Raw genomic sequence first — 128057 nt, forward strand, 5'->3', positions numbered from 1 at the left:
TCTTCATAGATTTGACAGTTTTAGCAAATAGTATCGAAAATTGGCTCTTTTACAGATTTTCACAGTTTAAGAATCCAAAACCCTCTTAGTTAATCATCCAAGTCCAACTTAATGACCTTGGAGATGTCACAAACTGTTTTTGATTTTTGATTTTTGATTTTTGATTTTAAAACTCCAAGTTTCAAATTAATGAACTTGATTTATTTTCAGAAACACGATCAGCATACTAGATTTTGAAACTCAGTATCCCAGACATCGGTTGTCGAAAATAAAGCAGAAATCAAAATCTTTTTGTATTTTTCTGAAACATAAAGCAGTAAAGAAATATTTACAAACATATTTACAGACAATATTTTTGTTTGAGTTCGCGTTAGAGGATCATATTAGTTTATGACAAATCACTAGTACCGTTGAGCTTTAAACCCTTTAAGTTCTAAACGATTCACTTAGATTGTCAATATACTGATCCACTTAAATTTTCACACAAACTTCAATTGATTCGAGATACGAAATTAGTGTTTTAAAAACTTAAACTTATTCGCGTGTCCCACCTCAGAATATACTCTCGTATCAAAATTCCCTAGATTCAGTCTTAAAGGTGAGTATACCAATTTGATATCTGTATCTGGGTTAGTGCGAGACCTTGAGAGCTCAGGTATGAACTTCCGTTCAGTCAAAGAGATGAAGGCTCGACTTTAGGTGTGTTCCCTTTAGGGAATCTTTTCTTCAACTGCAATTGATTCACATCTTTCGATATTTTTCAATTTTTTATGCAGAGGGTAAGCTTTTAAAGCACATAAAGTATTATACGAGGTCTAGGCCATTGCTTCCGCAAAATCAGAAGACCATGTATAATACCCCAGATATCAAACAGTATAAAGACCTAGTATCTCAGAATCAGGCAATCTCTCAAATAAGATTTCGGGGGTTACCCATATATCCGAGAGATGTTCCCCACGAGATAAGTAAAGTATTTATATTTAGGTTTATATCTCGAAAACAATCTACTAAGCGTGTAAAAACCTACTGGCATATCATCAGTGAGACCGTTTATCACATTTTAACATTCCAATTCTTTAGCGTACTGTGATTGTCTACTGATGTACTATGATTTCCTCTTTTTACACAAAAACTCTTTTTCATTTTCTCATGTTTTTGTCGTTTTTCAATATTTTTCAATTCAAAATGAGTTTTGTGCTTTTTCAAATTTTCAAATGTATTTGTATTTTCAAAATTTTTACTCCCCCTAAAATCCAAAACATTTAACGAAAATTTGATAACCGATGTAGACAACTTTGTTTCGCCATCCATTTTCTACTTCACATGCTCTGTTTTGCAGAAAATATAACGTACCCCCATGATTTACAACACATTGATTTTTACAGTTTGAAAACCGTTTTTCAATCTTGTGAAATTAATCATGTTTGTTCCGACGTGAGGGTTTCGGCATATTCACTCAACATATTTTTGAAATTTTTGATTTTTTGACAAATTTAAAAACAAACATATTTTTATTTTTCAAATTTTTGACAAAATAAAATCATATTTTTGGTTTTTAAATTTTTCAACTTTTAGGGTTTTTGAAATATTGTTTATTTATGTACAGAAATCAAACAAACTCCCTGTTCAACAGTAGCAGGGACCAGCAGCCTCCTCTTCTCGTGCCAGGCTGCTCCGATTTCCATTTTCACAATCTTCAGTTTTCTTGAGCACCTGCACATTCAACTATTCAATCACTTGAACAATTTAGCCCAGGTCTGTTTGACCTTAGGTATTTCAACACAATATACATCATTTAACTTTGGAAAATCTTTGTCATTTTGTACAAAGACTTTTTCAATTTTAATTTCAACTTTTTTCATCATTTACCGAAGCGATTTGTTTCTTAGCAGACCATGTTTGACCTTTTGGAATACCTCTTTTGTAAAAATGTGAATCTTTTTGAACATTTTGATTCTGAACAACATTTGATTTCCAAAACTGTTGTGGTTTTGTTGCATCGACATTTGTTCTCCAACTCTGTGTTGTTCTAAGTCTGGGTGTGTGAGAATTCCAAGTCTGTTTAGAATCGAACCTATTCGGGTTTGATTTCCAAGTTTGATTTGAAACAAACTTGTTTGTGTTATACCTCCAAGTTTGTTTTGAATCAAATCTGGTTGACCTTTGTTTCACATCCTCAGATTTATGTTTCACAATATCATCAGACTTCTTTTTCTCAACATCAACAGGTTTCGGATTTGAACACTTGCGTGCAAGATGTCCAGTTTGATCACATTTGAAACATGTTCTCTTGGACACATTTTTGACATGTTGTTGTTGTTTTTCTGAGTATAGAACTCTTCATTAGACTGTCATCTAAATTTGAATTCTTTCTCCTCTTCTGAACTTGTCCCATGAACAAAGTTCATCTTCTTCTGATAATTTTATTTTTCATTTTTATTCCAGTTTTGTTTCTTTATATAACCCAAACCAGCTTTTATGTTTTTCTTATTAAGACCAGGTTTATTATAAAAAGTTTTGTGACCTTTTCCTGCAAATTTTGGAATTTCAGATTTTTCAATCTCAACCATTTTGAAAACTTTGTCAATCTTTTCTGAAATCACATTCTGAATCGGGAATACAACATCTAAGAATAATTTGTCCGATCCAATCATGGTATAAACCAATCCTTTTGAATCATCATTCAAATTTTTCTCGGATTTTGAGTTTTTCAGATATTCATCATGAAAACTACCTTCATTTTCATCCTGTGATTCAGATTTACCTGTTTCAACCAACTCTTCTTTCAACACACTTTCAACGACCTTACCTACCACCTCTGAATCACTAGAATTATCAGATTTGGAATAGGTTACGTCAATGTTATCTGGCAATTGATCTACCATGTTGAAAGCTTTTTCGACCTTTTCATCATCATAAGATGCAAACTTTTCCGGTGGAGGAACTTGATGATACTCAGAACCAATGCCCTTTTTGTTTTTCTCAGAATCATCATCACCAGGTTTTATGTTGAAAATTCTTTCAAGCACATATGATGACGTATTATAACTTTTTAACTTGTTGTTATCCTGTTTTAAATCAGCAATCTGACACTTTAGCTTAGCAACATCCTCAATGTAAGAGTTTACAACTTGTTGCTTTATTTCATACTGTCGCTTAAGCGTATCAGTTGTTTCAGAACAGTATTTCAATCTCGATTGAACAAGTTTCATTTGACCTTTCACATCTTCATATGACTTTTTAGTAATGTGATAAGCCAATTTTATTGAATCATATTCCTTTTTCATCTCTTGAAAAGCATTCTCTTTTTTATCACATTCTTCTGTCTTTTTCAAAACATTTTCTTTCAAAACTTCATTTTCTTTTGCTAAATTTTTACATTTTTCTGAAAGTTTTTCATCATTATCTTTTAAAATCTTTTCGTTTTCTAACATTTCTTTGCATTTATTTTTGAAAACTTCTTCGATTTTATTGAATTCAAGATCTCTTGTTCTGAATTTTTCATCTTTTTCAGTACAAGCACTGCATGGTTCCATGCATTTCTTGCACTGTTCAACAGTTTCATTTAAAACTTCAGATTCAGTTTTTACCTTAGTGATTGGCACTTCGGTTTTTGCTTCCGTCTGTGTCTGATCAGCTTCATTCTTCTTCTGTTCTTCACAAACACAAGCATCACCAGCAACTTCCAAACTCTCATTTTTTACTACTTCTTCTTCTTTCTTCTTCATTTCTTCTTCAACAACCTGCTATTTTTCAGTAACAGCTTCTTTCTCAACTTCTTTTATCACCTTCTCTTCCTCTTCTATCTTCACATCCTCAACTTTCACAGCTTCGACTTTAACTTCTTCAGCAACTTTCTTCAAATCGTTCACCATATCATCAACATTCTTTTTCATTCTCTCTTCATCCCTCTTCCTCAGACTTGATGTCATGGCATCTCTAATGATTTTATCCAGCCTTTTCACATATGTTTTATCTTTTTCAACATTTGAATAGTATTCGTCGGATCGAGGAATTACTAGAAGAACATCATCATGAACTATGTCCCTCCTGTGGACGACAGGTTCACCATCTCTGTTGACATAACACTCTCGCTTCTTGTCCCATCTTTTATTGCTTACAACATTTTCATACCCTTCCTTCATTTTCTCCATTCTGTATCCAACTATACTTCTTTCTCTGGGTGTTTTCTCATTCAGAATCTCTTCTCTGGTTTTCACCTTGATTTCAGCCATGATTTTTATCTCCTTGAATTACCTGAATTACAAGCACCTTTTAATCACTAGTGACAATAATCAGGTGACAACGCTGTCCGATTGAGTGGTACTGTCCGTTCGAGCTGTTGTCCGTTCAATATGTTGTCCGTACGAACTGTTGTCCGAACGATTAGCTTGTTGACTCTTTGACCTCTACAATGAACTTGCCACTTTCAACACAATATCACATGCAAAATGACACTTATTACATGCACTTATTAATGGCCGACATCCTTTATCAATTTACATACAATACTGAATCAAATCACGTGCAAAATTAAATTTGATTGATTTCTATTTGACCGAACTAACTGATGACACGCAATTATTTAATGATTCTTTAACAGTGGCCGCCAAACCTTTTAATATCTACTGATTTTAATTGGACCGTTGAAATGTATTGGGCTTCAACAACACATGCAAACTCAATACAAATGGCCGACAACTCTCTAAATGATATCACAAACACAACTGAATATGGCTGACAAAATTTCACATGCAATCTCTTAATTCAATTTGATTATTCAATTGACTGACAATATTAATTGATCTGCATGTAACATAATAGGGCCAATATGTTGTAGTGGACTGTAACAATCAGAGAAGTAATAATATCCTTTTAATGATCACGAGGGCCGATAATCACATGGTCATTGATTTTCAAACGACCTGGTTGTTGATCAGTTATGTTTAGACATAATGGAAAACATAAAAACATACCTTTGATTGCATCAGCACAGGCCAACAGAGAATCCAGATGGAGACGCAGCAACAGTGTTTGACATAATTGTCAGCTTGGTCTAGTTCCTCCTTAGGGTGCAATCTAATGATGGTGATGAAGAAACCGAATAAGGGAGTTCGGTTATGGAGAGAGGTCGATATTGATGTTATGATTATTAGGTTATGTCTCTAACCTTAGAACCTCTAAATAAGTCTCCTTATATATGCACCCAAGAGGAAACCCTAATTAGTTAATAAGGGTAATTTGGCCCATCAACAATTACCAACTAATTATTTAATAGGATTGTTATATATTTTGATCCATATAATGTAAATGATTATAATGGCTACTAGATTAATATAACATAAAATATATTTAATCTTACATTCTCCCACTTAGCCAAGTAATCATTTACTATGAGTATTAGATAAGCCTGATCAGGAGTGAACACTCATTTTAGCCTTAAACAAGTACTATAGCAGAGAAATACAGTCGTTGAATCATTATGCGACTCAGGACCCCCATTAGTCATACTATAGCCTTAATTTAAAACCTAATCGTCATGATCAAAATATGCATAAGCCCTTTGTTTGATTTGTAACTTTATTTGTCTATATGCCATTATGTCGACTTGACATATTCTTAGAGACATACAAAATCAAACTGATGAGGAAAATTAACTAATACTTAGTCATTCATAGTACGATATGCAATTGCGCACGACCATTAATTAATACCCGTCTATGAGCTCTCTTAATAAGACTTATGGGTAATAGCCCTTCAGTCATAGGATCCTTAAGCATATCATGAATGAATTCGATACAAGACTTAGTTTCCTCAATTCGTTCACAAACGAATAATTAATTGCGTATCGAAAATTTAATGCAGCACCTCTTGAACTGTTACTGTTCAAGGTGTCATGATAGCTGACTTTATCACACTAAGTCTTCAAAACATTAATTATATGGAGCTAATAAACTTATGAGTCCACTGATATATTTCCAACAACATTTAGTGACTATATTATGTCGTTATAACTTCTGTTGTTGTTATCAGTTTATTATAACTCCCCATGAGATAGGTTTTGTCTGCTGACATAATGATATACCCGAAATTACATTTTGTCATCTTTGAATATCACAAAGTTAGAGTAATAAACCGGTTTTAGTTCTCACTTCTTCTTTAAATCACAGCCTCTTATTTCTTTTAAAGATATTGTAATACTCCATTAGATGCTTCACGTGAATCTAGACATATCTAGTGTGTTGCAATGTGAGTAATATCTAAACGAGTATAGACTTGAACTTACATAAGGCTTCTAATTAATGAAGCATAAGGAAATAATCTCATTTATCCTATTATCCTCTAAAGGAGAGCAGTATTGTTTGTTACATATGTAAGGACTCATTTAATGTTAAACTTATGGAACAGAACTAATGTCCCATTGGGTCTATCTCGGTATTTTATGATATCTATCACGTAAGAGATATCTCTGAGATCTATTGTATCAAAGTTTGTGTTAACAATGCTTTGCCTTATGTAACATATACTTGTCAAAAGAATATCATCTATATAGACAAGTTTATCTTAGTTGCTCCCACTCATCTTGAGGTAGGTACATTAATCCACTTGGTTGTTGATGAAAATAATTACGTTAAGATTTCATCACATTATGATGTTTGCATTAACCCATACATGGATTTTATTGGCTTACAAACAAAGTGTTCTTTAACCATCAGTTTGGAACTTTCAGGTTGTTTTATGAACATGTAAATATGTCAGCCATTTGTTAGGGAAAATTGTTTTAATGTTCATCTAATGAAGCTTTAAACTATTATAAGCTACTAGAACAGTGATGATTCTCAAAGAAATCTTTGATAATTTATCTCTTCCTAAGTATAACCTTTGACAATCAATCATGCTTTTGAGTGTCTTAGCGCTTATATCTTAGGATTTGGTTTAGTTATGAACACTCTTAGGTAATTCAATCAAATCCCAAACGTTATACAAACACATAAAATCAGTTTTACTAGAAAACAGTTTTATTCCATTCAGAGGATTGATTGAAACTAATGGCTTAATTTGAAGAGATAGGACCAGTAAACTTTTCCAAAATCCATTTCAACTTCAGTTAGGGAGGTTATGTAATCATCAAAGTTAGTAGGCTTTTAGACCTAGATGACCTCCTGAGTTGATTATTGGGTTTATTAGAAGTTTCAGTTTTATGGATTAGCTCTTGGTTAGGTTGCTATCATTTTCATTCTAAGTTTGTAAGAGTTGGTGCAGTATGGTGTACAAGAGGTGTAATCGGAGTTAAATTCAGAGTGAAATTTAATGACACTCCCCCCCCCCGCCTCTTGTATTCCTTGCAAGTCATGATAAGGACTTTGACTGCTCCCATTGACCTTAGAAAACTTTAGGAACTTAGCATGCTTAGGGTCAACATTTAACGACCAACAAATTCTAATAGAGAAAACAAATTAATGACATCAGTTTTTGTAGTTTCTCTTGTTGAGGAGTATGTTAGTTTAGGTAAGAAATCTAAGTGTGCCCACAATTAAGCAACAATGAAACTTTTGTAAGAGTAGCATTAGATTTTAAGGAGACAAGTTATGATAGAACAGTGTCAAGATGGAGCAGTTTCTTGTATAAGAGGTGTAAATTTAGGTAATGTAATGTAAAATTTTCACTCCCCACCTCTTGCAACTATTGCAAGTTATTATTAAGACACTTAATGCTCCCACTGATCTTTAATATCTCTAGAATGCTACAAGAGAAGTTTCAATGAGCTACGTGACGTGGGAACCTATCACATATACGTTAGACTTTATGTGATTTCTTTAATGTCCAAATATCATAAGAAACTTCAGGGACATATCTAATAGAAATCTTATTAAGTACACATATGAATAGATTTCTTCTAAAACCGTGGGCCATATACGACAAAATTTAGATACAAGTTGATAGTCTTTTAAATGATAAATGAATTATGTCTGAATATTCCGTCTGGAATAAGTTCCACGAATGTCAATGAATGACTTATGATGGACCCATACTTATTCCTTAAGCCAAGTAATATTTAGGGTTGTAACGTCATTATTTAAATCACTTAGAATGAGATTAGATGAAAAAATCATCCTCATTAACTATGTCATGATTTCTCATGAATTTTGGTTATAATGGATGAAATTTATAAGTCTCATTTTCCTTTTGTCAAATTCTCATTTGCATGATAACAAAAGTTATGAAAATGTAAGGTATCATCTAGTTTTATCTTAGTAATGTTTCAATCCAGATATTTAGAACAAATAATATGAGAGTTTAAGATAAGTGTGACTTTATGTTGACTATGCAAACCTCACAACATTCATAACATTGCTTAATTATGATACTATATTCTGATTAATCTTCAGAATATATAAGGTATCGAAAAGCGTTGTTAGAAGATTGCTTATTATGGTTCTTATAGTCTTTAACATTTAATTTTGTCACTAGCTCTCATGTTAGTTATTTGTTGACTTCTGGTAAGGAAACGTTTAGAACTAGAGTCAACTAATCATGTGTTAATTGGAATATTAAAAAAGTATCAGACTTAAATATCATTAGTAAGTGACTACCTAATTATCTTATCCAACCGTTCTTCTGAATAATGAATAGTCTTGTTGCTTATGCCTAGTCTAATGGCATAATTATGCAGTGAGATTTTCCCTTGAAGAACCTTAGATGTGGAATTAACACTTGTAATTTGTCTATGGACCTTAGAAGAATCCTCTTTTAAAGTTTAAGTGGTTGTAAGGTGAGTAACAACTTATTTTCCAGCTTCAAATATTTATTTCTTTGTACATATGTTGCTTATCAACACACTCATTTTCCTTTGGTACTTTTGAGTGTTATAGTTGATTTATAAGGCATCAAATTATACAAGTGAAAATCTTAGTATGGAATGTACTGGAAAATGTACTTATTTCCATGCGTAAGCCTTAACTTTATGGGTCATGGTATTGTACATTATAATATATTCACATACACCACTTAACTTTATAGTTTAGAATTTTAAATGAAGGCATGCATCTTAGGAGTTCTAGTGATTATTCCACAATTATAGATTAGTCTTAGGAAAGACTTAATCTGGAATAACCTTTTAGTGACAGCACTTATTCTTGATTATCATAAGAGACATCATGTTCGATTTATCCTAATCATCATGCTCTACTTTTCTTCTCTAGTGCTTTATCAGAAGAGAGCAATAGGATTATCGTGTCTTAAGAGATAATCAAGGATTTAATTTAAGAGCTAATTCTTATAGAAACTTTAGCAAAACATATTAGATTTAGGAATTAGAGTGGATGAGATATAGATTTGTAGAAGAAATTATAGTGAGAAAAGTTATGGGTACTTAAAATAAGGCAGACGAAATGATCATAAGATTAATGAAGGATCATTAATATAAGGATCATTATGTGAAGAGTTTGTGATATGTCTATTACTAACATCAAAATAATAGACTTAGATAAAATTCTACTTAAATGAAGACAAATCAGCTTTGGCCAGAAGTGTAATGATTTAAGCATGTGTGCAAAGTGATTGTGACAAATCAGCTTTGGCCAGAAATGAGATAATCACTTTAGTTATGCACTTGTTAAGGATGCTAGACATAAATGAATTAAATCAGCTTTGGCCAGAAATAAGACACTCACGTTTGTAATGCACACTTAACATAGCTTTCGTAATACTTGAACGATAAGTAGATGTATCAAATCAGCTTTGGCCATAAATGATACATCAGAAGCTCATTCGAGTAAAGCCATTTTGGTTTTGTAAAACATTATTTGATCCTTATTAATTAACTAATTATTTACAAAACCAATTATTTAATAGTTCACGTTAAACAACCTAATAAAGTAATGAGGTTGAGATTTCGAGTTAGTCTTAGGTCTCGAGTGAGATCTCGACTCAGTTATGAGATATCGACTTAGTTATAAGGTCTTGAGTGAGATCTCGAGTCAAGTCTCGACTCATCTTGTGGTCTCGACTCGGAACCATGGTCTCGAGTACTGAATTTTATGAGATCTCGACTCCATAATGAGGTCTCGAGTCGCAACCATGGTCTCGAGTTGTGAAGATTTAAAACCCTTAGTCGAAACCTCAGTGGTCTCGAGTCGAAACCTTATGGTCTTGAGTAGAAACCGTTGTCTTGAGTCGAAACCGTTGTCTCGAGTTATAAAGATTTGAGAACCCTTATGATTTCGAGTCAAGACCTTGTGGTCTCGAGTCGAGATCTTGGTCTCGAGTCGTTAAAAGTAATCTCGAAACTCTTGTTAACAGCTGTTAATGTAAAAGCATAACTGAAAATTCGAATTCTAAGGGATTTTGAGATATGGTTTCCTGTTTTAGTGATGATCTAATTTCATCAAATATTTCGAAAATTTTATCTGTTGATCTAATAACAGTTTTTCGAAAAATTTTAATAGTTAAAACAGATCAAAACATGGAAAAACACTCAATAATCCAAATCATATTCAAAAACATAAAGGACTTTCGAATTTTCCTAAGAACACATGATGAACCCTAAAAAATAAAATAATAATTCTGGAACCCGAAACCTGAATTTTTTTAAGGCTTTTAAACAGATTTCTGTCATAAATCATAACCCATTTGATTTCGAGTGAACATAATATTAATCTTTTTCCGGATTTTCGAGAATCAGTGATTTCGGAATTTTATTAGGTCTCGAAACAGGGTTTTGAATTTTTATTAGGTTTTCAAAATTCTGTTTTCCAGATTTCAATCCCAGAATAATGGATACGAAAACAGAACTGATTAATCAACATATGCTCTGATACCACATGTTGATCAGTTCTGTTTAGACATAATGGAAAACATGAAAACATACCTTTGATTGCATTAGCACAGGCCATCAGAGAATCCAGATGGAGACGCAGCAACAGTGTTTGACATAATTGTCAGCTTGGTCTGGTTCCTCCTTAGGGTGCAATCTAATGATGGTGATGAAGAAACCGAATAAGGGAGTTCGGTTATGGAGAGAGGCCGATATTGATGTTATGATTATTAGGTTATGTCTCTAACCTTAGAACCTCTACATAAGTCTCTTTATATATGCACCCAACAGGAAACCCTAATTAGTTAATAAGGGTAATTTGGCCCATCAACAATTACCAACTAATTATTTAATAAGATTGTTATATATTTTGATCCATATAATGTAAATGATTATAATGGCTACTAGATTAATATAACATAAAATATATTTAATCTTACACTGGTGACACATTAACCAATCCATACGATCTGGATCTTAATTTTCAAGCGAAATGATAATCTTATGCGAACTAGATGATCACTTTTAAACGAACTGATGATTTTTTAACCAATCCGTGCGAACTGAGAAGTTCAGCTCGTGTGAAATGAATGCCCTTAGTGCGAAGTGATGTTCAATCTGCGCGAAGTGATCTTATTTGGTGCGAAGTGGTGTCATTTGGTGCGAAGTGGGGTTGACTTCGTGCGAACTGATACAATATTCACACGATCTGACTTATTTCACACGAACTGGGGGTTTTTCACGCGAATTCGGACCAAAAATCTTAAATTTCTCCCAAATGGCTTTGAATTAAGATTTGAAACTTTGTAGGGTTATAGATCAGGTATTTTCGCACATCATATCCAAAAATCAGCTAATTTGGACCATAAAAACCCGTTCAATTTTGCAAAATTCAGTATAAAACGTGAAGAATTTGAAAAAGATGAAGAGATAGATCAAATATGATGCAATTTGGATCTGAATTTGATCAAAACTTGATCGATTCTGTGCGTTTGATCTGTACAATCGAGCTCCCGCTCTAATACCACTTGTTAGGACCAATTTTGACTCCGAAACGATTGCGAACCGAACGTGTGACGTGCGAAATCCGTACACGAACGTGACCGAACACACGAGACGTAATATAATTGTGATTCTATTAAAAATATATAAAATCGTACAGCACCTGAATCACGTGAACAATATTTTCTCTCTCTAGCTCTAGCTCTCCAAGTCTTCAAATGAGCAAAAGTCTCTAATCTAAGGCATAAGCCTCCTATTTATAGGCCAAGGCTTTAATGAGATTTCTCATTAAATACAATATTGCCACGTTGCCTTTTCATTCTAATATTACAATATAAAGCAAGTTTTCTTCAGTTTCTGCTACGACTCGTATTGACGGAGACGATAGACATTACTGCACCAACATATCTTTTCTCCCACCTTCAGAAGAATAAAATATAGACATTTCGCCTGTCATTAGAATTTTCTGAAAGGTAACTATCTCAGTTTCATATCATATAGAAATTGATATTATATAGAATTTTTGAAAAAGACTTTCGAAAGGAAAGACTTACTATCTTTGGGATCTGATCCTACACCGCTGCTAAATACATTAGTGGATCGACTCTATTACATAAGTAGATTTCTAACGTTTGTCTCACATCATGACATAAGTAAGCAGTTCTTATTGTATCGGCCAAAACCTCGCTAATTGATTTTTACGGTGCTTACTCTATCAATTAGATCCTTTACCCATAGACTAAAATAGCTAGGCATGTCTATTATGGTAAATTAGGAATCAAATGTTCCCGTTTGATATATACTTAATAATTGTATTATTGTTTTTTTTCACTAGAATTAAATTATTATTCTAGGTCGGTCATATGCTTCTATCAAATTGTAAGTGTTTTTAAACGGATCACTATAATGGTAGGCATATGCATCTAAATTTTAAACTTTAAACCCATCATTTTTAGATATAAATAACATCACTATAATTGTAAACTTTGAACTCATCATTTGTCGCACATTGCATCAACATGTATAAAGAACACCATTTTTAAATATAACAATTCTATACTTTATTCAAAGAGAATTTATTTCTCGATTTTACGATATAATTCATAAAATGATGAAATATAAAAAACGCGGGGATTGATCTCCACCTTTTTTTGTACCGTAAACTCTCTTGAGTACAAATTTAAGACGGATGTTTTATGAATGAAATAAACAGATAAGCATGAAGGTGCATAAAAACTAACTAAAATAATTGTATCTCATAATTTGAATGTATCATAAAAACGAGATTCAACCCCATGTAAATATGTAATACATGTGTTTTTAACATAATAATAAATAAACAACGAAGTAAAATGTTATAATAAGTAAATTGTACATCAAAGTTCATTTTAAAAGATAAATCTTGACGACTGTATGTGTTAACATATGACATTATATTTTATACAACATGTGCAATACACGAGTTTTTTTAAAGATATATCTTTTTTATTATTTATTATATAAAATTAAATTTATGCAAAATAATAAAACAAAGTAAAATGTTATAATAATTAAATAGTACATCAATTTTCATTTTTTAAATGATAAATCTTGATGACTATTTATGTTAACATATGACATTATATTTTTTTCAGCACGTGTAATATACGAGTTTTTTTAAAGATATATCTTTTTATTATTTATTATATAAAATTATGCAACCCGTGTAATACACGGGGTTCTAACCTAGTTTATATAATAAACATAGATTTTATAAATTTATTCGAGTATTTATAAATAAAAGGATAAATTACACTTTTCGTCCTTTATGTTTGTATCAGATTGCAATGGATAGCCTTTAACTTCAATAATTACAGTCACGGTCCTTTATTTGTAAAACTCATTACACCCTAGGTCCTTTAGCCCTAACCAGGTTAAAATTTACAGTTAAGTTTAGCATGTGCCTTGCACATGAGGGTAAGTTAGTAACTTCACCTATTATATTTAAAATATGTACCATTATTTTTCCTTTCATCTTCAGTTCTTCATAGTCACAACCAAAACCCTTATCCCCTTTCTTTCTCTTCTCTCTCATGTCCCCCTCTCTCTCTAGGAAATGGCCGGCTGCCACCCTTGGTGGCGGAGCCACGGCGGCAAGGCCGACTACCATCGTCACCCTAACCCCCGACACCCACCTGCGAACCCACTTCCTTTGGTCCACCCTCCGGCGCCCACCTGCAAGTCAGCACCGACAAATCCGACGGTTTTTCTTGTGATCGCTTTAATAACGACCTGTTCACAGGTGTGGGCCATTTCTGCATATGAAGTGATAGAATAGCTTCCCGATCGTTAACTGACGGGAGTGAAAAGTAAATTTCCCGATCGAATCTCCCGGGCCGCCTTAAAGCTGGATCGATAGCATCGGGTCGATTTGTTGCACCAATCACTATAACGGAGCCACGCGACTTTAGACAATCGAGTAGAGCAAATAAAGTTGAGACAACTGAATTATGTGTCTGATCTTGTTGTCTAGTGCGTGAAGGAGCCAAACCATAGATCTCATCAAACAATATGATCGACGGTTGAGATTTCTCAGCAACTTGAAATTGAAGTCTGAGCTGGCGTCGTGGCTCTGCCACCAAGGTGGCAGCCGGCCATTTCCTGATAGAGAGAGGGACATGAGAGAGAAGAGAAAAGAAAAGAAAGGGGATAAGGGTTTTGGTTGTTTGGCTGTGAAGATGAAAGGAAAAGGGGGCTACTAAACGTACCCCCACTTATTACTTTTTATATCCCCTTTACATAAAATCACATTTAAACTTGTCATATTTACCCCTTAAACAAGTCATATTTTTTAAAGTATTCTTTTTTGTTACAAAACAAATTCAAACATGTAAAAATAAATTATAGACGTTTTTAAAAAATGTTTATTTTTATTTTTATTTAAAAAACCATATTTTTTTTAAAAGGTTTTCGGATATTCTTTAAACTTTCTCAAATAGTATTTTGATTATGTTTTCTCTTATTGAACATCTTTACAAATTACTAATAACGTTTTTCATATAAAAACAATAATAAAAAAGTTTTGAATTTAATTTTTGAAAAAAGTCTATATTATATTTATTTTTCCTCGTCTAGTTTGTATTTTAAATGTCTTATATTTATTATTTTTAATATTTTAAAATGTTTTTTTTTATTTTGGAAAGACTTGAAGTGGGTATCTAATGCGTGGTCAAAAACCGGTGATTATTCGTAATTAAGTTTATGCTTTTACGTGACTTTTGGTTTCGAATGACCTACTTTTGATTACAAGAAAATCCACATATATTTTTTAAATCAACTAGTTTGATATATTTTTTGAATGAAGAAGAGAAAAATATTTGTGAATCAACCCTATCCATTTGTTTTTCTTTAGAAAAGTGTTCACTTCGATCCAAGTCTTAAACTGGTTTTAACTTGTTTATAACATATTCTTTACACTAATTAAATTTGAATTTATATAGATTGTTAACTTGCATAGATGGGCTGTAAACGCTATTTAAAAGAATTTTTTTTTTTACTTTTTTGATAAATAAAAATTGTTAATTATTTTATAAACACGTCTAAAGTATTAAAAAATATAAAAGTAAGACATTTAAAATACAAAGTAGGCGAGGAAAAAACATAATATAGACTTTTTTTCAAAAATAAAGTTCTAAACCTTTTTTATTATTTTTTATAAGAAAAAATGTTATTATTTATTTGCAAAGATGTTCAATAAAAAACATAATCAAAATATTATTTGAGAAAGTTTCTTTAGAAACAATATATGAAAACTTTTAAAAAATATGATTTAAATAAAAATTAAAAAATAAATATTTAAAAAATGTCGTAATCCTTTTTTACACTATTGAATTTGTTTTGTAACAAAAAGAATATTTTTTTTAATATGATGATTTGTATAGGGGGTAAATATTAAAAGTTTTAATGTGATTTTATAGAAAGGGGGTATAAAAAGTAATAAGAGGGGGTATATTTAGCCTACCCCAAGGAAAAAATAACACACATTTTAAATATAATTGGTGAAATTACTAACCTACCCTCATGTGCAAGGTACATGCCAAATTTAACTGAAAACTTTAACTTGGTTATGGCTAAAGGACCTACGGTGTAATGGATTTTACAAATAAAGGACCGTGACTGTAATTATTGAAGTTAAAGGCTATCTATTGCAATCTGATACAAACATAAAGGACGAAAAGTGTAATTTTTCCTAAATAAAACATAAGTACAAAATTAACATAATATCAAAAAACAGATTTACCTATACATACAAAACTAATGTGGGGAATAGTGTCAGTTGTCGTAGCTGGTGGCTAGGGGTGCAAACGAGCCGAGCTACTCGAGCTCGGCTCGAAAAAAAGTTTGAACGAGCCGAGCTTAAACAAGCTCGAGCCCGAGCCTAAAAACAAGCTCTTTAGTAAACGAGCCCGAGCCCGAGCCTCGCTTATCGAGCTCGAGCCGGCTCGCGAGTCTAAACGAGCTTTTTGTTTATATATTTTTTATTAATATATTAAACACATATTTATATAATAATAATTACCATTTATATAATAAATATAAAAAATAACTAAATTATATGTATAATAATAATTATAATTAATATAAATTAATTAATAAATACTAAACGAGTCGAGCTCGAGCTTGAAAAATTACCTTCGAGTCGAGCTCGAGCTTTAGAAATAAAGCTCGAATCGAGCCAAGCTCGAGCTCGAGCTTTCATATGTTAAACAAGCTCGAGCTCGAGCCTGGTCGAGCTCGGGGTCGGCTCGTTTGCACCCCTACTGGTGGCCATTGGTTTTATTTTTGCCCAGCCTCGGTTTCTGACTTGGTTTCTGACTTGATGTTATATACAAGAAACTTCAAATAAAACAAAACTCAACTCGGTAAATTGGCTTTCCTGGGCGCCACTAGGATTGGATATCCGAGTTCGAATCTTACTATGTGCTTTGTTTTAGCTTATTTATTTGCATCTACATATTTATAATAAAAAAACCTTAAGGGTTCGTAACTATTATAAAGTTTTCCTGCAAAATCAAATGCATCCAAACAGATATATTCATAAATATGTGGTATAATAAAGTTGTAAAACGATCAAGTTACAAAAAAAAAAAAAAAAAAAAAAAAAAAATCTACTAATGTTCTAACAAAGATGTTGACCATAGGCAATCAACATATCAAGAATGTCTACAAATAGGAAATTTTAAGCATCCGACTAAAGGTTACTATTGCACTTATTTTTATACATTTTTGTGAAGATGATTCTCAGCTTTGGATACGAGAGTAATATTATAATAGGTTGGTCATGTTTATGTATTATAGGAATTGGTTGATGTGGCCTGCAGGTATTCAGAAACAAAGAAACGACCTTGAATGTGAATTAAAAGGTTAATTGGGTTATCCTAAAATTATATAACCTTCTATCAACATGAATCAAGAACCACTCATCCTATTTCTTCACAAAATCACTACTTTTTAATATGAACGAACAAAAGAGGATGTCTGTCACTCTTAAACAATTTGGATATCATTGTTCTTGTATATTTTCTGTTATACGTGCTTGGTTAACTTATTATTTATGATGAGCTACTCAAAGAGGTTACAATTTGTACGTTTCAATCTTTGCAGGTCACGCCTTTGTCTTCTTCAATTTGTATGTAGCTTAACAACATCTACTTAAAAGCAAAATAGAAATGTCTGTGCAGCTGTGTCTACGTCAAAGCAACAATCAAGCCCGTCCTTGGCGAAAAACCTATGAATGGAATTGGTACTTTCTGCTATCTTACTGATGGACATTTAGAAGTCAAGAAACTCCAGGACTTCGAATTCAAATACATGTTTTTTTTTAATTATTGTATACATTATGACAATGCATTGGTTATCTTTCGCATCATTGTATGCTTTTCAATAACATATTATAACAACTTTGAGTCACTTTTGGTTACATTTACCATTGTATAGTATGTGGATTGTATTAGCAAATGCGTTAGCAATACTAAGAACATTTCTCATTAAGGACAGAAAATCCGCCCGCCGCAAAGCGCGGAAGCATCTATCAGTTGCATTACATTACCAAGCTTGAGTTTATTATTTGTCGTTGGTAAGTGTGTTTACTCCTCGTTGAGGTTTCGATTAACCCAACCTATATAACTAGCTAAGGCTAGAGGGTATGGTGATGGTCCTCCAAGGGAGGATGATCCGCCACTTAGGCGCCGCGCCACGTCATAGTTCTCTCAAGGATGGTCCATCCCACAAAACTAGAGGGTATGGAGGATGGTCCTAGATGATCCTACCCCACCACTTTTATGTTGTTTATTTTTTTAATCTTCTACTTTTTTTTTAACATTTAACAAATAAACTAACAAAATATTTTCATTAATATTAAAAACACATTACATAAACTTAAAAAAAAACATAAACTTAAAAAATAAAAAAAGATAGACTTAAAAAAAAAACATATTGACGAACCCGTTCATTATGAGTTATTTACATCAAAGCTTCCGAAATAAAGTGTAGATATGTTGTAACTAGTTCTGAATGCAACCAGGAAGAAAAAGTAGTTGATAAACGCAACGGGTCAAACCGATTGGAAGTTGGTAAATTTTGAGATGCTATGCGCCCTTTGCACCTGGAGTGCGCATTGCGCCTTTGATAGCTATGATATTTATGCTGCATGAGAAGCCTTTGCACCTGCAGATGTCGTGCTATTTGATGTTACATTTCCACAAAACTGAAGGGGTATGGTCCCAGATCTCGCGTCAGCATTGACCGCGAGTGACCATTACCCTTATCAAAACCCCCACTAGCTAACAACCTACTTGTGCCCATGCGGGAACGCGTCGGCACAAGGGTTGAATCCAATCTATCTAGTAACGAAGGAAGACTTACATGGAACATGAGAACGGTAGAGTGATGCGACATAGCATCACATCTGGTGTATGAAAACGGAAGTATTCACAGCGATGCATCCAGTGAACACTTCTATCAATACAAGAAAGCCTTACCTTAGGCATAGAAGAAGATGAACGCAACGGTGCGGCTGACACCGCACCATACGGGCATTTTCGTCACGACAAGGGATGCAGGAAAATAGTCTCCGCAGATGACGATGCGGCTAGCACCGCATCTCGCGTATTCCTTGGTCACAAGTAGGAGACGCGGTAACTTCAGATGTTACCGCACGTAGCGATGCGGCTTGCACCGCATCCTATGCACTCAAACAAGTGGGACTGACACCACAGTGCAAGTGGCACCAATGGCAGTTACCTGTCAGAGCTACGTAAGCAATGGACTGACGTGGCGTAACCTCCACAACCGACAAGCCTGACACACCTGAAAAGGTGCAGCACGTCGTCAGTCCATCCATCATCATCCTCCTTCACTCCTCGGCTATAAATACCTACCCCAAACCAGGTTTGAGGTATCTCTTCACAACTCTCTCACTACTACTACTATCTTACTTTGCTTCCCAAGCAAACTACTGATTCTCACGCCGGAGAGTGGTAACAAGGAGCACCCCCCACCCCATCCTCCTTGTTACGAGTCACGGCTTGTTTCCTTGTGCAGGAGATCAACCACCGGTGATCCAGCCAGCGATCCTCGAGAGGAAGGGATTAACCCTTCTTGACGAGACCAGTGTGTTAACCCTGCCCGGTTAACCATTGTTTCATCAAAAACCACTATTAATCTCTTACTCTATGTAGTTAAAGGCGCGCGCCTAGGCGAGACGCAGCAAAACCGCCTTGAGTGCACTGAACCAGAAAAAACCCAGCCAAAAGTGGTTTCAAAAAGGTCTGAACCAGCTGAAAACAAGTCTAAAACAGCCAAAAATGGTCTGGACCGTGTGCCTTGCTTGTCTTAGGCGTGTGCTTTTTAAGCTCCTTACGCCAAACGTCACCCTTTGTGCCTTTAACTACCTAGCTCTTACTATAGACAATACCTGTATCTATGCATATGTTTTGTTAAGACATCATCTACCTTTATTCGAAATATCTTCATACATAGCTGTAACCAACATCATCATCATGTAATCAGCTAACTTAATTCTCGTTCTGAAACATCAATTCCAGTAGAACACGCAACCTAAATTAAGCTTCATTTCAACTCGCATAAACAATCAAACAACGAAACACATCATAATCACGTCCGATTCACGTTCACAAACACAAAACTTCAATAGAACACATGAGAAACAGATCATAATCATGCTCAATTCACGTTCAGAACATCAATTCCAGTAGAGTAGAACACGTAACCTAAATTTCTGTTTTCTGATCAAAAACAAGCAATTAAACTTCATTTCAACTCGTGTAAATAAGCAAACAAAGAAACACATCACAATCACGTCCAATTCACGTTCACAGACACAAATCTCAGTACCATACTCAACTTAAATCTCTGTTTTCGGATCAGAAACAAACAATTAAGCTTCGTTAAGCTCGATTCACCTTCAAAAACAGAAACTACAGCACAACATGTAACCCTAGCTTGTGTTTTCTAACCAGAAACAAACAATTGAGCTTCAATTACTGCTTTCATACTCGATTATTACAAAAAATAAAAATAAACAAACTACTCACATAAACAATCAAAACAAAGAATCATCACAAAATTTACGTACAATTCACCTTCAAAAACAGAAATCCCAGTACAACACGTAAGCCTAACTTGTGTTTTCTAACCAAGAGCAAACAATTGAGCATCAACTAGTGCTTATCACACTCGATTATTACAAAAAAAAGTAAACAAATCGAAGATTAACGGAGAAAAAACTGTTGACGAGAGGAGATAACGAGTGAAGCACCTTCTAAACCTAACCGGTGAGCGATACTGAAACATATACCTTGAGTTGAAGCTGTAACGACCGCAACTTTGCCTTCGAATCGTCTTCCGATCTTCGATTTGTCCATTGTTGATGATGATCAAGTGTTGTTGCACAGTTGAAATTAGGGTTTGGAAGTTGTGATGAAACTGGTTTGTTGATTAACGGTCAAAAAGTGAAGGGGGCCCACCAACTTAGGATCGTCGCCAACGTCCAGCACAAGCCGGTGAGGATGGGACGGAGCTCGACGGAGGTGGGGACGGGATGGGTTGCCGGCGTCGCCAGAGCTCGACGGGGATGGGGACGAACCCCATACCCTCTAGCCTAATAGGGCAAATTGCAAAACGGTAAGCCAAAGTAAAAAATAATGGTTAAAGACTGGCCAGCTATATCTCATCCCTAATGTAGTGGTGTTAATTGAATCGAATAACGAATTTTCGAATTAATCGAATCGTATTTTTTAAATTTTTATTTTTTACCTGAATTCGTGTTCAATTCTATTTGAAACTCGAATTCGAATAAATTCGGTTTAATTCAAATCACCCTAAAGAATAAATTATTTTACTTTCATTTTTTTTACTACTACAAACTAATTATATTTAACATAAAATATAATAATATGCAAAATTGAATAACTATCAATTTGTCAAAATTTAGGTAAAAAATTAGAACTAAGGTTGGTTACTGGTAGCGATTAAAGTTAGGTAAAAATTTAGAAATAAGTAATATGAGATGTTTGTCATTAGGTATGGTAATATTATTAACAATAAACTTATCACTAATGGATGTAATTCATACTTTGACCCAATTATATATAAACTGAATTCGAGTTTCGAATCGAGTCAAAAAGCATAAATTCATATTCGACTCTAATTCGATTACTGGACTCGAATACAAATCAAATCGAATTCGAACCTTAATAATCGAATTCGAATCAAGTCGAATTTCGAATTTTTTCGAATCCGAATCAAATTCTGAACACTCCTACCCTACCCCAATGGTCATAAAATCGGGTTTTCTAAAGCGGCCTAAAATAACCAAGTTCTGACCAGCCTCTGGAGCTAAATAAGCAAAGTGACGCCACTTTGACAGTTTGAATCGGTTACTGATCAGTTTCTAAAAATGCAGGTTCGTATTTCAGGTTCGGTTTGGGTTTGGAACTGGTTATCGGCTCACAAACTGGTTTGGATGTTCACCTTTAAACAAGTCTATTAGAGAATATAATAACACTACATCTAACATCAGCAAGCATCACCGGATGAAATGGAACATAACCAAGTGAAGGTAAGGCACTTCAAACTCACGCAAACATATCTATAGTTTTATTCATTCTTTAATAAACCCCTAAAAATGATTTATTTTATCTACTGTGTAACTGATTTACATTTACAGCTTAATATCAGTGAAATTAATTCCATGTTAAAGTGTCTTTACGTAATGAAACTAACCAAACCAGTTGGTTGGAAGATAAAGATCACACAATAACGAAATTTTTTTTCATACATATTATTACCATAGTCGTTAACAGCGAACAACGACAAATAGCGATAAGGTACCTTATGTTACATAGCGAATAGCGACCAATAGCGGGCACTGTTTTATAAATAGCGACTCTAGAATTTTTCTTTTTTTAAAATTTATATGTATATGATATCAAAATACCCTGGCATATACACTATTTTACATGTATATTTAACAAAAACCTAAAATCCAGCTATTTTATAGGTATATTTAATCGCTATTTGTATTTGGAAAAAAAATAACTGAAATCCCGCTATTTTTGGCTACATACCCTGTAGCGACCTTCGATCTATACGCTACGCTATAGCGACCGCTATTGACAACTATGATTATTACCTGCATATGATAACTGATATTCCATATTTTAGATATATTTACGGCTTTAAATAGCACATACAAAATATTATGTAACTGATTTCATTTATAAAATACAGATGTATCCAAAGGTAACGTTGAATGTTCGGATGCTTCAATATGATTCTTGGTACAGCATTTTAGTAACCAACCAACTATAATCCATCTCGGGATCACATTTGAGAGAAGTATATCATTCGAGGGGTGATGTGCACAGCAGGTAAACCGAACAATGTCAATCACAACGGTTTCTTTCTCAGGACCATTAAGAAACTTCCTTCCAAACCAAATCTGGTATCGAGTTTGACTTCCGAGTTTAACTTGCGTAAGCAAGAACCGCAAATGAGTCTCCATCTCCGGCGTGATGCGAAGTAAAAAGTACCGGCTGCAAGTCCTGGACCGATACAGCTGACAAGCATCCGAAGAACGCGATAACAGATCTTTCCATAAATCATGAAATTCAGGCACATGAACTAAATCTTGTAAAACCCTAATCAAATCCCTACCAATTTTCAAGCACAAATGAAACTGATCCTTAAAAACCCGAATACAAAATTCGATCTCTTTCTGCTTCAAAACGTTCAACTTGGAATTCAAACACACTCTGCAATGATCAAAAAAAAACCCTAAGAAACACATACAACGCACTCAATATGATCATCGGCTGTTCTTCGACCAAACATTCCCATTTTTCCCATAACAGATTAACCATTTCCGAACACAACCATATATTCGACTCACCCAACGAATTTGCCTCAACAAAGCCACTAACAAACTATCAATCCCTACAGCTGACACATCAACCAATTCTAAAGAAACATAAACTAACTGAACTTTCACATTCTCAACAAGCTTTGAATACAGTTCATCAACTACTTTACACACTAAATTTGTAAAGAAACAATACCCATCAGTTACAATGGCATGTAAGTGCTTGAAATGAACTTTTGCCAAATGAGTTTCGGATAATAAACCGTATAATATAGCGCGGTTGAGATTGAAGTATTCGGGTTCTGTACGGATTGTTAGTGGAAAAGGGGGCCTTAATTCGGGTTCCAGAAGCCGGAAAGCTTCAATTAGCGACAATTCAAGTGGGTTATCGGCTTCATAGGTGGATTTGTGAGTCAGTGAGGATGCCATCTACAACAATTGAGATATTAAATTAAAAGTCATAATCCAGACTCATATAAACGACAGTGTGTGGCGGCGGCGAAACCTTGGTACGAGGAACAAGTGCGTGTTTGTTTGTTTGTTTGTTCGCCACTTACTTTTGGGCTTTGGCAAATCTTTTGTATACTTGCCCAATTGGCAATGGGTCATGCTAATTACACACGCCAAAAATAATTTTCATACCCCTAAGCGCCGCGCTATGGCCAAACCGGGCGCTTAGGACGACAAAAGTTGATACGAGGTTTGACTGACTGACTGATAAGTCAGAGACATAAAGGTGATACGAGGTTTCAGTTGCCCCGTGAACCCTAAGCGCCGCGCTATGGCCAAAGCGCGGTGCTTCGACCACAAATGCTGCCTTTAAATCCCTGCACAGACTCGACATTCATCATTCGATTTGTTTTTTGTCGATCTTCTTTGCTCTATTAGTTACATGTTTTGAAAAAAACGATGTCGTGGTTAAGTAACTATCTTTTCGGTCAATATTCTGACGAGTCCGTTGTTCCTGATTCTTACGAGGGGACCGCTATTTCTGACTTGTTTGAGAAACCGGTGTCGTCCAACTTGAGGGAGACAGAGGTTGTATCTGGCATTCGTTATCGTGATAACACGGTGAAGCTGGATTTGAATACCCCTGTGGAGGACCCTTACGCACAACAAGGTTATTCGAATTTCGGTTACGGTGGCGACTATAGCTTTGTACAACAGGAGTGTTATCCAAACGACAGTTACGGTTGTCAACATAGCTTACAAGGTTATTCGAATTTCGGTTACGGTGGCGAGCAAAGCTTTGTACAGCAGGAGTGTTATCCAAACCAGAGTTACGGTTGTGAACAGAGCTTTGAACATCAAGTCTATTCGAACCTCGGTGACGATGGTGGGCCGAAGGATGTGTCTGTTGACGAGGAAGGTTGTTACCCGGTTACATTTTCGTTTGATACAACGCAGACCTTTTCGTCACGTAAAGAGTTGGTGCGTTGGGTACAAGACACGACAAAAGACAATGGTTACCTCATTGTGACTAAGAGGTCGAATAAAAGAGGAGAGAATTACAAGATTTGGTTTCAATGTACTTTTGGTGGGGAGCATAAGAGTATAGCTACACAGAGGAAAACGGGTAGCAAGAAAATAGGCTGCCCGTTCGAGATGATCGGGTTTTCGGAATCATCCGGAAGTGTTTGGAGGATCGAGGTGACGAAGGCGAAGCATAACCACACTCCTATTGAAAACTTCGAGGGCCACGCGTATGCGAGAAGGCTTTCTTCGGAGGACAAAAAACTGGTTAAGGAGTTGGCAGAGCAAGATATTCCCAACCAAAGTATCTGGCGAACGCTGACAAAAAACAATCCGGCTAGAAAGCTTATTCCGAAAGATATACACAACGCTGTTCAGAAGATCAACACCGAAAAAAATGTCGGTAAGTCTCCGATGCAAAAACTTGAAAACATTCTTATCGAAAAAAATTACACTTATTACATGCGCACAAATGAGATATCGAACGAAGTTGAAGACGTCTTCTTTGTTCACGAAAAATCATTCACTATGTGGTGTGCCTTCCCGCATGTGCTAATGATTGACGCCACCTACAAAACGAACATGTACAACCTGCCATTTGTTCAGGTCGTAGGCATGACGTCGACAAACAAATCGTTTACGGCTGCTTGTGGGGTAATTTCCGCTGAGAAGTCAGAGAACTACCTATGGATGTTGCAGAGGATCAAGTCTATGCTGGTAGGATGTATGGAACCGCGCGTGATTTTAACAGACAGGGATTTTGCTCTAATGAACGCGTGTGAACAAGTTTTTCCAAAAGCGCATAAGTATCTTTGTCGGTTCCATATTCAACAAAATATTAATAAGAACAGCAAGAAGAAATTCTCTGACAAGGAGTGGAAAGAATTCGTACGTACATTTTGGACATTGTGCGAGTCTACGACCGAGGAAATATACAGGTATAACTTGGAAAACCTTGAAGCACAGCTGAAAGAAGCTGACCGTGAACGTGAGTATTTCTTACATAATTATGTTCAAATTTTATATAATAACAAAAACTGACTATTTACGTTTTTTAATTTTAGAGGTTTTTGATTATTTGAAGAAATCCTGGTTGGATCCGTACCGTGAAAAGTTTGTATCTTGCTGGATTAACAAAACTATCAACTTTCACCAAACTACGACCAACAGGGTTGAGGGCATGCATGCAACATTAAAAAGTCACTTTCCAAGTCATCGCAACACACTGGATAAACTTGTACTGTATGTTGATCATGTTGTTGATAGACAATACGCCGAGATTAGAAGTAGCTTTGAAACAAGCCTCCGAAAAGTGATGACGCACCACAAGAATCAGCCCATTCTTGCATATATTCTCAGAAAGGTTTCAATATATGCGATTGAGCGTTTGAGTATGGAACTAAAACGTAAGGAAGACGGGTTGAGAGCCTACGGTGCAAGCTGTGGTTGCCAACTTTTTACTAGCTGTGGTTTGCCATGTGCCTGTCGTTTGGAAAAGATGGAAAATAACGGTAATTAATATTTTTGACCTTTCTCGGTATGATTTTGCCACCTAATTTGTTTTCATCCACAGGTCAGCAAATCCGGATCACACACATAGACGTGTTCTGGAAGAAGCTTGACTTCAAGCCTGCAAGGAATAACATAGAGGATATCGATGTAGACGCAGAATTTGAAAAATTGAAACAACAGATCGATCCAACATCCCCTCAAGTGAAAAGGAGCTTCTTTGAAAAGTTTCAGCAAATCCTCAATCCAGGGAACAATAACAAAAAACCTCCTGCTGTTCTGAAGAAAACTCGTGGTCGCCCAACATTGAAAACGCAGGAAGAAAGAAAGGTTGAAACCGCTAGAAAAAGCTCTTACATTCCGTCAGAAGAAACTTGGGTCGAGGCCTCAGACGATCTTCCCCGTCACAGCTCGTACATATCACCCGAAGATTCTAGAAGAGAAAAGAATACCAAACCGCTCAACCTACACCATGATTTCCCGAATATCAAGCTTGGTCCTAAGACGGATATAGCGATCCGCAACTACGCATCTCAGATTCCCAAAGTGATCCATCCATACATCGTTAGAATAAAGGACGTGAAGCCAGATGGTCATTGTGGGTTTCGATCGGTGGCTGTTGGGTTAGGAGTGAAACAAAATTCATATTTGATGATCCGGGAACAACTTCTAAAGGAGTTACGTATGAACGAATCGCTTTGGAGGCAGGTTTTCGATCCGGAAAACATAGGACATTATGATGCGTTGGTTACACGAATCGATTTCAAGGGGGTGGGACGAGCAGGTATCGAAAATTGCATGACGATGCCTGAGACGGGGTTTCTTATTGCCCAACGATACGGTGTGATTGTTCACACCATCGACATTCGTGGGAGCGATACAATTTTCCCTCTCCTGGGCGGGCCAAACGAAGCTGAGCAACCTCCCCTGGTGGTTGCGGTTGTGTTCGTCGACAATGGGCATTTCATACATGTAGAGCTTGGAGGTTGTTATCCAATGCCTCCCCCAAACCTACTCTGGAGAGCGAACAGAACAGAGCGCGCAGCAGCCTGGCATACATTATACATGGATCAGATCAACGCGTACGAAATGCTTACGTATCGTCCCCCTGACCTTAATGTAACCGCATATGTTCACGATGTATCTTAAATATGTTTAATAATAATCACGTTTGTGTTTGTTCAATATACGCGTTACATCACGTTAAAAACCGAATGTCACCGACACGACCCAATCAGATTCAATACGCACTTGTACGACCCAAAATGACAATATACATCATAATACTACAATTAATGAAAAAATACGTCATGTTCATGTACGGTAGGCGGCTGATACACATAACACTTCTCACAGGAGTACTTGTGCTTTCAAACCAAAATGATACGAAATAACGGAATAAGACATCACACGTAACCGATTTGATCCGGAACTTGCAGTATAGTCCATATATATTAAAAAATGATGTATAATGGAAAAAACGTAAAATTTAGACTATTTATCGACACGTTTGTGAATTAAAAACAATTTTAAAAAATTTAAAAAAGGCCCAAAACGCCCCGCTATGGCCATAACGCTGCGTTTTGGACACCAAAGCGCCGCGCTATGGCCATAGCGGGGCGCTTCGGTCCTTCTTTATACACTGAAGCGGGGCATCTTCTCCCCCACTTCACCCAAAAAAAACACACACATAAGGTGCGATCTCACACACTAGAGCCGGATTTCGAGTTTTTCGAGCTTTCAACCGCTAAAAGGTAAGATCGAACACCCTTAATCGTTTCGGTATAACATACATGTTGATTGTTGTGTTGATTGGGGCCTTAATCGATCGTTGCTGGTTCTGTTCTTCAGAATGAAGAACCAAAATAAATTGGCAAACACCTTGTATGGCTACTTTCTTGGTGATCGGGTTGCTTTTCCTGTCGTGGATTATTTTGTGCGTAATAATTGGAAGAAGTTTGGGGTTCAAAAGGCTATGATGAATGATAATGGATTTTTTTTCTTCAAGTTCGCCGATGAAACAGGTATGATGAATGTCTTAAACAACGGCCCTTGGAATATTAGATCACAACCTCTTTTTCTAAATATCTGGAGTCCGACTACTAAATTGGAGAAAAAGGGTGTTAAGAATGTGCAAGTATGGGTGAAAATTCATGATGTCCCGATTGCGGCTTATACGGAAGACGGCCTTAGTATGATTGCTACTACTATTGGTGTGCCGAAGGCTTTGGATTCGTATACCTCATCGATGTGCATGGATATGTGGGGCCGCAGCAGTTATGCTAGAGCCTTAATAGAGATCTCGGCTGAAAAGAAATTAAGAGAGGAGGTCACGTTAGCTGTTCCTGAACTTGATGGGGAGGGTTTCATTAAGGAGACTATGTCTGTCGAATTCGAGTGGGTTCCTTTGCGGTGTAGTCATTGTTGTGTTTTTGGCCATTCGGACGATTCTTGCCCGCAACACCCGAAGGTTCAACCTGCTACTCGTAATAACTCGAAGGCTGGTAAGAAGCCAGTGGTCGATGAAGATGGTTATATAGGTGTCTATGGTAAGAAAGTTGCTAGAAAATCTGCTTTTCCTATTAACAAGCCCAAGCCTAAGTTCGAGTATAGGCCAATGACTTCTAAGAAGTCTCAAGACGGAGCTAGTGGGTCGGCTGCGTCTACGTCCAGGTTTCAATCCACAAACCCGTTTGATGCTCTTAATGATCCACATGTTTCTGAGGTGGATGGGAACAAGTCTGGTGAGGGACGCGGTGGAGATGGGGAAGGAGAGGTGGAGGAGGTGTTCAATGAAGCTGATGGTTATGAGATGGATGCATTTCTTAATCAGGGTATTGTGAAAAAAGATGCTAAAAAAGGGGCAAGCACTCCTTCCTCGATAGTTATTAATGGTTAATCTGGCTTCTTGGAATATTAGGGGTTTGAACCGCCCCATTAAGCAAGCGGAGGTTCGTCAGGCTATTAAAGATTTTAAGTTAAGTTTTTGTGCTATTCTTGAGTCTCATGTTGAGCTGAATAATCTTCCTCATATTTGTAAGTCGGTTTTTCGGTCTTGGCAATGGGCTTCTAATGGTGATAGTTGTGATAAAGGAACTCGGATTATTGTGGGTTGGAACCCTGTTATCTTTGATGTTATGGTCCTTTCTCTTTCGGATCAGGTTATGCATTTCCAACTGAATTTTAAACAGGAGAAGATAATGGTATTTTGCTCGATTATTTATGCCGCGAATTATTATGTTACGCGTAGGGAGTTATGGAAGCATCTCTCTTTTCATAAGGCGTTTGTTCGTGATGCTCCTTGGATCATGCTTGGAGATTTTAACTCGGCTCTTAACTTGGAAGATAAATCTATGGGGTGTTCCTCGATCTCGGCTAGCATGCGGGAATTTCAAGCTTGTGTTGATGATGTTGAGATGATTGATTTAAATCGCTCGGGTATTCATTTTACTTGGAGTCAGAAGCCGAAAAAGGGTATTGGTTTGTTGAAAAAAATTGATAGGGTTATGGGGAATTCGCAGTTTATAGCTCAATTTCCTAATACGGTGGCAATGTTTTACCCGGCTCGTTTGTCGGACCATTGTCCGTGTGTTCTGAAGGTTCCAGAAGAGGGGAAAGTTAAAAATAGATCTTTCAAGTTTGCCAATTTTCTTGTTCATAAGCCAGATTTTCTTGTCATTGTGAAGCGAACTTGGGATACGAGTATTAGAGGGGTGCCGCAATTTTCGGTGGTTAAGAAGCTTCGGTTGCTCAAATCTCCGCTTAGGGTTCTTCTTTTTCAGCAAGGAAACCTGCATAAGAAAGTTCATGATCTGAGAGCTAAGCTTGATGAGATTCAGCACAACGTTGATATTGATCCTTCTTCTTTGTCGTTGCGAGAGGAAGAAGCTGGTGCCCGTCGTCTTTATCTAGAAGCCCTTCTAGACGAAGAGAGATTTTTGAAACAAAAGTCCAAAGTTGACTGGTTGGCGGCCGGGGATTCAAATTCGGCTTTCTTTCATTCGGTTCTTAAAAATAAGATTCATTATAATCATATTGATGTTATTCAGGATACTAGCGGGGTGTTGCATGAAGGTGTTTCGGTTCAGGAAGCTTTCGTTACGCACTATCAAAATTTTTTGGGCTGCTCGGGAGACACGTCTCTGTGTCCGTCCCCTGATCTATTTTCGAAAACCTTGGATAATGATGTTGCGGCTCATATGACTAGACCGGTTACAGTTGAAGAGGTCAAGCAGGCTATGTTTTCCATAGGTTCTGACAAAGCTCCAGGGCCCGATGGTTTTACTGCTGGTTTTTTTAAAGGGGCATGGCATATTGTGGGTAATGATGTGACGGAGGCTATTATCGATTTTTTTAGATCGGGGAAACTTCTTCGGGAATTAAACCATACTCTTATTGTGCTTCTTCCTAAGTCCCCTTCTCCGGTTATGGTGACGGACTATCGTCCAATTGCTTGTTGCAATGTGTTGTATAAATGCATTAGCAAGATAGTGGCCGATCGTATTAAAGCAAGTTTGAACGATATTGTTAGTATTAACCAGTCAGCGTTTGTTCCAGGAAGAAAAATATCTGATAACATTTTGTTAACGCAAGAACTGATGCATAATTATCATCGTAATATCGGGCCTCCTAAATGTGCATTTAAAGTTGATATTCAGAAGGCGTATGACACGGTTGATTGGAAGTTTCTCAACGATGTTTTGATTGGGTTCGGTTTTCACCAAAAGATGGTTCGTTGGATCATGCTTTGTGTCTCCACTACGACGTATTCGGTTTGTATTAATGGGGAAGTTCATGGTTATTTTAAGGGTAATCACGGTCTTCGTCAAGGTGATCCGGTCTCTCCTTATTTGTTCACGTTGGTGATGGAAGTGCTCACGGCGATCCTTCAACATTCGGTAAGGATTGACTCTTCATTTAAATTCCATAATAAGTGTGAGCGTCAGCATATTATCAATCTTTGTTTCGCGGACGATTTGTTTATATTCGCGAAAGGTGAAATTGCTTCAGCCAGATGTATTATGAAATCCCTTGATTCGTTTTCGAAAATGTCTGGTTTGTCTCCTAATGTGCAGAAAAGTACAATGTTCTTCTCGAACGTGCCTTCTTATGTGAAAAATGCAATTTTGAATATTATGCCGTTTAAGGAGGGTGCTTTACCTGTGAAGTATCTTGGGGTGCCTCTTATCTCTTCTAGGTTGCTCCATAAGGATTGTTGTGTGCTGATGGAGAAACTGGAAAAGCGGATTTTGCATTGGAGGAATAAACTACTCTCATTTGCAGGCAGGGTGCAACTGATTATTTCTGTGCTGTCTTCTATGCATATATACTGGTCTTCTGTTTTCATTTTACCGTCTCGGGTTATTCTTCAATTAGAGGCATTGATGCGGAATTTTTTATGGTCTCAAGACAGTGCGTTTCAAAAAGGGCGGGCTAAAGTGTCGTGGAATTCGGTTTGCGTTCCTAAGTATGAAGGAGGATTAGGTATCCGTCGGATTGGGGATGTTAACATGGCTCTCATGTCATCTCATATTTAGAGTATTCTTACGAATCGTAAATCTTTGTGGGTTGATTGGGTCCACTCTTATAGGCTTAAAGGTAAGAGTTTTTGGGAGTGTAGAGTCCCTTCTTCGTGTTGCTGGTCTTGGAGAAAGCTGCTTCACCTTCGGCCGATTATTAGGAAGTTTATATGGACCGAGATTGGCAATGGGTCGACTACTTCTGCTTGGTTTGATTCGTGGTGTAAGTTAGGGCCTTTAAATGCTTTTATTTCGCCTAGAATCATTGCTAACGCGGGGTTTGATATGGGCTCTAAAGTGTCGGATATTTATTCCTCTAATTCATGGAATTGGCCGAATGATTGGAGGGTCTCGTTTCCGGTTCTTAATCAACTTGATCAGCTGATTTTGGTGCCGAATAAACCGGACAAGCTTAGGTGGCGGCATGGTGACAAATTGTTTGAATTTTCTTCTTCGCGTGCTTGGGAGTCGATTCGTATTCAGGCTGGGGAGGTTGATTGGAGCCGTATTGTCTGGTTCCCTCAATGCATCCCCCGTCATGCATTTTTAATGTGGCTTATCATGAGGCAGAAATTGTTAACTCAGGATAGAATCTTGTCATGGGATTTTTCGCGTAGGAAGAATATGAATATGATGTGCTGTTTGCTTTGTTATGCCAACCACGACTCGCATAGCCACCTTTTCTTTGAATGCAAATACTCATCTCAGATGTGGCATAAAGTTAGGCAGAAAGTTGGTATGGTCGCGGTTCAACCTATATGGAACGACATTACTAACTGGTTGATTGAGCATTCTAAACCGAATACGGCTGTTGGGTTCGTTGCTAGATTGGTTGTGGCGGCTTCTGCTTATTTTATTTGGCAGGAGCGTAATTCGAGGTTATTCAAGAACCAATTGCGGCCTCCGGAGACTTTAAGTGAAATTGTTATTCAACAGGTTCGGTACAAGTTGATGGGAGCGAAGCTGAAGAATTGTGTTAATGTCCGAAGGCTTCTTGAGGAATGGGGTATTGAGGGCTCAGGTGTTTTGGCGATGGCAGCTGGTTAAGGATGTGCTTTTGTTTGTTCTAGCTGTTTAGGCTAGTGGTCGTTTTTGTTTGGTTTTGTTTGGTGTGTTTGTTTGGTTTGGCTGTACTTTCATAGGGCATGTCCTATGTTTGAACTAGTGTAGGCTTTCTACACTACTTGTATTTATTTGGTTGTGAATTTATAAAATCACCGGGGTAACCCTTTACCCAAAAAAAAAAAAAGCGCCGCGCCGAGGCCAAAGCGGGGCGCTTTGGTTCATGTTTATTTTTTTTAATTTGTTATTTGTTTAATTATTATTATTTGTTTAATATTATTTGTTTATTAATATTTGTTTAATATTATTATTTGTTTATTAATATTTGTTTAATATTAATATTTGTTTAATATTATTATTTGTTTAATATTATTTATTTATTTAATATTATTATTTGTTTATTTAATATTATTTGTTTAATATTGTTTGTTTATTTAATATTATTATTTGTTCAACGTGCAGGGATGGATTCCTCCGATGACGAGATTGAGCATATGGAGGCTGAGGGAGAGGTGGGGGACGAGGGAGAGCCGGCATGTCCGTACCTGCAGTTTCCGCAGGGGTCACGGGCGAGGGGGAGATGCGCTAGGTTGCGCACCATAGAGATTGGGGGGATAGACTGGGAGCTGCTGACTACCTTGGGAGAGGTCGAGCGGGCGTGTGATATAGTTGGACTAGATACTCCTTGGTCGCGCCTATTTGAGTTAGCGATGGAGGACTCGTACCCTGAGCTTACGGTCGAGTTTCTTTCTACGTTTACATACGCGCCGCATCCGGCGGATTACGTGGAGGACCCGGATTTTCCAGTCCACGAGGTTACATTCCGTCTCGCCGGTCAGGAGTTTCAGATGAGTGTGCGGGAGTTTGCTGTCGTTACAGGTTTGTACACAGAGCCTGAGCTTGATACTGATTTATATACGCAGGCGGTTACGATTGTGGACAGGCAGACGCTTATCAGTTTCTGGAGGGCCATTTCCAGGGCTCCCTTTGGGAAATCCTGGCAAAAGGCCACCACCATTAGAGACTCCTTGCACCGATACCTGCACCATGTTATCGCGTCGACTATCGTGCCGCGGGGTTCCAGCAAGGAGAAGGTCAACCTCAGTGACCTTTTCTTTCTATACTGCCTACTACGCCGCCAGCCCTGCGATCTAGCAGCCAGCCTGGCAGATTACTTTTCTACAGCATACCACCGGCAGCTCCGCGGGCAGCTGCACACTGGCTCATACATCACCGCCATTGCACGCTCGCTAGGGATCGTGCCCGAGCATGATCCGCTGCTGTGCGATCCGGTCCCGTCATCCAGGTTGGGCCGCGCATCAGTATCTAGCATGCAGATCACCCGTACCTTTGATGTCGGTCTGAGGTTCAGGGGTGCTGACGGGCTGATTTGGCAGCCGGAGGTGTTGCCGGAGGTCATCCCGGTTGTTATTGAGGTGAGGCCTGGAGTGTTAGCCCCTCCTGATGTTCAGCAGGCCGCTCGGCAGGCTCAGCTACAGGCTCTGGGCATCGATCAGCCTCAGGCTCAGCCTCAGGATCCGGCTCAGGAGGAGCATGTCGAGGAGATCCCGTTACCACCAGTTCAGCCAGCTCCTGAGCCGCCACAGTACCCGCAGCACGTTTACGCTGACCTGCCTCCGGCAGCGCGTGAGGTGGCTCGGGACTTCGACCGGCACCTCAGACGTCAGGGCGCACGCATTGACTGGATCGTCCAGACGCTCGTTGATCTACGAGAGCTCGCTGCGTTGCCTCCACTTCCCCTCCCACCGTCCCCACCGCACGAGGATTAGTACATTACTTTGTTTGTTTAGTGTTTTGTTATGTATTATGTACTCAGTTGTACCTTTTTGTTGGTATTGTATGTACAAACTGATATATATATATATATATATATATATATATATATATATATATTGCAGTTAATCTTCTATTTACATCACGTTGGTTCTGGATTGTTTACGTTTAATTCTTATGGCTTTCTGTACATTTTATTTAACGTGTTCGTTTAATTTAACAAAATAAACAACGTTAAGAACTTATATTATACACATTCTATAAAAATAATGACGTAATGACGTAATTATAAAACAACTATGAATTATATGTAATAAAACTAAAATAAAAATTTTTCCTCCAAAAATCTCTATCAAACTAATTCAAACAAAAATCCCTACCAAACTAACCCACATCAACCCAAATCCAATCTGTCTAAAAAAAAACATCCAAAGCGCCGCACTATGGCCAAAGCGGAGCGCTTTGGTCTTGGTCAACAGACAAGGACTAAGTCCTTGTCTGTTGACCAAGACCAAAGCGCCCCGCTTTGGCCATAGTGCGGCGCTTTGGATGTGCAAAAAGACAAAAGGCGTGTGCGAATAGACCAGGCCTTGGCAATTACCCGGTATAATAATAGTAAATTACGTTTCTGGCCCCTGAGGTTATATCACTTTTACTATATTAGCTCAAAATAAGAACTTTTAACATATCTACTCCCATGGTCTCTATAACTAACCATTTTGGTCCCTAAGTCTAGAGATCATTGGGGCCAAAATGGTTAGTTATAGATACCATGGGGGCCAAAATGATTAGACTTAGTGGTTAAAATGGTTAGTTAAAAAGACCATGAGGGCATATATGTTAAAATTTCTTATTTTGGGCTAATATAGTAAAAGTGATATAACCGCAGGGGTCAAAAACGTAATTTACTCTAAATAATATAAGCAACCGTCTTCTACGCTAAATGGGAAAAGAGTATTGTAGGTATCGAAATTCACCTTCAAATACCGGTATCCGCACTTGTATTTGGCAATTTTCGGTACCATACTTTTGTACCCCGAGCTCATTCCTAGGTGTAACGGATTCACCTGAGCTTAAGATTGGCTCTCTTAATTTAAAGTAGCCAGCCCTATACACGCAAACATAGCATACAGGTAGGTCATGTTTCTGATACATTTTTTTTTTCTGAATAGAGATGCATTGGAGAAAAAATCGGAAATTATCAATGTAACTATGAGTTTATACTTGGTCAACTTATATCGTTACTAACGCCTAACAAACACATTCAAGCCCTGATATGCTACCAATGTCACATAAGGCAAAAATATTTGAGTGTTAACATGTTTAACGTAAGATTGTTGCTAGTCTCTTCTTGGAATGGAAGTTACTACGAATGTGTAATTACCACAAGCACAAAGCTAGCTTATCATGTAATAATGCATAATACTTTTTAAGTCCCTATTGACATATTACATAGAATCAACAAAAAACTGTTGAGCAACGTTGTCATCAATTGTGTTACGATGAAACTTTATTTTTATTTATCTAAGTTTCTCAATTCAAACAGATAATCACATACATAATTTGGGTTAAGTTACTTATATCGTAAACCCGTTGTAACTTCATTAAATATAATAAGTACATCGTTTTCTTTCGTTATTTTGCTGAGAAAAATCAAGATGTTAGGTTTTGGTGTAATGAAACCTTTGTTTCCTACAAACGGCTCGAGTATAACCGTATTTCTTTCACCTTTGTGTGTGGTAAAAAGGTTTTCGATAGTTGTGATATCGTTGTAGGGTGTCTGCAGTAGCCGATTTTGGGACATCAGCAGAGTCTTGAAGGCCGAGAGTACCAACCATGACCAACGAGGCTCGGAGTGGTGAGTGGTGGCCTGGAAAGAGCCATACGTGACCAGCGAGGACGTTAGCCCTTAAGGAGGGTCGATTGTTATGGACTGAAACCATTGCACGGTTTGGGACTTGTCTCACGTCAATTGTTTGGGCAATTGATGTGGGGTCTATATATCAAATGAGCTCTCTCACCTACCAAACTAGTCTGTTGAGTTGAGTTCTCTTGTTTGGAATGTAAAACGTCGGTGGCTAGTGGTGTTAGATCATGTTTCCAAAGGTGGTGCGGTAGGGGCGAACCTTGATCGTTGGAACAAAAATAATTTGTGAGTATCCAAGTTAACATCAATGGATTATGGATATGATTTTGGAAGAGCAAAGTGTTGATAAACTAAGAGGAAATAGAGAGAGAAAATTGATCCATTTCATTTGATAATACATACTTCCCGATATATAATACAATGGTAAACCCTAAGGCCCTTAAACATTAAACATTGGGCCGAGCCTAAAATGGTTTGCATTCTATATTCTATATTCTATAATTCTTACAATATGAAGTTGGATCAACAGTGGCAGGCTACTGAATGGCAGTTGCCCATTGGTTTCTTTTATTTTTTCTTTTTTAGTTTTTTTTTCTTTTGTCTTTTAGTGACCTTTTTTTTTTTTTTTAGCATTTACTCTTCAACATTTAGTATTGTATTTACAACCCTTCAACTTTTTAAAAACTTTATAATCATTTTTATGTGATTAAATTTATGTACGTGTCGGTATAAACTAAAGTTGATTACGTTTATTTTTTTTTTGTCTTTTAGTAAGATTTTGTTTATTTTAGTCTTTACCTTTCAACATTTAGTATTGACAGTTTTAACCCGTCAACTTTCAAAAAAAATTATAATCATTTTTACATACTTATATTTAGGTACGTGTCTAAATTCAAGTTGATTACATTTCTTTGAAAATGGATAGGCTCAGATATAATATGTTTTTTGTACGGTTTCAGTTAATTTACGTTTTGGCATAAATTTTGTTTTACAAATTCGACTTACTTTACGTTTTGGCCCCACTGCAATGCGCGGTACAATCTTTAACTTAAAAACATAATTTTTTTTACTTATTTTTATGTACATGTCCGTATAAGTTCAGGTTGGTGTTCGATGTAAATTTCTTTTGCAAATAAGTTGGGCTATATATAATACGTTCTCGTGCTTATTTTTATATACATCTTCAGTTTATCTACGTTTTTACGTAACTTTTGTTAAGAAACATTGCAAACATTGCATCTTAAACGTTAACTGTAGGAATGCTTTAAACTTTACTTCAACTTCCTACTAGTTTTAACTAACCCCAAAAAAATCCTGAAACCATCACTGAATTCAACATGTTATGGTTGAACATAAGGCAAATAGGTAAAACTGATTTGCTTCTTTCTTTTAATTAAAATCCTCGTAATGCCAACCAATGCGCAACCCCATTCCTTCTCTGTCTTTGTATAACCCATTCCTTCTCATCCCACGTTGACCGCATATTGCTTCTCCCTACCCGCCACACATCGATACAACGCACCAGTCCCAACGAACTTTTAAAACGATCTTTGAGCCCTTATCAGTGAGACTGTAACACATTGATGTTGTTGGAGACTTGTCAACGAAGAAGCGTCTTGTGTGTGTGGTTTCTTTGTGTTGCCTCAATAATCAAATGACATCTAAGTCTATTTTTATTGTGTTTCAATACGTTCAACTTGTTAGAGAGATCATATATCCCCTCAAATAGTAAACGATTTTAGGATGAATGATCAATGCATAGCTATAGATCTTTTGACGCACCATTGTAAACTAATGCATCAGACTGCATTATCATAGTGTGTCACCATGGTGCACCTTTGTAAAGCAGTTTGTTGCACTGTCCATGAAAGTACATTTCAATGGCATAACTACATTGTAATCAGTGGCGGATCTAAGAACTTTTTTCACTAGGTTCCTTTTGGTAGATTCTCACTAATTCTCACTATTTTTTTCCAAATCATACGAGGTTCTCACTAATTTTTCCCATTTTTTTCTAAACCGAATGGGTTCCTGGGAACCCACAAAAGTAGCCTAGATCCGCCCCTAATTGTAATGGTGCACCAAATTGCATTATAACAAATTATAATGATAACCATTAGATAATTAAAACACTAAACTACTTTTTTGCGCTTATATCATGGAACAAACAAAAGGAAAAAAACAATCATGAATTTTATTGTGAAAGAGACATGGTATAAATTTCTCACACATTTAATGATTGTCATTTGAACCTCCATCGAGATTTGGTATTAAAGAATTCCATGTCTATAACCTGGCCGCGAGAAACAGACCTAATATCAATTTGTAACTATAAACATTGCCAGTGTCCTATGCGATTCTAACTTGTTTCAGCAATTCATAAGTATTGTCCAACGAGTGACAACGTACGGTTTTGCACATCTCTAGATTATAAACAATTTTCGGGTCAGAATGAGCAGCATTTTTATTACGGATCAAAACATACAATCACTTTTTTGTGTTTTTTTTTCTTTAACTTTATTTGACAATAAATGTTCTAAATATGATGAAAGATAATCTAATTATTGAAATAAAAACAATTGAGGCTTAGCAATTAATATAAGACCAGCATTTCTTTGTATGATTGATGCAAAGGGGGGGATTAGAAAAATTCATTTACATACCATGTACATGTCCATTAGTGTGTCGGCTGGCGGGCGGGCTTCTAAGTCATTCGTTTGGGATGCCGACACTAGACTTATCAAGCATTCGTACATTGTACTTTTCATAAACTCGCGTCCTGTTCTCGGCCCACCACTGTTCTGCTTGCTTCTCACTGAACCGCTTCCGGCTGCAAGTCAAGTCGTTTTTAAAATTGAAATCCGTATTTTATTAAACAGGGTAAGAGGTCAAAATGATTCTGGCAAAATAGCCACCAACTGACCAACACATCTTTTGTCCGTTTAATTTGAAACTTTTAAATAATTATAGCAATAACATAACTACAGGAATTTTATTGACAAAATAACAATCCATCATTTTATACAGAAAGCTTTTGCATGCACTTAAAACATCTTTCAGCCCGTTTAACCTACTTGACTCACTACTTATATATATAAAAAATGCAACCTGAATCACACCATCTTCCTATAAAAAATTTTGAGCAAACTAAGCAGACGTGGCAAAATGGGTGGGTCATGTTGGTTGGCTCAAAAAAGCTTTTTGTGATTTTCTTTTTTCAACTTTACATCAAATTAAGATGTCATATAACTAAAAAAAAGTAAATAGGTTCAAAAATGGCATTCCAAATACACTTTGGACGATTTTTTTAATTTTACTCATTTGATAAGGTAGAGAAGAAAGAGACATAACCAACCGATCAACTGGTTTAGTTTAGGGGTGTCCAACGGTTCGGTTTATGGTTAATTTGGTTTTTATTTTTTGTTTGTCGTAACCGAACACCACTTAGGAGTGTAACATTGTGGTCTATATAAACCATATCTAATGTAATCCTAATCACAACAATCTAATACAATTCTGATTACAAGTTTAACTTAGTATCAGAGCTTAGGTTACAACCCACTGGTGAAAAATGTCCGGCGGGGGCAGCCGCCGCTGCTCCACCCAACCCTTCTTTTCTTTACAGCCATTTGTTTTCTTTCAATAAATAAAAAAAAAAAAAACGAGATCCAGCCTAGCCATCTCCATCATCACAACCACCACCTATGTAAACCCTGGATCCACCACAAACAACCGCCATAACCTCAGCCAACATCGTTACCACCGCAAAACCCTAGATCTGTCGTCGCCGCTGCTCTTTTGTGACCATAAATCGCGTCACTGCCACCACAGGCAGCCGCCATAACCCTAGATATTTTCGCCACCGCTAGACAACAGTGGCTACCATAACCCTAGATGTTTTCGCCGCCGCGATACAGCAGCGGTTATTTTCCGGCGAAAGTAATGTGCACCTCACGAAAGTTACAAAGCTTTCGGTTTTTAGCGAGAGTTGCAACAATCTGATTGAAAGAACAGGGATTTCACTTGGGTTGAGGATGAGAAGAAAGAACAGGGGAAAAAACCGTGTTAGTTAAAAGAAGAAGTTCGTAGAGGTTGAACAAAACCCCAAAGGTCCGGCAAAAGGGGAGAAAAAAAAGAACTTTGGGGAGAAACAACCCTAGTTGAAGAGGCGTTGAGAATGAGTTCCAGGCGGTGGTTCCGGTTTCGTGTTTCTGATCTTATGTTATATTTCTGGCGATTAACTATCAGGTCTCGTGAAAAGAGAAGGGCAAACAAAAAAAAGAGTGAAGTGGTGGTTGTGACCAGAAACTAGTCGAGAACTGACTACTGTCGGGCGACATCGATTTTGAAGAAGGAACGACATAATAGTCTTGAGAAAAGAAAAAAAAAGAAAAAAGTCGCAACAAAATTTTATGATGTATGGCGGAAGCAAGGCGGAGAAGAATGAAGACCTACTATCTTTACGCTTTTATGTTTATGTTTTTACGTGTTGTGGTTTTTTACTTTTCAAACAAAATCGCTCTTGCGCTTAGTTTGCAGGGGAGTATTAGACAAAACGTAATAGTATACTAATATAGGGTTAGGAGTGTAACATTGTGGATTTGTGGTCTATATAAACCACATCTAATGTAACCCTAATCACAACAATCTAAAACAATTCTGATTACAAGTTTAACTATTGCCTAACCGAACCGAATAACCGAATATGAATTCGGTTACGGTTTCGGTTAAAAACCGAATTAACCAAATTCAGCCAAATCAGTTTAGTTATAGATGGGCAGAAATTTTCACTACTAAGATTAAGTAATAGGGAATTTAAGCAGGAAAAAGCATACCTGAAGCGGACCCGTTTAAGATCTTTGGCGCCTCCTGGTAAAGATGTGAGCGTAATATAAACACCAGGTTCATCCTGCTCAACCCATTCATCAACAGATTCACCAGTGTTGCCTCTGCTGCTATTTTGGGCTGAACTACGGTTATTAATTGTGTTTGGTTTTAATGGGCTGTTTGAACCATTGGAATCTGGTTCTTCATATGGCATCATTTGACCATGGGACCGCTCAACTCCAACATTTGATAAAATATCACCCGAAGAATTAGTAATACTGGAATGAAGGGAGGGAGATTTGATGTTCCTGGCAGCTCCCACAGGCAACCTTTCTGCCATGTCTTTTAGCTATTTATTGTTGCATACAAAACAACACAGAAAGTTTCAGGTATTTGCTGCTACTTCCAGCTTAAAATAATTGCAGTAAAACTAACATCAAGTACATCTGCCCAAAATACATCAAAATTTATATATACTCATCTCACTATATACAATTTATAATATGACCATTATACCCTTCTCTTTCTCCTTACAATCCACACTCATATCCTAAAGCAAGTCTTAAGGGAAGGGTATATATGTCATGAATTCGAAAACGGGTACATCTGAATATTTGATAAGATTTTATGTTGGGTAATAATTGATATTATACAAAGTTTTAAAGGGGATATATCCCTTTGAAAAATGGTTAAAGTATCAGACACTGATTAAAACACAGGCAAATTCAAAGGTCAATCTTTTCCTAGGACGAAAGAAATACAAGTCTTCAGAAACAGAAAACAATATAAATTAAACATCCAGACCGTGAAAGAGTGTGTGTATAAAATGTGTGTGTACTGTGTTTTTATCTGGTGTGAATGTATCTTGTGCTCATCCGGTGTGCATGTATTGTGTGTACTGTGTGTGTATTCTGTGTGCTGGTACAATGTATGTTGTGTGCATCGTGTACTTGTACAGTGCTGGTGTATTATGTGTGCAACCCCCCAACCCGGTTAGTGCTTACATGCCACTTATACGGTAATCGGATCACAAACCAAATCCGATAAATGCCTGCTAGTCATTAAAAACATAATGATAAACAAAACTGATCTTACTTGGGCAGTAAGCGATTTAATGACTTCTTTTGCAGCTATGCATTTTGAGCTCTCTTCCCCTGCAATAGCTATTGCCTCCTTTAGTTGTTTAGAAGTTCTTTCCAGCTCAATCTCTTGAAGTTGTGCTTTACGAGTTAAATTTTCTACCTGCAACAATTTTAATGGATTTTGGTAATTATGCCTTAAAAACAAGGATCAGATTCAAAGATTAAGATGTGAACAAACCACATACCTGTGCTCTTAGTTTTACAACCTCTTGGCTGATGTCATCATTTGCTTTCTTAGCATCATCGATTACAATCTTCGGTGATGATAATCCACCCAAGGTTGGAATTGGGGTAGTTGAACGAGGAGGGCTGGGGCGTCTAGATATTGGAGATGTTGCTCGAGACACAATTCTTGAACCAGGAACAGAAGCCGAGAAGAACTTTCTAGAAGATTCTAAAACCGGGTTAAGTGACTTAGATATGTTAAGACCTCCCCATTGAGAGCTTCCATTAGGAATAGGTGACACACGGCTACTATTAAATTCAAGTTTCTTGTTACGTTTTGAAGTCCGGTTTTCAGTTGGTTTAAAGGATTCGATTGATGAAAATCTAGCAAGACGAGGGCGGAAGCTAGGATCTTGTTTATCATCTTTTTCGTTTGGATCATTCACATTTCCTCTGTTACTTATTAAAGACACTGATGATGGCACGTCAGCATCTATAGCTTTCTTCAACTTATTAGCACAATTATCACAAACACGATAAGGTTTGTTTGGGTTCAATGCCATAGATGCCCTTAGTGACTTCTTGCTACTGCATGAATGACAGAAAACGAGTCCACAATTATAACAATTATGTCGTTTTCTTTTGAAATTGAATGGTAGATGACACCCAGAACACATAGACTGATCGGTTCCTGATACCCACTTATGAAGGCATATAGCTGCAGTAAAATTAGTACCACAAGCTATACTTTTAACCTGTTTGTCTTTTAGTGCGTCTACTAGCGTAGGAGAATTTCTATCACTTATATCTCCATGACCGAGCCTGCCATTAGCACCTTTACCCCAAGTATAAACTTCTGTCCTCGAAGTTAAAACCGCAACATGGAAGGCCCCACATGCTATCTCCTCGACAAAACTCTTTAGCAGTTTGCCTTCAACACGAGTCGGAGTTTTCCCATCAGCTTGAGGAGTCCCGAGTTGACCATAAACTTGACTCCCCATTGTGTAGACATGACCTGATGTCGTAAGTGCAACCGTCATACTATGTCCACAAGTAACTTGACAAAAATTTGGATCTACGAGTGCAGCAACACAAGTTGGCACGAGTTTAGTTTCTTTATCACCGTGTCCGAGCCGATATTTATCACCGTCCCCCCATGTAAACAATTTTCCAGAAGAACAATTACTAGAGCTTGAATTCCCGACCATAACTTCTACAACTGCAGCAGTATGCCATACGCCACAAGCAACTCTAACTGTTCTGAGTCCTTTTAGAGATTCAACTTCCCGAGGTTTCGAAACACTTTTTCGATCTCCGTGCCCTAAAACACCAAAAGTCCCGTCACCAAAAGTAAACAGCTGGCCAGCAGAGGTCACCACAGCAGTATGAAACGGTCCACATGAGATGAAGGAGACATGGATACCTTCTAAAGGGCCATTGACCCGTTTTGGAACCCAATGGCTTACTTCATTCCCGTGTCCGAGAATCCCAAAATGACCATCACCCCATGTGTAGAGCTCGCCAGAGAGTGTTACAGCACATGTATGATACTCACCACATGCTACAAGCTCGATGTTTGCATTACTGAGAGAATCAATAAGTTTCGGGTGTGAAACGTCTGAATCTACCCCATGCCCGAGTCTCCCACCAGATTCCTCACCCCAAGAAAAGATCTCTCCTTGTTTGGTTACTAATGCAGCATGTCTTGCACCACAAGCAATGTTCTGAACGTCAAGTAAAACTGCTGATTCTAAAGCTTTAGGGAATAAGGAGTCAATTTTAGCATTCGATCCACCATGACCATCTGTGGTGATTTCACCCCAAAGAAAAACATCACCTAAGGCATCCCCGTCATCATGACCGGAACCTTGACTTGATGAGCTAACAGCACTTGATAAGCTAACCCTAAAGGCATCTACACCCGTTACTGCCCCCCTTGAGTGATGGCTATCAGAACCTCGAGATGATAAGGAATGGACAGAACCAGTGGTGGAATCTGAAGGGAAGAAACCACCAACTTTAGGAGGAACTTTGCAATAAAAGTTCATGTCTACAACATTTTTAGGAGGACTTCCGTATGGACTTTGAAGAGGGAGCTGATCACCCATGTCCTGTATGATGAAACGTTACGCATTATCAACGTACATCTTTAAGTAGATATAACCGAACTACACGTGGCAAATTCAATCCATTTACTTATGAATTGAATAGACCAGACATCAACATAGATGGCTCTAACAGGCAGAACTATATATGAAGGGATATACACGTGTATGAAGGTTCAAATCTAATTTTTAAAATATATCAAGCTAAGAAGAGAATATGTACCTTGTATGAGCTATCACCACTACCAAATGGAGAGTGTAAAGGCGAGCTTCTGCGTGTATATGTCCTGGGGCTATTAGCTTCGGATGGGAATCCATCACTCCTTGATCCTGTTCTCCATTTTCTCTGATGGCTACGTGATATTAGTGCCTTAAGACCACTAAACCATACCTCAGCTTCATCCTTATCCTTGCAGATCTAAAAAATAAACAAAAACCAGTCAGAAAGTTTGACATTATTAATACCGTCATAAAAGTAAAATCTTCCTAATTGGCAGACATTTTTTTTTGAACGGCTAATTTCTTTAATCCCCTGTCGTCTATAGGACTTGAACCCAAGACCTTCCCCTTCCCAACCTAGGTGTTTTTTAAAGGCTTTGCCTTTGCCAATGGACCACCACCCCATTGGTGGCAGACATACAACTATACAAATAATTAACTGCATCAAGAAAGTTAATGAAATTCTTACCAAATCTAGAGACCTGTCATCATAAATTAGAGAAAATGACTGATACTCCTTCTCAGGCCGCAGATACCTTTGAAAAATTGGCTAGTAAAGAAAAAGGAACATCAAAATAATATGTTAATCCGTTATCCATCACAAGGGAAACGCTTACATTTGTGTGTTATATTTAATAATATAACAGCTTCCAAGTAAAATGACAACTTCATATCGTAAGCAAACTTGTGAGAGTTGCATAAAGGTCTCGTAACATTAAAACCATAGAGAAACCCAAACTTCCCATCTGAACATGACCACTGAATATAAGTTTGGTCACACCTGAAGCAAAATCCGTAACAATATGACTAAAGGGTTAAGATCAACGTGAAACCAAATACCAACAAATCATATTAGACAAGATATGGCAAGGCGTTTTCCATTTTAATGCATGACAAAAGGTTTACCATAATTGTTAACAATCAGAATTGCCTTCCAAGTCCAATGAGGAACAATACAATGATATAACATGGTATGGAGCATCTCTAAGAAAAGTCTATTTAGGCCCTTTAACAATGTTTATCCATACTCTCAGATATTGTAAAAACGCTTTGATTATATGCAAAAATCAAGATCACTGTAATTGTATTTAATACTTCTACAGAGATCTTGTCTCAATGCTGCTACCATCATTGAACTCGTAAAAGAATCAGATGAAGTATATCCATACATATCATACCATAGAAGCTGGTATATCTTGTACTATTTATTATTTATGCATATGTATGGATATATACTTCATCTGATTCTTTTCCTTGTTCAATTATGGTAGCAGCATTGAGAAATATCTCTGTAGAAGTATCAGATACAATTACAATGATCTTAATTCTGACATATAATCTGAGCGTTTTACAAGATCTAAGAGTATAGATAAACATTGTTACATGGCCCAAATAGACTTTTCTTGGAGGTGGTTCATATCATGTTATATCAGCGTATCGTTCTTCATTGTACTTGGGATGCCATTCTGATTGCTAACAGTATGGTAAACCCTTTGTCATGCATTAAAATGGAAAACACCTTACCATATCTTGTTACTATGATTTGTTGGTATTTGGTTTCACATTGATCTTAAATCTTTAGTCATATTGTTACGTACATGATTCTACTTCAAGTTATTTTTCGAAAACGAAATATCAAAGAAATGCAAGAGTTTTTAGCATCTTGTATCAGTTGTTACTTGTACGTCTAGAACTGGGAAGAGCTATTGAGGTTTCAAGGTATATCTCTAGAAAACAGTAGTTAGAAAGGTTACTTTCTATATATGGAACTTACAGTTCGCTGCCCTGAAACAATTCTGGATACATGGTTTAGCTTAAGGTGTTTTTCCTCTTTCCCAGAAAACCATATGAGAACTGATTCATCCTGAAAAATCAGATGAAATCCAAAATTGTTTAGTAGTTACCAACAATTACCAGTTATAATAGAATGCATTATTAAGTTGAAAAGGAGGTAATCATCCACTGCACAAACTTTAAGCAGCAAACACCTAATGTGCATTGTACTTTTCCATATGCACTTATTGTGCACACTGTGAAGCAACACAAAGGGCAAAAAGCACCTAGTGTACATATCGTAAACATACTTTTACGCATGGTACAGTTTTTTCATGCCAGATCTAATCATGTGTAAAGCTAAGAGAAAAATAGTAATTCAATAAAAGAGAATGAAGATTGAAATGACAAACACAAGAAATACTATACGGATGATCAAAAACAATTTCAAACTTACATTAGCCAGCCTGAAGGGACAAAACTTAGGTTTCCCTCTTCTCCCATATTTGAGAAGATAAGCCCCCTTCTTTAGAGCAGTAATTGCCTGCAGTAAATATCAATTAAAAATCTATTTAATGCAAGAGAACAAACCTTAACATAGGCTCATATCTATTTGGCAAGATAGTTTTGAGATTTTATATTTCATGCAGCAAGGATTCTAGGTGCATTAAATTTATCCTGCAACTTCATAGGGTTAACTTCCTACGAGCGATTAAAGAACAGTTACAGCCATGCAAAAATAGGGTTCATTTCCATGATTTTCATGTTATAAGGGAAAGCAACTGTGTCAATGCAAGCTTGTCTAGTTATTTTATAAAATAATTTATGTTAAAGTTAGGTAAGTACATATACTGTTATGTGTGATTTCTTTCTGCATTTGATTATTATTTAAGAAACGTAAAAGCATTTATACTAAACTTGCCACATCAACTTTTGATTGATATAAATATGGCAGAGTGCCTGCAATCAAGAGCATTTATTTACATTAGTAGACACGATCACATATAGATAAAGCCAAAGATGACATACAATTAATATCACCAGATAGAAGATGATATCATCTAAATAAATAGCACTGCAGTCAGTTGCAAAATTGCAATCCTCATATTTGGTTCAGAACAAACAGATCGTGTCCCAACTACAGCACTACGCTCTTGAGGTAACAGCACTAAACTGGCTTGAAACGCGCTACAATGAAGATGAAATTTTCTCACATGCTAAAAAGGTAAAAATGTCATGAAATTACATATGAACTCGTAATCAGCTTCTAAATCCGTCTCATGCAGAATATGCAAGCATTCAGAATCATAGTTGTTGAAAGCGATCTTAGCCCCTCTTGCGGTATCCACATATGATGTATATATGTGTAGGCGCTCGAGGGGCAAAAGTGAAAGTGCACTAATTTTAAAGTTATTTTACTAATTTCATAAAAATAACGTTAAAAGAGGGGGATGGTTAATCATGCATCATGTGGTTGCGTTGATAGCCGAAAGACAAAAGGGTACATGCACTAATCCGCCTTTGTCCCGATTGTCGAGTGTTATGTGCCTTGTGTCCAAGGCTTGATGCAAAACTACTATCGAGCTGGGGTCTCACTGGAAGCAGCCTCTCTATTCCTACGGGGTAGAGGTAAGGCTGTCTACATCTTACCCTCCTTAGACCCTATCTTAGCTTCGCTATTGGTGGACTTTACCGAGTATGATGATGATGATGATGATGAGTTGTTGAAAGCGATTGCCTCTTGCGCCTTGGTGCAATTCCCAGGCGAGGCAATTGAGCTATAATTCTCCAGGTGATGGTTCAAGCGCAGATTCAGGAGAGTTTCCGGCCAGATTTTCTAAATTTTGGCAAGATTCCAGCCAGATTTCTACTTTTATCTCAGGAAACTACTTTTCTACACTAATACATTGACATTTTATGGCGATGGGCCGGGTATGGGTCGGGTATAGCTAATCCCATACCCATACCCGACCCATTACCTGTCGGGTATTTGGCGGGTATTTACCCGTCCGCTATCGGGCATACCCACGCGTATCGGGTATACCCGTTACGATTTTCATGTATATATATATTTACTTTCCTTTATAATTTTATGCTTTAAAAATCTACATATGATAAATAACATACATATCATCATCACCATAATAATATTTGATATATATAAAAATGTAAATATATTATAATATTAATCTCAAAAAATAATTTTGTATTTCATAGCATATAAATATGAATAATGTCATCAAAATATATATTTCAAACGAAAAGTTTATTTTTCAAATAATAAAGCTACAAAACAATACAGAATAATAGTTAAAGGAAAATAAATATAAAACTTAAAAGGTATCGAGTATATATTTGGGGTAAACAGGTATATAGTTTCGGGTAATCGGGTCAGGTATCATCTAATCCCAAACTGTCCCATACCCACGAAATATTTTTTTTCCTTACTCATACCGGCCCAATACCCGTCCGGTATCGGGTATACCCATCCCAAACGCTTCGGGTTTCGGGTATACCCGTCGGGCTTGGGTATTTTTTCCATCCCTAATTTTAGAACTTTAGGTACTAATTAGATGATATTAAATGTTATTAATAGCTTTTGTTTATTTTTTTTTTTTATTTATTTATCGTGCGCCCTTTTTTTTCTCATGCCCTCACTTTTTTTGCACCTAGGCCCCTGATGTGGTTCCAACAATTTAATCATTGGCCAAAGAAAATAGGAGGAAACTAGAAGAACATTTAGAGAGTATTAGACCCATTTCATAAATTTCATTCATAAAAAATTAACACAAGACATTGACTAGTTAAATAGTGTTACAATGGAACTACTCTACCACTAATACTAACCGTTTAGAACTACTTTACCACTCACCCACTATTACTAAATAAAGAGACAATAAAAGAAGAGTTAGTAAACCACTAACAGCCCAATAATATTCCTTTACGATGCATCATGGGTTGATGTAGGTAATGGCACATATCAGCCCCAGGCGAGGCCTATGTGCCTTGAGTGTGCCTAGCGCCTTTGAATCTTTGTTAGCTATGTTCTGAATATAAACTTATCTGATAGGAGTTTAACTTATAAGAAAAAATATAAACTTTCAACTAGCTAACTTTAGTAGCAGTCTACTGTGAGAGTACAAGGAAATCATATTGCATGTTCAAGGAAAACATTTGTACTCGTGGATTTATATGCATCATGTAAATTGCATAGATATTGAGAAGTGAGGCCACCATCTTATACTTCTACATGTTATGTGAACATATGTTCCACATAATGATTATTAACTATGCTGACTCAAGGAGTATGATCAACCAACCATTGTTTAATAGTGGACAAACACCATGTGAGTCCTACCATAGCTCTGCAATATTTTTCTAGCCAAGATCTTGTTACCCAGGCCACCTTACTGGCATTCTAGGATCCAATCCTAAACTCATAAGGCAATACGTGGAGTAACTCATCTGCTTATAAATTGGCTTTAAGATCTGTTATGTTCCAATGTGGGACTCAGGTTTACACTTTACACCAATCCAACCACTCTCAAAAGTCAAACCCAAGCCCTGGCAGGATCCATCTTCTTTGGATAACAGCAGCCGAGACATGTTATACGATCCACCTCTCCTTCCACGATATTCCACATGACCCACCTTCTCACATAATGGGGTGAGTCAAGACTGATCCCTCGACATCTGTTTTATGCATCTCTAAGCCACCATCATGGTAGGATCCACTTGCTCGGGAAAGCGGTTAATAACTTGGCCCTGGCAGGGGTGTTACAATATGGTATTAGAGCAACTCTTGTGTTGTCCAGGATGGTGGGGAGAACTTCATTGAGGATGATGAGTTCTAAGGAGGGGGTGTTTGTAACACCTTTGGTGGATCCCACATCAGCCATAGGCACAAGAGATGTTGGGTTAAATAGTGTCCACACGGTTTGGGGCCGCTGACATCAAAACTGCGCAATTGAGTGTGCTCTAGGTAGCCGTGCACAAAAAAAACCCGGCTCCGGACCCGACCCAGAACCGGTTCCTACCCTACCCAACCTGCGGGTACAGACAGTTCCAGACCCGAGTTTAGAAAAAGGAACCAAACCAGAACCGGTTCCACCTCTACCCGGTCAAAGCCCGGACCCGAACCGACCAAAACCTGAAAAAAACCCGGCCAAACCGGTCAAAAACCCGAACGTACCCAGAACCGGTTATTGACCAACCCAGACCCGGTTCTGGTTCTAAAAAAACCCGGCTTGTGCACCTCTAGCTCTGGGTAGGAGTACCAGTGTACTACAAATATGGGTCACCTCATGAGAAGTTCTCGTGTGATAGTCAAAGACAAAAATGTGGTCAGGTAGAGCAAAGTTAACAACATCATGGTTATGGTGGGGTGTTACAATACTAACACATCTTACTAGGAAAAATAGGAATATTCTTCTTCTAACATTTTCTTTCTTCTGGTGATTTCCAAAGCATGTTACACCAGTTGTGGTACCACTTACTAATTACTATACCTCAATTCAAACAAAAATCTTGGATACTACCATAAATTTGAAAACAACACTACAATTAGTAAGTTTGTCTAAAGTTTAGCGTGACCAATGAAGAAACATAGTACAGTTAATATTGGCAGGGAACTAAAACACCGTGTCAGTAGTGCTCCAGTGAAGGAATAGCATCTGACTGTCTATCCATCTGTCACTCAGACTTCTATCAAATTCTGTTTGCAGTTTAGACCTAAATTTCTGCAGGATGTTAAGTAGGGTTAACTTACCCAAAATGTATTGTAATTGTGGGCAACAAACTTTAAAACTTCACTTCTGATGTAACAAATTTTGAAAAATGCCGGTTAATGTACCAACAGAATCTTTTAGAAACTCCAAACTAAGTGCAACAAAGTAATAGCCACAAAAGGCTACGGCTACATATAAATAGCAGTAGATTTCAAGACATGTAGCCACAACTTATATATGACATACGTACTTCAAACATTAAACAGAATTAAGGAACACAGCAAACTCTAAGCTCTCCACACCTAATGAAAACAAGGGTTCTCGTATTACAAATATCTTCAAAAAGAAAAAAAAACTTAGATCGCTAGAGCATAATGCACCCCAGACAACATCCCTCTTACCTACATAGGATACAGTAGGCCCTAGGTATTAGATCAGTAATATCTACTCTTTAATTTATCTAAGGCAGGCCATCATCATACCAACTTATGCTAAATCACACGAAAATGACAAGGGGAAAACACCAACTACACTACAAAATCCACAAACCCAAAGATTATCTGCCAAAACTCACTGCCATTAAACATGGAATCCACATTGTATAAGTTCACAATAAGAACCTAATGAATCACTCTTTCTTACATGTTTCTAGCAGCATTCCCACAGGTACAACAATCACACACCAAAAACTTCACTACATCATCTATACGAAACAGACGCAGATTGTTAAACCCGTAAACAACACTACTTAAACCTCACATAACCTCGGTAGCAAATAAATCTATTTATTGTTTCTAATTCTGTGTATCCTAATGCGGATGATGAACCAACACTCCAAACAATGACAAAACCCTACCATAACAGCAACAAAACTCGTTAATTGATTATACCTGCTCAATGTCTCTTTCAACATGACCACCAGTCCTACTAGCATCCGAATTCATCCTCGGAGTCTGCATCAACATCATCTGCTGCGCCTACACAAGCGCAAACCTAGCTACCAATTCCTACAACAATCAACCTCATAATCGAACGTTAATCAATCGCAATCCGTTCACGTAACACAAAACCGAAGATTGAAATCGATCAATCGTAGGTGTAAAGCAACAAAAGGTTTAAGTGAATAATTTGCAGTTGATTCGATCAGAGATGAGAGAGAGAGAGAGAGAAAATGTTGCGTAATTTGAATGATTTGACGGATCAGGATGACGAAGGTGGAGTAAATGTGTGCTTGATCTTGTAAGAATCAGCTGTGCAGGGAGGAGTTCAGACACCTTTAACTGTGTGAAAGAGAGAGAGGGGGGTTTGGGGTGCTAAAAAGGTTTTTCAAGTAGTGTAGTATCTGAGTAAGAATCATATTCTATCAAAATTATAAACCATAATAAATACAGATATATTATTATATTATTTTCTTTTAATATATATATATTAAAATCTAAATAAGTAGTTTTTTCCTATTTGGCTATTTTCATTAACACCTATATAAATTTTATATACACTTTCAATTTCCAAGAAATACATACGTTCAAATACCAAAATAAAATATGAAGTATTAAAAAAAAAAACCCGATCTGGCTTTTGCTAACCGAGTTAACAGTTCAACTGCCAGCAGTTAAAGCTATCTTGCCTGAAAATGAACATCGGTGGAGAGTTCGCTTCCTAGTCCGAGCGTCCAGATTGATTCGGTTATAAAAACATTAGATCCTATGAGGTTAGCTTAGTGAAACTTAGTGATGAGCAGACCTTAACCGTTAATTGAAATTAACCGGTAACCGGACTGCCACTAAATCAAATTAACTGATAATCGAGATTAACCCACGGATATAAAAAAGGTTGTTTGATTAACCAATTAATTGTTTATGGTTATGGTTAAGGTTAAGGATGTCCCATAACCTTACGTTAACCAACCCGAAAAGAGTTAAGACATGCTTAAACTGAGGTGCAGCAAACCAATGGTGTGTGCTTTTGTGTTTGTATCTGGAACAAAAAATATGTAAGTATAGGAACGTAGATAATAAGGAATAAAAGTTATAAAAGAAAAACCTAAATGTTTTTTAAGAAAAGTAAAATGCCAAAAATCGTCCCTAAGGTTTGAGCGTTTTTGTTTGTTCCATCTAAAATAAGAATTTTGTTGTAATTGTGGCGTTTCATTTTAGTTGTCATTTTCATCCAAATCACTAACTCAGTTAAAATGTATCATTAACTCTCATGAACGATTAGCAATTCCCAAACCTAATGGATGATTTTGGCAATTTGCCCATGGATTCTTTTGTTTTTTAACTTTTTTTATTTTCTTTTTTATCTTTAAATAAAAAACAAATAATATAATTCTAAATATAATATATATAATAAATACACACGTTTATAGATACACACATATTTTTTAAAATGTTCTTTTTACCTTTAAATAAAAATAATAATAATTAATTAATGATGTTTGTTACAACGAGAGAGACGGGTGGTACTGGTCGACGAAGGGAGATGAGGTACGAGTGCCGAGATAGATGGGGTAGTTGTGGCGGCGACGGTGGTTGTGGTGGTAGTGGTGGTGGAGGTGGTGGTGATGGAGGTGATGTTGGTGGAGGTAAACAAGAGAGAAGGATAGAAGAGAGAGTGTGTATGATCTTTGTATATATAAAATATATAATTATAAATGTGTGTGTCTATGTATAACACTCCGACCGAATGCGGAAACATTGATGCGTCACTTGGTAGATTGTTCAAAAGTACAAAATATATATTAATCAACTTTAAAATCATCCGTTACAATCAAAGAAACAAATAGCTCAATAGCAAATATCATTAAACCTTATCACCTGAAACATGTGCAAAATAAATGTCAACTACGAAAAGTTGGTGAATATCATAGGGTAACAATACGTATATGTATAATTGGAAAACTGTGTACAATTCAATGGCATAGCATAATATCTAAAGCAATTTGAAAATAGAGTACAACTGGCTGGGGCTAATAAAAAATGGTTTGATAAACTGGGATTGTACAACAGAAGTAAAACCAAGTTCATTAAATTGATCTCAAAACCAAGGTCATTAAATTGGACTTGAAGCCAAGGTCATTAATTTGGACTTGGTTGAACAAACGTGTGAATTGGATTGAATAATGAAAACAATGGTTCACAAGCGCATGTGTAATCTGGAACGCATGAATGAATTCTAAGCGCATGTATATTTCCAAGCGCATGAGTGTGTTTGAGCGGTTGAATGTTGTAAGGATGGCTCATACGCACATATGTGTTCATACGAGTGTATAAGCCATTCGTCCTATATAAATTCCAAACTTCATACGCTCAAAGGCTCCTTCGTACATAATCGTCTTTAGAGAAAATTTTCAAATCAAGGAAGATTTGTTGTTGGTTGTTTTAAAATTGTTAAGATATTGATTGTGATCATTTTCGTATAAAAAACAAGGTAAATATCTGTTAAATTGTATCAAATTTTGTGTTTAACTGAACCGAACCCTAAAAGATAGATTTATAACTTGAATCATGGTTAAAATTCAAATTAAATTTAGGGGTATTCATGATCGGTGTTGTCTGATGCTTTTTGGGAGTGTTGTTTGTCGAAATCATCAAAATTTGAGTTGTTGATTATCGAATAAGTTAGATTCAGCGTATGTGGCTTCATACGCACGTATGAGGCTCATTGTGTGAAAATAGGGTCATTCGTGTTAAAATCGGTTCATACGTTCACATTGGTACATACATTCTGACATGTTCATACATTTATAATGTACATACGTTCACTTAGTCTCATATGTGTCTGATGTCCTCATACGTTTGTTGTGTCTCATACATTGGAATGTGTTCATACGTCTAGGTGTTTGATGACTCTCGTGAGTGGCTTGCAAAAACCTAATTAACCTAGGTAGCTAGGGTAAGCAGGGTATCGAATCCAGAGGAGTCTAGTGGAAAGTATTATGGATTAAGCACTGATTTAACTACTTGCAATGTAAAATCGGATTGTTTGGTTGTTTGATTAAATTACGAATTACTAAAAACGAGTTGTAATAATGGGAGAGAACAATGGTTCCTCCGGATTTTGGATTCAAAGTAAACTTAACCAGTTGTGATTACCTAAAGGCTACTTACTTCGATTGTAAAACAACGGAAGGTTATCATATAAGCAATCAACTGGAATTACCAACCTTAATCCCTTCAAATATATCCCGATTACTAGAACTCTCGGGAATTAAATGAATTGGAAATAAAGTTTAAATAAAATCAGTCGTTACAAATAATCATTCAAATTCAAAGGTAACAAGCATCGAATGCTTAGATTACCGTGTTCACATATCAGTTTAACACACATAAAAGTCATTAACTTACAAGAATCCTCCACCCGGAGGAAACCACTAAGAGATTAACCGCTCATCTCGTTCGATTGATCGTCAAAAGCTTGATAAACAATTGAATTCATGATCGTGATCTTTGATTTGGTGAAGAATATGGTGAAAAGCTCCAAACTTTATGCCCTTTGATCCCAATTTTCGTCCAAGAAAGTCTCTCCCAAAAAGATCCCCTCAGTTAGGGTTTAGAAAAACCTTTTATACGCTTCACAGGCCAAACATACGAAATTTTCCACAAACACACCGTAACCTACGGTCTCCCACCGTAAGTTACGGTGGAAAGCTGCTGTTGGGTGACTTCTGCTTGACCATAACCTACGCTCTACGACCGTAGGCTACAGTATGGACTTGCTGACAATCTTTTGAACTCCCACATCAAACCGTAAGATATGGTTTAGCAACCGTAGCCTACGTCACGGCCATGGCTCCACTTGTTAGCTGGTTTTCAACTTTCATTCAATTACCCAACAGCCCCTGGACTTCATTGTTTCGTGTTTCTTATGTTTCCAAGCTATCTCTTGGCCCAAATCAAATCCCGGTTAACGTAATTCACTCGCTTGTTATCCCCGGTTGTTCCGCTTTGTCACTAAGCTCTCCAACTTTACCGGATTACGCGATTTACCTGTAAAACCATAAACTTTCATAGTTAACACATTCAAGATGTATAACCAAGCAAATGGCAATAAAACACGTAATATAGCACACTTTAACTGTGACAACTCGTATTTAGAACCGTCTCTGGTATTACGTGTTAACTTGTATGAACGTTACGTGATTAGTTGATGTGTGATTTCGTTGAATGTTATGAGTTTTTATTATGTTTCGTGTTATGAAATTTGGACCGCACATCTTTCACTTGGCCCAACCCCACTCGCAACCACTTACCCAACCCGAGACCCAAGGGCGGCCCAATGATGGGTTCGGCCCACTCACCCCTTGTACGCATACATGAACCATAGGGGGTGTAGTTTCTAATTACTTGCAAAACACTTCTCACACACAAACCCTAGGAGCTCTATCTCTCTCTCTCGTTTTTCCTTGGAACCGGACGACAGCCCCACCCGAAATCAACCATCTCGAGCAATCTAGGCTTCTCGGTTTTTTTTTTCTGGTTAGTGTTACTTCTTGATTGCTTGCTATGTTTGATGTCATGTTACGAACTAGGGTTTCATGCTAGTGATGCTTATCGATGATATTATGTGTTGGTTTAGAACTAAGTGATATGTGATGATGTTTTTATAAATCGGATCGCATGATTTAGAACCGAATGGATATGTATAATCGGCTGTGATGTGTTGTTATGATTTGTGGTATTGATTGGTTTATTGTACACATGACTTAGGGTTGCATGCTAGTCCTTGGATTCGTAAATCACATGGTCCGATTATATGTTCCATAGGATATTGGACTGTTACTTGATGATCATAGTAGTATGAATGTTCATGATTGATGAATTGAATGTTGTTTGATCCGTTTTGAAACTGCCAAAGATGTTTGCTGATATTACGGAACTGATTGAGCTGCAAATTAAGGAAATCAGGAAGTCTGTTACATCACCTAGTCTCGACACAGATTGCGAGTCGAGAACTCCCTGTCTCGACTCGAGACCACCATACCGACACAAAACAGCACAACTCTTGCGAGTCCTGTTGCGACTCAAGATCTGACTCGAGACCACCCAGTCTCGAGTGATATATGCACAAGTCGAGACCTCCTGTGTTGCGACTCGAGATCTCTGGTCTCGACTCGAGACCGGGAACACATGCACACACTGTTGGACTTGCACAGTGTTACGAGCCCAACTACTTGGGCCGCATATTTAGACTTCGTTTATTTACGTGATTGCTACTGATTGAACTCGTACTGTTGATTGAACTGCCATGATTATACTTGTGTACAATACGTGTAGAACATATGTGCATTACTTGAATGCGAATCTAACTTGTATGGTAACCATGCTAGGACGTGGTTGACCACCATATAGCTTAATTGAACTTTTCTGTGTATCTGCCGAGCAAAGCCAAGGTGAGTTCACACAGCCAAGGCATGGGGTTCCCAGGGTGGGAATGGGTTTGGATTATTTACTTGTACTTACCTAGCTTATGGAACTTAGTTATATGGTCCTCGGGTGAGGAAGGGTTATTGATAAGATACGACTAGACTAGTGATACTTATAGAACTGATCTTCGCACACACGCCGGGGTTGGCCACGATAATATGACTAATCTTCGCACACATGCCTAGGAAGGCCGCGAACTATACATTAAACTTCACACACATGCCGGGTGGCCGCGATACAAATATACCTACTCTAGAATACTTGAGAACTTTCCCTAATCTTCGCATACATGCCTAGAGGGCCGCGATACGAACTAATACGATACATGACTTAATGAACGAACACAAGGCTTACTATACTATTACGATTACTGAATTATTAACTGTGAACTCGCTCAACTAGTTAACACAAGGCTTACTATACTATTACGATTACTGAATTATTAACTGTGAACTCGCTCAACTAGTTGTTGACCCTCTGCTGCATGCCTTGCAGGACCTTAGGTACATATGGAGCTTGCACAGGAAGGAGCAGGTCGTTGTGGAGCATGGATCGTGGATGCCATGTTAAACGTTTAAACAATTGAACTTATGAATTACATTGGGTTTACATACTTATGCTTCCGCTACTCAAATTATGTTTTGTTGGGTTTAAACATCAATTGTATTGAATTGGGTTTTACGAACTACTTTAATTATTATACACTATGTTCAATATGATTGATGGCTTGATCCTGGTCAGTCACGCTCCCAAGCGGTGATACTCCGCGTGTGGATTTTGGGGGTGTGACAGATTGGTATCAGAGCCATTGGTTATAGAGAACTCGGTTTTAATATGGGAAAAACGTTTTTATTAAAACCAGACTATAACCAGAACAGTGCTTTCAACGATCCACAACGACGCTTCGCTCCACGTGCAAGACTCAACATTCTAGGTAATATGGTTTATGTTTATATTGCCTACTTGCTAGATTACATAAAACTTTGCTCGTAGTAGTGCTTAAGATACACATGACACTATTGCTTGAGAACACTTGTGTGCTTACTCTCTTCTGTCATCGCACCTTTCGCGAACCTCTCTCACTATGTTACCTTTACTATGAAGATCATGTCTGGACGCGTTAACATGACTCAAGCCCAGTTGACGGCTCTCATCAACGAACAAGTAGCTGCGGCACTTGCAGCTGCACAAGCAGGTAGTATACCCTGCGGATGGGATACACACTAGGATCTTTAAATCCTACATTCCTAAATCAACCCTTGTATTTAATATTGTCCTATTCTATGCACAATAGGTCAACACGCACCACAACCTGTTTGCACTTTCAAGAACTTCATGGACTGTCGTCCAAGTACGTTCAGTGGCACGGAAGGAGCAGTGGGACTACTCCATTGGTTCGAAAAGCTCGAGTCAGTATTCGAGATGTATGAATGCCCTGAGGCTCGCAGGGTCAAGTACGCCACTGGCACGTTGGAAGGGATTGCGTTAACCTGGTGGAATGCGCAAGTTCAGATTTTAGGGCTGGCAGCTGCTAACGCCACCCGTTGGAACGAATTCAAAGAACTGATCAAAAGGGAATACTGCACACGCGATGACATCCACAAGTTGGAAGTGGAGCTTTATCATTTGAAAATGACGGGGTCAGAAATCGAAGCTTACACGAAACGGTCGAACGAACTGGCCATCTTGTGTCCAACCATGGTGGACCCTCCAATCAAGCGCATCGAGTTGTACCTCAAGGGTCTAGCATCCGAGATTCAGAGCCATGTGACATCGGCTAACCTCGACAATATCCAAGACATCCAACGTCTTGCTCATCGCCTCACGGATCAGGCGGTGGAACAGAACAAGCTGCCCAAACGCATCAGTGCTACCACTCCAGCTGCTACTTCTGCTACACCCAGCGACAACAAAAGAAAGTGGGATGGGGATTCCAGTAAAGGTTCAGTCTCAGTTCAGTCTCAAGCATAGCAGCGCAAGATAAATGACTACCAGAATCCGAGCCAGCAATCATCAGGCAGTCAGGGGCAGGGTGGATATCGGGAATTTCACCCACTATGTAATAGGTGCAACAGACACCACAGTGGGCGGTGTCGTAAGGAACGTTGTCAGAGATGTCTCAAGTTAGGGCATGAAGCTAAAGACTGCAGGAGTTCGCGACCTGCGAACCAGAATCAGCAACTCCCACCACCAGCTCCACAGAACCAGCAGCAGCAGCCATAGCGAGGAAACCGGGGATGTTTCCAGTGTGGGGCTGAAGGTCATTTCAAACGTGATTGCCCTCAATTGAACCAGAACCAGAATCGCAACAACAACCACCAGGGCAACGGGAACAACAACAATGGGGGAAACAACAACAACAACGGCAACGAAGCTAGGGGTCGTGCTTTCGTGCTGGGTCAGGGCGACGCAAGGAATGATCCCAACGTAGTTATGGGTAAGTTTCTTCTCGACGACTTTTATGTTACTGTTTTGTTTGATTCGGGTGCGGATACAAGTTATATGTCTTTGAAAGTTAGCCAAATGTTAAAACGTACACCCACACTTCTAAACACCAAGCATGTTGTAGAATTAGCTAATGGTAAGAGTCTAGAAGCCACACATGTAGTCAGGGGTTGTAATGTTGTCTTAGCCGGTCAAGCTATCTCCATCGATCTTATCCCCATAGTCTTGGGAAGCTTCGACATCGTTATTGGGATGGATTGGCTGTCCCGACAGCAGGCAGAAATCTTATGCAAGGAAAAGATAGTTCGCATTCCTCGTTCGGGCAAGAAACCTCTCGAAATTCAAGGCGACAAGAGTGGTGCTGTGGTCGGCATCATCTCTTTCTTGAAGGCTCAGAAATGTTTACGAAAGGGGCACACTGCCATCTTGGCACTTGTTACTGATGCATCAGCGAAAGAAAAGAAGTTGGAGGATATTCCAGTAGTACGGGACTTTCCTCAGGTGTTTCCTGAAGATTTACCTGGGCTACCGCCTCATCGCCAGGTCGAATTTCAAATCGAGCTCGCTCCGGGAGCAGCACCCATAGCTCGAGCACCGTATCGATTAGCTCCAACTGAACTAGAAGAACTGTCAAAGCAGCTACAAGAGCTCTTGGAAAAGGGCTTTATACGTCCAAGCTCTTTGCCTTGGGGAGCTCCAGTGTTATTCGTGAAAAAGAAGGACGGTACCTTCAGGATATGCATTGACTACCGTGAACTAAACAAGGTGGTGAAGAACCGTTATCCTCTTCCGCGTATTGATGACTTATTCGACCAGTTGCAAGGGTCGAGCTACTACTCCAAGATAGACTTGAGGTCAGGTTACCATCAGCTGAGAGTCCGGGATGAGGACGTCTCTAAAACAGCATTCAGAACTCGCTACGGCCATTATGAGTTCCTAGTCATGCCATTCGGGCTAACGAACGCGCCTGCCGTATTTATGGATCTAATGAACAGGGTATGCAAGCCCTACTTAGACAAATTTGTGATAGTTTTTATCGACGACATTCTGATCTACTCCAAGAGTCAGGGGGAACACGAGCAGCACTTACGGCTTATCTTGGAACTTCTTCGAAAGGAACAACTGTACGCCAAGTTTTCAAAATGCGACTTCTGGCTTCGTGAAGTCCATTTTCTAGGCCATGTGGTAAACAAGTATGGGATTCATGTTGATCCATCTAAGGTAGATTCGATCAGGAACTGGCCTGCACCGCGTACACCAACGGAAATACACCAATTCTTGGGTTTGGCGGGGTATTACAGGCGATTCATTAAAGATTTCTCAAAGATTGCACAGCCGCTTACACTATTGACACAGAAGGGTGTCACCTACCGTTGGGGTAATACTCAGGAAACCGCTTTTCAGCACTTAAAGGATAGACTTTGCAGTGCACCTATCCTCTCGTTGCCAGAGGGCACGGACGACTTCGTAGTTTATTGTGATGCATCCATTCAGGATCTTGGATGTGTGTTAATGCAGCGCGACAAGGTCATTGCTTATGCTTCATGCCAACTCAAGGTTCATGAACGGAACTACACGACGCACGATTTAGAGATGGGAGCTGTTGTTTTCGCGCTTAAGATATGGCGACACTACCTATACGGTACCAAGTGCACTATTTACACCGATCACAGGAGTCACGAGCATATCCTTAAGCAAAAGGATTTGAACATGCGTCAACGAAGATGGGTCGAACTTTTGAAACGATTACGAATGCGCCATCAAGTACCATCCAGGCAAAGCCAATGTTGTGGCTGACGCTCTCAGTCGAAAGGACACTCTACCTAGACGCGTACGAGCATTACAGCTTACTATTCAGTCTGGTCTTCCAGCACAGATACGAGATGCTCAGGTAGAAGCATTGAAACCAGAAAACGTTAGGGCTGAAGCCCTACGCGGTCAAGGCAACGATTAGAACAGAAGGAAGACGGCGCCTACTATGTAACAAGGCGTATTTGGGTCCCACTTTTTGGAGACTTACGCGAGCTGGTAATGGATGAAGCTCACAAATCGCGCTACTCGGTACATCCAGGGTCGGATAAAATGTACCACGACATCAGAACTACGTATTGGTGGCCTAGCATGAAGGCCCACATCGCTACCTATGTCAGCAAATGCTTGACATGTGCAAGAGTCAAGGCAGAATATCAGAAACCAGCAGGCTTACTTCAGCAACCAAAGATACCACAGTGGAAATGGGAGGAAATTTCCATGGATTTTGTTACAAGCCTACCTAGATCCCAGCGTGGGAACGATACTATTTGGGTGATCGTGGATCGACTCACCAAGTCTGCTCATTTCTTGGCAATCAAAGAAACAGACAAGTTTTCCACACTAGCAGACCTATACTTGAAAGAAGTAGTCTCAAGGCACGGGGTGCCCACCTCTATCATTTCGGATCGCGATGCACGATTCACGTCAGAGCTATGGCAAGCAATGCACAAGGCTTTTGGCTCTCGGTTAGATATGAGCACGGCTTATCACCCTCAGACGGATGGGCAGTCTGAGCGCACGATTCAAACTCTAGAAGACATGCTTCGGGCATGTGTTATCGATTTCGGCAACAGCTGGGAAAAGCATCTCCCTTTGGTGGAGTTCTCATACAACAATAGTTACCACACCAGCATTCAAGCCGCTCCATTCGAGGCATTGTACGGGCGTAAATGCCGGTCACCTCTCTGTTGGGCAGAGGTGGGGGATAGTCAGATCACGGGTCCAGAACTTATAGTGGACACCACGGAAAAGATTGCACAGATAAGGCAACGCATGGCGGCAGCACGCGACCGTCAGAAAAGCTACGCGGATAAGCGTAGGAAGCCACTGGAATTTCAGGTCGGGGACCAGGTTTTACTTAAAGTCTCACCCTGGAAGGGTGTGGTTCGTTTTGGCAAACGGGGCAAGCTCAATCAGCGATATGTCGGACCGTTCGAAATTGCAGAAAGAATAGGCAAAGTAGCCTACTGACTGAACCAACCAGCTGAACTCAGGGCAGTTCACAACGTCTTTCACGTGTCAAATCTGAAGAAGTGTCTGTCAGATGAGACCCTCATAGTTCCTCTGAAGGAACTCACTATCGACGAGCAGTTGCACTTCATCGAGGAACCAGTTGAAATCACGGACCGGGATGTTAAGTTCCTCAAAAACAAGAGAATCCCTCTTGTTCGAGTTCGTTGGAACTCCCGTCGTGGCCCAGAGTTCACCTGGGAACGAGAAGATCAGATGAAAGAAAAGTATCCCCAGTTGTTTCCGAACAGTACAACCACTGCTGAGGCTGAAGCTACCACAGAATTTCGGGACGAAATTCCAGATCAACGGGGGGAGGATGTGACACCCCAAGAAAACCAGTAAACGATACAACTTACCTAGCTTCCTCAGTGAGTGCGTACCAAATTTCGGGACGAAATTTCTTTTAAGTTGGGGATAATGTGACAACTCGTATTTAGAACCGTCTCTTGTATTACGTGTTAACTTGTATGAACGTTACGTGATTAGTTGATGTGTGATTTCGTTGAATGTTATGACTTTTTATTATGTTTCGTGTTATGAAATTTGGACCGCACATCTTTCACTTGGCCCAACCCCACTCACAACCACTTACCCAACCCGAGACCTAAGGGCGGCCCAATGATGGGTTCGGCCCACTCACCCCTTCTACGCATACATGAACCATAGGGGGTGTAGTTTCTAATTACTTGCAAAACACTTTTCACACACAAACTCTAGGAGCTCTATCTCTCTCTCTCTCGTTTTTCCTTGGAACCGGACGACAGCCCCACCCGAAATCAACCATCTCGAGCAGTCTAGGCTTCTCGGTTTTTTTTTTCTGGTTAGTGTTACTTCTTGATTGCTTGCTATGTTTGATGTCATGTTACGAACTAGGGTTTCATGCTAGTGATGCTTATCGATGATATTATGTGTTGGTTTAGAACTAAGTGATATGTGATGATGTTTTTATAAATCGGATCGCATGATTTAGAACCGAATGGATATGTATAATCGGCTGTGATGTGTTGTTATGATTTGTGGTATTGATCGGTTTATTGTACACATGACTTAGGGTTGCATGCTAGTCCTTGGATTCGTAAATCACATGGTCCGATTATATATTCCATAGGATATTGGACTGTTATTGTTCTTGAATTGATGATCATAGTAGTATGAATGTTCATGATTGATGAATTGAATGATGTTTGATCCGTTTTGAAACTGCCAAAGATGTTTGCTGATATTACGGAACTGATTGAGCTGCAAATTAAGGAAATCAGGAAGTCTGTTACATCACCTAGTCTCGACACAGATTGCGAGTCAAGAACTCCCTGTCTCGAGTCGAGACCACCATACCGACACAAAACAGCACAACTCGAGACCAGCATTGCGAGTCCTGTTGCGACTCAAGATCTGACTCGAGACCACCCAGTCTCGAGTGATATATGCACAAGTCGAGACCTCCTGTGTTGCGACTCGAGATCTCTGGTCTCGACTCGAGACCGGGAACACATGCACACACTGTTGGACTTGCATAGTGTTACGAGCCCAACCACTTGGGCCGCATATTTAGACTTCGTTTATTTACGTGATTGCTACTGATTGAACTCGTACTATTGATTGAACTGCCATGATTATACTTGTGTACAATACGTGTAGAACATATGTGCATTACTTGAATGCGAATCTAACTTGTATGGTAACCATGCTAGGACGTGGTTGACCACCATATAGCTTAATTGAACTTTTCTGTGTATCTGCCGAGCAAAACCAAGGTGAGTTCACACAGCCTACGCATGGGGTTCCCAGGGTGGGAATGGGTTTGGATTATTTACTTGTACTTTCCTAGCTTATGGAACTTAGTTATATGGTCCTCGGGTGAGGAAGGGTTATTGATAAGATACGACTAGACTAGTGATACTTATAGAACTGATCTTCGCACACACGCCGGGGTTGGCCGCGATAATATGACTAATCTTCGCACACATGCCTAGGAAGGCCGCGAATTATACACTAAACTTCGCACACATGCCGGGTGGCCGCGATACAAATATACCTAGTCTAGAATACTTGAGAACTTTCCCTAATCTTCGCATACATGCCTAGAGGGCCGCGATACGAACTAATACGATACATGACTTAATGAACGAACACAAGGCTTACTATACTATTACGATTACTGAATTATTAACTGTGAACTCGCTCAACTAGTTGTTGACCCTCTGCTGCATGCCTTGCAGGACCTTAGGTACATATGGAGCTTGCACAGGAAGGAGCAGGTCGTTGTGGAGCATGGATCGTGGATGCCATGTTAAACGTTTAAACAATTGAACTTTTGAATTACATTGGGTTTACATACTTATGCTTCCGCTACTCAAATTATGTTTTGTTGGGTTTAAACATCAATTGTATTGAATTGGGTTTTATGAACTACTTTAATTATTATACACTATGTTCAATATGATTGATGGCTTGATCCTGGTCAGTCACGCTCCCAAGCGGTGATACTCCGCGTGTGGATTTTGGGGGTGTGACATTAACACCCGGGTTTCACACTCTCCATCACATCCCCACACTTATCTTTTCTTCATCCCGAAAAATCAGTTGCAATGGAATCACAATCACATCACGGGCTTTCAATTTATTCTATTATCTTATTAACAAGTCTAATCACACATTAACTAGGATTGCAAGTATACGGTCCACTTAAACCCAAGTGCCGATTTCCAATCCCTTAATCATGATCCATTAAGTTCAGGTGCATTATTCGTCTATGGGTCTCACACTCAAAAACCATACCGCCACCTAATCCCGTTTCAAGCTTATGAGATTATTGTCTTATATAACAAGTTTTTACGTATTCCCGATTAAACTATGATGGATAATGGATGATGATCATGAGCTTCGACATGCATTTTTATACGATTAACTTAGTGGACATACCCCACTCGAGTTACGATCCCAGTGGTTAATGCCATAAGTTTCACATATTTATTTTTTCTTTTCTAATTCCACCTAGAGGGTATGTACCACATGAGTCACCATCCTCGTGGCAATACCATAGGCTTGTCAATACATAACTAGCTCAAAATAATGGATAGATGGAACTTTTTTTTCCGGGCGACACCTTGTTTCAGATTTATTTTCATAAAAAGAAATAGATGTGCCATTTAACCAGAATACTTATAAGCTTTTTTATTTATAACGGAATCCCATATACTCTCTACAGTTTCGGTTTTGCTATAACTCCTAAGGCGAGAACCCAGAAGATTCCTAATATTTAAGTATTTTATATCAATCATAATGAACTTTTCAACTGGCTGGGCCTACCCATATATCGTAAATTAGACGCATTTTCAATTGTTTTGTTACTCATACATATAATAATCGAAAACCAACAATCTGATTACACCTATCATTTTCCATTTTTGTGCAAAAATCTTTACAAAACATTTTCAAATTTTTCAATTTTTTTCAATTTTTTGCCAATTTCAACCAGTCAAGCATTTTCAATCATCAATTCTACCAACCCTCTCTCGAGTTACCACATCCTCACACTTGGGATACATTGTCCCCAATGTATGGTGTAATTTATAATCCTAACCCGAGAGATATCACCCAACAAACCATAAACGGCTAAAAACCCAGCCGACTCAACAAATAACAACCACTCCCAACACATGGCTCACACCACCAAATACACAAATAGAAAGACAATGCAAGATAGATAAACACATGGACCTGATAGTGGTGCAGCTGCTGCGATCTAATAGGGACGTACACATCTCTTTAGATTCTCTGATATCTCACCGAGGATGTTGCCAAACATCCCCACACTTGAATCATTGCATCCATAAGGATTTACTGTAGTAACCTGCCAAACACAAATACACACCAAAACAAACCCAAACAATACAAACTCTACATCCTTGGGCTGCCTCCCGAGAGCGCTAAGTTTATAGGTCTTCAGCCAGACCGTACCTGACGTGCTCAGGTTGGTTCAGATGAGCGCTTGCCTCCCCACTTCTCTACATATAACTCCATCCAGTTTTGTGGGAGGTTCGCTGCTTCACACTAGTTGGGGTCAAATTCAGCTTCATTGCCCCGTCCAATCCCACCATCGGGTGGTTTTCTTTCATCAGCTCTCCTGCTCACACCTGCCTTCTTTGCCTGACTTCCATGCTTCTCCACTGTAGATCTGTAACACTCAACACCACTTGTACCTAACGTGCCTTTGATCAGACAGGAAACAAACTCATTAGTAGTAGGGGTGTTCAAAAAACTCATGGCTCGCAGCTCGCTCGAAAAAAGCTCGAAGAAAGCTCGGCTCGAAATTGGCTCGGTTGTAAACGAGCTAGCTCGGCTCGGCTCGGTTTGTAAACGAGCCAAGCTCGAGCTTGGCCTGGCTCGACTCGTGAGCTCGTGAGCTGGCTCGATAAGGTCTATATCCTTCATTTTTGTCCCACATCGCTTAGAAAACAAAAACTAAGGGAGTATCTACCCTATAAAAGAAGGTAAAGACAATGTACAAAGTGAACTAACTATTTATACTTGCATATTTAGCTATATGGTTACATTAAATGGCAATTATGGCCCTTAGTCTATCAAGAAATTCATTTTTAAGGGCTTTTTAAGTAGTAAACTTTGTGGTTCTTTGTTAGTTCGTGCTAGATCGAGCCTAGCGAAGCTAGCTCGAATTCTAACCGAGTCGAGCTCAAGCCTCAAATCTCAGCTCGATTTGAAATTCGAGCTCGAGCCGAGCCAGCTCGAATCGAGTTCAAGCCGAGCTCGAGCTGGGTCTAGCTCGGCTCGACTCGGCTCGGCTCGTTTACAGCCCTAATTAGTAGCAACTGTACAATTCACATCATCAACGATATCGTAAGAGATGGATTTTAAAAAGACATTAAAATACAACTTACGATTCTTGTAACTCATGGTGACTAATCCATTTCTGTAGTCAATCTGTGCGTTAGCTGTATGTAACAACGGACAACCTAATACTAACTGTGGCTGCTCATATGCCTTTGATGGTGCATAGTCTATCACCATAAAGTCCACTGGGTAGTATAATTCACCATGTTGGATTATCACATCTTTCACAACCCCCCGGGGTTGTTTCCAACTCGCGTCAGCAAACACCGCCATGCTATCAACTGCTTATAGAGGACCTAAGTCATACTAGTCGTACAAGCTACCTGGGAGAACACTCATCTCTGCTCCATAATCTAACAGGGCTCGGTGAATTGTAACGCCCCAAAATCTGAATGTTTAATTCACTAGTATATTTCTTTGTTATGTGGCATGAGAATGTTTAACTAGTTTTTTTATGACTTAATTAACTAAAATTTAATAGTAGAGATTTAAGTTTGTGACAAATGAGAAGAATGACAAACATGAGGGGCTACATTTGGTAAATTGTATTAAAGTTTATAAAAAACACAATACTTGCATATGTAAGTGTGTGTGTATCGTGAGTATAGAGATGGAAAGAGGGGAAAAGGTAGAACCTCTCAAGAACAAGGAAAATTTAGCAAATTGATGAGTGTGGAGTTGATAATCAAATGCATGGATCAATATCTAGCATTATCTCAACCTAATAAACATGTAGTAAGTTGTAATAGTTGATTTAGTAATTTTTATGAAATGGGTTTATGATGAATCCGTGAATGTCTATGAAATTAAGCATGAAGGTGTATTAGAATCACCAAATAAAACTTGGGTTATGAACAATTTCAAGTAAATTGATGTTTTTACATAAAACCCATTTGGTGATGATGAAGGTGGCGACATGGGTGTATCACCCATGACCAATTCTTGTTTAAATTTGATGTATTATGTAATGTGTGAAGGATACTTGTTAGTTAGATTATGTATGAAATGGAAGTAATGTGATTTTGATTGTTGTTGATTAATGGAAGCAATAAGTAGGAGATGAGCATGAGATACTTGTACATTGTGCCTTAATTGTGGTACGCACACCAAGTGTTTGATGAAATGCCTAAGTAACAATTTTAGATGAAATTATGTGCAAGTGATGGATGAAGATGTGTAGAATATAACAATGAAGAAATTAATGATAGGATAGCATGAGATTTGTATCGTAGATGAAATACATGTGGGTATTAGTTTGATGAAATGATTTTTGGTAAAAAGTATGCTTTAGGAGTTTGTACTCCATACTTGAATGGTGTGGTGCACACCATATGTCGGGCTAGTTTCATAAAGGTAATTTAGAAATGGATGTGTACTAAACATATAGCTTGTGGGCATACTAGTAAAGGATGATGCTGGGATTATGTTAAATTGCTAACTTGAATGTAGTTGACAATTGTAGTATCATGAGAGCATTAGTATGTATTGAATTGATTATCTATGTGTATGATATAGTTAATTGATCATGTGTTTGTGTGTGTCCTAAAAACACGAATATGAAATGTATATGTTGTCATTAGTATGGTCTACCACATAAATATGGACATAAGTTTCTAAGTTGGAAATTAGTATGCTTGACCGTTGACTTTCTGAAAAGTCAATGAATATGTGAGTAGCATGGTTAGACTTATGAATATGTTTGTGAGATTATAAAGAATCATGTGATATGTGTTAGACCAATTATGTGTACGTATGATAATAAATTTGATTAAGTGAATGTTGAACAATGTGGTTGTCGGTTCATGTCTTATGCGTGATAAAGTTTGACTAATGAAAGTCTATGTAGCTAAGAGTTAGAAATGGATGTGATATGAATGAACATGCATACTAACTATGATATGGGCATAATGACTTGAAAGGATAGGAACCCCAATTGACATGGACTCAAGTATGGAAGGCTAACGGGTCAAGGGGATACAAGGAAGCGAACGCGAAGACGGACGCTTAAGGTAAGTGACTTCCGACTCACTTCTTAGTAAGTATAGAGAGTTTTGATATCTATGAATGTGGGGAATCATGGAAGATCGTGTAATAAATGGAAGTACTAAGGTAGGTATTGTTGTAGTGGGTCGAAAGTAGTTGACTATGTCGGAAACAACTTGGAAAAATCAAACGGGTCAAAATCAAGAAAGTATGATAAAAGTATAGATTTGATTATGGGGACATGGGATTAAGTCTTAGAATGATTTGGGGTTTGGAATAATGTTATTTTATGATTTGGGAAGTTCGGGATGCGCGAACGAGGGTCGAAACGGCGAAAAGAACAAAATTCAGGCGTCGGTGCTGCAGGGGCGGCGTCCCAGATGCTGGTAACGGCGTCCCCGACGCTGGGCAGCAGTTGGCTGACGCCCTATCTTGCTGTCTATGCCCCAGCCGACGCCGGCAGCCCCGTTTCTTCGTTTTCTTCGATCCCGGACACTGTAATCCCATTCCTAAGTCCCATTAAACTTCCATAACGTACCCCAACCTTACCAAATAGTTTTTGTGAAGTATGGGTGAGTATATAACTCATTTTTTTAAAGTTTCTAAAATGCACACCAAACTCATTAAAGAGTGTTTATGCGGTGCGGGTAAAAAGGGAGCGTTTGGGCAAGTACATGTGGGAATAAAATAAGTATGTAAGCCTTGTATGTATGGATTTAATTGCATGTTAGTAAATGGAAACCATGGGTAAACATGAATAGAAATGAGTATGTACGTAGACTAGTGTGTACGAGACTTATATATGTGTATATATGTTTGTGGTTAAGATTGTTAATACTTATGCATGTATTAAGTAGGACTATTATCTTTTAAGGAGTCAAGGTTAGATAAGATGCATGAATGCTAATAAACCTAATGTTTTCAAATGAGTGAGATTCGTATGAAGGTATGTACGGTGTTAATATATATACGAGTATTGACGATACTAACTGAGTTGTCTATGAGAATGAAATGAAAGTGCAGGTATGTAAGTGTTGGGCTCTTTGAGAATGGAGGCCCGGGGTAAAGAACGAATTCGGAAGAACATCATAATGGAGTAGTATACAGATATAGATTGCTACGTGGTTACTGAGTGTTTATATCCATTAAATTATGTATGGTGTCACCATTTACTAATGTGTTAGTTATATATGGTGACTGCAGGTTATTCGAATCATCATTATCATAATGAGGGACGAGTGGACGAGGATCGAGTTGAAGATCATGGATTGTAGGGAAAAGCGGTCACGTGGTTTGTATTCATATGTTATAAGGGTTACATTAACTAAGGATGAATGATGTACTTATTTTAAAGAAGTCGTTTTTAAACGGTTTTCAAGTATGTTAGAGCAACTAAAAGAAAGAAATTTTACGGTTCATATTCCGCTGCGTCGTTTTGGGTCAAAACACTTATAGGGTCTTACAAGTTGGTATCAGAGCCCTGGTTTGAGCGAAATCAAGTTCAAGAAGGTAAGTACTTGAACTCAAACTCGTGTGCTCTTGTGACTTGAAAACTGTACAATCCAAGACTCGATCAAGACTTGAAGGTAAGGTTCGAATGGGATCAAGTATATGTACGCTCATATGAAGTTGTTATTTATGTAAGGTAAGCTTGGATGATTAAGAAGGATGGTCCAAAGATGCGATCTAAGGCAAATGCCAAAGTGTGTGATTGAACCGTTCGACCCCAGGTACACATTTTTAAATAAATATCGGTACAATGTAAGACATTGATATTGCCTTGATAAGATTTATAAATGATGCACGTACTGAAATCCACTTCTACGGACATAAGGTGATGGTTACATGAAGGAACGAGGCTAGTATGTGGATTGCGCGCCCGACCAGCGCACAAGAAATATATGATACTCGTGAGACCATGATAATCATCACAGGTATATCCGGTAGAATTGAGAAGTAAGTGGTCGTGTGTGTGAAAAGAGTGGCAAGATTCCCAAGTAACTTGGGAGCATTTTATGTTGAATGAAAGTTTTGGAAGCAAGAGTATGAATCCGTAAGTAAGAATGGACCAACCAAGTAAGAATAAAATGTTTGAATCTATATGTTACTTGATATATTTCAAGTTTCACTTGTTGTAATGCTCATTGTTATATCTTGCGATTATAGTAATACATGTAATTAAGTATGTTAAAGAATTGACCCGTTATGAACGGGTCAAAACGGATGGAAAAGTATGTTAAGGAATTGACCCACTATGAACGGGTCACAATGGATGGGAAAATACGTTACGGGATTGACCCGTTATGAACGGGGCACAATGGATGAAAAAGTATGATAAGGAAGTTGACACGTTATGAACGGGTCAAACGATGGAAATGAATGAAAAGTATGAATGAGAGGTTTGAACCCCACGAGATGGACTCAAACATAAAAGAATGAAAATTATGAACAAAGTTTGAACCCGTAAGTATGTACGGGTCAAACAAGTAAGAATGAAAGGTAAGAATGAAAAGTATAAAAAGAAATGTTTGAATTTGTGAGACGGATTCTAAACATAAAAAGAATGAAAGTACCTACATAAGAATGTGTTGACAATTTGATTTTGTTGGAGTCAAACGGGTCTTATGAGTAAGTTTAAAGTAGATGGCGATAGATAAGTATGGATGGGAGGAAAAACATTTTTTTTGAATAGTATATTAAAGAAAGGTCATGTATGGACCCGTTATAAACGGGTCAAACAAATGAAAATGATATATAAGGAACAGTCATGCATTGACCCGTTACGAGAGGGCCAAACGAACAAATGTTTTAAAAGAATTTGGAAGGGGCTAGTATGTAAACAAAATAACTTGATAAATGTCATGATTGATGGAATTTGAATGAAGGGTACTAATCTTTAATTTTATACGTGAGGATGGTAGAACTCTTGAAGTGACGAAACCAATCGAGCTAGTGAAAGGATGCTAGCGAGCCGGAACTTGTCATAAGAATTAAGAAAACCTATCCAGAGATGGTATGGACTCGTGACGAAATGGACCGATCCGTTCTTGCAAGTCGTATTATTGCGCCAAAGTAGCAAGGTTAGTGAATTGTTTAATATGTGAATGTAGATATAAGGTTATGAGTTGAATAAGTACTTCCGTACGAACTAATGGTAGCACAAGTGTCACATGGAAAGGAAGATTTTAGTTTTAGAGGTCAACTAAATATTAAATATCAACTTAGACTTAATGTTGATTAGCAGTGTGAACGTTAGCATCTGGTAAGTAATTCGTGAAACAAGCTAACTAGCAAATTAAAATGATACGAATGGAGTGGCCCAGAATATAAGCTAAGGGTGTACTTAGTACATGTAACTAAAACAAACATAGAATGACTCTTAAAACCTGAGTTAAGTATGAAAGATTATGTATGAAATAGTAGTTATGTTGCGGTTAGGGTGTGGCTTTATAAGTCAACACAGGAAGGACTTTGACTCAGATTAATTCATGGAAAGGAACATAAAACCGGAGAACAAAGTGACATGAATGAAATGATTTGAGGCAAGACTTAAAGGCGTGCTTAGTACAAGTAATGGTAGTAGACTTAGATTGATACTTAATTCTCGTGTCGAGTACGAATAAGTAAGTATGAAAAGAGTAGTTGTGTGGTAGTAGTGATAGATAATTGAATGTTTACGGTATGCGTATAACATATGCTCACCTCTCATATGGATATGAAAGTAATTAGATGGCACATTAGTAATGGAATGTTGTGGTTTGCTAAGATGAACGAAAATGAAATAATAACTACCTAGTGATAGTGATTAAACCTAAATGGATGTTGGTAATATGTGTATATAGATGGTCTAAATCACCATGTGCCAATGAAAGCACTAAAAAAGAATGTTAATAATAGAACACGGAGGTAAAATCACGATAAGTACTCGTGGGGTTAACGCTAGAATGAAATACCATGTATGATACATGTGTGAGATGAAAATTTTGTTGATCCACTACGATTGGTAAATGTACAAAAGTCCAAGGCTTGATTAAGAAGGCAAGAACAAGATATATAGTTATGGTTGTATGTGCACACTACCTCTTTAACGAGTCACAAGTATTTTCGTGTTTTAGTAAGCAACTTGAATGAATAGGTGAAAAAGTAAGTGTAGCATTCTTCTAGTAGATATGAGAAAGGTTTCGGGGACGAAACCTCTTTTAAGTGGGGTAGACTTGTAACGCCCCAAAATCTGAATGTTTAATTCACTAGTATATTTCTTTGTTATGTGGCATGAGAATGTTTAACTAGTTTTTTTTATGATTAATTAACTAAAATTTAATAGTAGAGATTTAAGTTTGTGACAAATGAGAAGAATGACAAACATGAGGGGCTACATTTGGTAAATTGTATTAAAGTTTATAAAAAACACAATACTTGCATATGTAAGTGTGTGTGTGTCGTGAGTATAGAGATGGAAAGAGGGGAAAAGGTAGAACCTCTCAAGAACAAGGAAAATTCAGCAAATTGATGAGTGTGGAGTTGATAATCAAATGCATGGATCAATATCTAGCATTATCTCAACCTAATAAACATGTGGTAAGTTGTAATAGTTGATTTAGTAATTTTTATGAAATGGGTTTATGATGAATCCATGAATGTCTATGAAATTAAGCATGAAGGTGTATTAGAATCACCAAATAAAACTTGGGTTATGAACAATTTCAAGTAAATTGATGTTTTTACATAAAACCCATTTGGTGATGATGAAGGTGGCGACATGGGTGTATCACCCATGACCAATTCTTGTTTAAATTTGATGTATTATGTAATGTGTGAAGGATACTTGTTAGTTAGATTATGTATGAAATGGAAGTAATGTGATTTTGATTGTTGTTGATTAATGGAAGCAATAAGTAGGAGATGAGCATGAGATACTTGTACATTGTGCCTTAATTGTGGTACGCACACCAAGTGTTTGATGAAATGCCTAAGTAACAATTTTAGATGAAATTATGTGCAAGTGATGGATGAATATGTGTAGAATATAACAATGAAGAAATTAATGATAGGATAGCATGAGATTTGTATCGTAGATGAAATACATGTGGGTATTAGTTTCATGAAATGATTTTTGGTAAAAAGTATGCTTTAGGAGTTTGTACTCCATACTTGAATGGTGTGGTGCACACCATATGTCGGGCTAGTTTCATAAAGGTAATTTAGAAATGGATGTGTACTAAACATATAGCTTGTGGGCATACTAGTAAAGGATGATGCTGGGATTATGTTAAATTGCTAACTTGAATGTAGTTGACAATTGTAGTATCATGAGAGCATTAGTATGTATTGAATCGATTATCTATGTGTATGATATAGTTAATTGATCATGTGTTTGTGTGTGTCCTAAAAACACGAATATGAAATGTATATATTGTCACTAGTATGGTCTACCACATAAATATGGACATAAGTTTCTAAGTTGGAAATTAGTATGCTTGACCGTTGACTTTCTGAAAAGTCAATGAATATGTGAGTAGCATGGTTAGACTTATGAATATGTTTGTGAGATTATAAAGAATCATGTGATATGTGTTAGACCAATTATGTGTACGTATGATAATAAATTTGATTAAGTGAATGTTGAACAATGTGGTTGTCGGTTCATGTCTTATGCGTGATAAAGTTTGACTAATGAAAGTCTATGTAGCTAAGAGTTAGAAATGGATGTGATATGAATGAACATGCATACTAACTATGATATGGACATAATGACTTGAAAGGATAGGAACCCCAATTGACATGGACTCAAGTATGGAAGGCTAACGGGTCAAGGGGATACAAGGAAGCGAACTCGAAGACGGACGCTTAAGGTAAGTGACTTCCGACTCACTTCTTAGTAAGTATAGAGAGTTTTGATATCTATGAATGTGGGGAATCATGGAAGATCGTGTAATAAATGGAAGTACTAAGGTAGGTATTGTTGTAGTGGGTCGAAAGTAGTTGACTATGTCGGAAACAACTTGGAAAAATCAAACGGGTCAAAATTAAGAAAGTATGATAAAAGTATAGATTTGATTATGGGGACATGGGATTAAGTCTTAGAATGATTGGGGTTTGGAATAATGTTATTTTATGATTTGGGAAGTTCGGGATGCGCGAACGAGGGTCGAAACAGCGAAAAGAACAAAATTCAGGCGTCGGTGCTGCAGGGGCGGCGTCCCAGACGCTGGTAGCGGCGTCCCCGACGCTGGGCAGCAGTTAGCTGATGCCCTATCTTGCTGTCTATGCCCCAGCCGACGCCGACAGCCCCGTTTCTTCGTTTTCTTCGATCCCGGACACTGTAATCCCATTCCTAAGTCCCATTAAACTTCCATAACGTACCCCAACCTTACCAAATAGTTTTTGTGAAGTATGGGTGAGTATATAACTCATTTTTTTAAAGTTTCTAAAATGCACACCAAACTCATTAAAGAGTGTTTATGCGGTGCGGGTAAAAAGGGAGCGTTTGGGCAAGTACATGTGGGAATAAAATAAGTATGTAAGCCTTGTATGTATGGATTTAATTGCATGTTAGTAAATGGAAACCATGGGTAAACATGAATAGAAATGAGTATGTACGTAGACTAGTGTGTACGAGACTTATATATGTGTATATATGTTTGTGGTTAAGATTGTTAATACTTATGCATGTATTAAGTAGGACTATTATCTTTTAAGGAGTCAAGGTTAGATAAGATGCATGAATGCTAATAAACCTAATGTTTTCAAATGAGTGAGATTCGTATGAAGGTATGTACGGTGTTAATATATATACGAGTATTGACGATACTAACTGAGTTGTCTATGAGAATGAAATGAAAGTGCAGGTATGTAAGTGTTGGGCTCTTTGAGAATGGAGGCCCGGGGTAAAGAACGAATTCGGAAGAACATCATAATGGAGTAGTATACAGATATAGATTGCTACGTGGTTACTGATTGTTTATATCCATTAAATTATGTATGGTGTCACCATTTACTAATGTGTTAGTTATATATGGTGACTGCAGGTTATTCGAATCATCATTATCATAATGAGGGACGAGTGGACGAGGATCGAGTTGAAGATCATGGATTGTACGGAAAAGCGGTCACGTGGTTTGTATTCATATGTTATAAGGGTTACATTAACTAAGGATGAATGATGTACTTATTTTAAAGAAGTCGTTTTTAAACGGTTTTCAAGTATGTTAGAGCAACTAAAAGAAAGAAATTTTACGGTTCATTTTCCGCTGCGTCGTTTTGGGTCAAAACACTTATAGGGTCTTACATGAATCTTGAATTTACCAACTCGAATTGGGATTACCAGTTCTCCTGTATCAATTCCACTTATTCCCTCACTTGTTTCAGTCACACCTACAATCACTTGAGAAACAGAAGAAGTTAAAGATTTATCATTTAAATCACCTTTAGGAACGAAGCTTACCCCACTGATTGGTATATTCTTCATACTCTTAGGGTTGGTTTGAGTATCACTTGGCAGCTTCCCGTTCTGCTGCTTCAAGCTAGCTACCTCACTAGCTAACTGTCCCATTTGTGTTGTCCACGATTAGATGGACTTGTCTCTAATCTCATCCTTTTGTCTTCTCGCTTCATCCAACTGGTTCCTCTTCTGCAAATCTTGCTGCATGGCCTTCAGCATTTCCATGATCTCATTATTACCCGGACCATTACCTTGTTGGTAGCTTCTTTGATAACCAAAATTGTTGCCCCTTTGATAATTTGTCTGATTACAGGGCTGAAACGATTTGTTATTACCTTGGAAACCCGAATACCCTTTCCCATTTCCTTGCACCATATTCACCTCATCATATATGCCTACAATGCTAGGGCACTGATCAGCTATGTGCCCTAGATCTCCACAATGGCCACAGATGGGGAACTGCCCCTACCTCCGGTGTATTCTCTATTGCCCTTACCACTACATGCCGACCTCTTCGCGAAGATTGAGCTTTCCTTTTTGAAGTAGTTGCCATTTTCTCTAAATAGTCTCAGTCTATATGCTCATAATTTGTACCGAATGTGCCATTCGATATAGAGCTGAGATCACGAGCATCCTCTGGTATCAACCCCTCGTGGAAGGCATTAAGTAACTCCCACATTTGTACGCCATGATCTGGGCAGTTCTGCAACAACATCTTGAATCGGTTGAAACCTTCATGAAATAACTCACCTGGTTGTTGTTGGAAAAATGTCCTTACGAGCATCACTGGTCCTTTGCGGCGTATAGAATTCATCCAAAAATAGCTGCTGCATGTCAAGTCATGTGAAGATAGATGCCGAAGGCAATGTATGAAACCATTGTTATGCCTTGTCTTCTAATGTGAATTGGAATAACACCAATTTCACATCATCAGGTGTAAACCCTTGACCCCCGATAGTGTTGCAGTGAGCATTGTAAGCAGCGATATGAAGATACGGCTCCTCTGTGGCCAACCCGTGATACTTGGGCAAACTCTGAATCGATTGTGCTCTTACCTCAAATGATCGACCTTGTAATTGAGGTATGACTGTCGGTGAAGGGTTATGTCACACCCCCAAAATCCACCTGCGGATAACACCCGCTTCGAGGGCGTGACCGACCAGGATCCAGCCACCGAATATACCGAAAACTTAAGTTGATAACAAAAGTAATACTTACTATTCATAACTTAGCAAATATTAAGTCCAGAGTTTAAAGTTTTAAGTTCAAAATAGTAACAAGTAGCGGAAGCATAAGTAAGGGAGTTTAAAACAAAGTTCATGATTCAAAATAAGGTAACACCCAACACAAGGGTGAACAGACACTACACGTCCCCAAGCTGCAAGCTCCTTCGTCACTGGCTACCTGCAAAGCATGCAGTAAGGGGTCAACAATAATGCTGAGTGAGTTCACTAGTTGTCCAGTTTTAATTTCCAAAAACTTTGTTTCACCGGTTAATTTATCCGTTTATACATGCCCTGGGGAGCTACCCCAAAAGTTAGCGACTAAACTGTTTTTCCAATACCGAAAACTAGGTAACCGTTGCGTATCCGCAGGATGCCCCGATGTCAATGTTCTATCATCATTGACGGATTTCTGAGTACATTAGTTCACGACCGTCCCAAACCAGGGCACGGTGTGAGGCTGGTAAACACCTAAATAGCGCTATCAACTAATAACCCGCTCGCCTGAACCCGGCGACTAATCGGTATTTGTAGTAGGGACTTGAGTGATAGAGTTTCGTTTAGTGCCGTTAGTTGCAACCCGTATAAACAGTAATTAACCAAAAGGTTTCCCAATACCCGGGAAGGAAAAGTAAGTTTTGTTCCCAATAACTAGGGAAGGTATGTAAATGGTATCCCCTTTTACCAGGGGATAGGGTTGTTAGTCTCGTGTCCCAAACCACCGGGACGCATGCTTTTAAGTTGTGAACTCACCTTGGGTTGCTCGGTAGGTTTAGGTTACTTGTCAATCACGTTGGTCACCACGTCCTAACATGGTTACCGGTATAGGTCAGGTTCGGTGTACAAGCATTCACGTAAAACACATATAGGCACGTAACTAACACGTATCAAGCATATAAGTAAATAGTGGGTTACTGGGCCGGCCTAAGTAATTAAGCAGTCAACAGCAACACATAATCCAGTCAACAGATAGTCCAAGTTAAACACATATGGGCCCAGTAACCAAAATGAACAGCCCACTCGCAACCAGCTGGTCTCGAGTCGCAACCAGGTGGTTTCGGCTTGTCACGCTATGGTTGCGAGTCGCAACCGTGGTCTCGAGTCATCACGTTTTGGTTGCGAGTCGCAACGGCGTGGTCTCGAGTCGCAATCTCGAGGTTTCGACTTGTCATGCTTTGGTTGCGAGTCGCAACCGTGTGGTTTCGAGTCGTAATGCCGTCGTTGCGAGTCGTAATCTGTCACTTTCATGTACACGTGATGATGCAGGTTTGACAGTCCACATTGTACCAGAAATTCAGGCCCAAATCCGGAAATGACCAATAAGAATTCTACAAACACTTTTCCTAAATTGACCATTACTAAAATATGGATCAAACATTGCCATTTTAAATCTTCAAACCATCTTCAACTAGTTCATCAAATGTTCATAGTTTCTAGGGTTTTCTCCTTAGCAAAGTCATATATTTATGAACCAAAAATCACATATTTACAACAAGATCATGATGCAAAATAAGAAATCATACATCATATATCCGAAACTTATGTTTAACAATCATCATTTTTGCAAGAAACTTTAAAGCATCATATGTTTGGCTATGAACACTAGTAAACTAGCATTTCTAGTTATTTTAAACATGTTTAGCAATTTTTCATACACAAAGTTTAACACACATAATCCAACTTCACAAGTTATCCAAAAATCATGTGCAACAATTTTTAACTAACCATCTTCTAGTTCACACAATATACATAAATCTTATGCACATAGTAACAACACTAACCGGTTGTGAAGAAGGAGGATGAGCCGAAAGAAAGGAAGAAAATGAGAGAAGATGAAGTGTCCGAGTGATGGTCTTGACCGAGTGTCTTGTCCGATTTGTTCCAAGCTTGAACCGAGATCAAGGAGAAGGAAAGTGGTGTTTGTAGAGGGTTTTCTAGTGAGAGAGATTAGAAGAAGTGTTGGTGTGTAAAATGAAGCAAGTGGGGAAAAGGGTGGGATTTATACAAGGGGTCACGAGTTGGGCTTGGGGGTTTCGGCCCAACCGGTTTCGGCTCAACGGCCCACTCGAGACCGAGCGGCCCACTCGCAACCGCCCGGTTGCGAGTCATGGTCTCGGGTCGTGGTTTCGGCTCTCATAAATATATCTATACTACATACATACATCACATATCATGCACAAAATCACGTTTCCATTTAATAATATTTATATACACACAAAATATTACAAGGTGATCGTTCGGAAAAACCTCGAGTGTCACATTATCCCCAAGTTTTAAGAACTTTCGTCCCGAAAGTTGAAGCAGCCACTGCCAAGCTAGCGTGTTTCAACGGGGTGTCACATCATCCCCCCGTTAGTTTGGAATTTCGTCCCGAAATTCGGTTGTAGCTTCAGTGCTGGGGTTTTCGTTTGGGAATAACTGGGGATACTTGGACTTCATCTGGTCCTCCCGCTCCCAGGTAAACTCTGGGCCGCGCCGTGAGTTCCAACGAACTCGCACAAGGGGTATCTGGCTACGTTTGAGGGTTTTGATCTCTCGATCCGTGATCTCAATTGGTTCCTCAGTAAAGTGTAGCTGTTCATCAATTGCCAGTTCCTTAAAAGGAATTACAAGTGTTTCATCCGACAAACACTTCTTTAGGTTAGATACGTGAAAAACGTTGTGCACTGCACTCAGCTCTGCAGGCAGGTTTAATCTATAAGCAACCTTACCGATTTTCTCGGTAATTTCGAATGGTCCAACATACCGTGGATTCAGCTTGCCCCGTTTACCGAAACGGACCACACCCTTCCAGGGTGAGACTTTAAGTAGAACCCGGTCCCCGACCTGGAATTCTAATGGTTTCCTACGCTTGTCGGCGTAGCTTTTCTGACGATCACGAGCTGCCGCCATGCGTTGCCTGATCTGTGAAATCTTTTCTGTTGTGTCTACCACTAGTTCTGGGCCTGTGAGTTGACTGTCACCTACTTCCGCCCAGCAAAGAGGTGATCGGCATTTACGACCGTACAATGCCTCAAAAGGTGCCGCCTGAATGCTTGTGTGGTAGCTGTTATTGTAGGAGAATTCCACCAGCGGTAGATGCTTCTCCCAGTTTTTGCCAAAATCGATCACACATGCTCTAAGCATGTCTTCCAGGGTTTGGATGGTGCGTTCAGACTGCCCATCCGTTTGCGGGTGGTAAGCGGTGCTCATGTCCAAACGTGAGCCAAAGGATTTGTGCATAGCTTGCCACAACTCGGAAGTAAAACGAGCGTCTCGGTCGGAAATAATAGAAGTTGGCACCCCGTGCCTGGAGACTACTTCCTTTAAATAGATTTCTGCTAAGGTAGAAAACTTGTCTGTTTCCTTAATGGCCAGAAAGTGTGCAGACTTAGTCAATCGATCTACTATCACCCAAATAGTATCATTCCCGCGTTGGGATCTAGGTAGCCCTGTAACAAAATCCATGGAAATCTGCTCCCATTTCCACTTCGGGATTTCCGGTTGCTGTAGTAGGCCTGCTGGTTTCTGATACTCGATCTTGACTCTTGCGCAGGTCAAACATTTGCCAACATAGGCTGCTATGTGGGCTTTCATGCCAGGCCACCAGTAAGTGGTCCTTACGTCGTGGTACATCTTATCTGCACCAGGATGTATTGAATAACGGGACTTATGAGCTTCGTCCATCACAAGCTCTCGTAAATCTCCGTAAAGTGGGACCCAAATGCGCCCTGCCACATAGTAGGCGCCGTCTTCTTTCTGTTCTAGTTGCTGTCTCGATCCTCGCAGGGACTCAGCCCTGATGTTTTCCGGTTTCAGAGCTTCAATCTGAGCATTTTGAATCTGGGTAGGGAGACTAGACTGGATGGTAAGTTGTAATGCTCGCACGCGCCGTGGTATAGTGTCCTTTCGGCTGAGGGCGTCTGCCACGACATTGGCCTTGCCCGGATGATACTTGATGGCGCATTCGTAATCATTCAGAAGTTCAACCCATCGGCGTTGTTGCATGTTTAATTCTTTCTGCTTAAAGATATGCTCGAGACTCCTGTGATCGGTGTAAATGGTGCACTTGGTACCGTACAGGTAATGTCTCCATATCTTAAGCGCAAATATCACCGCTCCCAGTTCCAAGTCGTGTGTTGTGTAATTCCTTTCATGTGTCTTAAGTTGTCGAGAGGCGTAAGCAATAACTTTCTCGCGTTGCATCAACACGCAACCGAGCCCATGAATAGACGCATCGCAGTAGACCACAAAGTCGTCAGTGCCTTCAGGTAACGAGAGAATAGGAGCACTGCAGAGGTTATCCTTAAGCCTCTGAAAAGCAGATTCCTGTGCTTCATTCCACTTGTAGGTGACGCCTTTCTGAGTGAGCGTAGTGAGGGGTTGTGCAATCTTTGAGAATCCCTGAATGAATCTGCGGTAGTAACCTGCCAATCCCAAGAATTGGCGAATTTCAGTCGGAGTCTTAGGGGTAGGCCAATTCTTTATAGAGTCGATCTTTGCAGGGTCGACGTGGATTCCATCCTTGTTAACCACGTGCCCAAGGAAATGGACTTCTCGAAGCCAGAAGTCACATTTCGAGAACTTGGCATACAGTTGCTCATTGCGAAGGAGTTCGAGGATAAGTCGTAGGTGCTGTTCATGCTCTTCCTGACTTTTCGAGTAGATCAGGATGTCGTCTATAAACACAATCACGAACTTGTCGAGGTAGGGTTTGCATACCCGGTTCATGAGATCCATGAATACCGCAGGCGCGTTGGTCATTCCAAAGGGCATAACGAGGAATTCATAATGACCATAACGAGTTCTGAATGCAGTCTTGGAAATATCTTCATTACGGACCCTTAACTGATGGTAGCCTGATCGCAGGTCAATCTTGGAATAGTAGCTTGATCCTTGCAACTGATCGAATAGGTCGTCGATTCGAGGGAGAGGGTAACGATTCTTGATGGTAACCTTGTTCAACTCACGATAGTCAATGCACATCCGGAACGTGCCATCCTTCTTCTTAACAAAGAGTACCGGTGCTCCCCAGGGTGACGAACTAGGACGAATAAATCCTTTATCCAAAAGTTCTTGTAGTTGCGTCGAGAGTTCCTTCAATTCTGCGGGGGCTAGTCGATAAGGTGCACGTGCTATAGGCACTGCTCCGGGAGCTAGCTCGATTTGGAATTCGACCTGACGATGGGGAGGGAGTCCAGGTAATTCCTCAGGAAATACCTCGGGATAGTCACGCACTACGGGAAAGTCTTCAATCCTCTTTTCCTTTTCCTGCGTGTTGGTGACAAGTGCTAGGATAGCGGTGTGCCCTTTTCGTAAACACTTCTGGGCCTTCAAGAAAGAGATAACGCCGGAGATTTCTCCACTTTTGCCACCTTGTACAATGAGGGGTTTGTCAGAACGGCGAGGAATACGAACTGCTTTCTCTTGACAGAGGATCTCAGCACGATGCTTGGATAACCAATCCATACCAATAACGACGTCGAAGCTTCCAAGAGTAACAGGGAAAAGATCGATACTAAATGTCTGACCAGACAACTCTAGTTTGCAATCCTTGACAACGTGTGAGGCCTCGATGTTTCTACCATTAGCTAACTCGACGATATGAGGAGAACTTAGTAACGAAAGCGGACGCTTAAGCTTCTTACTAATACGTAGGGATACATAACTAGCATCGGCACCGGAATCAAATAACACAGAAACATAACGATCATCGAGTAGGAACTTACCCGTCACGACATTGGGGTCATTCCTTGCTTCACCAGCTCCAATCACGAAAGCTCTTCCTCTAGCACCATTCCCAGCATTGTTGTTCTGATTGTTGTTCCCAGCTCCCTGATTATTGTTGCGGTTCTGATTCAGTTCAGGACAATCCTTCTTAAAGTGCCCCTCAGCTCCACACTTAAAACATGCCCGGTTGTTTCCCTGCTGCTGTTGCTGTTGGGGTTGTTGCTGATTCTGTCTAGCTGGGAACTGACTTCGACAATCCTTGGCTTCGTGCCCCATCTTGTGGCATCGCTGACACTGGCCCTTGTTACATGCCCCATTGTGGTGCTTGTTACACTTGTTGCACTTAGGGTAGCTTCCCCGGTAGCCACCCTGTTGCTGGGTGCCTTTGTTGTTTTCAGTTTTCCTTTGCTGCGCTGGGGCCTGAGTGGGGTTAGCATCCTTGCTTTGACTTCCTTCCCACTTACGCTTGCTGTCACTAGAAATTCCGACGGTAGCACTGATCCTTTTGGGCAACCTGCCCTCTTCCACGGCTTGATCAGTAAGTTTGTGAGCAAGTCGAACAATCGGCTGAATGGTAGTGTGGTTGGCTGAAGTGACATGGCTTCGAATTTCTGGAGCCAAACCCTTGATGTACAGTTCGATCCTTCGGTACATTGGTCGAGACAGGTTTGGGCAGAGAGCAGCATAGTCATTTGACAGCTTGGTGTATGTCTCAATCTCTGACCCAACCATCTTGAGCTCATAGTACTCGTTCTCAAGCTTGTGGATGTCATCCCGGTGACAGTATTCATCCTTAATCATATCCTTGAAATCCTCCCATGCGGTAGCATTTGCAGTTTCCAATCCAAACATCTGAATCTGCGCCTTCCACCAAGAAAGCGCGCTTCCTTCAAGCGTAGCAGTAGCAAACTTCACCCAGTTTGCAGGGGGACATTCGCAAACAGCAAAGACAGCTTCAATTTTCTCAATCCAATGCAGAAGACCTATGGCACCCTCAGTGCCGTTGAAAGGGAGAGGCTTGCAATCCATGAAAGTTTTGAAAGTACACACGGGTGGTTGCGCAGGTGCATGCTGACCTGTTCGTGAGAAGCGAAGCGTATAGGTTTAGAGGCGAAAAGTCGATGTGGCGGTAGGATCTATACATCCTAAAACAACGAGCTTACCTATAGGGTGAGCTGCGAAAGCTGCAGCCACGGTGTTGAGCAGGTTAGTGAACTGAGCCTGCGTCATGTTAATGTTTCCTCTTCCGCGTCCACTCATTGTCTTCATAACCAGAAAACACAGTATGAGTGTGATGTCGCAGTGCAGCGAGAATGAGATAGAAGAGAGAGGTGTATCTATCTAGTTTAGGCACACTAGTACGTATAGTATAACAGGAAACATAAAGCAAACAAGTAAACACTGGTCCGAGCTATGAGGTCAAAAGTGTCGAGCCTTGCACTTGGAGTGTAGTGTCGTCGCGAGTCACGGGTTATAGTCTGGTTTTCTCCAAAAAGATTTTCCCCTTTTTAAAACCAAGTTCACTATAACCAATGGCTCTGATACCAATCTGTCACACCCCCAAAATCCACCTGCGGATAACACCCGCTTCGAGGGCGTGACCGACCAGGATCCAGCCACCGAATATACCGAAAACTTAAGTTGATAACAAAAGTAATACTTACTATTCATAACTTAGCAAATATTAAGTCCAGAGTTTAAAGTTTTAAGTTCAAAATAGTAACAAGTAGCGGAAGCATAAGTAAGGGAGTTTAAAACAAAGTTCATGATTCAAAATAAGGTAACACCCAACACAAGGGTGAACAGACACTACACGTCCCCAAGCTGCAAGCTCCTTCGTCACTGGCTACCTGCAAAGCATGCAGTAAGGGGTCAACAATAATGCTGAGTGAGTTCACTAGTTGTCCAGTTTTAATTTCCAAAAACTTTGTTTCACCGGTTAATTTATCCGTTTATACATGCCCTGGGGAGCTACCCCAAAAGTTAGCGACTAAACTGTTTTTCCAATACCGAAAACTAGGTAACCGTTGCGTATCCGCAGGATGCCCCGATGTCAATGTTCTATCATCATTGACGGATTTCTGAGTACATTAGTTCACGACCGTCCCAAACCAGGGCACGGTGTGAGGCTGGTAAACACCTAAATAGCGCTATCAACTAATAACCCGCTCGCCTGAACCCGGCGACTAATCGGTATTTGTAGTAGGGACTTGAGTGATAGAGTTTCGTTTAGTGCCGTTAGTTGCAACCCGTATAAACAGTAATTAACCAAAAGGTTTCCCAATACCCGGGAAGGAAAAGTAAGTTTTGTTCCCAATAACTAGGGAAGGTATGTAAATGGTATCCCCTTTTACCAGGGGATAGGGTTGTTAGTCTCGTGTCCCAAACCACCGGGACGCATGCTTTTAAGTTGTGAACTCACCTTGGGTTGCTCGGTAGGTTTAGGTTACTTGTCAATCACGTTGGTCACCACGTCCTAACATGGTTACCGGTATAGGTCAGGTTCGGTGTACAAGCATTCACGTAAAACACATATAGGCACGTAACTAACACGTATCAAGCATATAAGTAAACAGTGGGTTACTGGGCCGGCCTAAGTAATTAAGCAGTCAACAGCAACACATAATCCAGTCAACAGATAGTCCAAGTTAAACACATATGGGCCCAGTAACCAAAATGAACAGCCCACTCGCAACCAGCTGGTCTCGAGTCGCAACCAGGTGGTTTCGGCTTGTCACGCTATGGTTGCGAGTCGCAACCGTGGTCTCGAGTCATCACGTTTTGGTTGCGAGTCGCAACGGCGTGGTCTCGAGTCGCAATCTCGAGGTTTCGACTTGTCATGCTTTGGTTGCGAGTCGCAACCGTGTGGTTTCGAGTCGTAATGCCGTCGTTGCGAGTCGTAATCTGTCACTTTCATGTACACGTGATGATGCAGGTTTGACAGTCCACATTGTACCAGAAATTCAGGCCCAAATCCGGAAATGACCAATAAGAATTCTACAAACACTTTTCCTAAATTGACCATTACTAAAATATGGATCAAACATTGCCATTTTAAATCTTCAAACCATCTTCAACTAGTTCATCAAATGTTCATAGTTTCTAGGGTTTTCTCCTTAGCAAAGTCATATATTTATGAACCAAAAATCACATATTTACAACAAGATCATGATGCAAAATAAGAAATCATACATCATATATCCGAAACTTATGTTTAACAATCATCATTTTTGCAAGAAACTTTAAAGCATCATATGTTTGGCTATGAACACTAGTAAACTAGCATTTCTAGTTATTTTAAACATGTTTAGCAATTTTTCATACACAAAGTTTAACACACATAATCCAACTTCACAAGTTATCCAAAAATCATGTGCAACAATTTTTAACTAACCATCTTCTAGTTCACACAATATACATAAATCTTATGCACATAGTAACAACACTAACCGGTTGTGAAGAAGGAGGATGAGCCGAAAGAAAGGAAGAAAATGAGAGAAGATGAAGTGTCCGAGTGATGGTCTTGACCGAGTGTCTTGTCCGATTTGTTCCAAGCTTGAACCGAGATCAAGGAGAAGGAAAGTGGTGTTTGTAGAGGGTTTTCTAGTGAGAGAGATTAGAAGAAGTGTTGGTGTGTAAAATGAAGCAAGTGGGGAAAAGGGTGGGATTTATACAAGGGGTCACGAGTTGGGCTTGGGGGTTTCGGCCCAACCGGTTTCGGCTCAACGGCCCACTCGAGACCGAGCGGCCCACTCGCAACCGCCCGGTTGCGAGTCATGGTCTCGGGTCGTGGTTTCGGCTCTCATAAATATATCTATACTACATACATACATCACATATCATGCACAAAATCACGTTTCCATTTAATAATATTTATATACACACAAAATATTACAAGGTGATCGTTCGGAAAAACCTCGAGTGTCACATTATCCCCAAGTTTTAAGAACTTTCGTCCCGAAAGTTGAAGCAGCCACTGCCAAGCTAGCGTGTTTCAACGGGGTGTCACAGGTTATTAGCAATGACAGGCTTGAAGTGATTTCAATCCCCCTCACCGGTCCCTGATCATATCTTCTTGGGATGCCTTCGGGCTGGTTGACTGGTGGAACCAGATTTCATGGAAGTGGCCTTTGTTGAACCGGAAATTGATACACTGATGGTGACACTGGAACATTTATTGGCCTTGCATTAATCAGCTATTGATTGACTTGAGCAGATTGATAGACATGCTGTTGGTACCCAGACGTACCCGGATTTCCTCTTTCTAAAAACCCATACCCCGTGTTGTATCTTTCAAAACTTCCCGTATTCATCACCTGCCTATTAACTTGATTACCCTCGTATATCTCGTATTCGTTGTATCCTTCACCGAACTCCCCCGAGCTATTCCCTTGATCGAACATGGGAAACTATTGTTGCTGAGCTGGTTGGTAATGTGAAGGTTGGGTTGGTAGAGGAATTGAGGTTGATGAGTTAGCGGTTTGCATTCGGCTTGGTGGAACAGGGTTCTCATCAGCAACAATCCTCACATACGGTGAAGAATGTTGGATATTAGAGGTTTGGGTGAAGACCGCGTATTAGGAAGATGTTGGGTGAGTTGAGAATGGTTGTAGGTTATCTAGGTTGGCGAATGGTGGTGGTGGTATTGGTGGAACTTGGGTGGTAGTAGGTTGAGTGGATTGATTGGATTGAGGTAGTGGTTGAGATGGTATAGAGGTATTCGGTGAAGGTTGAGTAGGCATTGGTGAGAATTGGGTTTGTGGAAGTGGTGTTGCGGATTGCTTATCTGGGTTTCCTGAGCTCTCCATTGGTGTGAGAGTAGGGCTGGCATATCATGTATACCGGTAGACGATAAGACACGACACGATAAGACACGATACATGAAATCCCATACATGAACACTACACGATAACTTATCTTGTCCTTTTTTCAAACACGAACATGACACTATATACACGAAAATTACCTGTTAATACCTGTTAACACGACTGTTCGACTGTTATACACGAAAAATACCTGTTAATACATGTTATCACGAACAAAAACATGAACACGACATGCTATCTGAGAGTTACAGAGGGAGTTTAGGGTTTTATTTTTTTTAATTCAATGAGGAATGAAAATAGAAAGGAATTAAAGAACCCATACGCATATGGCTGATGAGTTTTATTTAATTTAATTTCTTATCGTGTACTAACGGGTATTAACAGGTATGCAGGCATTTAACCTGTTTATACACGAAAATTAACAGGTAATCTCGTGTCTACCTGTTTGGTACACGATACCTGTTAAGCCCATACACGATACATGTTAACTTCGTGTAGGTTCGTGTCATGTATTCATGTATTCGTGTAAAATTAACAGCCCTATGTGAGAGTTGGTTGTTGGTGATTGCATTATTTTGTTTTCTTGATGCAAAACTCGGGTTTGCCGAACGGTTCTCTCGATCTCCGGATCAAATGCTAGTGGTGAAGCTTTTTCAGAGTTTCTCGTATGATGCATACACGTATGGATTCACCTGCACAATCACAACAAGAAAACCTCGCGTAATTCTGAACAAGAAAAGAAATAAACACTATTTTTGGTTTTTTTTAACTATTTTTCTAAAAATACTCAAAACAAAACACTTTGCACACGACTCCCCGAAAAAGGCACCATTTTGATGACTGTCGTGAGTGTCATATAAAAACCTAATTAACCTAGGTAGCTAGGGTAAGCAGGGTATCGAATCCAAAGGAGTCTAGTGGAAAGTGTTATGGATTAAGCACTTATTAACTACTAGCAAAAATGTAAAATCGGATTGTTTGGTTGTTTGATTAAACTACGATTACTAAAAACGAGTTGTAACAACTGGAGAGAACAATGGCTCCTCCGTATTTTGGATTCAAAGTAAACTTTAATTACGTGTTTAATCGTGACAATCACATAAACATGATTGTGTAATTCAATTAACTAGTTGCGATTACCAAAAGACTACTTACTTTGATTGTAAAACAACGAAAGGTTATCATATAAGCAATCAACTGAAATTACCAACCCTAATCCGTATCAAATATATCCCGATTACTAGAACTCTCGGGAATTGAATGAATTGGAAATAAAGTTTAAATAAAATCAATTGTTACAACTAATCAATCAAATTCAAAGGTAACAAGCATCGAATGCTTAGGTTACCGTGTTCACGAATTAGTTTAAACACATAAAAGTCATTAACTTGCAAGAATCCTCCCCCAGGAGGAAACCACTAAGAGATTAGCATTCATCTCGTTCAATTGATTGTCAAAAGCATGATAAATAATTGAATTCATGATCATGATCTTTGATTTGGTGAAGAATATATGAATCGATGTGAAAAGCTCCAAAATTTATGCCCTTTGATCCCAATTTTCATCCAAGAAAGTCTCTCCCAAAAAGATCCGCTCAATTAAGGTATAGAAAAACCTTTTATATGCTTCACAGACTAAACATGCAAAATTTTCCAGAAACACACCGTAACCTACGGTCTCCCACCCAAAGTTACAGTGGAAAGCTATTGTTGGGTGACTTCTGCTTGACCGTAACCTACGCTTTGCGACTGTAAGCTACGGTATGGACTTGTTGGCAATCTTTTAAACTCCCACATCAAACCGTAAAGCAACCGTAGCCTACGTCACGGCCATGGCTCCACTTGTTAGCTGAGTTTCAACTTTCATTCAATTACCCAATAGCCCCTGGACTTCATTGTTTCGTGTTTCTTATGATTCCAAGCTATCACTTGGCCCAAATCAAATCCCGGCTAACGTAATTCACTCACTTATTATCTCCAGTTGTTCCGCTTTGTCACTAAGTGTTAGGATCTGAGTTTCTTATGATTGTGTTTTCGTTTGAGATTTATGAAGATGAATAAGTAATTGCAGCGGAATTAAAATGGAAACAAACTTTCACACACAATCAAACAGAAGAATTGCTTTCAACACACATGTTTAACATTGAACCAAATGATTAAATTTATTTCAATCTTCAATTACAAATGCATGCATGTATTACAATCTCCCCCTCAGCCTGAGCTCACACAGTTTGTTCGTACAGAATGACTTGTGATGAAAGAGCTAATAGAACAGTACAGGGTACTGTTTTATTTATAGTACAAAGCAAACCACTGTGGCATCTTTGCTAACGTCACCATGATAGTGACATCTAACCTCCTAACAAACTAAACTACTGACCTATGACAACCACTGATTATAAACAACTGATTACAATATACAGAGCATAAACATAACAAATGATCCTTTATTCCACTGCTTAGGCTCCAGCAGTGCTTTAGTCTTCAGCAGTACTTGAGACATAACAGTTGATTGAACATCAGCACTTAGTCTTCATCAGTCTTTTGGGTCAGCAGTAGATAGGAAGGACAGTACTTTGAATCCATCAGATGTTAGAGCCACTTTCAAGGGGAAAGATTGAATATAAACATCTGCTTATTCTGAATCCACTGATCTGATCCAGTTTTGGCTTTAATCAACTGTTCCTCTCTAGGGTTCAATCCCAACAATCTCCCCCTGGAACAAATGATGCCAAAACTCTTCATTATTCTTGGATTTTAATTGCCTCATCAAATATTCCCTGACTTGACCTTTGAATTGTAATTCAAAGTCAATGGAACTTGTATCATCCTCATCCCTGCACAGTGGAAGCTCGAGGAGATCTTGCAGATCTTCAACACCCGGCCCAAGTGCTTGTTCCCTTGATATGTGTTTCACTACACCATTGGATTTGAGCAATGTCAATACGTGGGTCTGTTTATCAGATTTCCACTTTAGTATTTTTGAATCCAATGGGTTTCTTGGGAGAGTCTTTATTGTTGATGAGCTTGGAGATTGTGGCCTGGTGATGACTGGTTGGGCAGTGTTTGAGGCTTTTGTCAATTCAAGATTTTCTGCTATCATCTGCTTAAGGACCATTTTTATAATGTAATCCCCTTGTGCTATATCTTCTTCTGTTTCTACATCCATCTGCTTTTGTTTCCTTCTTTGATAAAGGATAGCAGCAGGTGAAGTAGTGGATCTCCTGATTTGTAGCTTTTGTGGTTTAGCTGGAACCACTGCTTCAGGATAATCAGGCTTTTGAGGAACATTTGGATTTTTCTTTCTCAATTCTTCCAACTTTTTGTAATTGGCTATGACTTTATCTTCTGACCATCTTGTGACCTGATTCCTTGACCCAAAATCAGCTGTTATCAACTCCTGTTTCATTCTCTTCAGCTTTAAAGTATTTTCTGGTACATTTTTCTTGTACTTTGACCAAATAGGAGGAGTGTGTTTTACTTTGTCTTTGTTCATCTTTTCAATTCTTTCTAACTCCTCTTTGAGTTCACCAAGGGTCCATTCTTTATATTGAGCCTTTTCTCCCTTGTATTTCTTGAATGCCATAATATGTTTAATGTAATCTTTTCTCAGGCTTTCATCATCTCTTTCTGATAATTTCTGAAAAAGATCTTTTGAAAACCTTTCCAAAGTACTGACCTGAGTGAGCAGGTATTGATAGTATCTTTGAATCTCCTTGTCAGATTTTCCCTGTGAATTTCTTTTAGAGATATCCTCTGCTTGTTGAGCCTTTAACTTCAGATATTCTTCTATGTTATTTGGCCTAGGATATCCTTGAAGAGATGGCAGACTCCTTTTAGCAGGATCATCCTCAGAGTAGAAGGATTTGATCTCCTTTCTAACTGTTAGAAGGTCTAATGGATACTAGACTCCTGCAGGAGTAATGGCAGTGTTTGGATTAAAGACTTGTGCTGAAGAAAGTGGAACAGGGTTTGGAATGGTAACAAGTGTCAGTGGTTGTGAAGATGTTAGAGGTGGTGAAGAGTCATCATTCAGTATTATCCTTCTCCTTTTGGGTTTAGGAGAGGTTGGTGGTGTTTTGGTGGGTTGAGTGGTGGTGATTTGAGTGGTAGGTGGCTGACTAACAGCTGTTGAAACAACTGGTGTTTCAACCACTGTTGTCATTACAACAGATGATGTGTCATCTGATGTCTTCTGCTTTTTGGCAGGTGGTGTTGGTGGTAGTGAGGATGTTTTTGGTGGTGATGTGATTTTTGGTAAGGTAGTGGATTGAGTGTGTGTTGAAGTGGTAGTGGTGGTAGTTGTTTGGGTAACATCTGTTGAAACAACTGAAGTACCAACAGCTGTTGATACAGCAGATGTTTTAACATCTGTTGGTTCGAAAGGTTGATGAGATTTGGGAGTTTGGGGAGTATGTTTTGTGATTCTGGAAGGTGTGGATTTAGGTTACCTCACTTTTCTAGTGGGTTGTTTTCTTTTAGGCTTAGGATTTTCATCATCCTTGGGCTCAGAAATACCCTGTTCTTCCATCTCCATAAAAACTTTCTTCTCCTGCTCAAACCTTGATTTACCTTTTGCCTCCATATCCTTTTTCAGCCTTGCTTTTTCATCAGCAAAAGCATTTAAGGTTACATCAACCTTTTTGGAACCATCTGGCCTAGGGAGATCTGCAAGCATACTAGATTTATCTGGTTCAATGTACAGACCATCTTCATATCCCTTTTTCTTTAACTGCTTCATTTTCTCCCCCTTTTTGGCATCATTAGGAGGTGGGTTGTCCACAAAAATGATTGGAGGAGGAGCAGAACCAACGGTTTTCAGCAAGTGGGCCTTGATTGCCTTGATGTCTGCTTGTGTATTCATGAACCTAGCTTCCATTAAATTTCTAATCTTTTGAAATTGAATTTCATGTTGTTGATCAGCATATTCTCTTTGTTTGTGAAGCAGAGGTTGAAATAATTCCCAAAGCTTAGTGGGAGTAGGAGCAAATGATGGAGTAGATGTTGCAGCTGGTGCAGTAGTGGGTGTTGCCTTTTGTGCTTGTAACAACTGTTGCAGCATAGACTTACTATCTGCAACTGATGTGTCCAGTTTATCAACCCCCTCTGTCATTCTTTGTACATTAAACCATCACCCAAATTAATGGGATCATCTGATTTCCCACTGGCAGTGGTTGTATCAGCAGTTGACTTAGGGAAAGTGTCCAAAAAGTCATCCACTGATGCCCCTTTGTCTTGGTACTAGGGACTTCTTCCTTCAGTAGGGGTTACCATTCTAAGCTCACCGGTGAATACAGGATAGACACCAGTGGTTAGGGTGGTTCCCTAAGAAGAAATTGCCTTCAAGGGAGTCTCACTTATGAAACTACTGCCCAAGTGTAAACCAGTGGGTTCAACACTTGTAGTAGTTGCTCCACTTGAACTACTGACAGGAAGTACTTGTACTTCCTGCAGTGTAACCTCCTCAACTATTGGTGGGTTAACAGAGATTGAGACCCCAGACTCAGTCACTTGTTGTGGCATATTCTCAGTGATAGGTGATTGAGAAGAACTGATTTGTGTTTGGGCTAAATCAACTGCATCCAATAGAGGTAATATGGTAGGTGGAATTTGTGCAGTGAGGGTAGGAGTGGAAAGAGAATTTGCCCCGGGCAGTGGGCTGTGGATGATGGAATCAAGTGATTCCAGAGCATCATAATTTGGTGTCCCTGTTCTTACAACCTGTTCTTTTTGAGAAGAAGTAGGAGGAGTTTGAGGCTCAGGTTGAGATCTTTCAACCAAATGATGTGAGGAAGTAGCGGCAGTGGTTATTGGTGACTTTGGTGTTGTCACTGGTATAATCTCTGGGATCTCATCTTTCATAGTTACCTTTTTAGAGGGTATATGTGGCTTTTGAGATTTTTTCTGTTTTGGTCTTTTGGTGGTTTTAGGTGTGGGTTTCACAGCAGTGGTTTTGCTGCTGTGATCACCTTGAGCAGTGGGCTCAACAGCAGATACCTGAGGAGCAGTGGTAGCTGCTAAATTCTGCTCAGGAATCTTTGTTTGTGTTTTGGAAGTTTTTGATATCCTTGTGAAGGTTTCAAAGGTTAGGCTATTTATTTGAAAAGGATTTCCCTGGATAAGTACATGAGCATTATCCTTGGAAAATTTCTTATTAAAATAGTAACTTAAAAACCTTGGAAATAACAAAAATGATTTTTTATTAACATTTGTAACAAGATAATTGAAGATCTCCTGGGAATAGTTGAAATTTTCTTTTCGTAGTATAGCATAGCCCATATATTGGATCTTCAATGGGATCTCATTGAAAGCAGTTGTTTTATTAGAAACACACATAAGGAGGGTATGAAACGAAAACCTCATGGCAGGAGGAAAATTACCTTTTTGTAAAGTGTCCTTTTTCATTTCCTCTTCATACCCTCTTTCAAGAAAATCAGTTTGATACTCTGTTTTAGGGAAAGATGTTTTACCTTGATGATCATTGAGTTCAAATACCTCTGAAATGGTTTGAGGTGTTATTTTGACTGGAACACCCTTTATACAAGAACTGATGGCTAAGGGCTTTTTATCCTTAGTTTCCAATTTAGCATTTTTTCCAGAATTCTTGCTGGGTGTCTATGAAAATCGGAGCATCACAGGTTAACAAAGTTTTGTACTTTGAAGACGACAGAGCATCAATGACAGAGTTGAAAGTTTGGGTATAACTGGGTTTAAGTAGACCCAGGTAATTGTGTGGAGTTTTAAATGGAAGGGCCATGGTCATTTGAAGATGATTGCGAGAGGAGGAAGACGATGAAGGATTTGAGAGAAATGGATGGTAACTGCTTTTAGAAAGGAATTTTGAATTCGATTCGACAGTGAAAACCCTGTTTGGGGTTTTGATCAGGGTTTTATAAAGGGAAAAGAGTGAATGCTGATGTGGCAGCGGTTACAAAGATCTGACCGCTATATACTGTCCACGTGCCAACCCCTGATCAGTAATGGAAGACAGTTGTTTTAGGAAACCACTGATGGAGCAATATCAGTGGTTACAACGGTTATAATGAGAACAGTGGGTGACTTTAAAACTATCAGTGGATAGCCTATCAGTGGGTTAAAATATTGATGTTTGATCAACAGTGATTAACAAGGAAATAAGAGAACAGAGGTTGACTTTCAGCAGTGGACAACATTTAACAAAACAGATGTTGAACCAAAAACAGTGGTTATGGCAGACTTTTAAGGATTAATGAAAATTTCATTTTTAGCTATTTTTAAGGATGGATTTTTGATTTTCTGAAAACATTTTAATGCTTTTATTCATAGAAAAACAGGAGTTTGCCTGTTATTCCATGTTCAGCATGCCAATCCTAGAGATCAAGCTTTCAAAGGTGGATGTGTCTAATGCTTTTGTTAGCACATCTACCAGCTGATCTTTAGTTGGAACATGGTGTAGAGAAATCAAACCTTTTTCATAGCAATCCCTCATAAAATGATGTCTGATATCAATGTGCTTGGTGGTTGAATGAGAGACTGGATTTTTGATGATATTTTCTGCTGCCTGACTGTCCAACATGAGAGGTGTCTTTAGGGTAGTGATACCAAAATCCAGCAATTGATTTTGAAGCCAAAGCAGTTGGGCTGTACAGCTTGCAGCAGCTATATACTCTGCCTCAGCAGTGGATGTTGAAACAGCTGCTTGCTTTTTGCTTTGCCAAGACACTAAGCAACTGCCTAGGAATTGGCACCCTCCTGAAGTGGACTTCCTTGTTGTGTTACATCCAGCAAAGTCACTATCTGAGAAACCTGAAAGCTTGATATTTCCATCAGCTGGATACCAGATACCAAGTGTGGGAGCACCTTTGAGGTATCTGAATATCCTTTTTACAGCAATAAGGTTTGACTTTCTAGGGGCTGATTGGGATCTTGCACAAACACATGTTACAAACATGATGTCTGGCCTAGATGCAGTTAGGTACAATAAAGACCCAATCATGCTTCTATAAAGAGTTTGATCAACTAAATCATCCTTTTCATCAGAGATGACTATTTTTGTAGTTGCAATAGGTGTACTATATGGCTTGCAATCATCCATCTCAAATTTCTTTAAAAGTTCTTTGGCATATTTGCCTTGATGGATGAAAGTACCATTTTGCAGTTGCCTTACTTGGAGACCAAGAAAGCACTGAGTTCACCCATTGCACTCATCTCAAACTCGGCTGTCATGAGTTGTCTGAACTCTTCACACATTTTAGAACATGTGCTTCCAAAAATGATTTCATCCCCATAAATCTGGACAATCATCAAATCTTTCCCTCTCCATTTTAAAAAGAGTGTTTTGTCTATTTTACCTCTTGTGAAACCAATAGAGAGAAGAAAGGTGGAAAGAGTTTCATACCAGGCTCTAGGTGCTTGTTTCAAGCCATACAAAACTTTATTTAGCTTCTAGACATGATTTAGATTAAATGGATCCTCAAAACCAGGAGGTTGACAAACATAAACCTCTTCTTGAATCTTACCATAGAGGAATGCACATTTAATATCCATTTGAAACACCTTTATGTTGTGGTTGACAGCAAAGGCCAGGAACAGTCTAATAGCTTCCAATCATGCTACAGGGGCAAAAGTTTCATCATAATCAATGCCCCTCTTCCTGTCTGAAACCTTGAACCAGTAGCCTTGCTTTATTCTTGACAACAATGCCCCTTTCATCAGTTTTATTTTTGAAGACCCACTTTGTGCCAATAGGACTTACATCCTCTAGCAGTGGTACAAGCTCCCATACTTGTTGTCTTCTGAACTGTTGGAGCTCCTCTTGCATGGCCTCTACCGAGCTGTTTTCTTTTAGTGCCTCTTGGTACTTGACTGGCTGATGGAGAGATAGAAAACCAGCAAAAAGACAAATGTTTTGGGATTGACTTCTTGTGAGCACCCCTTCACTGATGTTGCCAATGATTTGGTCAGGTGGATGAGACTTTAAGAAGATAAGATCTCCTTTGTATGGAACAATGACATTTAATGGTGAGGGCTGCAGATGTGAATCATCTGAGCTAACAACCGTTGGTGACTTTGATCATCCAACAATGTCTTGAAATGGAGGTGGAGGAATAAGTGGAATTGGTGTGGAAACACGTTGACTTTTATCCACTGTTTGAGGACTATCAACAGTATTTGATGATGTGGAAGTAGGAGTTAATGGGCTACTTTGGTCAACAACTGTTGAGGTAGCGGTGGTTGAGCTTTGACAGCTGTTTTAAACATCTGCTGCTCTGGCAATGGATTTGATGGTTTGTTGTGGAATGATCACTTCATATCCATTGTCTGATGGAGGAGTTTCTGATGGTCCTGCACTATTAATCTTGACAGAAACATTTTCAAAAGTAAATTTATCAAGATCAAACAATTCTACAGGATTTGCAGGGATTTTCATTGAAGAAAGTTCACTGAACTTCACATTCAAAGTCTCTTCCACTGTTTTGGTCCTTGTGTTAAACACTTTGTAGGCCTTAGCAGTGGTTGAGTATCCCAAATGATATCCACTGTCTACTTTGGCTGCAAATTTTGAAATTGAGTCTTTTAAGTTCAAAATAAAGCATGGGCAGCCAAATACTTTGAAGTATGAGATCAGTGGTTTGATTTTATACAACAGTTCATATGCAGTCTTTTGATGCCTAGGGTTGATTAAAACTCTGTTCTGGACATAGCAAGCAGTGTTTACTGCCTCTGCCCAGAAACTTAATGGCAAACCTGAATCAGCAAGCATGGTTCTGGCAGCCTCAATCAATGTCCTGTTCTTTCTTTCAACAACCACATTTTGCTCTGGTGTCCTTGGAATGCTGTACTGCCTTACAATTCCTTTTGACACATAAAACTCATCCAACTCTCTATTTCTGAACTCTGTGCCATTGTCACTCCTGAAAACTTTTACTGGCAAGTCAAACCGCTTTTCAAGCTGTTTTACAAAGTTTTGCAGAATGCCTGCAGTCTCATCTTTAGAATGTAAGAAATAAGTCCATGTAAACCTAGAAAAGTCATCTACAATCACCAAACAATATCTTTTCTTTTTAAGACTCATGACTTTAACTGGGCCAAACAGATCCATGTGCAACATTTGCAGGCACTTGGTTGTTTTGGACTCTTCAATGGACTTAAATGAGATTTTATGTTGTTTTCCTTTTAAGCAGGAAACACAATGCTCAGGGCAGGTGAACAGTTATTGAGGAAGACCTCTTACTAACCCCTGTTTTGACAAAGCAGTGATTGTCTTGAGGTTTGTGTGCCCCAATCTCATGTGCCATAATTTTGTCTCTTTGTTAGAGGCAGTGGAGAACAGACAGGCATCAGTCCTGGGGCTCTCTTTTGACAAATCAACTACATAGACATTGCCACTCCTTTGAGCAACAAGTTGGGTTTTTCCATTTTTATTATTTCTTCAATCTTTTTAACCATTTCTGGTCCAACAATCCTACAACAATCCTTAGTGAAGAATGAGCCATAGCCCTTATCACTCATTTGTGAGACACTAAGGAGGTTGCATTTTAGATTGTCTATAAGATTGACATTTCAAAAACTTAACATTACCAGACTGAACTGTACCAGACCCCATAACCTTCCCTTTACTATTGTTACCAAAGGATATATCACCCCCTCCATGAGTTTTGAAATCTTTGAGTAGGGCTCTACATCCAGTCATGTGCCTGGAGCCTCCACTATCTACCTACCAAAGACTATCTAAGCATGCAGAAGCTCCCTGCACATCAAGTAAAAGGTTAGTTCATTAGGGTCTCCAAAGCCAATAAGGCTTTGGATGGGGTCTCAATAGTGTCTGTGTTAAGTTCAGGTGGATGGACAGTGGTTAGCTCAGGGGTTTGGACAGTTTTGGAACTGTTTTTCTCTAACCACTGCTGGGGGTCTTGCCCTATCATCTGCTGATACCCAAAGGGATGCCTGTTCACTCTTGATTTAGAAGGCTTTTGTAAACCTCATGAACATGTGGGACCCTTTGGTATGGTGGTTGACCTTTACCTCTTCGGTATTGGTTTGCAGGGGGTGCATCAGTCACCTGAACTTCTCTTTTAACAGAGGTTTGGGTCAGCTGTTTTTGTAACAGCTGTTTGAACTGACACAAATTGGTGTTTTTGACTTGTACTCTTCCTTTTTGACCTCAAAGGATTTCAGGTACACACACTCTTGAGTGGAATGATTTGATTTCCCACAGATGGTGCAGCTCTTTGAAGGCACAACAGTACTTGTTTTGTTTAGATCATATGCTTTTAAATGAAAATAATCTTTGGTCAAATGATTTTTCTTTTCACAAAAGTCACAAAACAAGTTTTTAATCTTTTCTCTTTTCTTCCTCTTTTTAGACTCCTTTGCAACAGAGTTTTGAACCACTGTTGGGATATCCTTAAGAGGAATGACTTTGGCCTTAGGAGCTTTTACACCATCAATGGTTGTGAAGTCCATTGGTTTGAAATTTTCAAGAATGTCACACTCATCAGACCATGTGGGTTTGAATTGGTATTTCTCAATCTCCTCAAAAGTTGAGCACCCCATAGATCTTTTCAAAGTGATTTTGTTTCCAAGTTTGTCAGTTATTTTAACTTCTTGGCCATTCTTGTTGGTTGGTATAATTTCAACAGAACCAGCTTGATTTGCAGCAGTGTTTTCAACTTGGTCATTTTTTCTAAACCCTATGCCAAACTTTACATTACTTTCAAGCTGTTTTTCAAACATAATTTCATAACCTTTGCAGGATTCCACCCATTTATCACAAGTGATTTGGGTGGCTTCCAACTCCTTTTTGCAAATTTGATATTTTTCTATCGTTGTTTGGAGTTGGTCCTTGGTTTTGCTATGCTCTTGTTTGAGACTGCAGATTTCATTATCTTTTTCAGTCAATTTGATTTTCAGTTCTTTTAAAGACTTTTCAAATTTAACTTCATCATTTAACACTCTATCCCAAAGGTTTTCATTCACCTCTTTGATGTTAGCAAATGCTATAATGCATTTGTCTGAACACAGATTTTTAAGACCCTGAGATGATACCTTAGCTGCAGCCATCATGGCACAGTCACAAGCATGCTCTTTCTCATCAGTCACCTTCTCTTCCTTTTCACCATGTTTCTTCTCTTCTTCTTCAGACCAGGGGTCGGAAAGTGGTTCTAACAGGGGTTCTAAATTTTCTCCCAACAGTATTTCACCAGCAACAACAATAACCACTGCTTCAGCAACTTCATCCATTGTTTAGCATTTGATTGTCCTTCTTCAGTTTCCAACTCTTCTGGTATTGACTCTAATGCCATAAAACAGTAATCATCATTAGAAGTATCATTAGTAGCATAGAGTGCAAAATTTTCATCACCTAGCTCATCAGGTAAGTTGCTCCAGTCAACAAAGCCTTGGGTGAAAAAGCTTTGCTGATCTGGTTGAACCACTGCTGGTGCAGCTTGTTGAGATGTAACTGGTTGCACTTGAACCTGAGCTTCGACATACTGAATTTGAGGAACAGTGGTTTCGACATACTGCACAGGAACAGGGGTTCCAAGATTTGCATAGTGAGAGTGTTTACATGGGCAGCAGGGGTATAATGGGAATGCTGCATAGTGCTTTGGTTATTTTGTGGTCTTGAACTAGGGTGAGTGATAATAGGTCCATTGGTTTGACTCCTACATTCCCCTAGCAAAGTGACCTAGCCTGTTGCACTTGTAGCATTTGATTTTTGACTTATCCAACCCTACTTTTAGATTCCCATGCAACCCTGGGAATTTTCTCCCTGTCCTTTTGTAAAATTTGTTGGTTCTAACACTCAGCAATGCCAGTTGGTGTAATATGTGTGACAACTCGAGTTTCCGACTTTCACTTTCCGCATTTAATGCACGTTGACTTTGACTGTTTAGATGTTGACTTGTTTGACTTGTAATGTACACTTCGTGTTATAGTAAAACAAATTGTGTTTGCTTGATTTTGTGTTTGGTTGTATACGTATAACATGTGACTTATCAGAAAACTTAAACTTAAACGGTTAGAACCCATTAAGGACTCGACGAAACAAGAATGTGTTTCGCCAATAACCATCCGACGAAACAAGATGTGTTCCGTCACCTGCCTCTCGACGAAACAGGCTGTTTCGCTGGCCCGTCAGTTTCGCCAAGCCCAGTAAGGGCCCAAAACACTTAGACGCGTATAAGTTATACATAACCACTCCATTTGTCACACTTCAGCAAAAACAGAAAACCCTAGAACCCCTCTCCTGTTGACGGCAATCACCCCTTCCATCCTCAGAAGTCCTCGCATACCCGTCTTGCTCTCGGTTAGTGTGTGTGTGCTCGTTAAATCCGTTGCATGATGCTTTGATCATTCGATATATGTTGTGTAGTATGCTTGTTGATTGTTAGATTAAAAATATGAGTATAATGGTATGATGACTCTGATTTTCTTAAGCATGAGTGACTGGTTATATGAAATTATGTGAAACATGATTAAGGCTCCATGAATCATACGTGTTATCAATCGTTTGCGCACCCGATTAAACTGTTAGAATGTAGCCTTGTGATGATTCCTTAAATCGATAAATCTGCACTAGGGTTAGTCGTGTTAACGCTTAATATTGTTGCGGATTTCATATCCATTCGGTAACTGTTATGTAGAGGGTACGGGTTTCTAGTATGTTACTCAATGATTTGGTTGAATGCTTGATGTATGTTGATGATTGCATGATTCTGTATGACGGCTGCTAGGGTTTACCTGTGATATTCCGTAACTGATTTGGGTCACGAAATGGAATGTGCGGCGAAACAGAATTTGTGTTTCGCCAAGGGTAATTGACGAAACAACAGTGTGTTTCGCCAAGAATGTGATCGACGAAAGGGAAGTGTTTCATCAAAGGGTTTCACGGCGAAACAGGGGTGTTTCGTCGACTGGGTAAACTGTTTGGTAATTTGATTCTGTTAAGACTTAACTGAGTTAACTAACTGCTGTTAGATGCTACGCCTGATCATGAATACATGCAATGTGCTACTTGGTGGTTATTGATGCGTTGTCCACTATGATTATACTTACGTGTCAACTTCGTGAATACAAACTGATTGTGTATACGTGCATACTTTAGGACGTGATTGGTTTACTTTGAGCACATACCTAGCATACCGAGCAAACCAAGGTGAGTTCACACAGCCAAGGCATGGGGTTCCTAGGGTGGGAATGGGTTGGATTATTTACTTGTACTTACCTAGCTTATGGAACTTAGTTATATGGTCCTCGGGTGAGGAAGGGTTATTGATAAGATACGACTAGACTAGTGATACTTATAGAACTGATCTTCGCACACACGTCGGGGTTGGCCGCGATAATATGACTAATCTTCGCACACATGCCTAGGAAGGCCGCGAACTATACACTAAACTTCGCACACATGCCGGGTGGCCGCGATACCAATATACCTAGTCTAGAATACTCGGGAAACTTCCCTAATCTTCGCATACATGCCTAGAGGGCCGCGATACGAACTAATACGATACATGACTTAATGAACGAACACAAGGCTTACTATACTATTACAATTACTGAACTATTAACTGTGAACTCGCCCAACTAGTTGTTGACTCTCTGCTGCATGCCTTGCAGGACCTTAGGTACATATGGAGCTTGCACAGGGAGGAGCAGGTCGTTGTGGAGCATGGATCGTGGACGTTATGTTAAACTTTATAACACTTGAACTTATTACATACATTGGGTTTTCATATTACGCTTCCGCTATTTAAACTATGTTTGGTTTGAACATCAATTGTGTTGAATTGGGTTTTTACAAACTACTTCGATTATTATATACTATGTTCAATATGATTGGTGGCTTGATCCTGGTCATGTCACGCCTCCAAGCGGTGGTACTCCGCGTGTGGATTTTTGGGGGTGTGACAATATGTCCATTTCCTCTAAGTCAGTTGGATCAAAATGCTGAAGGTCATTGAGTTCAAAGCACAGATTGTCAGAGTTCTGGCTTTCTCCATTTGTTGTGAAAGCATAATTGGATAAGTGAGGATCAGAGTTGAAATTACCACCAGCAGTTATGTCAATAAAATGATCATAACTCTGATCCTTACTACTGCCAGACTCTTCCTGACCCTGAAGAGCTGTGTTGCCAAATGAGTAGTCATCTGCAACTTTGCCAGACTCTTGCAACTTCTTTTTCTGGTTTAACTCCCTTTCATAGGTCAGGAGTCTACCATGAAGTTGGGTCAGGGTCAGATCTTTGAACTCAACAGAATTTCTGGTCACAAAAGCAATTGTATCCCATTTTTCAGGCAGTGATCTAAGAAACCTGCTATTTTGTGTTGACTTAGCAAATTCAACATTAACAAGTCTTAGCTCACTAAAGAGACAACTGAATCACTCAAACTGTTGTGTTAATTTTTCACCCTTAACGTGACAAAAGGTTTCATACTGCTATTTTCAATCACTTCTTCAGTCCCCCTAAATTATTCCTTAAGTGCATCCCACAATTCCTTGGCACTGTTACAATGTAACAGTCGAGCATAAATTTCATTAGGTAATGCAGATGCAACGATGCTAAATGCCTTGGCATCCAGTTCAAATTTCTGAAAATCCAGTTCAGTATAGTTCTCAACTTTCTTAGGTTCGAAATTCTTTGGATCCCCAGCACTCGGCACCGTTGGAACATGTGGTCCAAAGATAACCGACTTCCAACATCCGATATTCTGTTGAGCAAGGATGTGACCCATCCTTCTCTGCCAGATGTTGTATTCATTTCGCTTCAACATGGGTGGTTTGAAAAGTGAACCGATTTTATTGTTAACATCTTGTGATTGTGACGTCATCCTGGTTGTTTTACAGGTACTGATTAATCAACTTTGCTTGTGATTAAACCTTACTCTGTTTTTTCAACAAAACGAACAATTATAAGTATCAACGATTGTGAGCTGAACTTTACGTCAAAATGATTGTTAGATCAGATTTGACTGTCCTAGCTCTGATACCAATTGTTAGGATCTGAGTTTCTTGTAATTGTGTTTTCGTTTGAGATTTATGAAGATGAATGAGTGATTGCAGTGGAATTAAAATGGAAACAAACTTTCACACACAATCAAACAGAAGAATTGCTTTCAACACACATGTTTAACATTGAACCAAATGATTAAATTTATTTCAATCTTCAATTACAAATGCATGCATGTATTACAATCTCCCCCTCAGCCTGAGCTCACACAGTTTGTTCGTACAGAATGACTTGTGATGAAAGAGCTAATAGAACAGTACATGGTACTGTTCTATTTATAGTACAAAGCAAACCACTATGGCATCTTTGCTGACGTTACCATGATTGTGACATCTAACCTCCTAACAAACTCAAACTACTGACCTATTACAACCACTGATTACAAACAACTGATTACAATATACAGAGCATAAACATAACAACTAATCCTTCATTCCACTACTTAGGCTCCAGCAGTGCTTTAGTCTTCAGCAGTACTTGAGACATAACAGTTGATTGAACATCAGCACTTAGTCTTCATCAGTCTTTTGGGTCAGCAGTAGATAGGAAGGACAATACTTTGAATCCATAAGATGTTAGAGCCACTGCCAAGGGGAAAGATTGAATACAAACATCTGCTTATTCTGAATCCACTGATCTGATCTAGTTTTGGCTTTAATCAACTGTTCCTCTGTAGGGTTCAATCCCAACACTAAGCTCTCCAACTTTACCGGATTACACGATTTACCTGTAACACATTCAAGAAGTATAACCAAGAAAATGGAAATAAAACACGTAATATAGCACACTTTAACTCCCGGGTTTCACACTCTCCATCAGTGTTCATACACATATAATCTCATATGTGCAAAGTGTTTTATGATTGTTATATTTTTTTAAGTGTGAAAAATTTGTAAAATTTGTCAGATTTATGGTTGTGTGTAATTGTGCAGATGGTGAAACCCGAGAAAGATAAGGATCATGACTTGAAGCACAAGATTATTGCATTGTTAGACGAAACACTTGAAAAAGCTAAACCATTCACACCAGTGCCTTTCTTGAAGGAGTCAAGAATCTTCAAGGAGATTACGCAAGTGCGTGCACCACATGAGAATATTATCCAACAATTATGGTAGAATGCAAAAATGGAAAGCGCTGAATTACAATCTGAGGTGTAGAAGAAAAAGCTTGTGATAACTGAAGCATTGATTCGTGAAGTGTTAGAATTCAAAGACCCACCTAGTGATCCAGAGTTGCTAGATGAGAAGCAAGTGAAGGGTTGTTTTCTAAGGATGGGTTATGAAGGTTTTCTAAATGCTACGAGCTATGCTTAGAGTTGCTTACCAAAGCTGTACAAATTTTTGATGCATGTGGTGGTTATGTGTTTGGGATATAGAAAATATGGATACGACGTACCAACTGATTATCAAATGAGTGCGATTGTCGCCTTAATGCTGAATCTAAAGTTTAATTTCTCAGGCATGATTTACAGCAACATTAAAAGAAATTTGGGTGACAAGAAATGGCTTATGTATCCAAGATTTTTACAGTTGTTAATAGATTTCTAAGCACCAGAACTTGAAAAAGAAGACGGAGACATCATGAATTTAGAACAGATGAACAGTGCAACATTTAAACGTTTGGGAGCTTATAGAGGATGAAAAACTTTTCCCAAGTTTCGTGGTTTGTTTGGCGTTCCGAATAAGAAAGATTATATTACTCCAGATAACGGTAAATGGAGATATGACAATAGTGACTCAGATGGTGAATGATGTGTGCAAAATGCGACATATAAATTACATCAAATAAGGCGTAAAACTAACCCTTTTTTAGTACTAATGTTGGAAAAACACGTTTCTTTCTTCCTTTTGAATTTACAGGACCAAACGAGCTTAAAAGAACAAAAGGAGCAAATAAACAACCAAAACCAACATAAATGCATAAAGAAGGAATAAACATGACATGCCCGACCCCTCGGCAACATCCCCAAAGCAAAAACAAGAAAACAGACCCTGACCATGGGGCCATGCCCAGCTGAGCATGGGGCGTGGTCAGGAGCCTGCACAACAAGACAAACCTGCAGAAGCTTCTACGCCCACCACGGGGCCGTGCCCAGCTCTACACGGGGTGTGGTCAACGCTAAGATTTGCAGAATCTTGAAAGTACAGCAAAGAGTTGACCACGGGGTTGTGCCCAGGAGACACGGTGTCACACCCCCAAAATCCACATGCGGAGTATCACCGCTTGGAGGCGTGACTGACCAGGATCAAGCCACCAATAAGATTGAACAAGCATGTAAGTAATTATAAAATCTAACACAATACAATTGGTGTCCAAACAAAACATAGTTTAAGTTGCAAGCGGAAGCATAATGTTTAAAACCAAAACATAAGTTAAACGTTTCAAATGTTTAACATGGCACACAACTGTCCATGTCCCACAACGACTCTTCCCCATGAAAGCTCCAGCTAAGTTCCTAATGACCTGCGAAGCATGTAGTAACGAGTCAACAACAAAGTTAAGCGAGTTCACAGTTGGGTGTTTGTTTTAAGTTGTTCCGAAAACAGTTTCCTTTAGCTGGCATCCTTGCCGTGGGGGTTACCCCATAGTTGAAAACGTGATTTGTTTTATCCCATTTACTCTGGCAATCCAGCCGTGGGGGCTACCTCATGTTTACACTACTAGACTCGTTACCATATCGACCACTGACGTTAGTCATGTTTATGTGCCCTTTGCGTTAATGTCTATCATCATTGACGTGCCCAGATCCATTAGTTCACGCCCGTCCTCTGCGGCACGGTGTGAGGCTTGTCAAACCTAAATAGTGCTATCTAACTAATGACCCGCTCGCCATTGGCCCGACGATTAAGTCAATATAAAAAGGAGGGACTTCGTGATAGAGTTTTGGTCTAGTGAACTTTAAACTGTCCAAGAGGACGAGGAATTACATTCCTTAACCCGTACTGTCCTACCCAAGAAGGACGAGGAATCCATATTCCTTAACCCATTCCCACCCCACCGGGGATTACCATGCTTTGTAGAAAGTGTGAACTCACCTTAGGTTAGCTCGGCAGATAAACGAAAGGTCAATCGAGCTGCTAGGGGTCAACCACGTCCTAACATGGTTACCATACAGGTCAGGTTTAAGTTTAAGTTTAAGTAACGCATAAGTTTACACAGAACTAACAAGTCAAGAACACGAAATGATCATGGCATACACATTAAACATGATAAACAATTCAGTGAAACACATAAAGCCCAAACTTGTGCGATCAGAATGTATTGGGCCGAAGTGGCAGCGTAAGCCCAATAGCATCTTGTGCGTTTGGGTAGTTGAAACCCAAACAACTACCCGACCCAACATGTTGTGCGATCAGCACAACCTTGTGCGATCCACAGCATGTTGTGCGATCCAATTAACACCCGGCCCAAACAAATAGAAAGCCCAATTATACATACACGGCCCAAATAATAACAAACGTTGATCTTGTGCGGTCCGGATGGACTTGTGTGATTCAGTTGGGTTGTGCGACTGGGTATTGGGCTTTAAGGACCAATAACCTAATAAAGTCCAAACAGTGTGTGTGGCCCAAGACTTGTGCGATCGGCACGGGTGTGATCCACACGTCTTGTGCGATCATGCAGTTCTAGGTTGTACTATGAGTTTTAGACAGTTGCAATAAGCTTGTGCGACCAGCCCCTTAAACAAAACAGGTTTCGTGTGGTTCATGCAAGCTTGTGCGAATCATGTTTCGTGTGAGTTGTGCGATTAGTTATTTAATTCCCTAAAATCATGCGAATCAATTACAACAATTTGAACAGTTTCTTGTTTTACAATTATTCGATCAATCAACATTAACAGTTTCCAAACCAAGCAATAATCGATCAATCATAGGTTTTTAGCAATCAATCCCTATGAACCTTAAAACAATTCATCATCAACACTTCCTGAATATAATCATAACAGCCGATAAGTCTTATATTTGGTTCTAGATTAACAGTAATATCATAAAATCATCAATCTTATATTGATCATTTTCAACATACATGTGAGCCGATTATCAAGAACACTAGATCCTACCATTCAACATCATAATCAATCATGTTAACAGGAACCCTAGATCATCATGCAAGATTATTATAGCACACACATCATTCATGATTATATCAATCACAATATAAAGTATCATGTAGTAACAAGGTTTATAATAATTTCACAATATCAAGATACTAACCGAAAGGTAGAAAGTGTTGGTTTAGCCGATGCAAAAGCTCCGAAAGAATGAGGGACTGCCGCCGATTCTTCGAAGGGGAGAGAGAACGAATAGGGTTTGGTGTGTGTTATGTGTGATTTTGCAACAATGAGAAACAAAACCCTCAACAAGGTTTTGTGTTGGTTTAAATAGGTTGGTGGTCGAACCCATCATGAGCTGCCCATTGGTTTCGGGTTCAATCATAGTGGGTCGAGTGGAAAGTGTAACAAGGATGAGATGTTCGGCCCAATATGGGCTTATGCGATCGGGTTGTGTTGTGCGATCCGAGTTATTTATATACATACGTTACACACATAATCATTAAAATAACAAACATTCCATTAAATCAATGCATCACATAATCACGTAGCGTTCAAAACATGTTACACTAAGCACAAAGATAGGTTCTGAAGTACGAGTTGTCACACATGGAATCATGTGGGGCCATTTGCTAACAAATGCAACTAATGAAGGAAGAGAAGATGATGGCTACGGGCCGTGTTGGCTAGACACGGGGCCATGGCCAGAGCTCTGTTCTGGCTATAAAAAGGGGTGCTTGGTTCATTTGAAAGGCAACAAAATCAACAAAATCAAAATCAACGACCAAACTTTCAACAACAACCAAGAAATGAGTCACAAAATTTCATTCAACAACAAGGGGGACGGGAGAGGCTTGAAGACCTCATCACACGCTTCATCTCCGAAACCAACAAAAGGTACTCGGATCGATTCCTACAAACGGAATCCAACATTAGAAACCAGCAAGCCAGTATTCAAAACATTGAAAAACAACTATGTCAACTAGCCCAAAATTTCTCTGAGAGACCACAAGGCGCATTACCAAGCAATACCGAAACCAATCCAAACGCGCAAGTACACCTCACAACATTTAGAAACCGGACCGTAGGTCCTGGGAAAACCCCATTACCCCCAACCAACAAAAATCCGCCCAACTAAACCACAAACCGGACCGTCGTTCACCTGTGCGATCGGGTTGTGTTGTGCGATCCGAGTTATTTATATACATACGTTACACACATAATCATTAAAATAACAAACATTCCATTAAATCAATGCATCATATAATCACGTAGCGTCCAAAACATGTTACACTAAGCACAAAGATAGGTTCTGAAGTACGAGTTGTCACATTATCCCCAAGTTGAAAGAAATTTCGTCCGGAAATTTAGCACGTACTCACTGAGGAAGCTAGTTAAGTTGAGTGGTTTTCCTGGTTTTCCTGGGGTGTCACATCATCCCCCCGTTGATTTGGAATTTTGTCCCGAAATTCCGCGGTAGCTTCAGCCTCAGTAGTGGTTTGACTTTTCCCGAATAACTGGGGATACCTGTGTTTCATTTGATCTTCACGTTCCCAGGTGAACTCTGGGCCACGACGGGAGTTCCAACGAACTCGAACAAGAGGTATTCTAGTACGTTTGAGAATCTTCACATCTCGGTCAGTAATCTCTACTGGTTCCTCGACGAATCGTAGCTGATCGTCGATAGTGAGCTCCTTGAGAGGAACTATAGGGTCTCATCTGACAGACACTTCTTCAGATTCGACACGTGGAATACGCTGTGAACTCCACTGAGTTCTGCGGGTAGGTTCAGTTTGTACGCCACTTTGCCTATTTTCTCTTCAATTTCGAAAGGTCCAACGTATCACGGGTTGAGTTTGCCACGTTTGCCAAAACGAACCACACCTTTCCAAGGTGAGACTTTGAGTAGCACTCAATCCCCAACCTGGAACTCGAGTGGTTTCCTGCGCTTATCAGCGTAGCTTTTCTGACGGTCACGAGCTGCCGCCATTCGTTGTCGTATCTGAGCAATCTTCTCAGTTGTGTCTACCACAAGTTTTGGGCCAGTGATTTGGCTGTCACCGACTTCTGCCCAACAGAGAGGTGATCGGCATTTACGTCCGTACAATGCCTCAAATGGAGCGGCCTAGATACTTGTGTGGTAACTGTTGTTATACGAAAATTCCACTAACGGGAGATGCTTTTCCCAGCCGTTACCAAAGTCGATTACACATGCCCTAAGCATGTCTTCAAGGGTTTGGATGGTGCGTTCAGACTGCCCATCCGTTTGCGGGTGATATGCTGTGCTCATGTCTAAGCGTGAGCCAAAGGACTTGTGCATTGCTTGCCACAGTTCAGAGGTGAAACGTGCGTCACGATCAGAAATGATAGAGGTTGGCACCCAGTGCCTCGAAACTACTTCCTTTAAATAAACGCCTGCTAAAGTAGAGAACTTGTCAGTTTCTTTGATAGCCAGGAAATGTGCAGACTTAGTCAATCGATCCACTATCACCCATATGGTGTTATTTCCGCGATGAGATCTAGGCAGGCCAGTAACGAAATCCATGGAAATTTGCTCCCATTTCCATTTCGGGATCTCTGGTTGTTGAAGTAGGCCTGAGGGTTTCTGGTACTCGACTTTGACTCTCGCACAAGTAAAACATTTGTTGACGTAAGTTGCTATGTTGGCTTTCATACTAGGCCACCAATACGTGGTCTTTAAGTCGTGGTACATCTTATCCGAACCAGGATGTACCGAGTAACGAGACTTATGTGCTTCGTCCATCACAAGTTCGCGTAAGTTTCCATAAAATGGGACCCAAATACGTCCAGTTACGTAGTATGCGCCGTCTTCCTTTTGTTCCAACTGTTTCCTCGATCCTCGCAGGGACTTGGCCCTAATATTTTCTGCTTTCAGTGCTTCAACCTGAGCATCTCGTATCTGAGCAGGAAGACTAGATCGGATGGTAAGCTATAATGTGCGTACACGCTTAGGTTTTGTTTCCTTCCGACTGAGGGCGTCAGCCACTACATTGGCCTTGCCCGGGTGATACTTGATTGCGCATTCATAATCATTCAAGAGCTCGACCCATCGACGTTGTCGCATGTTTAACTCCTTTTGCTTGAAGATATGCTCGAGACTCCTGTGATCGGTGTAAATGGTGCACCTGGTACCGTACAGGTAATGTCTCCATATCTTAAGTGCGAAAACAACAGCTCCCAGCTCCGAATCATGTGTGATGTAGTTCCTTTCGTGAACTTTAAGTTGGCGTGATGCGTAGGCAATGATCTTGTAACGTTGCATCAACACACAACCTAGTCCCTGGATGGATGCGTCGCAGTAAACCACAAAATCGTCTGTGCCTTCAGGCAATGAGAGGATAGGTGTGCTACACAGTCTATCCTTTAAGTGCTGGAAAGCAGATTCCTGTGCATCACCCCAACGATAGGTGACACCCTTCTGAGTTAGTGAGGTGAGAGGTTGCGCAATCTTGGAGAAATCCTTGATAAACCTCCTACAGTAACCCGCCAAACCTAAGAATTGGCGGATTTCTGTTGGAGTACGGGGCGCAGGCCAGTTCTTGATCGAGTCTACCTTGGATGGATCAACATGAATCCCATCCTCATTTACCACGTGGCCTAGAAAATGGACTTCATGAAGCCAGAAGTCGCATTGCGAGAACTTTGCATACAGCTGTTCTGTTCGAAGGAGTTCAAAAATAAGCTTCAGGTGTTGCTCGTGTTCCTCCTGACTCTTAGGTAGCGTTTGGTACGAAGGAATAGAAGGCGGAATGGAATGGATCATTCTATTGGAATGAAAAGAAACATGTTTGGTTGTCAAGTGGTAATGGAATGGAGCATTCCACAAGGAATGTAAACCTTCCAAATATAATAATTTTCATTCCTTGGTAAGGTGGTGTTTTTTTTTTCATTCCTTCAAGGAATGGAAAGATATATTATTATTATTATTATTATTATTATTATTATTATTATTATTATTATTATTTTACCATTATTATTATTCTTATTGGTTTTAATAACTCACTCACGCGCGACACCACTAGTGCCATAGCTGTCGCCGTGACTACTGTCGCCGCCGTCACCCACTTCCGCCGCCACCACCACCACCACCACCACCCACTTCCACCCCAGCTGTCTCCCGCCACCACCCACCTCCACCCCAGTCGCCACCCTGCTCCGCCGCTACCAACCGTCACCCACCATCAACACCTCCGCCCCCCGCCGTCACTCGCCACCACCCACCACCCCGACACCACCGCGCCACAGCTGCCACCCACCCCCACCTCTGCCGTCAGCCGCCACCCACCTCCACCACCATCGCCGTCACCCACCACTGTCCCCATCACCCACCGCCATTGTCGTCGCCACCACCTACCTCTGCCCCCGCCACCACCCACCGCCGCCACCCACTGCCACCACCTCCGACCATCGCTACCATTGCCACCTATCGCCACCCACCACCACCGACTACCGTCACTCATCACCGATTTTATTCCTTCGTCTATTCTTTCCTACCAAGCAACACAAAGTAATGATTCATTCATTCTCACATGGTAACCAAACAAGCCATTGAATAGTAATGATCCATTCAATTACATCGTCTATTCCATTACCTCGTACATTCCATTCACTCGTCTATTCCATTAATGCCATACCAAATAGACCCTTAGAATAGATCAGTATGTCGTCGATGAATACCAATTACAAACTTATCCAGGTAAGGTTTGCACACTCTATTCATAAGGTCCATGAAGACCGCTAGTGCGTTCGTCAGCCCAAAAGGCATAACCAGGAACTCGTAATACCCATAACGAGTCCTGAACGTTGTCTTAGAGATATCCTCATCTCGGACTCTTAGTTGATGGTAGCCCATCCTCAAGTCAATCTTCGAGTAGTAGCTCGACCCTTGCAACTGGTCGAACAAGTCATCAATGCGTGGAAGAGGATAGCGATTCTTCACGGTCACCTTGTTGAGTTCGCGATAGTCTATACACATTCGAAAGGTACCATCCTTCTTCTTTACAAACAAGACTGGAGCTCCCCAGGGCGAAGAGCTAGGACGAATGAAACCCTTATCCAAGAGCTCTTGTAGTTGCGTAGATAGTTCTTCCAATTCTGATGGAGCTAAACGATACGGTGCACGAGCTATTGGCGCTTCTCCAGGAGTTAGCTCGATTTGAAACTCGACCTGGCGATGAGGCGGGAGACCAGGTAATTCCTCAGGAAATACCTCTGGAAAGTCACGTACGATCTGAAAATCTTCTATATTCTTTTCCTTCGATGAAATGTCAGTCACGAGAGCTAGAATAGCGGTGTGGCCCTTTCGCAAACACTTCTGGGCCTTAAGGAAATAGATAATGCTCACGACAGCACCACTCTTGTCACCACGAATAATAAGAGGTTCTTCTCCAGAATGAGGGATGCGGAAAATCTTCTCGTTGCAAAGGACTTCCGCTAGATGATACGATAACCAATCCATCCCAATAACAACGTCGAAACTACCCAGAACGATAGGAATGAGATCGATAGCGAAGGTCTGACCAGCTAAAGTGAGGTTACATCCCTTAACTATGTGTGTGGCTTCAAGACTTTTACCATTCGCTAATTCTACAATGTGCTTGGTGTTCAAAAGTGTTGGAGTACGCTTAAGCATCTGACTAACTTTTAAGGACACGTAACTAGTATCGGCACCCGAATCAAATAAAACAGAAACATAGAAGTCGTCTAGTAGGAACTTACCCGTCACAACGTTGGGATCGTTCCTTGCATCACCCTGACCAATCATGAAGGCACGTCCCCTGGCACCCTTGTCGTTGTTGTTACCTCCGTTGTTTCCATTCCCCTGGTTGTTATTATTGTTGTTGATTTGATTCTGGTTCAGTTGGGGACAGTCTTTCTTGAAGTGGCCTTCAGCACCATACTGAAAGCACCCTTTGTTGTTACCTTGCTGTTGCTGCTGCTGGCGTTGATTCGATGGTGCTTGTTGTTGCTGACGATTCTGATTCACAGGGCGTAAACTCCTGCAATCCTTTGCGGCATGGCCTGGCTTGTTGCACCGATGACAGTTACTCCTGGTGCGTGGCCCAGTGTGGTGTAGGTTACATCGATTGCATTTGGGGTGGATTCCCCTGTACCCACCTTGACTTTAATTACCAGATGATTGACTAGGGCTCTTGTTGTCATTAGTCCTTCGCTGCTGTGACTGAGACTGAACATGTCACACCCCCAAAATCCACCCGCGGAGTATCACCGCTTGGGAGTGTGACTGACCAGGATCAAGCCACCAATCATATTGAACATGTAAGTAATAAGTATAAGTAAATGTAATTCAACCAAACCAATATGAAAGGTGTTCATAACATAAGTGCAATATCAATGTTTAGCGGAAGCATAAAAATAAACCCAACATAAGTATGAATATGTAATGTCAAAATGTTTAATCAAAGCATTCATGATCCTTGTCCACAACAACCGCGCATCCCAGTGCAAGCTCCATGTCTGCCTAACGACCTGCAAGGCATGTAACAGAGAGTCAACAACTAGTTGAGCGAGTTCACAGTGGGTTGTTTAGTAATAGTGTTCTTATCGTAAAACGTTTGTTTGTATAGTAACCCATGTACCGCTATAATTACATCGCGGCCCTCCAGGCATGTTTGCGAAGATTAGTGGGGGTTTCCCATGTATTGTAGACTAGTTTTATTTGTATCGCGGCCCTCCAGGCATGTGTGCGAAGTTTAGTATCAGTATCGCGGCCATTCCAGGCATGTGTGCGAAGATCAGTATCAGTATCGCGGCCATTACAGGCATGTCTGCGAAGAGTAGTGGGGGCTTCCCCATGTATCACCAGTCTAGCAGTATCTATAAGTGACCTTTCCCAACCGAGGTCAGTATTTCATAATTCCCAACAACAACGTAAATACAGATAATCATCCAATCCCATTCCCTACCCCGGGAATCCTATGCCTTGGTAAGAGTGTGAACTCACCTTGGTTTGCTCGGTTTGTTATTGTGCTTCTAGTGTTAATTAATGGTTAGGTCTGTTACACACGACCTAAGGTACATTACACATAAACTCAATGTAAGTGTTTACGTTCAAATAAGGTTTAGAATTCCTTGGTGTCCAAACAACTGTGTTCCGTGTGATATTTGTTACAAATTGACATGACATAGATTGCACATACACACAGTAACATACAGTAACATACAGCAACATATAACATACAGTAACATACAGTGGCAGGATAAGTGTTTTTCATTCAACATTTAGCCTGATTCAAGCTCTGAATGTTATTAAACTTGGACCTTTGAGAAATTACACATTATACTCAGACCTTATGAACCAAACAACAAACTCGGACTATATAAGCATTAACAAAACTCGGACTATATAGCACCATAAAACTCAAACCATACATTACATAATAAAACTCGAACCATACACCCTTATAAAACTCGGACCATACATTACACCATAAAACTCGGACCATGTTTTCCTTCACAAAATTCGGACCATGTTTTCTTTACAAAGTTGGACCAAACACCCCACAAAACTCGGACCAAACATCACCTCTTAAAACTCGGACCATGCCTTATTCACAAAACTCGGACCATGTTTACCCTTTACAAAATTCAGACTTTATAATATCAATAAAACTCGGACCACAAGTCCTTGTAAAATTCGGACCATGAGTTTCCTTTACAAAAATTCGGACTTGTGACTTCACAAAGCCCTGACACAAATCTCCGGACCAACAATCATGCGAATATTCAAAACCAAATCACAGTTTTCAATGGAACAGTTACATTGCAGGCTACGATCAAAAACCCTAATTTTCATACATTGGCAATGCTGTAATCTAATCAACAATCAAACACCTCTAACATATCAGGCATCTTAATGTCAGGCAAGTGATTACACAACCATTCACAAACCATTTCACAATAATCAGGATGATCAATAAACACAGAACCATTGTTTGGAGAACTAGGATTTGCATGAATCAAATAACCAATGATTAACAACAAATAATCATTAAACGTTTACCTTAGATTGATTCTAGATGAAGAGAGAGATCAAAAGTGATGGTTGAGAGGTTGTGACACCAAGAATGATGAAAAAGACGATTGCAGGAGATGATTGTAGAGGAAGATTGAAATACGTATAATGATTTGTGAGAGGGGTTAGGGTTAGGGGTTATTAAGGTTTCACTAACTACTCCACTCAACCCTAAGTATCATCTTTTACATAAAACACACACATCACATATAATTTATAGTCAAGGCACAAAGTTTTCATGTAAGTCAAATAATGCATAAAGTAATGCATAGTTCCATGCAAATGCTAAATATTGTGTGACCAACTTAATTGTGTTAAGTTAAAGCATTAACCTGAAGTTACGGGTTGTCACATTATCCCCAACTTGAAAGAAATTTCGTCCCTAAATTTAGCATGCGGTTACTGAGGAAGCTAGTTGTGTTGTGTCGTTTACTGGTTTTCCTGGGGTGTCACATCATCACCCCGTTGATTTGGAATTTCGTCCCGAAATTCTGTAGTAGCTTCAGCCTCAGTAGTGGTTGCACGGTTTCCGAATAACTGGGGATACTTGAGTTTCATTTGGTCTTCTCGTTCCCAGGTGAACTATGGGCCACGACGGGAGTTCCAACGAACTCGAACAAGAGGTATTCTAGTGTTCTTGAGGACCTTAACATCCCGGCAGTGATTTCAACAGGTTCCTCGACGAAATGTAACTGTTCGTCGATAGTGAGTTCCTTCAAAGGAACTATGAGGGTCTCATCTGACAGGCAATTCTTCAGATTCGACACGTGGAAAACGTTATGAACTGCACCGAGTTCTGCTGGTAGGTTCAGTTTGTAGGCCACTTTGCCTATTCTTTCAATGATTTCGAACGGCCCAACATACCGCGGATTGAGCTTGCCTCATTTACCAAAACGAACCACACCCTTCCAGGGTGAGACTATGAGTAGCACCCGATCCCCAACTTGGAACTCGAGCGGTTTTCTGCGTTTATCAGCGTAGCTTTTCTGACGGTCACGAGCTGCCGCCATGCGTTGTCGTATCTGTGCAATCCGTTCAGTAGCATCAACTACCATTTCTGGACCTGTGATCTGACTATCACCCACCTCTGCCCAACAAAGAGGTGATCGGCATTTACGTCCGTATAATGCCTCGAATGGAGCAGCTTGTATGCTGGTGTGGTAATTGTTGTTGTACGAAAACTCCACTAACGGGAGATGTTTTTCCCAGCTGTTGCCGAAATCGATAACACACGCCCGAAGCATGTCTTCTAGAGTCTGGATAGTGCGCTCAGACTGCCCATCCGTCTGAGGGTGGTAAGCTGTGCTCATGTCTAACCGGGAGCCAAAAGATTTGTGCATTACCTGCCATAGTTCTGAAGTAAATCGTGCATCACGATCTGAGATAATGGAGGTTGGCACTCCGTGCCTCGAAACAACTTCCTTCAAGTAAATGTCTGCTAATGTAGAGAACTTATCAGTTTCCTTGATAGCCAGGAAGTGTGCAGACTTCGTGAGTCGATCCACGATCACCCAAATAGTATCGTTCCCACGCTGGGATCTAGGCAGGCTAGTAACAAAATCCATGGAAATTTCCTCCCATTTCCATTGTGGTATCTTTGGTTGCTGAAGTAGGCCTGATGGTTTCTGGTATTCCGTCTTGACCCTCGCGCAGGTCAAACACTTGCCGACGTAAGTTGCTATGTGGGCCTTCATGCTAGGCCACCAATATGTAGTTCTAAGATCGTGGTGCATTTTATCCGAACCTGGATGTACCGAGTAGCGGGACTTATGAGCTTCATCCATTACAAGCTCGCGTAAGTTGCCATAATGTGGAACCCAAATGCGTCCTGTTACGTAGTAGGCGCCGTCTTCCCTTTGTTCTAAGCGTTGCCTTAAGCCGCGTAGGGCTTCAGCCCTGACGTTTTCTGGTTTCAATGCTTCTACCTGAGCATCTCGTATCTGTGCAGGAAGACTAGACTGAATAGTAAGTTGTAATGCTCGCACGCGTCTAGGCGTAGTGTCTTTCCGACTGAGGGCGTCAGCCACAACATTGGCTTTGCCTGGATGGTATTTGATGGCGCATTCGTAATCGTTCAGTAGTTCAACCCATCGACGTTGACGCATGTTCAATTCCTTCTGCTTGAAGATATGCTCGAGACTCCTGTGATCGGTGTAGATAGTGCACTTGGTACCGTACAGGTAGTGTCGCCATATCTTAAGCGCGAAAACAACAGCTCCAAATTCTAAATCGTGCGTAGTGTAGTTCCGTTCATGAACTTTAAGTTGCCGCAAAGCGTAGGCAATGACTTTATCCCTTTGCATCAATACACAACCAAGACCCTGAATCGACGCGTCGCAGTAGACCACAAAATCGTCTGTGCCCTCTGGCAATGAGAGAATTGGTGCGCTGCATAATCTATCCTTTAAGTGTTGGAAAGCTGTTTCCTATGTATTACCCCAACGATAAGTAACACCTTTCTGTGTCAGTAGTGTAAGCGGCTGCGCAATCTTTGAGAAGTCTTTGATGAACCGTCTGTAATAACCCGCCAAACCCAAGAATTGGCGTATTTCCATTGGTGTACGTGGTGCAGGCCAATTCCTGATCGAGTCTACCTTGGATGGATCAACATGAATTCCATCCTTGTTTACCACATGGCCTAGAAAATGGACTTCACGAAGCCAGAAGTCGCATTTTGAAAACTTGGCGTACAGTTGTTCCTTTCGAAGAAGTTCCAAGATAAGTCGTAGATGCTGCTCGTGTTCCTCCTGACTCTTGGAGTAGATCAGGATGTCGTCGATGAAAACAATCACAAACTTGTCTAAGTAAGGCTTGCACACTCTGTTCATTAGATCCATGAAAACTGCAGGTGCGTGCGTTAGCCCGAACGGCATGACTAGAAACTCGTAGTGGCCGTAGCGAGTTCTGAATGCTGTCTTAGAGACGTCCTCATCACGGACTCTCCGCTGATGGTAACCTGACCTCAGGTCAATCTTGGAGTAGTAGCTCGACCCTTGCAACTGGTCGAATAAGTCATCAATACGTGGTAGAGGATAGCGGTTCTTTACTGTCACCTTGTTTAGTTCGCGGTAATCTATGCACATCCTGAAAGTTCCATCTTTCTTCTTCACAAACAGTACTGGAGCTCCCCAGGGCGAAGAGCTAGGACGAATAAAACCCTTATCCAAGAGCTCTTGTAGTTGTTTAGATAGTTCTTCCAGTTCAGTTAGAGCTAAACGATATGGTGCGCGAGCTATAGGTGCTGCTCCAGGAGCTAGTTCAATCTGGAATTCGACCTGGCGATGAGGCGGTAGCCCAGGTAAATCTTCAGGAAACACTTGAGGAAAATCGCGTACAATAGGGATATCCTCTAATCTCTTCTCTTTCGTTGACGCATCTGTAACCAGTGCTAGAATGGCAGTGTGACCCTTTCATAAACATTTCTGAGCCTTCAAAAAGGAGATGATGCCAACCACGGCACCACTCTTGTGGCCTTGAACTTCGAGAGGTTCCTTACCAGAACGGGGAATACGAACAATCTTCTCCTTGCATAAGATCTCTGCTTGTTGCTGGGATAACCAATCCATACCAATGACGATGTCGAAACTACCCAGAACTATAGGAATGAGATCGATGGAGAAAGTCTGACCGGCTAAGACGATGTTACAACCTTTGACTACATGTGTGGCCTCTAAACTTTTGCCGTTGGCTAACTCTACGACATGTTTGGTGTCTAAGGGTGTGGGTGTACGTTTTAACATTTGACTAACTTTTAGAGACACATAACTGGTATCCGCACCCGAATCAAACAATACAGTAACATAAAAGTCGTCGAGAAGAAACTTACCCATAAGCACGTTAGGATCATTCCTTGCATCACCCTGCCCCAGCACGAACACGCGACCCCTAGCATCATTGCCATTATTGTTTCCCCCGTTGTTGCCATTGCCCCGATTGTTGTTATTGTTGTTGTTCTGTTTCTGGTTTAACTGGGGGCAGTCACGTTTGAAGTGGCCTTCAGCACCACATTGATAGCATCCTCTATTGCCTCGCTACTGTTGTAGCTACTGGTTTCGTGGAACAGGTGGTTGTTGTTGCTGATTCTGGTTCGCAGGTCATGAGCTTCTGCAATCTTTCGCCTCATGACCCATCTTGAGGCACCGCTGACAACGACCCTTGTTGCACTGGCCGTTGTGGTGCTTGTTGCAAGTATTGCACCTTGGGAGATTTCCTCAATATCCACCCTGTCTTTGATTGCCCGGAGATTGCTGACCAGGGCTCTGGTAGTTATCAGTCTTGCGCTGCTGAACCTAAGACTGAGCTGTAGCTGAACCTTTGCTGGAATCCCCATCCCATTTCTGCTTGTTATCACTGGGAGTAGCGGAAGTAGTAGCATCGGTAGCACTGATACGTTTAGGGAGCCTGTTCTGTTCCACTGCCTGATCTGTGAGGCGATGAGCAAGACGCTGAATATCTTGGATGTTAGCAAGGTTGGCCGATATCACGTGGCTTTGAATTTCTGGTGCCAGCCCTTTGAGATACAACTCAATACGTCTGATAGGAGGGTCCACCATAGTTGGACACAGAACGGCCAGCTCGTTTGACCTTTTTGTATATGCCTCAATTTCCGACCCAGTCATTTTCAGATGAAAGAACTCCACCTCTAACTTGTGGATGTCGTCACGTGTGCAGTATTCCCGTTTAATCAGCTCCTTGAAATCATTCCAAGGAGTGGCGTTAGCAGCTGCCAATCCTAAAAGTTGAACTTGCGCATTCCACCAAGTCAGCGCGATTCCTTCCAGAGTACCAGTGGCGTATTTCACCCTGCGAGCCTCAGGGCATTCACACATCTCAAACACCGACTCAAGTTTTTCAAACCAATGGAGGAGTCCCACTGCTCCCTCCGTGCCACTGAATGTGCTAGGACGACAGTCCATGAAATTCTTGAAAGTGCAAACAGGTGGCTGAGCGTGTTGACCTGTTGTGTATATAAGAACAGGACAAGGTTAAACACAATAGTTGGTTTAGGAGTGTAGGATCTAAAGATCCTAGTGTGAGTTACGACTGCAGGGTATACCTCCTGCTTGTGCGGCTGCAAGTGCCGCAACAACTTGTTCGTTAATGAGAGCTGTCAACTGGGCTTGTGTCAAGTTAATGCGTCCAGCCATGATCTTCATAGCAAAGGTAACATAAGTGAGAGAGCGTTCGCGAATAATGCGATGACAGAAGAGAGTAAGCACCCAAGTGTTCTCAAGCAATAACAAATAGTAGGCAATGTAATCTACGCATACCACGAGCAAAGTTCTATGTAATTCTAGCAAGTAGGTAAAGTAAACATGAATAGTAGTACCTATGATGTTGAGCCTTGCACGTGGAGCGAAGCGTCGTTGTGGATCGTTGAGCACTGTACTGGTTATTGTCTGGTTTTAATAAAAAACGTTTTCCCCATATTAAAACCAAGTTCTCTATAACCAATGGCTCTGATACCAATCTGTCACACCCCCAAAATCCACCCGCGGAGTATCACCGCTTGGGAGCGTGACTGACCAGGATCAAGCCACCAATCATATTGAACATGTAAGTAATAAGTAAAAGTAAATGTAATTCAACCAAACCAATATGAAAGGTGTTCATAACATAAGTGCAATATCAATGTTTAGCGAAAGCATAAAAATAAACCCAACATAAGTATGAATATGTAATGTCAAAATGTTTAATCAAAGCATTCACGATCCTTGCCCACGACGACCGCGCCTCCCAGTGCAAGCTCCATGTCTACCTAACGACCTGCAAGGCATGTAACAGAGAGTCAACAACTAGTTGAGCGAGTTCATAGTGGGTTGTTTAGTAATAGTGTTCTTATCGTAAAACGTTTGTTTGTATAGTAACCCATGTATCGTTATAATTACATCGCGGCCCTCCAGGCATGTTTGCGAAGATTAGTGGGGGTTTCCCATGTATTGTAGACTAGTTTTATTTGTATCGCGGCCCTCCAGGCATGTGTGCGAAGTTTAGTATCAGTATCGCGCCATTCCAGGCATGTGTGCGAAGATCAGTATCAGTATCTCGGCCATTACAGGCATGTGTGCAAAGAGTAGTGGGGGCTTCCCCATGTATCACCAGTCTAGCAGTATCTATAAGTGACCTTTCCCAACCGAGGTCAGTATTTCATAATTCCCAACAACAACGTAAATATAGATAATCATCCAATCCCATTCCCTACCCCGGGAATCCCATGCCTTGGTAAGAGTGTGAACTCACCTTGGTTTGCTCGGTTTGTTATTGTGCTTCTAGTGTTAATTAATGGTTAGGTCCGTTACACACGACCTAAGGTACATTGCACATAAACTCAATGTAAGTGTTTACGTTCAAATAAGGTTTACAATTCCTTGGTGTCCAAACAACTGTGTTCCGTGTGATAATTGTTTACAAATTGACATGACATAGATTGCACATACATACAGTAACATACAGTAACATGCAGTAACATACAGTAACATATAACATACAGTAACATACAGTGGCAGGATAAGTGTTTTTCATTCAACATTTAGCCTGATTCAAGCTCTGAATGTTATTAAACTTGGACCTTTGAGACATTACACATTATACTCAGACCTTATGAACCAAACAACAAACTCGGACTATATAAGCATTAACAAAACTCAGACTATATAACACAATAAAACTCGGACCATACATTACACAATAAAACTCGGACCATACACCCTTATAAAACTCGGACCATACATTACACCATAAAACTCGGACCATGTTTTCCTTCACAAAATTCGGACCATGTTTTCTTTACAAAGTTCGGACCAAACACCCGCACAAAACTCGGACCAAACATCACCTCTTAAAACTCGGACCATGCCTTATTCACAAAACTCGGACCATGTTTACCCTTTACATAATTTGGACTTTATAATATCAATAAAACTCGGACCACAAGTCCTTGTAAAATTCGGACCATGAGTTTCCTTTACAAAAATTCGGACTTGTGACTTCACAAAGCCCTGACACAAATCTCCGGACCAACAATCATGCGAATATTCAAAACCAAATCACAGTTTTCAATGGAACAGTTACATTGCAGGCTACGATCAAAAACCCTAATTTTCCTACATTGGCAATGCTGTAATCTAATCAACAATCAAACACCTCTAACATATCAGGCATCTTAATGTCAGGCAAGTGATTACACAACCATTCACAAACCATTTCACAATAATCAGGATGATCAATAAACACAGAACCATTGTTTGGGGAACTAAGATTTGCATGAATCAAATAACCAATGATTAACAACAAACAATCATTAAACGTTTACCTTAGATTGATTCTAGATGAAGAGAGAGATCAAAAGTGATGGTTTAGAGCTAATGCCACCAAGAATGATGAAAAAGATGATTGCAGGAGATGATTATAGAGGAAGATTGAAATACGTATAATGATTTGTGAGAGGGGTTAGGGTTAGGGGTTATTAAGGTTTCACTAACTACTCCACTCACCCCTAAGTATCATCTTTTACATAAAACACACACATCACATATAATTTACAGTCAAGGCACAAAGTTTTCATGTAAGTTAAATAATGCATAAAGTAATGCATAGTTCCATGCAAATGCTAAATATTGTGTGACCAACTTAATTGTGTTAAGTTTAAGCATTAACCTGAAGTTATGGGTTGTCACAGAACAGAAGCTGAACCCTTTCTTGAATTTCCATCCCACTTGCGCTTGTTGTCGCTAGGAGCCTCTGAAGTAGCTGTAGCACTGATACGCTTGGGCAGCTTGTTTTGCTCAACTGCCTGATCCGTGAGACGATGAGCTAGTCGTATGACTTGCTGAATAGTACCAAGGTTAGCCGCGGTCATGTGGCTTTGAATTTCTGGCACTAGACCCTTGAGATACAGTTCAACACGCTTGATGGGAGGATCCACCATAGTAGGACACAAGATAGCTAATTCGTTCGATCTCTTTGTGTATGCCTCGATTTCAGACCCCGTCATCTTCAAATTGAAAAACTCTACCTCTAGCTTGTGGATGTCATCCCGACAACAGTACTCCTCTTTGATCAGCTCCTTGAAGTCGTTCCATGGGGTGGCATTAGCAACCGCCAGCCCTAACAGTTGAACCTGTGCCTTCCACCAGGTTAACGCAGCACCTTCGAGTGTTCCAGAAGCAAACTTTACCCTACGAGCCTTAGGGCATTCACACATCTCAAAGACAGATTCGAGCTTCTCGAACCAGTGGAGGAGACCTACAACTCCTTCTGTACCACTGAAGGTACTAGGTCTACAGTCCATGAAGGTTTTGAAAGTGCACATAGGAGGTTGTGCAGGTTGACCTGTCGTGAGAGTAAGAAAGGAAAGAGTTTAACACAAGAGTTGGTTCACGAGAATAGGACCTAGAGATCCTAGAGTGAGTTGAAATGGCAGGGTATACCTCCTGCCTGAGCGGCTGCAAGTGCCGCAGCAACTTGTTCATTGATCAAAGTCGTCAGCTGGGCTTGAGTTAGGTTAATACGTCCACTCATAATCTTCACAATAAAGAGAGCGTAAGTGAGAAAAGTGTCGCGATAACGCGTAAGTGTGGAGTGACAGAAGAGAGTAAACACGCAATGTTGCAACCAGTAATCACTATGTTATCTAAGCATACCACGAGCAATGTTCTATGTAAACTAACAAGCAGGCAATATAAACGTAAATCATATCACCTATAGTGTCGAGCCTTGCACGTGGAGCGAAGTGTCATTGTGGGTCGTTGAGCATTGTACAGGTTATAGTCTGGTTTTGTTAATAAAGCTTTCCCCTTTTTAAAACCGAGTTCACTATAACCAATGGCTCTGGTACCAATCTGTCACACCCCCAAAATCCACATGCGGAGTATCACTGCTTGGAGGCGTGACTGACCAGGATCAAGCCGCCAATCATATTGAACAAGCATGTAAGCAATTATAAAATCTAACACAATACAATTGGTGTCCAAACAAAACATAGTTTAAGTTGCAAGCGGAAACATAATGTTTAAAACCAAAACATAAGTTAAACGTTTCAAATGTTTAACATGGCACACAACTGTCCATGTCCCACAACGACTCTTCCCCATGCAAGCTCCAGCTAAGTACCTAATGACCTGCAAAGCATGTAGTAACGAGTCAACAACAAAGTTGAGCGAGTTCACAGTTGGGTGTTTATTTTAAGTTGTTCCAAAAACAGTTTCCTTTAGTTGGCATCCTTGCCGTGGGGTTACCCCATAGTTGAAAACATGATTTGTTTTATCCTATTTACTCTGGCAATCCAGCCGTGGGGGCTACCCCATGTTTACACTACTAGACTCGTTACCATATCGACTACTGACGTTAGTCATGTTTATGTGCCCTTTGCGTCAATGTCTATCATCATTGACGTGCCCAGATCCATTAGTTCACGCCCGTCCTCTGCGGCATGGTGTGAGGCTTGTCAAACCTAAATAGCGCTATCTAACTAATGACCCGCTCGCCATTGGCCCAGCGATTAAGTCGACATAAAAAGGAGGGACTTCGTGATAGAGTTTTGGTCTAGTGAACTTTAAATTGTCCAAGAGGACGAGGAATTACATTCCTTAACCCGTACTGTCCTACCCAAGAAGGACGAGGAATCCATATTCCTTAACCCATTCCCACCCCACCGGGAATTACCATGCTTTGTAGAAAGTGTGAACTCACCTTAGGTTAGCTCGGTAGATAAACGAAAGGTCAATCGAGCTGCTAGGGGTCAACCACGTCCTAACATAGTTACCATACAGGTCAGGTCTAGGTTTAAGTAACGCACATAAGTTTACACAGAACTAACAAGTCAAGAACACGAAATGATCATGGCATACACATTGAACATGATAAACAATTCAGTGAAACACATAAAGCCCAAACTTGTGCGATCAGAATGTATTGGGCCGAAGTAGCGGCGTAAGCCCAATAGCATCTTGTGCGATTGGGTAGTTGAAACCCAAACAACTACCCGGCCCAACATGTTGTGCGATCAGCACAACCTTGTGCGATCCACAGCATGTTGTGCGATCCGATTAACACCCGGCCCAAACAAATAGAAAGCCCAATCATACATACACGGCCCAAATAATAACAAACGTTGATCTTGTGCGGTCCGGATGGACTTGTGCGATTCAGTTGGGTTGTGCGACTGGGTATTGGGCTTTAAGGCCCAATAACCTAATAAAGTCCAAACAGTGTGTGTGGCCCAAGACTTGTGCGATCAGCACTTCCTTGTGCGATCCACACGTCTTGTGCGATCATGCAGCTCTAGGTTGTACTGTGAGTTTTAGACAGTTGCACTAAGCTTGTGCGACTGCCTTGTGCGACCAGTCCCTTACACGAAACAAGTTTCGTGTGGTTCATGCAAGCTTGTGCGAATCATGTTTCGTGTGAGTTGTGCGATTAGTTATTTAATTCCCTAAAATCATGCGAATCAGTTACAACAATTTGAACAGTTTCTTGTTTTACAATTATTCGATCAATCAACATTAACAGTTTCCAAACCAAGCAATAATCGATCAATCATAGGTTTTTAGCAATAAATCCCTATGAACCTTAAAACAATTCATCATC

General features: G+C 39.7%; 4 protein-coding genes, 1 long non-coding RNA gene and 1 pseudogene across 8 annotated transcripts; 2 read left to right on the forward strand and 4 right to left on the reverse strand.

Moving 5' to 3' along the window:
• Positions 1–18279: 18279 nt before the first annotated feature.
• On the reverse strand, positions 18280–20995 carry LOC110905432. Its single transcript, XR_002573113.2, has 2 exons — positions 20676–20995; positions 18280–18523 (listed from the first exon to the last, which is right to left on the reverse strand). It is a non-coding gene; the product is annotated as an uncharacterized LOC110905432 (long non-coding RNA).
• A 1581-nt stretch (positions 20996–22576) lies between these two features.
• On the reverse strand, positions 22577–23796 carry LOC110908336 (annotated as a pseudogene).
• Positions 23797–26873: 3077 nt separating this feature from the next.
• LOC118486481 lies at positions 26874–27371 on the forward strand. Its single transcript, XM_035982959.1, has one exon. The coding sequence runs from the start codon at positions 26874–26876 to the stop codon at positions 27369–27371; it is 498 nt and encodes a 165-aa protein (XP_035838852.1).
• Positions 27372–27827: 456 nt separating this feature from the next.
• On the forward strand, positions 27828–33824 carry LOC110906650. The gene is made up of 6 exons (XM_022151752.2): positions 27828–27976; positions 28074–29106; positions 29225–31675; positions 31760–32783; positions 33266–33682; positions 33727–33824. The coding sequence occupies exons 1-6, from the start codon at positions 27828–27830 to the stop codon at positions 33822–33824; spliced, it is 5172 nt and encodes a 1723-aa protein (XP_022007444.2).
• A 3942-nt stretch (positions 33825–37766) lies between these two features.
• LOC110908337 (PH, RCC1 and FYVE domains-containing protein 1) lies at positions 37767–52755 on the reverse strand. 4 transcript variants are annotated; one of them, XM_022153261.2, is made up of 10 exons: positions 52313–52755; positions 47153–47239; positions 46697–46786; positions 45392–45472; positions 44927–45121; positions 42619–44709; positions 42387–42533; positions 41300–41640; positions 39128–39294; positions 37767–38034 (listed from the first exon to the last, which is right to left on the reverse strand). In XM_022153261.2, exons 1-9 carry the CDS (start codon positions 52388–52390, stop codon positions 39174–39176), a joined length of 3231 nt encoding a protein of 1076 aa, XP_022008953.1. In that variant the 5' UTR covers positions 52391–52755; the 3' UTR covers positions 37767–38034; positions 39128–39173. The 4 variants fall into 4 exon arrangements, with proteins under 4 accessions (XP_022008953.1, XP_022008954.1, XP_022008952.1 ...); XM_022153262.2 differs by lacking the exon at positions 37767–38034 and adding an exon at positions 38114–38131; XM_022153260.2 differs by lacking the exon at positions 37767–38034 and adding an exon at positions 38772–38887.
• Positions 52756–78180: 25425 nt separating this feature from the next.
• On the reverse strand, positions 78181–101591 carry LOC110906651. The gene is made up of 6 exons (XM_022151753.1): positions 101397–101591; positions 95750–95984; positions 94179–94475; positions 93821–94058; positions 92485–93247; positions 78181–78315 (listed from the first exon to the last, which is right to left on the reverse strand). Exons 1-6 carry the CDS (start codon positions 101589–101591, stop codon positions 78181–78183), a joined length of 1863 nt encoding a protein of 620 aa, XP_022007445.1.
• Positions 101592–128057: the final 26466 nt, after the last annotated feature.

Source organism: Helianthus annuus, chromosome 14 (genome assembly GCF_002127325.2).
Source record: "Helianthus annuus cultivar XRQ/B chromosome 14, HanXRQr2.0-SUNRISE, whole genome shotgun sequence".
In the NCBI taxonomy this organism is placed as follows: Eukaryota; Viridiplantae; Streptophyta; class Magnoliopsida; order Asterales; family Asteraceae; genus Helianthus; species Helianthus annuus.

Coding starts and splice junctions, on each gene's coding strand:
- LOC118486481 (XM_035982959.1), top strand. CDS start 26,874: ATGATCCGGGAACAACTTCTAAAGGAGTTACGTATGAACGAATCGCTT.
- LOC110906650 (XM_022151752.2), top strand. CDS start 27,828: ATGGCCATAGCGGGGCGCTTCGGTCCTTCTTTATACACTGAAGCGGGG. Junction 29,107..29,224: donor CAAGCACTCCTTCCTCGATA/GTTATTAATGGT, acceptor GCTATTCTTGAG/TCTCATGTTGAGCTGAATAA. Junction 33,683..33,726: donor GGAGTTTGCTGTCGTTACAG/GTTTGTACACAG, acceptor TTATATACGCAG/GCGGTTACGATTGTGGACAG.
- LOC110908337 (XM_022153261.2), bottom strand. CDS start 52,390: ATGATGTTGATGCAGACTCCGAGGATGAATTCGGATGCTAGTAGGACT. Junction 46,787..47,152: donor GTCCCTTCAGGCTGGCTAAT/GTAAGTTTGAAA, acceptor CTGATTTTTCAG/GATGAATCAGTTCTCATATG. Junction 39,295..41,299: donor CTTAAACGGGTCCGCTTCAG/GTATGCTTTTTC, acceptor CTTGACTTGCAG/CCGGAAGCGGTTCAGTGAGA.
- LOC110906651 (XM_022151753.1), bottom strand. CDS start 101,591: ATGGATGAAGTTGCTGAAGCAGTGGTTATTGTTGTTGCTGGTGAAATA. Junction 94,476..95,749: donor AAAGGACACTTTACAAAAAG/GTAATTTTCCTC, acceptor AAAGAATGACAG/AGGGGGTTGATAAACTGGAC. Junction 78,316..92,484: donor GGGATTACATTATAAAAATG/GTCCTTAAGCAG, acceptor ATGTTGTTGCAG/AACTGCCCAGATCATGGCGT.